The following is a 137325-nucleotide window of genomic DNA, read 5'->3' on the forward strand; positions in this document are numbered from 1 at the left end:
TAAGGAAAATAATAGCTGAATCACATCTGAGAGCGAATTTTCTCAAATGAAAAAAAATCTCTAACAACCAGGCATCCCAGCAGGCTTTTAAACCTCAACAGCTCTTCTCCCCAGACTAACCCAATCTACTCCTCTTCCCTCTCCCCGGTCCGTGAGAAATAAACCCGAAGGCCGAAGGTAGAAGGGGCGACATCCTGGCCCAAGCTCCGCTTTCTGAAGCCCATGGGGGCCCGGAATCCACGGTGCCAGATGGTCCCTGCTGTTGGCCGGGGAAAACGGAGAGCTCTCCGTTCGCGAGCAAGAGCAGGGCGTGGAGGTGAAGACAGCCGGAGTACACCAGGGGCCGCAGCAGTCAGACGAGGGCCTAGGAAAAGGTTACTGAGAACCTTTGCACAGGTTGCAGAGGCGTGCTGAGCGAAAATAAGCACCTCTCGCGCACACTTGTTCCCCCCTCAACCTCTCTACTCCGCCGAGCCGCATCAGCCCGCCAGCCTGCTAAGCGGAAGGCAGCGCGGCTCAGGGCCGGGCCCTGGCCCGCGCATGCGCCGCAGCCCCTCCTCCGCTCCCGGCTCCCCCTCCCCTCCCTCTTCCCCGCGGGTCTGGGGCGGCGGCGGCGGCGGCGGCGGCGCGGTGACGTCAGGGCGTTGGGGCAGCTCCTGTGACAGACGGAGCTGGAGCGGCGGGGCGGCGGCGGAGTCCGGCGGCCGAGATAGCGAGTGAGCGAGCGGACGAGCAGCGACCCCGGGGTCCAGGGAGCGGGAGGAAGAAGGAGGGGAGCGCTCGGGCGCGAGCTTAGAGCCACCGCGAGCGCCGGGCTTGGGCTCGAGCCCCGGAACGGCTGAGGAGCCCGCCCGCTGCCCTCCCCTCCCCCTCCCCGGGACCGGGCCCAGCGCGCCATCCTCCCCCTCCCTCCTTCCCTCCCTCCCTCCTTCCTCCCTTCCCTCTCCCTCTCCCCCTCCCCCGCCGGTGGATGGGAGTGAAGGACGGAAGCGGCCCTGCGGAGGCGGCGGTGCAGCGCTCCGGTAAGACGGGCGAGGGTCTGCGCCCTCCCTTATGCCTTCTCCACCGCGCTCGGGCGGCTGCGGGCCGGGCCCGGCGGCCTGACGATGTGGCTGCGCCGGTCCCCTCCCTCCCATTCTCCCCTCCCCCTGCCGCCGCCGCCTCCTCCTCCTTCTTCTTCTCTCCTCGCTCTCAAAATGGCGGCCGCGACGGCCGTTGAGTGAGAGACACGGGAGGAGGGGGGGACAGGCCGGGTAGGGCGCTGCCCTCGCTCCCCTCCTCCCTGGCCCGGGTTCTGGGGGTGCCAGGGCCGCCGCGGCTCCACCCGCGCGGCCTTCCCCGGGAAGGGATCGCCTTCCTCCCTTGGTGACTTAGCAAGAAAAGTATTCTTGGGTAGGAAGGGCGTGGAGAGCAGGTCGCTCTCAGATCTTGGGGAGAGGGTTCGGCTCTCCTCTCCCTGTCCGCGGAAGAGAAGCTCCGCAGTCCCCACCCCACCCCGCGGCGGGCGCTCAGGGACTGGGCTCTAGCCGCCTCGGCACTGTCCACCGGCCTGCAGGCGTTCCGTCCCCCACCTGTCCTTAGGATGGAGTTGACCTGAGAAGGATGGTCCAGCCTTTCCCTGGCCCCCCTGTGCGGTGGTTCAGCCCCTGCACCCACTGAGGAGGAGCGGCCTGACCCCACCGAACCATCCGCAGCATCCACCCACCAAATCCGGCAGGGTTTTCTTTTCTGCCGTCGGCTCCTTCAACGGGAGCTGCCTTTTGACGTTGTAACACTGAGCTTCGAGGCCCTCAGCCATTCTCCTTCGAATCTCCCCACTCGTATAGGAAACGCAGTGCCTGCCTTAACCTCCCAGGTGAGAAAATGCCTTTGAGGTGGTGGGCAAATTTTAACAGTACGTCTAAACAGAAGAATAGAGAGGAGGAGGAGGTTTTTCGGTATCTGAGACAAGAAAGAAAGGTGGCTTGGCTTTTATTTGTTGTTCTGCCTTTCTTCCGTGACTTAGCAAGAAACTCCTTGGGAGGAAGACAGGAGATTTTCTTTTGGGGTTGCCGTTTGGGTCCAGTCTGTATCAGTCTTTTGGTTAAGAAATTGTGCTTTGGAAGCGAAGAACCAGATTTGTGGTCTCCGTTCTCAATGGGCGATGTCATGCCAAGGTCCCCCCCTCCCCCTTTCCTTAAGAGGCAATCGGGAGAGAAGAAAGATATTACTGTTATTCCGACCTCTACTTTAACACACAATCCTTGAGATTTATAAGGTTTTAAAGGCTAAACGAAACAATTTTGCCGTTTTTGGTAATTCTATTTTTGTTGGGGGGTGGGTTGTTTTGTGTGAATTTCATTTTGAGCCTAGGGCGGAGGAAACGGTGCTTGGGCCTTTCATACCAGTAATGTCATCTCTCCCCTTTTGCCACGGTAGTATTTGCTTGAATTTTTTTTTTTTTAATTCCTTTTTTGCTGCAGCAGAGCTTGATTGCTGCGGGGTTCAGTCTTTTAATCAGGAAAATGTCCTGGTTGGGTAGGTCGGTAGTGATATAATGTTGAATATATTAAAAGCTTTTGCTTAAAGAATTCTGATTTGGATCTAAGGCATTAGCTACCTTTTAATCTGTCGTGGGTATCTTTCAGGACACAGTTTTGCAAAATAATTGGCAGTTGCAAATTGCAGTTTTTATTAAAGCATAAGAGTGATCTGTTTAGGGTGATTTATTCTTTCATGTTCTATTATAAATGATCATTGTTTGGATTGTTCACAAGGGGAGGATCTATCTTCTAAAACAAAGCTGTTATTTTTATAAATCAGAATGGAACCTAATTTTTCACAAAATATTTCTGTTTCTCTTGATTTTGATGGAGCTAGCCCTATTTCAGTGCCTCTCCCACCTCTTTTTTAAAAAATGGGCTAATATTTGTGGGTGCTGTGAACAGCCATTGAGCTGAGAAGACTGGGTGGAGTAAGAGCGCAGAAGCTGTGAAATGCTAGATTGCCCTTTCATGGCATTTTTCTCTTGCTTATGTTTTGTAAGGTTATTTATTTTGTAGCTAATTGGTGCTACAACAAAGGCATTTCTCTGTAGTAAATCTTAAAATCTATTGTTTTTAGTTTCTACCTTTTTTTTTTTTGCAAGGTGGAGTAAAAAGCAGTGTCCCTGCTCTAAAGCAAATACTTATTGTCTGTATATTACCTATATATATACATACACATACATATATATATGTACACACTTCTTAATGCTTTTTATTTAGTTAAGTAAATGTAAATTAACGAATACCAGAAATATTTGGCAAAAAATAGTAGAAATATTGTGAAAATCTAATGAGAACCTTATAGATGTTTTCTTTAACTTTAGTTTGCATTAAAACAGTAAAATCTGTGATTTTTAAATAATGAACATCAAAGTGAGTAAGAGAGGATAAGGTAATTTGTGTTAAATGCTGTTTATATAGACCCTTTCTCTTGTGTTGTCCTTTGGAAGAGATCTTTTAGTAAGGTACTGCCCTGAGAGGGTAGGTCATTATAATGTCTTGTATCAAGCATTCCTGTGAATAGTTGTTCTCAGAAGGATGTCAGATTGATGTTGTAAATGTGTTTTGATCGGCCTTATGACTGTTTGTCAGTGTATGATATATTTTTATATTTTTGTTATTTTTAACGTGATTAAAAAGTAGAAGGGTTCATGTGGCAAGGAATGAGGTTAGTGTTATGTGTCTAACATATCCTCACCCTTAGTGTTTGTAGCTGTTAGAGTGTACTAAGAGCCGAGATTTTTCAGTAGATTACTAGTTGATTAGGAGTTTAAAATAATTTGACTTAAGTATGAGAGCTTATATTTCCAAATGTGTATCTGGATATGTTTCTGATACATGTGGCAGAATCTTTTGCTTAATTTGGAGATCAATTTTTAAAATTCTTAATAATCCTATACTTATGAAACTTTTAATGAGATTGGGATGGATTAATTTTTTAGTAGAATTACTTGGTATCTTTTTTCCAGATACAGTTACTCTGGTATTTAAAAAAATTAGAGATGTTTCTGGACGGGAGAAATCAGTATAATAATTTTTGGTTTTCCAGCTAGAACATCCATGTTTCATTGTTTATATATTTTTTCAGTGTAAATGTTTCTCCCTCTTATGCAGTGTTACTGTATATATGACTTTATCTTACAGCTCATATTTTCAGTGTCCAAGAAAAAAGAGGATCTTTTTGTTTACCTGTGATTCATATTGTTCACAATTTGTTCTCTTAATTAGTAAGCCATAGAAACTGTAAGTTATCATCATTAGGATGCAGATATCTTAAAAAATAAACCCAAAGTAAAACCTTAGGACAATCGAAATGAATTTTCCAATTCTTCCCATTGAGTTCTAAAGCAGTGAGTCATGCACTCTTCTGCCAAAGGGACTTGAGGCTCGGTTGGTTTAACCACGCCTGTCATGTCTGCTGTGGTCCTAAAAGAGATTTCTCTATTTGCCTGTAACTTTCTGTTGTGAAAATATTTCTTTATGACTGGTAATCTGTTTTCATACACTTTGGAAAGAGAGAGAGTTTAAAGTAGAAATTCTTTGCCACTTTTACTGTACAACTTTTTTTTAATATAACTTAAGAAGTTGTTCTATTAAAAATAAACTATAGAAAAACAAACAAGAAACTGATGATATATGACTTTTGAAAAGAAAAAGCAAACCTGTTCTCCTAGTGCTTAGCTGTAGAGTGAATCTTAGTTGCTGAAGGCCAAATGTTTTGAGAAATGTGTATTTCATGAAGAAAGATGTTGTATTATATAAGCCTACTACTAAGTTCAGTGAAGGTTTTTTGAGTTGTTTTAGCTTTGTTGCTGGTTTGACCCAGCACTTTGGCTAGTCATTTAAGTGGAACCTTAGTTTAATTTCTGCTGTGTGTATAATTTTTAACCTTGTCATGACAGCTAAAAATTTTAATTGTTATATGTGAAATGCTTTATAGTCTTTGGAAGCAGATACTATAAGGACTTGGTATTTTGATCTGTTGTTTTCTCTTTAAAAGATGGCTTTTAGTTGAAACTTACCTAGTTAGATTGATCTGTGCTTTTGTCAAAGATACTTCTGGAAAAGTATCCTCTGAAGTTAATTGTCATCTAATGTTGTGAACATTTTCTTAGAAGTTTGTAAACATATTAAACATGGCATTTCATTTGTTCTGTCAGGTACTTTTGTGAAAGACTGGTATTTTTATGGATAAGAGAACTAAAATTTAGAGAATTTCTTTTCCCAAGGTCACATGTTGGGTTAGTAGCTAGAATGAGGTAAATACTGTAGTCAGTGAACTACTTGGGTATTGCCTTGCATAGTCAAACATTCCTTTTTCTTTTGACAAAATGGACTCTTTTCATAACTTTTTATGTTTGCTAATTTCTTTTCCAAAATGGTGAGAACTGGTAGCATTTATTGCCTGCTTCATTTAAATTGGCATTTATTCACATGATCTTATATTGCTATTTTGCTTGTATAAGGCATTTGAATAGGAACTTCCAGAAAATGCCTAATAATGCTTTATCATAGTATATTTATAATCAATGCTGCATACATATAAGTAATATTAATAAGTTGATATTAAATCAATATTTAAGTACATATAAGGGGTGATAATAAGTAAATAAATACTTTTAAAATTTGATTGAGTATGGGGTTCTGTGAAAGGAAACGTGCTATCCCGTAGTTCTTTGTAGTGGGTAACTTCCAGGGATCTCTCTGGAATTAAGGTGAATAAAGGAAAAGTCTTCATATATCCTTTACAGAGATTTTATGTTGTCCCAGGAACAAGGTAGCACTTCCGACATAGTTGTTTCAGGGTCACAGAACACTTACCTATAAGAAGTGAACTTACCCAACTAGACAAATTGCATTTACATTTCTGCTTGTTGCATTTCAATTATGTGTTCCTTGAGCTCTTATGTGCTCACCAGAATTACTGACAGTTAGCTGAGACTGATAAGAATTTTCCGAGAGATTCTTTTGATAACTGTGAAATTAAGAATCTGGGAAATTTTTCAGGAATTTAGTTGAAAGCTTATGTTTTTCAGGATTTGCATGTTGTAGATTTAATTCACTTTTAATCTATGACAAAGATACAAGGATATGTTTTATGATATTAGTATTTTGTGTGTGTAAGGCATCTATTTTATCTCATCTTTCCTTCCCTGTTTGTTTATTTTATCAAAAATATGCTGACTGCAGAAGAAAGGAAGGTGAAAATTAAGAGTCAGTTGTATTGGGAACTTCCTGATGGTCCAGTGGTTAGGCCTCTGGGCTTTCACTGCTGAGGGCCTGGGTTGGGGAGCGTTGGGGAGCCCACAAGCTGTGCGGTGTGGCCAAAGGAAAAGAAAATTAATTATATTGATTATTATTTGCTATTATTTTTGTTATTTTATTTTTAAAGGGTGGGGGAAAGCAATACATTTATCATTAGCAGAAAAAATTAGACAAAGCTGTTGACTAAAACCGAAATGAATATTTTAGATTCTAATCCTAGCTCTATCATTTTTATCAGCTATGAAAGTGTGTTAGTGTTTTAGTCATGTCTGACTCTTTGTGACCCCCATGGACCGTGCTCCTCTGTTCATTGGGATTTCCCAGGCAAGAATGCTGGAGTGGGTTGCCATTCCCTTCTCCAGGGATCGAACCTAGGTCTTCTGCAGTACAGGCTTTACTGTCTGAACCACTAGGGAAGTATCTGAGCCTTGAGCATTAAGCCTATTTTTTACCAGTAAGTGGATGATGTTGACAGTATCTAACTCATCGGGTAGTTGCTATTATTGAATAAAAGGCCTCTAAACCTTTCAGTAGATATTTTTTATTGTTAGACTTTTTTTAAGTAAGAGAATTAACATACTGCTTACTCATAAAAGTGGAAAAGACTCTGATGCTGGGAAGGATTGGGGGCGGGAGGAGACGGGGACGACAGAGAATGAGATGGCTGGATGGCATCACCGACTCGATGGACATGAGTTTGAGTGAACTCCGGGAGTTGGTGATGGACAGGGAGGCCTGGCGTGCTGTGATTCATGGGGTTGCAAAGAGTCAGACACGACTGAGCGACTGAACTGAATATAGCTCTTACAGTTTTAAGTATATTTCTTAAGAATTTTCAAAATTTCTTAGTAGGCAAGAAGTGCTGTGTAAATCAATACCAAATGGACTAATTCTGTTTTTTTATATAAAATTATATAAAATGCTTGCTTGCAAGCATTTTATTTAAAAACTTAAACTGCAAAATGTATTTATATTTTTATTTTAACAAAGCTTTTATTTGTACTCTTTTTTTTTTTTTTTAAGTAATGTGCTTATTTTATTATTTTATTTTGGGCTACTGGGGCTTTGTTGGCTTAGTTGCCCTGAGACATGTGGAATCTTAGCTCCCCAACCAGCTATTGAACTCATGTCCCCTGCATTGGAAGGTGAATTCTTTAACATTGGACCAGCAGGGAAGTCCCTTATTTGTACTTTTAAATATTAAAATAACCCCACATTTTTCCTGTTTGCTTTTTTAGAATACCTTTTTATTTTGGGATAATTTTAGATTTGTAGACAGTTTGTAAAGATAGTGCAGAGAGTTCTTGTATATACCCTGCCCCTAATTTCCTCCATTGTTAACATCTTATATTTCTGTGGTACATTTGTCAGTCTTGGTATCTCCTATTAGCTGAACTCCAGACTTGATTTGAATTTCGCTGGTTTTCCCTTAATGGCCTTTTTCTGTTCTAGATTTAATCCAGGCATTTGGTTGTCTTGTATCCCCAGTCTCTCCTGGTCTGTGACAGTTTCTCAGTCTTCCCTTGTTTTCCATGACCTTTATAGTCTTGAGGTCCTGGTCAGGTATTCTGTAAAATATCTCCCAAACTGGGTTTGTCTGATGCTTTTTCACGATTAGATGGGTTGTGGATTTTCAGGGAAAAAATACCACAGAGGTGAAGTACACTTATCACATCATGTCAGAGGCTGTGTGAAGCCCACAAAACATCACTGGTGAAGCTAACCTTTATCACTTGGTTAATGTAGTATTTGTCAATTGTCTTTTAAAGTTATTATTTTTCCTTTACCTTTTGGAAATGAGTCCAGTTACATGCCCTGATGGGGGGAGTATCAGTTTACATATGTCATTTGGAATTCTTCAGTAAGGCCGATTTACCTCCTCTTCCCCATTTATTAAAACAATTTACATCCATCAAGAAAATTTTGTTTAGGATTTTAAATAATAATTTAAGTAATCCTCATTTTATTCACATATTAACAGTGGTTTGAAGAATAAAGATCAGAGAAAGCCTTTGAAGGAGCTACATTTAAGTGAATTATATATCCCGGTAGAAATTATTCTGAGAGTAAAGTTCAGTGTTGGAATTTTAGAGAAGAGCTCTATATTTTGGGACTTGTTTGGAGGGAGACCGCTGTGATCTGAGCAAAGCAAATAGGGCATCTTATTCATCAGTGATGTGCTAGTATTTGAATCCTCCTTGTTCTTCCCTTTCCCTCAGAAAACTTGTAAGTACTGAAGCGGAAAAGAAAATATATTTGACTGACTGGACTCTTTAAAAGCAGAACTAAGATCTGTGTCCTGAAGGAGATTTATTTTATAATAAGGAGAATTTATAATTTGAGTGCAAGATAATTCTTTAGCATTGCAGTTACTACAGTTCTTGGCAGTTTTTTTTTTTAATTTATTTTTATTTTATTTTAAAAATATTTATTTATTTGACTGTGCCAGGTCCTTGTTGTGGCATTCGAACTCTTGGTTCCAGCATGCAAACCCTTGGTTGCGGCCTACAAACTCTTGGTTACAGCATGTGGGATCTAGTTCCCAGACCAGGGATTGAATTCAGACCCCATGCATTGAGAGCTCAGAATCGTAACCACTGGGCCACCAGGGAAGTCCCTAAAATTTATTTTTAATTGAAGGGTAATTACAATATTGTGTTGGGTTCTGTCATATATCAGCATGGCTCAGTCATAGGTATACGTATGTCCCTTCCCTCTTCTGCCTCCCTCCCACCTCCCACCCCATCCCACTTGGCGGGTGTTTTTATATCTTGCCCTTCCACTGTATCCTGGTAGGCTATAGTCCATGCGGTCGCAAAGAGTCGGACACAACTGAGCGTCTCCACTTCCACGGTATTACTTGCACAAAGATTATCATTGGGTTTCAACTTTTAAAACCCTTATTCAATACCATTACTTATTTTTGTTTCTCTTCTAAATTTTCATCAATTTTTCTGTCCAGCAAACATTTATTTAGATATATTCTATGCTTTTGAACTGTGGTGCTGGAGAAGACTCTTGAGAGTCCCTTGGACTGCAAGGAGATCCAACCAGTCCATTCTAAAGGAGATCAATCCTGGGTGTTCATTGGAAGGACTGATGCTAAAGCTGAAACTCTAGTTCTTTGGCCACCTCACGCGACGAGTTGACTCACTGGAAAAGACTCTGATGCTGGGAGGGATTGAGGGCGGGAGGAGAAGGGGACGACAGAGAGTGAGATGGCTGGATGGCATCACCGACTCGATGGACATGAGTTTGAGTGAATTCCGGGATTTGGTGATGGACAGGGAGGCCTGGTGTGTTGTGATTCATGGGGTCGCAAAGAGTTGGACACGACTGAGCAACTGAACTGAACTGAAGCATTGGTAATGCGAACATCATTGTGAGCCCTTGCCCTCAATGATCTTGGAATTTATAAACACATATTTAATGTGCAAAGGTAGAATAATAATGCTAAAAATCAAAATAGATACTTGGCAAGATGTTTTCAAGGAGGTCTTCACAAAGATGTTGGTTAAACATTTTTGAAGAAATCTTGTCATGTTGTTTGGGGAATTAATTTGTACCTAGGGGCGGGAGGAGAAGGGGACGACAGAGAATGAGATGGCTGGATGGCATCACCGACTCTGTGGACATGAGTTTGAGTGAACTCTGGGAGTTGGTGATGGACAGGGAGGCCTGGCGTGCTGTGATTCATGGGGTCGCGGAGAGTCAGACACGACTGAGCGACTGAACTGAACTGAACTGAGTCTTATAAGTACCCTTTAGTTGATGAGTAAGTTACATGTTGTTGTAGTTCAGTATGGCTGGAGTGATGGTGAGTATAGAGAACACTGCCCTGATCTGACCTGTAAAGCCAGGTGGCATGTGGACCATTTTCATTTGGAGGCTCGTCTTAGACTCACGCAATACAAATTCCATGGTTGGGGGGGCACCAGGGGATATCTGCATTTTCAGTAAGCTACCTAGTTGGTTGTTTTTGAGAAGAACTGTTTTTGTCCTTGAGATGGCAGAGGATGATTTTAAGTTGTGATAAGTGACATCATTAGATTTCCCTTTTAAAAAGGCAGCTGTCAGCATTGTGGGAGATGCAGCTATGGAGTGGATGGAGGCAGATAGACCTGTGATAACTATTTAAGAGACAGTGAAGGTTTAAAGAATGGATTCGAGAGAGATTGAGTATGTATAAATTAGTAACCGACTTGATATGGGAAGTGAGACACACAGGGAATGAGGAAGGTGAAGAATTGAGATTTGTTTGGTTTGGTTTGCGCCGTTGAGCAAATATGGGTGTTTGGAAGGAATGAGAAAGAGTTGAAGGAGAACCAAGGTTGGGGGAGGTTTTTTTGGATGTTGTTGTTTGTGTATGTTTCAACAGGATAACAATTAGGTGTGTTGGAGGCTTGAGTTCTAAAATCCTTGGTATTTTTTTGTTTTATATGTCTATCAGTATAATTAATAGTGGATTTTTTTTTACTTTTGCTTACTAACCTTATGAGGTATTAAAAATTCATTCTTTCATCAGAATGTATTCAGTGTGCTCTTATGAGAACTGTGCTGAGGTGCTGGAAAGTACTCCAGACAGGGGACAAGCAATAGTAAAATAATAAAGGTGTCAAAGTGAGGAGAGGGAAGGCGTGCATTACAAGGTACTCAGTGTTAACTAGAGTTTGAGTAAAGTGGGACTTGATTAGAAGTAAGACTTGAAATGTGGGAAGGGACCAGATACTAATAAAAGACCTTATACACTGTGTTAAGCATGTGGACTTTGGGAAATAGGTGCAGCATAATGCAGTGATTAAAGGCCCTGACTGTGGAGACCAGATGCTTGTGTTCAACTCTGCTGCTTACATAGCTCTGTTGCGTTACACACACACAAACACAGAGTATAAAAGCTTCTTATTTAAATTTTCATAGGTAGTTATGAGGAGTAAATGAACACTTCTAAAACATTTAAAGCAGTGACTAGCATGCAGTAAGTGCTGTTTAAATATTTGTTAAGCAAAAACTAGTGTGCCAGTGAGCAATTGTTTTTAAGTAAGTGATATGGTCAGATTGATTTTTTTTTTTTTCATTTTAACAGTTTTTAATGAAAGCTGTAGACAAGATGACTTTATTCTTGCATCTTCTCAATTGTTTCTTCCTTATATTTGCCCTTTTCCTTTCCTACTTGGCGAGATTTGGCTTTACGTTCGAGGATCTTTTTGCGGCCTTTGTCCAGTTTTAGTCTGGTGATAACCACCTTGCTGGGGTGAATGCCCACATGGACAGTTGTACCATTAGCCTTCTCCCACTGCACTCGTTCAATGTAGATGACGTATTTCTTCCTGTAAACCTGGACTACTTGCCAATTTGCTGCCCTTTGTAGTGCCCTCCTACAACCTGAACTTCATCATCCTTTCGGATGGGCATGGATCGAACGTTGTACTTCTGTCTTAGCTCTTTAGAAAGAGAAGACATAATTTTCCTGCGAATGTGGGAAGGCGCATTGAAATGCCTTTTTCGATTCTTGCTTCGGTCAGAAGTCACAAAGGGATTGAACTTCATTTTGGCCGCCGGCGCTTCAGCGATGGCCACAGAAAGGAAGAGATCAGATTGATTTTTAAATAGATAATTCTAGGGCTGAGTATAAAATAAATGTTAATAGGCCAAGACTAGATTTAGAAAGACCTGTTGAAATTAAATTAGGCCATTCCAAGGACTTCCCTGGTGATCCATTGGCTAAGACTCTGCACTCCCAGTGCAGGGGGTCTGGGTTTGATCCCTGGTCAGGGAACTAGATCCCACATCCTGCAAGTAAGAGTTGTGCAACTATTAAAGATCCTGTATGCTGCAGCTAAGACCCAGTGCAGCCAAGCACACAAATATTTTAAAATAAATAAATCAGTCCAGTCCAGGTGAGAACTGATGGTGTGAACTCTGGTGGTACTATTAAGGACAGACAGAAAAATTGAACAAATATTGAAGTGTTAAACTTGGCAGATACAGGTAATTGAATATAGAAAAAAGAAAGTCAAGGCTGATCCCCCCTCCCCCACAATATTTATTGAAGTACTTTGGGTCTTAGATATCCTCTATGTTAGTGATATTTGAGGCTTTGGTGTATATTATGATGCTTCCATAAAAACAAGAACTAATGACTTGATATGGTTTTTAATTTCTCTAAATGTATAGGCCTTTGCTGTTTTTCTCAGTAGATGGAGGGAAGTTTCTCTTTAAAGATCCGCTACTGTGTGTAAAACTCTCATTTAACCCAAGTCCAAAGAGCCAGAAAGCTTAAATAATGATTTTATTATGTTGTTTTTAATGTTATAATGTTACATTAAAATTTGTGATTATAAAAAGATAGCACCATAGTAATGCTGTAAAAATTTAAAGTGGCTGTTGAATCATTAAAGAAGTTAAAATTTGTTAATTCTATTATAGCTATAATTTTTCATTGTTTAATCATATATGATAAATAAACTTGGATTGGTACAATGTTTCATCATGTATTTGTTCCTTTGATAAATCTTACTTCTCTCTTCCCTACTTTTAGATTTGTCAAATTTTAAGAATATTTTTTCATGCCATTCAGTTTTACAAAAATAGGAAAACTTAATTGAAATTAGAGTGTTCTCTAGAGTCTTAATGAAATAATTAAATGGGTAGGAAATTCAGTATCCTTCTGTAGTCTTTTAAATCTGGGTCCTGGGTCATGGTGGTGAACATCACGTATGATATGTGTCATGCTGTTTCAGGGCTCATCAAATCTCCCTACTAAAGATGGTTGAGAAGGATATTTAAACCAGATCTTGAATGAGTAATTGGAGTGGACATGGGAGAAGGTCATTTTAGGTAAAGGGAAGAGCAACATATACAGGTACAGAAGCATGAAAAACTGTTACGTGAATGCTGGGAAGTAATTTGCGGAGGGAATTGTAGAGTACATGTGAGTATGAGACTGAAAAGGTACATATGAGCCAGATAGATAGAATTTATAAATTTTGGGTTGTTCCAAATTCTAGGCAATTCGGAAGGCATAGTTTCAAGCAAGGTGAACATTATAGTCAGATGTAGAGTTAGGTAGTTTAGGTGGCAGTGAGGAATATAGATTGGAGTTTGAAGGTCACTTAAGAGGTTTTTTTCAGGAAAGAACGATCAGTGCTTGAAATAGTGACAGTGAAGGTTGTTGACTGGAGAAAGGTTTAGGAGGTACAATTGTGAATGGGTAGTGTGTAATGTGCCACAGTGGGAAAGAAATCAACGAAAGACGCGGGCTCAATCCCTGAGTAGGGATCACCTGGAGGAGAAAATGGCAACCCACTCTGGTATTCTTGCTTGGCGAATTTTATGGACGGAGGAGCCTGGAGGGCTACAGTCCATGGGGTTCAAAGAGTTGGACATGACTGAGCAACTGAGAACACACACAGTGTGTGATGAGAGGTTGGTATCAGAAGACATCTCAGATTTGTGGCTTGGGTGTCTGGGTGAAATTGAGAAGCTGAGTGTCATTAGCCATCCGTCGCAGAGAATAAAAGGAGGAATTATGTGGACTATTACATAAAGCTCCAGATTAATTTTCCTGAACCATAGTTCTCAAGTTGCTTTCTTGTGAAAAACCTATTGCCAGCTTTTTACTGCATTTATTTAGTCAGCTTTGTATATGAAAATGCAAAAGGGTACCTTGCTAAAAACATATTTTTTAATCCTAAATGGACACTCAGGGACTTTTCTTTTGTGTCCTAGCTCACTTTTTCATGTGATATCCTAGCTCACACTTCAACAGCTACCTGTTTCTTATTGCCTGCCTTGTATCTGGTGATTCAGCCTTAAGATACTTTCTTTTCCTTATGGCATTTTCACTCTTTACCACTCCATCCATTCTCTTTTTCTCTGTGAAAGTGAAGTGAAGTCGCTCAGTCATGTCCGACTCTTTGCGACCCAGTGGACTGTAGCCTACCAGGCTCCTCCGTCCATGGGATTCTCCAGACAAGAGTACTGGATTGGGTTGCCATTTCCTTCTCCAGGGATCTTCCCAACCCAGGGATCGAACCCAGGTCTCCTGCATTGGAGGCAGACGCTTTAACCTCTGAACCACCAGGGAATATCCTTTAAATCTGCATACCAGGTTCTTCTTTTCCAGGTAACCTCTAATTTTTTTTTTCATCTGAAAGAAATTTTCTTTGAATTCTTAATTTTAAGGTATCTACAAGTATTTTTTCTTGTTGTTGTTCAGTCACTAAGTTGTGTCTGACTCTTTGTGACGCCATGAACTGCAGCATGTCAGGCTTCCCTGTCCCTCACTATCTCCCAGAGTTTGCTCACCCATGTCCATTGAGTCAGTGATGCCATCCAACCATCTCATCCTTTGTCACCCCCTTCTGTTTTTATCTTCAGTTTTCCCCAGCATCAGGATCTTTTCCAAAGAGTTGGCTTTTTTGTATCCAGTGCCAAAACATTGAAGCTTCAGCATCAGTCCTTCCAATGAATATTCAAGGTTGATTTCCTTTAGGATTGACTGGTTTGATTTCTTGCTGTCAGAGGGACTCTGAAGAGTCTTCTCCAACATCATAGTTCGAAAGCATGAATTCTTTGACACTCAGCCTTCTTTATGGTTCAACAGCAGTACATGACTACTGGAAAAACCATAGCTTTGACTATACAGACCTTTGTTGGCAAAGTGATGTCTCTGCTTTTTAATACACTGTCTAGGTTGGTCATAGCTTTACTTCTAAGGAGCAAGTGTCTTAATTTCATGGCTGCAAGTTGCTGTCCACAGTAATTTTGGAACCCAAGAAAATAAAAGTCTGTCACTGGTTCCACTTTTTCCCCATTTACCTTGAAGTGATGGGACTGGATGCCATGATCTTAGTTTTTTGAATGTTGAGCTTTAAGCCAACTTTTTCACTCTCCTGTCTCACTTTCACCAAGAAGCTCTTTAGTTCCTCTTTGCTTTCTGCCATTAAAGTGGTATCATCTGCATATCTGAGGTTGTTGATATTTCTCTGAAGTCTTGATTCCAGCTTGTGAGTCATCCAGCCTGGCATTTCACATGGTGTACTCCATGTATGAGTTAAATAAGCAGGGTGACAATATACAGCCTTGACATACTCCTTTCCTAGTTTTGTTATAGCTTATATAAATTTTTACCTGACATACCAAATTAATACTTACTAAAGAGCCTAGAACAGTACCTTGCACGTAGTTCTTAGTAAGTGGTGCTTGGTATTTGGTGATGTGAAGATGATTAAGATAAGTTGACGTAATGGCAATAGGGTTGTCTACTTTCTCCCTTCTTGTGGTGGCAAAACTGATTTGTTTTCTGTCCTTGACCCTAGAATAACAGTATCTCTTTTTACATTGATGATGTATGTAAGAATGTCATCTTCAAAGTGAAATTATAATTTTCTCTTTGTATATCTTCACTATTCTAGAACTCTATGGAGGGAAGTAAAATGGTAGACAAGCCCTTAACACCGATTAACTCCTTAAGCTTCACCACAGTTGTTTGATTGATGTGGACAAACAGGCTCAGGAATTTTGAAAATTTGCCTAAGGTCAGTTTGTAGTTGATATTTGAACCTCCACTATTTGACTTCAAAATTCTACACAGTAGGACCTCAAAAGTTTAGGATTGATTCCTTCAGGGCTTTCATGCCATTTATATATTCAGCTTGTTTTAAGAGGGCCCATCATGGGATCTAGATGTCATTTCTTTTAAATTTTATTTTACATATTTACAGTTTATTTTTACTATGGAATATGTCAAATATGCAAGAGAAATACCCGTGATGATAAAACAGTGTATCCACATAATTACTACCTGAATTAACAGGTGTTAACATTTTGCTTTAAAGTTTTTTTTTTTTTTTAAAGAAATATGGCTTTATTACAGTTAGAGTTGATACCCACTTTCCAGTCCTACTCACCCTCCCTCTTTCTAATGATAAAGTTCTTCCTAAAGTTTGTATATATTCTTTTATTTTGTTTTTATACTTTTTCTGTACATAAACGTATCCATAAACAATGTATAATCATGTTTGGAGTTTACATGAATGTTACACTGTATATCCTGCAACTTGTTTTTTTCACCTAAAAAATGTTTTCTAGATGTATTGATATATGTAGATCTAGTTTATTGTGCTAAATAATTTCTGATATATAATCGTCTCTAGTTTGTTATAGGTATAGTACAGAAATAGGCCTTTAAATTGTTTTCAAGATTTTCACTGTTACATACAATGTTGCAGTGAACATGAAAAAGGTGTCTGCAGATGATTTTGTTTTTGTTTCACAAAGTTTTATCTTAAGGTTGATTAACTATTTGTTCTTCAGTAAATTTTATGCTTTGAATGGAATAAATAGAATGAATAATGTTGTTGACATTGATTTTAGACCATAAATTCCTGTTTTGTTGCATTTTCCTCAGTCTGTTCAGAAAACCTATGTTTAATTCAGTATTGGGCCAGGGGTGGTTGCACACTTTTGGCCTTTATGATGAACTAAGTGTAAATGCATTTCTCTTGTCCTTGCATAGTTAAAATTTTGTTTTTGAGTCATTATCTTAGAATTAGGTTTTTTGGATTATCCTGAAAAATTGGAAGCTTCGGCAACAGCGGGGCCCACATTTTCCTGTGGCAGCAGTTGGCCTAAGCTGAGTCACAACTTCCCTCCTTTAGATGGGCATGAACTTTCCAGTGAAACAGGTTTCTACCACTCTGTTATCGTTTATTATTGCTCTTGTACTGTTTATAGTGAAGAAATACTTTCCTATTGATGTCTTTATAAAAAATCGGGGAAAGGTATAGCTAGAGAACTGCAGTAGTCAAGAAAAAGTACTTTATTCAGAGGCTGCAAATGGATAGTCCAGGGTTTAGATTAAAAATGTTTTGTCTGCTCAGATTTTTGTTTTTAATTAGATTTACTTAAAAAAAAAATCAGTTCTATCACTGTTGCCTTATTTCTAGCTGATTTACACTTTTACCTGCCTAGTTAGTCTCTGTATTTGATTTGTAATCTATTTAAAGCAGTTTATAAAGATGCATAGACTACAAAATACCACAAATTAAAAACAAAGAGAAAAAAGAAAGGGTAAGGATAAAATGGAATCAGAATCTAGGCCAAAAAGGTCTATCACAGTGGTCTTCCTGCAGGCAGAGAGCACAGATTTGACAGAACTTTCTATGTGGTGGCAGGAGGAAAAAAAATACCAGTTAGGTTATTTTTCATAATGTCCTTAAGATAAAAGTGAACCAATTAATTCAGAAAGGTCACTAACACTTGGCATTCTCAGACTGTAATTTCTCATAGGGGTCCTCGTAAAGATTATGTGTAATTATCATTTCCATCATCAACATCTCTAAGGTAGATGGATGTCTAGTATTTAACAACACTCAATATGGGAAGACCAACCGCGTCATATGAGAGTCAAGTCTGAATGAATGGGTAGATTGTTTGACCAATGGATATAGTTTCCCTCAGTCCAGTTTTGATACATATTGAGATTAAGCTCCTTGGCAAGTACCTGAAGTGTGGGTGTTCCATACATCAGGTGCAAACGATTTATATGTAGGATTTAAGTAGTTTTGTGAAAACTTCAGTTCAGTTGCTCAGTCGTGTCCAACTCTTTGCAACCCTGTGAATCACAGCACACCAGGCCTCCCTGTTCATCACCAACTCCCGGAGTTCACTCAAACTCATTTCCATCGAGTCGGTGATGCCATCCAGCCATCTCATTCTCTGTCATCCCCTTCTCCTCCTGCCCCCAATCCCTCCCAGGATCAGACTCTTTTCCAGTGAGTCAACTCTTCGCATGAGGTGGCCAAAGTATTGGAGTTTCAGCTTTAGCATCAGTCCTTCCAATGAACAGCCAGGATTGATCCCCTTTAGAATGGACTGGTTGGATCTCCTTGCAGTCCAAGGGACTCTCAAGAGTCTTCTCCAGCACCACAGTTCAAAAGCATCAATTCTTCGGCGATCAGCCTTCTTCACAGTCCAAGTCTCACATCCATACATGACCACTGGAAAAACCATAGCCTTGACTAGATGGACCTTGGTTGGCAAAGTAATGTCTCTGCTTTTTAATATACTGTCAAGGTTGGTCATAACTTTCCTTCCAAGGAGCAAGCGTCTTTTAATTTCATGGCTGCAGTCAGCATCCGCAGTGATTTTGGAGCCCAAAAAAATAAAGTCTGACACTGTTTCCACTGTTTTCCCACCTATTTCCCATGAAGTGATGGGACCAGATGCCGTGATCTTTGTTTTCTGAATGTTGAGCTTCAAGCCAACCTTTTCACTAGTTTTACCCAAATAAACTTTGTGGGAGTGCTTGTAGATTCCTATCTGCTACATTCCTGCCTTGTTTGAAGGTGTAAGGAGCAGCATTCTTCCATAATATCCCAAACTGGTAAAGTCATTAAGAAATAGAGTTAAAGAAAAAGGGGGTTCAATACACAGCTCTGTTTTATGCTGCTGAAAACCAATTGCTTCAGCAGACCATTCCTATGACAGTGGGCTCCTGGTAAATACAAAGAGGTGGTGTTTTTATTTATGTCAGGTAATAGATATGGCCTCAGCTTTTTAGCACTGTATTTTTCAACTGCTTAAAATAATTTTACATTTGGTTATTTTTTTCATATTATAGTCAACGTATTATTTTCCCTTCTTCTAAAACCTGCCTCAGAAAACTGCCAGTCATTTCCATCTTTAGCCTTTCAGTTCACAAAGCTGACTTGGTTAGTCCTTGGCTCACATTATACTCCATCACCTCCTTCCCTGTCCCCAGTCTCCCGTCTTACTCTGACTAGATTGACTACATTCTCCTAGGGATGGATTGCATTTTATTCACCTTTATTTATAGTAAAACTTCATATCACAGAGTTCGGCAGAATAGTCAATGAATGATTGAAAGGCTATGTATATGTAACTCACATCTTCAACTATATTGTAAATTTCTTAAGACAGGGACTCTCTAAGTCACGTGCAGCTTTTCATAGAAGAGACACAGGTTACATGGAACATAGATATGTTGTTTGATTTGTATGCTTGGTACCTGGTAGATCGCAGTGAAAAGAAAACGGAGTAATTGACACTAACAATATAGTTACTTCTCATTGTTGCAGTGGAGGAAAGCATTGAATGTGGATAGTCATAAACTAGAAATCAGTTCAGTTGAGATATAATGAAAGTTTTCCAATTGGATTGTGGGCAGTTGTCTTTGGTGGTAAAGATCCTCTAAAGGGGATACACTTTTAGGACCAAGATCATATCCTTGAGAAATCCAGCTTTAAAACCAGGAGCAAGTAGTAGACCAGGTCAAAAAGAAAAATCGCACTTTTGCATAATTCCCTTTTGACTATAAAGCTCTTTTTTCCCCCAAGTCATTGTTAACTGTTTCCATCCTAGTCAAGGCCTCTCTTACCTTCTACTTATAGCCTGCCCTTTTCTCTTTTATCTCCTGTACATTATCTCCAAAACAATCATCATGGAACATCAGTTTTAGAACATTGCTCTGTTCTTAAGAATTGCAGTGATTCCTGCATTGTTATAATTTCTTTGTTCTATCTGCATCAGTATTCATTGTAACTTGTACGTTTTTTAAAAAAGGCAACAGAACAATATGTTTTCTGTTATTGTTTGTATGCTTAGAAGTATTAGTAAACTTTTTCCTCTGAGTTTTAAGGTAATGGATTTGTGTGTGTGACTTTGGTTAAGTTTATCTAATTGTCACTTTTCCTTTGCATTTTTAAGCAAAAACCAGGAAAGTAATTAATATGCACATTAGAAGATTAAATGGTGTTTAATTTTTAAAGTTTTATTATAAAGTTGAGACAGGCAATTGATTTTCTACAGGATTTTTAAATTGGTTTACTTTTATGACATTAGTGTTAAATCTTTTAAATGAAAAAAATTACATCAAATCCAGCTCTAAGCAGCTGGATTTTTTATTGCCCATATTTCAGAATTTGAAAAAGAATGATGAGAAATAGAGTACATCTTTTATTTCTGAGGACATGGTAAATTTTTAATACCAGTTTTACTGTGATTCCTGAAGCAGACATAGAAATGCTTACTCTATCCCTACTGTGTGTGGATTACCATAATATTTGGTAGAGACACAATGAGGAATATGTCAGATTTGCAGGTTTGGAGGAGTGTTGTTGAGGAGACAACGTCAAGGCAGATGATTACTGTGTGCTGTGAGAAATGTTAAATATGTGTATGTACAAAGAACTATGAAATCTCAGAGAGGAGGGAGTTACTCTGGTTAATTTTTTTTTTTTGTCAAAACTAAGTCCCTCAGCTAGTTGCTGAAAGCTTTGCTGCTGCTGCTAAGTCGCTTCAGTCGTGTCCGACTCTGTGCGACCCCATAGACGGCAGCTCACCAGGCTCCGCCGTCCCTGGGATTCTCCAGGCAAGAACACTGGAGTGGGTTGCCATTTCCTTCTCCAATGTGTGAAAGTGAAAGTGAAGTCGCTCAGTCATGTCCGACTAGTAGCGACCCCGTGGACTGCAGCCCACCAGGCTCCTCTGTCCATGGGATTTTCTAGGCAAGAGTACTGGAGTGGCTTGCCATTGCCTTCTCCGGAAAGCTTTGCTGCTGCTGCTGCGTCACTTCAGTCGTGTCCGACTCTGTGTGACCCCATAGACGGAAGCCCACTAGGCTCCCCCGTCCCTGGGATTCTCCAGGCAAGAACACTGGAGTGGGTTGCCATTTCCTTCTCCAATGTGTGAAAGTGAAGTCGCTCAGTCGTGTCCGACTAGTAGCGACCCCGTGGACTGCAGCCCACCAGGCTCCTCTGTCCATGGGATTTTCTAGGCAAGAGTACTGGAGTGGCTTGCCATTGCCTTCTCTGGAAAGCTTTGCTAGTGGTGTTTAAATACCATTGATAAGCGTTAGATTGAATCTGTGGAATTGCCATTATCGACAGTTTTATATGGTTTAATTCTAATATGTATGGCAATTAAAAAAAACATAGTTAATACCTTTTGCTCATACTACTTGACAGTGGCTATATAATTGATATTTTATTAAAATAAAGCTTTTGAATGTTGAAGAATTCTGAAGAAATGTGTTTTTAGAGAATATTTTAAAGCTCATTTGGTTTTTTTTTTATCATATATGGAAGAATTTTATTGACTAAATTGCTTTGGACTTGTAAGTTATTGTATAATTCCTTTTAACTGTGGAAATATACTTACTTGATTTGGAAAATTTTGCTTTCAAGGCTTGACTCCGTTCAAACACTAGAGAGGCAGATTCAGTTCAGTGTTTGCCCCTGAGGAGATCAGTCTGGTACTAGAGACGGCATGTATGTAGTTAAAAAGAATGTGGGAGGCAGCCCAGGGTAAAATCAGTTGATTTTTCAAATTTATCTTAACAGTGGAAACTTCTCCAAAAAAACTTGGGTGCAGAAATCCAATACATGAACAGATTAAAAAACAGAATCCTGCCCTCTTGGCCTCCCCTCTGTCCTCATTCCTACTGTTCGAAACCTTTTGTGTGGAAGTAAAAAGCAAACCGGATTTGAATCCTGGCCCGGCCACTGTTTAACATTTTGACCTTGAATACATTCTGTAACCTTAGTGAACTTGTTTCCTCATCTGTTAATAAGTGTATTAGTGTTTTTTTTTTTTTTTTTGCTGAGAGTTGTAAGAATTAAATATTTCAGGAAAAGAGCTAGCCTATAAAGTCATTCTGTAAATGATAGCTGTTAGGATTATATGTATATAGCACAGTGAGATTGAAGACTAGGCAGTAGGCTGCTCCAATGAGAATAGTCTAGCCAAAGAAGGCGTCACAGAGGTGGTGATGCGTTGCCTTTGGGGTGAATCTTGAAGGGAAATGGAAAATTGCAAGGCATATGGGTGAGGGGGCAGATACCCAAAATGAAATATTTCTATAATGAAGACTTGGGCATGAGGAATGCTGCGTCTTTATACCTTTCTGGAGATAAATGGCCTCACCTGAATTCTGCCTGACTTTTCCTTACATTCTTTGATTCACACTTTAATTTTAGGCAGGCTTAAGCCAGGTTGAGAGTTGCTGACTTTCCTTGGTTAATTAAATTGGCTACTTAAGTAAAGGAAAAAGTATGCTAAACCTGAATTTGTAAGCCATGTCTTGGTTATAATGTAATCATGATTTATAGACAAGTTCTTCCTAACTGCAATTGCATTGTGTGCTGTGCTTAGTTGATCAGTCATGTCTGACTCTTTGTGACCCCATGAACTGTAGCCCACCAGGCTCCTCTGTCCACAGGGATTCTCCAGGCAAGAATACTGAAGTGGATTGCTATGCCCTCCTCCAGGGGATTTTCCTAACCCAGTGATAGAACCCAGGTCTCCTGCATTACAGGCAGATTCTTTACTGTCTGGCCTACCAGGGAAACCCACCAGGGAAGCAGTTGCATTAGTGTATTGAAAATTAGAATCCTCTGTCCTCCTTTGAGGTCTTGGTGTAGATCTTTGTAAATATTTACTTCAGCAGGTAGGTGAGGGTTTCTTTTTTTGCTTGAGATTCAGATTAATGAGATTACTGCTGTGAATAAATTCAGGTGGATATATTTGGACTTTTGAGGGGAAAAAAACTTAGAAAATTAGTTTCTAGGAAAAGCTGATAAGCTCATAATTGGATACTTTTTCTGCCTCAACAGTGATTTTTCTTTTTTATAAGTCAAATTTTAGGTAAAACATTTCAGTGTGATAACAAATGAAAGGGTATTAAAGTAGAGGAGATATGGAAATATTTAGTTTCTTTATCTCTTTCTCTTGGTGTGTGTAAAATCATATAGCACTTACTGTGTACCAGGCACTGTTCTAAGCACTTTCTTTACATATGTCGAATCATTTAATCTACCTGACAACCCTATGAAAGAGAGTCTACTGTTATTAACATTTAAAGTAGCTTGTACTGGGTAACTTCATTTGTCTAGATAAGGGGGCTTGCAAACTATGTCTGACAAGCTGGATCCTCCCTGCAGTTTTTAGTGGTTGGAAAGAAACAAAGTTATCTTTTGTAAAAATTTGTTTTGTAAACATTTTTATACAATTCCGCTTATAAAATAATTTCCGATTTTAATTTTATAAATTAATAAGTTACACGAAATTGAAATTTCAGTGTCTATAAAGTTTTATTAATACGGAGACACAGATATTCCACATGTTGTTTATTGTTGTTTTCTTGCTGTAGAAACCATAAGGTCAGCAAAACTTAAAATATTTATCAATACTGTCTATCCATTTATCAAGTTTGCCGACCCCTGGTCTAGATACAGAGGAGAAGAAATAGGATGAGACAAAAGCAACAAAGTAATATAGTTACATAAGAAAGTATCTTTATTAGAACATTCCAGGAAGACTAGGAGGAGATAGAGGTGTGTAATGAACAAGCCAGCAGTATTTTCTTCTTGAAGGATGAAAAAAAAAATCTTTAATAACAGTTTAACTATAATGAAAAATGCTTAGTTCAAAGTGTTGTATTGATCTTTTTTTCCTGTTAGTATAAGATGTCTCCTCAAGATATATCTGAAGGGGTTTGTAAATATTTATTTGAATTTGGGTGACAGTTGTTGCAGTTACCTTTGAAACCTGTGTACCTTGGTCTCCTGATTTGGTTTTTGCCCTTGGAACTCCTCTGAGTTCTGACACTGAAGATTTCTTGATTTTCCCTTCTTTTATAATTTTGCCTTTGGCCCTTTAGGACTGGTTACAGCCTGTAATGTTGAGTATATGGTTCTCTACTGAGGATGTGCATCAGAATCATCTGGAGAAAATTTTAAAATCTCTATGGCACATCAGAATGGCTAGGATAAGGCCTGAGTGAGTGAGTGAGTGAAGTCGCTCAGTCGTGTCCGACTCTTCGACCCTGTGGACTGTAGCCCACCAGGCTCCTCTATCCATGGGATTCTCCAGGCAAGAATACTGGAATGGGTTGCCATTTCCTTCTCCAGGGGATCTTCCCAACCCAGGGATCGAACCCGGGTCTCCCGCATTGCGGGCAGATGCCTTAACCTCTGAGCCACCCTAGCATGATTATTTTCAAGATGTTTCTCAGGTGGTTCAAATGTAGACTCATGGTAAAAATCCATAGTTAACCCCTCTTCTCCTTCAACTACGTTTAGTAAATTTAATTTGAAAAAAATACAAATGTGGCATTCATTGTTTTGTGTCCCAGAGGTGTTTCTCAGCCTAAAGAATCATTGCCTAAATTTATGTAAACTCATAGTAGAGGTCATCAGCATCAGTTTGGTGAATTCATTTTTTATTTTGATTTTATTCAGTATAATAATAGAATGCAAGTTGGAATTTTTGATAGAGAGCAGGTAGTATAATTCAGTATTGTTTATTTTTTATGAGAGACATATTTGGCATCATAGAATCCCAGTGAACCTAGAAATAATGGATTCAGTGAAGTAGAACACAATTTATAGGATACTTAATATTTTTAGGAGAAGAGAATCCCAGAGACGGCAGAGCCTGGTGGGCTGCCGTCTATGGGGTCGCACAGAGTCGGACACGACTGAAGTGACTTAGCAGCAGCAGCAGCAGTTTATATTCCAGGACTGTTTTGTTTTGTCAGTGGTTCTGTCAGGCTGTATGTCTGTAAAACAACCTTTTAAATAGATCTTTTCCTCGTTTTCATTTAAGTATATTTTGACATCAGAGTGAAGGGAAAAAGTGACCTGAAATTTCTAAAAGCATGTTAAAACAGCAAATAGTTGTCTTTTTCACGTTCTGTTTCACTGTTTATAGACACAAACAGTTGTATCACACAGAAAACTGATTTCAGATAAAAAGCAGTAGGAAGGGATATACATAAAGTCAAATCTAAACCGGGTCAGAATTCCACTTGGAACCCTCAGGTGTTCAAAATGGCTTCATGCCTTAAGTCAAAGAAGAGAAAGATTTTAATCAACAAAGAAGCAATCTTTGAGCATCCGTCAACCGGTGATTACTGTGGGGACAAAGATTATATCTTGCATGTGTTTGGTGGGTGTGTTGTAAGAATGAGAAGGCATCCTGATTAATGTCCGTAAAGGGAAAGCCAAGAATGATGAGGTAGACAGGCCAAGAAAAAAGAAACAAAGATAGGAAAGAGAAGAGCTGAAAAGTCAGCAGTAATGAGATGGTGCTTATAAATTGCAGTGGTTCAGTTCAGTTCAGCTGCTCAGTCGTGTCCGACTCTCTGCGACCCCATGAATCACAGCACGCCAGGCCTCCCTGTCCATCTCCCGGAGTTCACTCAAACTCATGTCCACAGAGTCGGTTATGCCATCCAGCCATCTCATTCTCTGTCGTCCCCTTCTCCTCCCGCCCCCAACCTTTCCCAGCATCAGAGTCTTTTCCAGTGAGTCAACTCGTCGCATGAGGTGGCCAAAGTATTGCAGATTCCGCTTTAGCATCAGTCCTTCCAATGAACACCCAGGACTGATCTCCTCTAGAATGGACTGGTTGGATCTCCTTGCAGTCCAAGGGACTCTCAAGAGTCTTCTCCAGCACCACAGTTCAAAAGCATCAATTCTTTGGCGCTCAGCTTTCTTCACAGTCCAACTCTCACATCCATACATGACCACGTGAAAAACAATAGCCTTGACTAGACGGACCTTTGTTGACAAAGTAATGTCTCTGCTTTTTAATATGCTATCTAGGTTGGTCATAACTTTCCTTCCAAGGAGTAAGCGTCTTTTAATTTCATGGCTGCAGTCACCATCTGCAGTGATTTTGGAGCCCAAAAAAATAAAGTCAGCCACTGTTTCCACTGTTTCCCCATTTATCTGCCATGAAGTGGTGGGACCGGATGCCATGATCTTAGTTTTCTGAATGTTGAGCTTTAAGCCAACTTTTTCACTCTCCTCTTTCACTGTCATCAGGAGGCTCTTTAGTTCTTCTTCACTTTCTGCCATAAGGGTGGTGTCATTTGCATATCTGAGGTTATTGATATGTCTCCAGGCAATCTTGATTCCAGCTTGTGCTTCTTTCAGCCCAGCATTTCTCATGACGTACTCTGCATATAAGTTAAATAAGCAGGGTGACAGTATACAACCTTGACGTATTCCTTTTCCTATTTGGAACCAGTCTGTTGTTCCATGTCCAGTTCTAACTTGGTTCCTGACCTGCATGCAGGTTTCTCAAGAGGCAGGTCAGGTGGTCTGGTATGCCCATCTCTTGAAGAATTTTCCACAGTTTATTGTGATCCACACAGTCAAAGGCTTTGGCATAGTCAGTAAAGCAGAAACAGATGTTTTTCTGGAATTCTTCTGCTTTTTCGATGATCCATCAGATGTTGGCAGTTTGATCTCTTGTTCCTCTGCCTTTTCTAAAACCAGCTTGAACATTTGGAAATTCATGGTTCACATATTGCTGAAGCCTGGCTTGGAGAATTTTTAAGCATTACTTTATTTATTTTCTTATTTCATAAGGATTTCCCTTTTTATTTTATTCATGAATGAACACTTTCCAAACACATCTTGGTGCACAGAAATCAAAATGCAAATATCTTCTAACACAAATGACTGAACAGTGACTAATATAAAGTCTACTTTGCTCAATCACCAGCAGTGAACTTAGGTCTGGTAGGTGTTTTTAATAAAGAAGAAAATATTTCTTAGTCAATCTTAGTTCTTTAGGTGAACCCTAAGAAAAGATCAGTTTGCCTCACACAGCTTTCCTACTAAAAAAAAGAAGAACAAAAAGAAATCCTGCCTCTGTGAGGTGCAGTGTCCTGGCTGAAAGAGAGCAGTCCCTTCTTAAGCTCTGTAAATGTCATGTCTCCATTGTCAAGACTCTTGCAACTCAGAAATCACTGTACCTGCTCTATGTCATGAAAATATATTTGGCAGTAAAGTGATATCAAAAATAGTAGACACTCTCATCTGTTTCTGATAAAGGCAGTTTTTCATGAAGACTCTAAGCATTTAAGATAAAGATTGTTAAGCCTTCCTTTTATACACAGTTGGTCCAGTCTCTAAAGTTCATAGATCTATGGAATTTCTATGCGTGGAAGGACATTAGAAGAGAGATCCTGATGAAGGGGAAAGCAACAGAGAGCTGACAAGGCAGTGAAGAATTGCAGGGCAAATGTCTAAGGTAGCTGGTAGCTCTGAGGGGTGAGCTTATAGCATTGGGTGTTGCCTTCTCCTAGGGGTACCTGATGATACATGAAGATGTAGTTGGAAGACTGAGTAATTGAATGAAACTTTTGAAATTTGGGCAGGTTAGGGTGGGAGTGGTTAGAGCTAAAAAAATAAATGGAGCCCAACACTTGCCATATTGGAAGAGGTATCCTGGCAAATCTCAGTGGGAAATATATGAGCACAATCTCAGTAGCAAAATATGTCATGAGGAAACAAGTGCAATGAAAACGTTCTGTAATCTTTTATTTAATGTTCTAAGTTATGTTAGACTTAACAAGGCCGGGGTTCATCTTGCAATTTTAAGAGTAAGTGATTCCAGAGCATAAAATGCAGATCTTCGTCAGCTTATGACGAAATTATGCCCCAACAAACTCATCATGGGTTTAAAAATTATAGATCAAAAATGCACTTAATAAAGCAAAGCTACTGAACATCATAGCTTAGCCTGCTGCTGCTAAGTCACTTCAGTCGTGTCCGACTCTGTGCGACCCCATAGACGGCAGCCCACCAGACTCCCCTGTCCCTGGGATTCTCCAGGCAAGAACACTGGAGTGGGTTGCCATTTCCTTCTCCATAAGCATTACTTTACTAGCGTGTGAGATGAGTGCAACTGTATAATAGTTTGAGCATTCTTTGGCATTGCCTTTCTTTGGGATTGGAATGAAAACTAACCTTTTCCAGTCCTGTAGCCACTGCTGAGTTTTCCAGATTTGCTGGCATATTGAGTGCAGCAGTTTCACAGCGTCATCTTTCAGGATTTGAAATAAATAGCTCAACTGGAATTCGATCACCTCCACTAGCTTTGTTCGTAGTGATGCTTCCTAAGGCCCACTTGATTTCACATTCCAGGATGTCTGGCTGTAGGTGAGTGATCACACCGTCGTGATTAACTGGGTCGTGAAGATCTTTTTTGTACAGTTCTGTATATTCTTGCCACTTCTTCTTAATATCTTCTGCTTCTGTTAGGTCCATACCATTTCTGTCCTTTATTGTGCCCATCTTTGCATGAAACGTTCCCTTGGTATCTCTAATTCTCTTAAAGAGATCTCTAGTCTTTCCCATTCTATTGTTTTCCTCTATTTCTTTGCATTGATCATTGAGGAAGGCTTTCTTATCTCTCCTTGCTATTCTTTGGAACTCTGCATTCAAATGGGTTTATCTTTCCTTTTCTCCTTTGATGTTTGCTTCCCATCTTTTCACAGCTATTTGTAAGGCCTTCTCAGACAGCCATTTTGCTTTTTTGCATTTCTTTTTCTTGGGGATGGTCTTGATTCCTGTCTCCTGTACAGTGTCATGAACCTCCATCCATAGTTCATCAGGCACTCTGTCTATCAGATGTAGTCCCTTAAATCTATTTCTCACTTCCACTGTATAGTCATAAGGGATTTGGTGTAGGTCATACCTGAGTGGTCTAGTCGTTTTCTCCACTTCCTTCAATTTCAGTCTGAATTTGGCAATAAGAAGTTCATGATCTGAGCCACAGTCAGCTCCCGGTCTTGTTTTTACTGACTGTATAGACTGTATATATAACACCTCAACTGTTAACGTGTAATTGGCTGTTTATGTTTTCCCTCATGTACATCCTTTATATTCTATATTGTTTTCCCCTGTTTCGTAAACTCCTAGTTAGCAAGAAACAATGTACAAAATAATTATTGATATTTTATAAAAGTTTTGATAAGTGTGAAACCTATGTTATTAACACACTGAAACAAAATGAGAGGAACTTAAATTAGTAATTCATTCACTAAGATTGTTTTTTAATACTCTATTTCCTGTTTTCTTTTTTTACTTATCCCCTTTCACTTTCTGTGGTGAGGTATTTACCTAAGCCATAATAAACGATGTTGTCTAGGAGAGTTGCTTTGGTGTAGCAGAAAACTATATGTTGTGTTAGAATATAGAATGCTTAAGAATTCTGCATTCCAAAAAACATATTGAAGAAGCCTCTGTGTCTAGTGCTCAGGCAACACAGATCTGATCTCTAAGAATGTCTGGATATTGACATGCACGCTAATGGATAAACCAAACTCTTCTTTGAAATATGTTTGTGATATATACAAGTAGCTTAGAGGGGATTGTTGGAGTACTGCCAAAATATATTTCCAAGATGATAAGTCTTATCACTCATTATGTTGACTTTGGAAGGATTTGTGAACCCCCTTAAAATGCATGTATGTATTAATAATATTTTATCTTCATATGTGCTTTTTTTGAGGGAAGAGGTCTTGCCTCTTCATCACATTGTCAAATGAATTTAGTGACTCCCCAAAAGATTTAGGACTCCTCCCCAGGTTGTGTGAAGATACTGCCTAGTTTATTTGTACTGTTGGTTATAAATATAGATTGATCATAAATTGTTGTAATGAAAACATTGTTAACCTATAGTAGTAAATAATAACATATAATTAGCAAATCAAGAAGTTTCAAATTTAATCATCCTACTCTCTGACATACCACCTTTCGAGTGGTCTCCTGGAAAATAGAAAACTCTGCTTTCTTGATCCCTCTACTCTCTGTTTGCCTTTTCAATTTTCTTTCTGCAAGATGGCACTTAGGCTCTTTGATCCATTGTTTCCAATCTCTTCATTATGCATTCACCACACATACCCTGTAAACCTTCAACCCAATCCTAGAGATCTAAATGTGTGACTTTTCTGTGTCTGTAGCCAGACAACTGCCAAAGAAAAGTCACATGTTTGTAAGATTGTTACCACCAAAAGTTCATGGTCTCCAATCTTAAAAATGTCCATTCTGTACTTCCTGTTGTATTTCTTTTGCCCTCTTTCTTCATAGCAGCTATTTTAAGCCTCTTAATGCCTTCTTCCTTACTCCCCCTACCCAGCCAGTGACCTCATTTCCTATTTTCCTGAAATAAAAATATTTCATGTTTTTCTCCTTCATAATACAGTAGAAGAGGTAAGTCATCTTTGTATCTAGATCTCTCATTCCATTTTCTTCCTCCTCCTCCCATTGAGTATTTCTCTATTCTGATTTTTTTTTAATATGGAAAACTTCAGACCCATAAATGAAAGTAGAGAAAATTAACCGTTCATGTACCCATTACCCAGCTTCAACAGTTATCAACTCAAAGCTAATATTTTTTCATATATATCGCTCCATCCACTCTTGCAGAATTTTTTGAAGCAAATCGGAGACATATCATTCTACTGATAAAATTTTCATTGTATATTTTTAGATGACTTAAAAATAATGACAATACTGTTATCCCTTGAAACAGTCACAATTATTCTTTAATATCATTAGACAGTCAGTCATTGTTCATATATCCCCAAATGTTTAATTGGTTTGTTTTACAAAAATTATTTTATACTTTTAAAAAAATTAAATCTAAGTAAGGTCAGTGTATTCCAGTGATATATCAATTTTCTCCTTTAATCTATAGGTTTCCCTTTCCAGCTCGCTCTTTGTCTGTCTGTCTCTCTCAATTTCCTTGGAATTTATTTGAAGAAACTGGGTCATTTATTTTGTAGGGTTTTTCACAGTCTGGATTTTACTGGTTATATCCCCGTTGTGTTTTTAACATATTCTTCTGCCCTTTATGCTTCTTGGTAATTGATAGTTGGAGCCAGAGACTTGAACAGATTCAGATTTGATTTTGTGACAATACCTTATAGGTGTGTGGTTTTATTCTGTCGGGATACATCATTCCTGGTTGTTTCTTTGTTTGCCTTTGGTTAATTAGGTGGTGAAAATGGTGATACTGAAATTATTCATTCTTTTATTTCTCCTGTGTCTTCTTTTCCTTCCACCATTAACATTTAAGCATCTTGCTAGGTTGAGGAAAACAACAGTCCATAAAAACTCTTTTCAATATTTCCGTCTGTTTCTAAGATATTTATGGTAACCATCTTTACTTCATCTTTGTGCACTCATCATTTGATTCTGGGTTTTGCAGTGCTGAACCATGCTCTTATACCATTTTACTGAAATCATTCTCATCAGGGTTATCAGTGAGCTCTGTAATGAATGAAACAGACCTATTTCATACCTTATTTTGCTTGACAGTTGGGTAACTTTGGGTACTGTTGATTGTCTCTCCTTGAAATATTTTCATATTGACTTGTGACATATTCCCTCTCCTTTTTACTTCTGTCTCTTTAGTTGCTTCCTCTCAGCCTCAGTTGTAGACTCTTTAGTGTTGGTGTTGCTCTGCCTGGCTCTAGTCTAATTATACCATCTCTAAGCAGGTAAGTAACAAATCTTTTTTTCCCCTTTAGGTTGGTTCTTTTTAGAGCTGACATATCTAAAGATGGAATGAGTCACACTTCTTCATCCCTTCACGTATAGTTCTGCTTGGTTCAGCTTGTTTCTAATCTGGAAGTTTTTTGAGTCGACTGCTTGGCTGACCTTTTACTCTCACCCTTCTTGTTCTCTTTACAGCTGCTATTCTAGTGTAGATCTCCATCTTCATTGCTGCAAACATCTTATCTGGTTTCTTCCTTTCCCATCTTTATGGTCCTTTCTTCACTATAAAAATGAGAGTGATTTACCTTTAAAAAGGGGGGGGCTCCCCATTATTCCTAGGATAAATTGTAAAGACCAGAGTTTGTTTTCTGGCCTAGCCTGTCCTTATTATCTCTTCAGCTTTATGTTGAATCATCATCATCTGCTATTTGGAAATACTTGTCACACATTTCACACAGTTTTAACTGCATGGCTGACTCTTCCAGAAGAGTATAACTTCTTCAGTATAAAGACCAAGAAGTCTTTTCTTTTCCCTCATTAAACATGATGCCTGGTTCATTGTGTTTAGTGTATGTTGAATGGATGAATTTGTGCAGTACACTATTATATTCAATGATTTTTTTATATCTTAGTTTTATCCTGATCAGGTCATGTTAGTATTCTATTACTATTGTAATTCTTGTACATTAATTTTTTTTTTTTTGTCTAGAGGTAGTCTCTCTCCATAGTTAAACTGAACTTTGTAATGTACATAATATTGTGGAGTTTTTTTCATATTCGCTGCTTCTTTTTTACTCTGATTTATATGATTAATGCTCTGTCAGTGGGTTACTGTTGTCCCAATAATAGAAATCTGTAGACAGTTCACATAGTCACCAACATAAGATAATTCTTTTGAACCTTCTTGTTAGAGTATATGAGTTCCTAGGTGGTTTGGCTTGGTGTGACAATTAAGACTGAGAAAAGTGAGGCTAAAATTTAAGTGTTCAAACCTGTGTTGACCCATGCAGTTCAAACCAGTCTTGTTCAGGTGTCAACTATATTTTCCAGTTATATGGAAAATTCTGTCTAGCTATTTTTTTTCCCAGGATATCACGTACTTTTGTTTTCATATGCTTGTTCTAATGTTTTATCTTAGTAAGATTGATAGTAAATAGTTGGTGTGATAATGAGATCCTTCCATGTTTTTCTTTTTCCAGACTTATGTATTTTTAATTGAAGGAAAATTGTTTTGTCTAGCTATATTTATACAGTGTGATAACGCAAACTGTACTTAAACTTTTACAAAATAGAGATTTGAAGAATAATTCTTTAAGAAATAATTCTTGATTCTTTTACCTACATTTATTCTCATTGAACCGATCACGTGTTGCAGGTATAAAGGACTCTAAAATATTAACAAGTTTAGAGAATTGGGTTGTTTGAGTACAAAGAAGTATGTACTCCATTCAGTTTAAATACATACTTATTAAGCATTGAACAATGCTAAATTATTTCTTGATTAAATGTATTGGTTAAGAGGGCATTAGATTAGGTAAATAGTTTATTTACATTATAAATAATATCAGCTATTTTAAGATTACTAGTTGCTAACATTCAATCTTGAATTTATTTATGGTTAGAACCTTTGACTTGTGGACAGTTTGTGAAATACTTATATTTGTTACTTTTTTCAGGTAATAACTTTGTAAATTAGAAAAGTTGTTTTTGTCATTAAGGAAAAACTGTTTTCTTCTCTAGAAGTTATATGTTAATATTTGAAATTCAATAAAATTGAATAGTGTTGTTTTGGTTCAGTTCATTGTTAAAGATCATTTAAAATACATAAAATGGCTGTTTTCGCATTGATTTTCACACTAGGTTAAAAAACATCATCTGGTATTCATATTACCATCATAGTAAACCTCACCTTTGAAAGTGTATACAGCAAATAATAATTTAAAAATAATTTGAATTCTAAGTGAAAGAAATAATCTTTCTCTCTCTCTCCTTAGGTGGAATGAACCTTACTTGTTGAATATCTCCTGGTTACACGTTGGATTCACTTGTGAAAGGATCATTTTCCCCTGCGTGGAAGCCACTTAGTGGCTTATTTAATTATAAATCCAGGGATTGCAAAGCTTTTTGATTTTCCAGAGGAGGGACATACCACTATAGCAAATAAGCTTGATATTACAGCCAAAATGGTGCTGTCCCAGAGACAACGAGATGAACTGTAAGTTTCTCTGTTTTGTGGTGGTGTTGTTTTTTTAAAATCCTCTCATAAAAGACAAAGTAGTAGATTAAAATACAACTTTGAGAGCTGTATTCTAAATTAAAACTGTTATGAGAGTTCAAATACTGATTGGGCTATTCGGTCTGACTATTAGAACTGGTCCTTATTTTGACATAGTGTTGTTTACCCTTTTGACATTATCATGTGTACTTTTGAAGCAGAAAAAACAAGTTATTTGGGATAAGTTTTATTCTAAGCTTGTCTTAACTACTTTATGTTCAATAGGAAGGTAGGTGCTTCAAAGCACTTCAAATTTTTTTTTTGGTTTTGAATCCATGTATTAGAAAAATGAAATCTTTTATGTTATTGTCACTGCTAATACCTTTCCTTTTTGTCTTACTATGTTTTTCATCTTTTATCATCCAGTGGCTATTGTATATGAACTTTATGAAGTGGCTAATATAGTTAATGCAAGAGCATTAATGAAAACAGCATGAAATTATGTGACGACTACTATTTTATAGTGTCTTAAAGCATCCCATATTTTATAGCATTCTGTTTTTATAGATCAGTATTGGGGGAACATTTTAACTTCATATTCCAGGTTTTTTTAGGATTTTCCTGAGAGTTTTAAAAAACTTCATTTGGAAATAATTTCAGATTTATAGAAAAGTTGTAGCATTAGTACAAAGAATACTATACGTTTTATCCAAATTCACCTGTTTTTTGTTTAAACCATTTGCTTATCATTTGCACCCTAGCCATGTGGAGTGTTTTAAAAACCATTTGAGAGTAAATTGCATGCTTGAAGGACCTTTGCCCCCAGATACTTCATTGTGCAGTTCCTAAGAATAACTATACTCTTCTGTAAAACAGTTCAGTTCAGTTAGCAACTTCAGTAAAATTTAACACTGTCACTTTAAATGTACTTCAGTTTTGTTGCCTGGGCCAATAATATCCTTCGTAGCATTTTTTCCCCCTCTCTGATATACCATGCAGTCCAGGATTGGGTTTATTTAGTTGTCATGTCTCTTTAATCTCATTTAATCTGGAATATTTCCTCAACCTTTCTTTGTCTTTTATGGCATTAATATTTTTGAGTAGTCTTTTAAATTTTTTCTTGTTGGATGAGAGATTCTTTAAATTCTGTAGTGCTTTACAATTTTCAGATGTTTCACACATACAGTTTCATACACTTCCATGATAACCCCTTTTGCCTCTCCCCACTGATGACCAACCACTGACTTTTTCTCTGTGTGAGTCTGCTTCCTTGTTTTTTTGTTTGTTTCATTCACTAGTTTGTTGTATTTTTTCAGATTACACATATAAGTGATATCATACAGTATTTGTCTGACTGTGTAGTGCCCTCCAGGTCTGTCCATGTTGCTGCAAATGGCAAAGTTTTCCTTTTTGGGGCTGAGTATTATTCCATGGTATATATACCGCATCACCTTTACCCATTCATCTGTTGGTGGACAGGTTGCTTCCAGTTGTCAGTAATGCTACTGTGAACGTTGGAGTGCATATATCTTTTTGAGTTAGTGTTTTTGGAGTGGAATTGCTGGGTCATGTGATAGTTCTATTTTTAGTTTTTTGAGAAACCTCCATACTATTTTCCACATTGGCTGTACCAATTTACATTCCCATCAACAGTATTTGAGGATTCTCTTTTCTCCATTACCTTGCCAGCATTTGTTATTTGTGAGTCTTTAAAATTTTTTTTTTTTGGCTGCATCCTGTAGCATGTGGCATCTTAGTTCCCTGACCAGGGATCGACCCATGCCCCCTGTGTCAGGAGCATGGAGTCTTAACCGTTGGACCAACCCAGAAGTTTTTTTTTTTTTCAAAATAGTTTCTCATTTTATGTTTTTTTTTTCCCCCTCATAATTAGATCCAGTCTGTGCATTCTTGGACAGAATACTAGATAAATAATATTGAATTCTTGTCTAAATGTCATCTCTAGGTGCATATAATGCCCTTCTGCCCCTCAGTGGTGATGTTAATTTGATCCCTCAGTCTCAGTGACTGTTGTCTTCATTATATAGTTCCTGTTATTTCCTCTTCAGCAAATAAGTGGGGAGACACTTTAAGATGACGCAGACATTCTTCTTCCTGTCAGTATTTCTCCCCTAGATTTAACATCCATTGATGATTCTTGCCTGAATGATTCTTTACTACAATGGTTGAAAAGTGATGATTTTCTAACACCACTACTCGTTCTGTATTTATTAGTCAGCACTCAGCATTTTACTGTAATCAGTGCACCTCTTTTTTCTTTCTTTTATGTATGTGTCTTTTCACTATTGGTATTAATTCACGGGTTCTTAAATTTCCAGTTGTTTATCATTCATTACTATTGTATTGTTTAGGTGCTTTGATTTGTCACAGATTTCCCACAGGAGCCTCTTCAGTTTGTTCTTTTACATGCCCCTATCGTTTTTTGTAAGCACTTCCTTACTTTCTAGGATAATAGGATGTTCCAAGCTTATTGTTTACCTCAGCAATTTGTTTACCTTAACAAGGATTTGCCTTAACCCTAGAATCTGCCATTGCTCCAAGAAGCCCTAGTTCTTCTTAGTGAAAGTTGTTCAGTTGTGTTCGACTCTTTGCGACCCCATGGACTTTACAGTCCGTTGAATTCTGCAGGCCAGAATACTGGAGTGGGTAGCCTTTCCCTTTTCCAGGGGAATCTTTCCAATCCAGGGATCGAACCCAGGTCCCCTGCATTGCAGGTGGATTCTTTACCAGCTGAGCGGTATTTGAGATCAAGATATGGGCATTAAGTGTACTTATTACTAGGGATGTCGTTGCTTCAGGGCTCTTTAAGTAGACAGAACTAGGAAATACATATATGTATTAACACATACACAGACTCGCTTGCTCATAGTTGTGCTGTTTCTCAGTCTTCGTGCAGTTGACATTTGGGGCTTAGTAATTCTCTGCTGTGGGGGCTGTCCTGTACATGCTTGGTTGTTTAGCAACATCCCTAGGTTTTGCCCACTATATGCTACAACCAAAATATTTCCAGACATTGCTGCTGTCCTCTGGGAGGACTATAGTACTTCTAAAGTAGTTTCAGAATTATTATGCTCATAGCAGTGAAAAATCTCCTGGAAAGGGTCCAGAGTTTGAATGCAGTTCTTCCCCCATCCATTCTACTGAAGACTGAGAGTGTATAATGAAATACTGAGTGTGTAAGTTACCTAGATTCATTTTGTTTTGTGTTTTCTCTCCCTCTTCATGTGGTTACATCATTCATTTGAAACACAGTGGGTACACCTGTTCTGATGGCAGTTTTTCCAGTGTCTGTGTTTTCCGTTGCACCTGCTCCCGTCTTTACTGTGTGTCTCCTTGCTCCTCCTCCTTCTCAGTTAGAGGCAGCATTCTGTATGTGCTCTTTGCATTGGACTTTTTCTTTCACTTAGCAGTGTCTCCTGGAACCCACTCATGTCCGTTCATAGAAACCCTCTTCTTTCCCCACCCCTCCAATAGCTGGATAGTACTCCACTGTTTATACACCAGTTTTTCAACCACTCTTCCATGTTTGTACATATAGGTAGTTTCCACTTTTTTGTAATTGCACAGAATATTATAATGAGTGACCTTGCATATGTACTTTTATAGAAGGCATAACTGGTTTTTAATCATTCTTGTTTCTGTCTTTTCTTTAGATAGATTTTTTTTTTTCTTTTAGGTAGAAGATTCTTTTCTTCTAAATAACTTGTGAGAGCTGACTGCAGGTCTTGCTTGTCACCCTCATAATCAGGATGAATATTTAAATTATGGCCAAGAATAGAGCTTTTAATTTGTCTAAAAATAAGAAGGAAGAACCTAATTTCAGGAGGCTAAGTTTTTACAGAATTTAAAATAAGAACTGACTTAAAAGTGTTCATCAAGCAAAGCAGATTTGTCCCACAGATCTAAATATAAATTTTAGGATATGGATTTAGTGTCCGCCAGTTTTTAGGAAGGAAATAAAATGAAGGGTTTTGCTTTTTTTTCCTATTTTTGAAAATGATCTGAACACATATTTACTATGATAGCAAGAAATAAATGTTTATGTGCCTCTTACAAGTAAGATAAATTTTGGCACTTCAGTTGGCCTTTGTAACATTTTAGCATTTCTAAAGGTTGGCTAGCAGTTAGACTATAAAATTCTTTTAGATTTTTTTGGAATAGAAATGAAATTAATTTTTTTACAAACTTGAAACATAATTTGTGATTCAACCTAGCAAACGTGTATTGCCTGTCTTCTGTGTTCTTACTACTCTGGGGCATATAAATGTGAGGAATAACCTGAAACCATTTATGTGGATATGACAAGCATCTTTTAGATAAATCAAGGGTGGGAGAAATTAAAATGATCCAATTTTACTTAGTAACAGAGGTAGTTTTCTGACTTTAAATTCACTATTCATTAAACAAAATTCTGTTACCAAAAGTAATGTATGTCAAAATGTAAACCTAATCCCCCACTTTCTTAGTCCCACTTTCGAGAAGTGGCCACCATTACCCCTATATAATTTTTTTTAGGATATTTTCATATGTTTACAAAAATTGCATGAACATCTTTTTTCTCCTTAAGATTTATAAGATAGAATTGTACTTTACAACCTGTTTTTAATATTTTTTGTCACCCTTCCTATGAGTTTGGAAATGTTTACTATCTGTTGCTGGTTCATCTAATAGCAACTTTTATACATCTTATGCCTCTATTTCTTTATCAAATTTTATGCATTAACTCTCCCCCATGGAAGATGAAGGAAGTCTGTTATTTTTATGTTGTCCTGGTTGATAATATTTGTATTGTTTGATCTGATGTTCACTCCCTAATTCTTTCATGCAACAACTTTCCTATTGTATTTTTTAACACCTGTATTGAAGTATAGTTGATATATAAATAACTATACACATTTAATATGTACAATTTGATGAATTTGGACCATTCTTATATTCTTATTTTGATTACTCTATGTTGGGTTCAGTACAGTTCAGTTGCTCCATCGTGTCCGACTCTTTGCAACCCCATGAACCGCAGCATGCCAGGCCTCCCTGTCCATCACCAACTCCCAGAGTCCACCCACACCCACGTACATCGAGTCAATGATACCATCCGACCATCTCATCTTCTGTTGTTCTCTTCTCCTCCTGCCCTCAATCTTTCCCAGCATCAGGGTCTTTTCTAGTGAGTCAGCTCTTCGCATCAGGTGGCTAAAGTATTGGAGTTTCAGCTACAACATCAGTCCTTCCAATGAACATGCAGGACTGATCTCCTTTAGGATGGACTGGTTGGATCTCCTTGCAGTCCAAGGGACTCTCAAGAGTCTTCTCCAACACCACAGTTCAGAAGTATCAATTCTTTGGCGCTCAGCTTTCTTTATAGTCCAACTCTCACATCCATACATGACCACGGGAAAAACCATAGCCTTGACTAGACGGACCTTTGTTGACAAAGTAATGTCTCTGCTTTTTAATATGCTGTCTAGGTTGGTCATAACTTTCCTTCCAAGGAGTAAGCGTCTTTTAATTTTGTGACTGCAGTCACCATCTGCAGTGATTTTGGAGCCCAGAAAAATAAAGTCTTCCACTGTTTCCCCATCTATTTGCTATGAAGTGATGGGACCGGATGCCATGATCTTAGTTTTCTGAATGTTGAGCTTTAAGTTTCACTCTCCTCTTTCACTTTCAACAAGAGTTGTTGGGTAGATTTTGTCATTATGTACCTTTTCAAGATGGATTTACAGATGGACCTCTGTGGGTCTTTGCATGCCAGAGAATACTTTTTTTTGCTCCCAAAATGAATAAGTAAAAAGTGAAGAATTATTAGATTATACATTTTCCCCACTCAGTTTATAAGTATTAAGGGAAAAAGTTGCCATGTTTTAGATTGCAAAGGAAATCTCAAATTCCAAAAAAGCAGAAAACAGGCCTTATTTGCTGATCATAATGCTATAAAAATGCAATCTATCCATCTGAGCATTTAAAATTTATCCTTCTAAATAACTGAAATAAAGAGAGCAAAATGAACCTTAGGAAGTAAGAAGTCAATAATACGGTACTCAGATCAAAAACCCCCTAGGATATATAGACCACATAGCATACAGAAAATTAGATAGTCTTTAATGAATCTTAAAAAAGAGAAATGAACTTTCAAGAAAAAGAAAAATGAGCCTAAAGGAAGGAGAGAGAAGGAATTAATAAATAAAAGCAGAAATTAATGAAATGAAAAAGGCAACATAAAATGAAGTCAGGTGATTTTCAAAATTATGAGAATGTTCTCTTAAGTTTGAAAATCTGAATGACTTGAGTGAGTCTCTAGGAAAATATATGTGATCAGATTTGTTTAGGAGAAGTTAGAAAACTTGAATAGAACCTTGACTACAGAGGAAATGGTAAAAATAGGTACAGACTTCAAGTTCAGGTGATTTTCAAGCCTAGACTTCCTGTCAAGTCTTTAAGGACCAGCAACTTTCCAGATTATGCAGTCTCTTCCAGAACATAAGAAAAGGTGGAAAATCTAGGAATTCATTTTAGTAGGGTGGAATAACCCTGACAGCAACAGCAGGCAAGAGGAAAATAATAAAGAACACTACATGCTAATTCTTAATGAACTCAGATATAAAGAAATGTAACAACTGAAGCCGGTAGTATATGAAAAAAATTAATTATGGCCAAGTATGATTTATTGCAAGAATGTGAAGGTTTTACAGTGTTTAGAAACCTGTTAGTATAATTACTATATTAATAAACAGAAGAAAAAAATGTGGTCAGTCCAGAGAATATAGAAATTGTATTCTTAATACCTATCCTTATTGTTAGAAATTCCTTAGAAAATAAGAATTGAATATTTACTTAATTTGTTTAAGGCTTTTTGCCAGAAATCTACAGCAGACATTAGAAATATCAAGTGCATTTCCATTAAAGTCTAGAACAAGTTCAGAGTTCCTATGTTCCTGCTACCAGTTAAATTTGTATTTGAGATTCTAGCCAATGCAGGGAGGCAACAAAAAGTATTAGAACTATAGGTAAGGAAGGAGACCAAGTGTTTTTGTAGGTGACAGCATCTACATAGGAAATCCAGCAGAGTCAACAGTACCTTAAAAATACGATATATTTATGTGTGTCTCTACACATAAAGATGTCTGTAAGATCTCTTGATAAGTCAAATAATCTGGTTGCTGAATAAGATGGTATAATACACTTCTGTTAAATACCCCCACACAACTGTGCATTTCTTTTGTGCCTGTATCTGTGTAGATGCACAGATACAGGCCTGAAGTGTTAAGCGTGGTTACTTCTGAAGAGAAGAATGAAGTTGGATAAATGTAGAATGAAGATGTGTGCCAGTATTGTTTCAGTATTTTAGAAGACAAAATATTTTTTGTGTAAATAAAAATAAAAATTTAATGTGTTTTCTTCTAAACAAAGTGACTATAGATGATCATTATTCTCTGACATTATAGGTTGCAGTGGAGAAGTGTTAGGTCAGCCTGTTTCTTTTTGCTTTTCTGTCTAGGTACCCATAGTATCTGTACACTTGTTCATGTTCCTCAAGCTAAGTTTTGTTTTGTTAAAACTGTGTGGCATGCAGGATCCTAGTTCCCCTGATCATGGATTGAATTCGTATCCCCTTGCAGTGGAAGCATGGGAGTCCTAACCAGGAAGGACTGGACTGCCAGGGAAGTTCCTGGATGTTCTTTATTTTTTTCTCTTAGTATATTTGGTTATATTGTATTGTCTTTTGGATTCCTTTTATTTTTAGTTTTATGTTACATTAGATTTTTTTTTTGAAAGTATAGAGTGTTCATCTATAATTTTCTGCTACTTCTAGGGGTTATTCTTTCTCTCTATAGCATGCTTTCCTCTATTTTACTTGCTTTGCTACTTTTCCTCTTCTCTTAAGAAAGTTTGCATGGGTCCTGTGTGGCATTTTTGAGTATAGTTCTGTTTTGTGGAAAGAGTGATGAAGCTGAAATAGCTTGAAATTGAGTGTGCTGTCTTAATACACCTTTCTACCTAATAAGGATAGTTCTTTGCTCTTAGGGCATTTTATCTCTTAGTTTTCCAGGTCCTTCTTAGGTGATTTAAATCTTCCTCAAGTCATCTCAGGCCTTTTTTGGATAATTTATTGTTTGTCTTTGTTGGCTAATTCTGGCTGGCACATGTAAAGCTAATTCCCTTAACCTTTCTCTTAAATCCCCCTTTACCTGCAGACAGTGTCACTGCCCTAAAACTCCCCCATGATAGCTTGTCTGTTGCTCTCTCCAAAGCTCCTGGAAACCACTGATCTCTTTACTCGATCTTTGCCATTTCTGGAAAGTTGAAATCCCATGGTATGAGGCTTTTCAGGATGACTTTTTTCAGTATGCATTTTGAGGTTCCTTCATGTCTTTTTGTTACTATATTTTTAAACTGTGTTTTGCTTTAGAAAAGACTTTCCTAGTGGCTCACACAGTAAACCGTCTGCCTACAATGTGGGAGACCAGGGTTCAATCCCTGGGTCGGGAAGATCTCCTGGAGAAGGAAATGGCAACCCACTCCAGTATTCTTGCCTGGAAAACCCCATGGATGGTGGAACCTGGTAGGCTACAGTCCATGCGGTCGCAAAGAGTCTGACACGACTGAGTGACTTCACTTTCACTGTTGCTTTAGAAAACTAAACCTCTTCAGTTATTTGAGGGATTCAAGTTTTTCCTGTGCATGTATTTTAACATTGTATATATTAGTGTCTATTAGAAAGTGACTCTGTCCTGGCCTTTAAAAAAAGAAAGTAAACATCTGTACTTTGCTACAAACTAAAATTATATCTGTACATAGGAGTACACTGCTACCTGTGTGAATTAGAATCTCCTCATACTTGGCAACAAAGGCAAAATATATGAATTTAGTGCTGGGACTGAAATGAGACTATAGCTGTAGTTCATACCCTTTCAATTTCAAATTTTTTATGTTAAACTGTATTTTCACTGACTATAAATATATATTTAGACATACACTTCTTAATATGTTGCTTTCATCTAGCTTGTTTTGAGGTTCCGCTGCCTTTATATTTCCTTGGGGTGATAGAGTATGAGCCCTTCTGAGTCTTCAAAGGAAGATTAAAGTGTTCTCAGTTTGTGTTATATTTAATCTTTTTATTTTTTGAAAGCTTTTAATTGAAATATTTCATTAAGTAGAATGCATTGTATTCTGATCATTCCAAAATAACAAATAATGACTTACAGTCCATGGGGTCACAAAGAGACACGACCTAAAGACTAAGCACACATACTGTAGGAGGTACTGGTATTTTCTGTTGTTAATGTTAGACTTGTCAAAACAGTAATAGTAAATAAAACATTTTGTTGTGAAATTAAACCAAGATGATAAAATTGCTTAATGTTTCAAGATACACATTTCAACATTTATTGAGTGAGATGTACGCATCTCTAAAGGTAATACAGATGTGGTCATCAATGTCAAAATTATTGATTTTCTGTCAAACTCATATAGAACTTTCTTCATTTCACTGAACTATTTGATTGTATTTTAGAAGATTGTATTGAAAGAGAAGTCATACTGAAAAGAGAGGTGGGCAGTGCCCCAAATATAATTAAGGAAGTTGAGAAAGTTGTATGCTGAGTGGCTCCTGTTTTTTGTTTTTTTTTTGTGAAGTTGATCAGCTGAAAGGTGGGATACAATTAGATATTTGAGAAAAGGGAAAGGAGACTAGGGACAAGTAAATGAATGATTCATCAGGCGGCACTGGAACGACATATTATGACTTGATCCATACCAGTTTTTTTGGAAAGGTAATTCTAGGGATGTCTGTTGTGAATATGATCTGATTTTAAGTGATCTTTACTTTTATGCTTTAGGGCTTACTTATGATGCTCTTTATTTAGTTGATATCCCATCTTATCTTCCTATATGCTTCTGATAAGTAAGTCTTTTAAAAATGTCACTTAAACTACTTTTTCTTGCCTTGCATGTCCTTCATAATGTTTCTGTCCTATTTTTCAGCCATTTCTGCCATACCTTAATCTCATTTCCAGTATATATCTATTATTTACGTGGATCATTTTTGGAACAATTTTAAGTAGTAGTGATTATAGGCATTCTTGTTCTTGGCATTAATGCAGATATTTCTAGTGTTTTACTGTTAACAGTATTATTTATTGGTTGGAGGTTTGAGGGATTTCTTTTTTAAATATTAATAAGATATCTTTGTAATATTAATGAAGACCTTTCTGTTGTTAAGGAATGTTCTAAAATCAAGAATGTTGAAGAAGCGTTTGATCATATAGATATTGAGATCTTCATCATATTCTCATTCCCAGTTCCCCTCAGTATACCAAGTACCTGTTCCTTTACTTAATGATGAAGATAGAAGTCCACTTACCCTGATTTACCTAAATTTTATTTTCCTTTACTTCATCACTGCCAGAATTAGGTCTCATTGTAACCTCTTGCTGTGCTTTACTTGTCCGAGAACTGGTAGTAGTTGAATCCTGGCCTACTCTTTTGAAATATATTCAAGTGTGATGATGAAGGATGATTGTTACAGTCCTTTGTCAGGGCACAGGAGGTTGGAGAGGTATAAGATCTATGGCCAAGAACTTACCTTATCAGTTCTGCCCTTTCTGCAAAGTCTCAGTGGGTGACTGTAGCATACTTAAGAAACCATGTGACCTGCCTGTCTGAGATTTGGTTAATGTATGGCAGCAGTTTGTGGAATGCCCCTGCAATAGTGTGAACTTTATTCACATCTTCACCAGGACTGTGTAGTTCATCTTAGTGTTTGTCTAAAATGGCATTGCCTGGGTCATTGTGAGGGTTGTCTTCTGTAGCAGGGCACTAAAGACGATGATGTGCTCCTGGTGGCATGAACCTGAATGTTTGGTCCTGCTGGGTTTTCTCTTCTCATTATCATGGTGGCGTGCCCTCTTAACCCGGTAGGGATCCCACATTCATAGGGACTCTGCAGCCTATTAGAGCAGTGCACATTAACCCCATTGCTTTCCTCATTCCTGAGTAGGTTAGATCAGTGTGTCTTTTGTAATGGACCTGGTAAGAAGACATCTATTTGTCAGTTTCTAACTTAACCTTGTTTTTCCTCATATAAACAATAAAGTTTAACTATTTATAGAATTCCTAGAACATTTTTATTCAGCTTTAGAGTACTAGAGACAGTTTGAAGAAACACTGTTATTGTCATTTTGATTTCAGAAGACCTGAATTTTGATTCTTAGCTTCACTATTTATTAGCCAAAAAAAAGAATCAGTTAAGCTCTGTGAGCCTCGGTGTCTTTACCTTTGAAAAACAGCTTCCACTTCAGTTCCCTGTAGTGCATGCTCTGTAATTCTCTCTGCTTCAGTTTTGTTGGTAAGAAATGCTGGGGACCCCGAAGTATTCTGCTTTTATTGTTGGTGTTATCCAGTCTTTTTAGAGTCGTTTTTGTTTAACTAGCAGTTCATAGCATTTAGAATAACTTTTGATACTCTTATCTCTATAAGCATGTGAGGTTGTGTGTGGGTTGGTCGTGGTGGGATGTTATGTATGACTGATGCTACAAATACTACTGATACTGCTGATACTACAGCTACAAAGATTATCTTGGGGCTATAAGAATGACGAGCATGTAGGAAGTCAACGAAAGTGCTTAAAATACAATTCTTGCATTTTTAATAAACTTAGGAATAGTTTAGATAGACAAAATCTCATTTGTTATTGTAGCAGTTTCAAAGGAGAGCAGTAGACTGTGTCCAGTATGGTACTGTTCCATATGTTAGCATAAATTCTAACCAGTTCTGTTTGTTCATAAAGTCCTTCATCTCAGTTTGTTCTTTTGATTTTAGCCATTTTCTGTGATTCTGCATGGCTTTATTGGTTCTGGTTCTACTCAGAATGACCTGTTGCACTTCTGTGTGAATTTTTCTTTGATTCTAGTGATACGTGTTTTTCTTCATCTCCAAAGGCTTAGTAGATTTACTTAACTCGTGGATGAAGTTTCTTTGAGAGATTATTATAAACTTGTGCTTTGATGCCCTCCTGTTTTCAAGGGTATGCATCTTCCATCATTAATGAAGTGATGAAGATCAACTCTGAGTAAACAACTGAAATTAGTAGCAGACTCTGGAAGCACCCTTTAGGCTTTTGTTAGAACCAACAGATTCTTCAGTCTTATTTATTCTTTCTTTATGTGATGGTGGTACACCTTGCCTGCGTTAGAGGTTCTGTGTTCTCAGTATCAGTTTAGTTGGCATAGATGTTGAGTGGCGAGGTAACAGGGGCAGTGGTGCTAGAGTTACTTGGCCATGGGAACCTGGTATTTGATGTGGAAATCGAATTGACTAGACTGTTCTGGAACTGGGTTGTAGACTTTGTACATCATCAGTGTGTTGTACTTCCCCTAATGATATCATACACATTTAAACTTAAGCTTTATTTGCTGTATTTTTGTTTATATTCCCTTGCTCTTTGATAATTCAGTATTATGATATTTTAGACCATCCCCAAGAAAAAGAAATGCTAAAAAGCAAAATGGCTGTCTGAAGAGGCCTTACAAATAGCTGTGAAAAGACGGGAAGCAAACATCAAAGGAGAAAAGGAAAGATAAACCCATTTGAATGCAGAGTTCCAAAGAATAGCAAGGAAAGATAAGAAAGCCTTCCTCAGTGATCAGGGCAAAGAAATAGAGGAAAACAATAGAATGGGAAAGACTAGAGATCACTTCAAGAAAATTAGAGATAGCAAGGGAACATTTCATGCAAAGATGGGCACAATAAAGGACAGAAATGGTATGGACCTAACAGAAGCAGAAGATATTAAGAAGAGGTGGCAAGAATACAGAAGAACTGTACAAAAAAGATCTTCATGACCCAGTTAATCACGATGGTGTGATCACTCACCTAGAGCTAGACATCCTGAAATGTGAAGTCAAGTGGGCCTTAGGAAGCATCACTATGAACAAAGCTAGTGGAGGTGATGGAATTTCAGTTGATCTATTTCAGATCTTAAAAGATGATGCTGTGAAAGTGGTGCACTCAATATGCCAGCAAATCTGGAAAATTCAGCAGTGGCCACAGGACTGGGAAAGATCAGTTTTCATTCCAATCCCGAAGAAAGGCAATGCCAAAGAATGTTCAAACTACCGCACAGTTGCCCTCATCTTACACACTAGTAAAGTCATGCTCAAAATTCTCCAAGCCAGGTTTCAGCAATCCGTGAACCATGAACTTCCAGATGTTCAAGCTGGTTTTAGAAAAGGCAGAAGAACCAGAGATCAAATTGTCAACATCCTCTGGATCATTGAAAAAGCAAGAGAGTTCCAGGAAAACATCTATTTCTGCTTTATTGACTATGCCAAAGCCTTTGAATGTGTCGACCACCACAAACTGTGGAAAATTCTGAAAAAGATGGGAGTAACCAGACCACCTGACCTGCCTCTTGAGAAGCCTGTATGCAGGTCAGGAAGCAACAGTTAGAACTGGACATGGAACAATAGACTGGTTCCAGATAGGAAAAGGAATACGTCAAGGCTGTATATTGTCACCCTGCTTATTTAACTTATATGCAGAGTACATCATGAGAAACGCTGGACTGGAGGAAGCACAAGCTGGAATCAAGATTGCTAGGAGAAATATCAGTAACCTCAGATATGCAGATGACACCACCCGTACGGCAGAAAGTGATGAGGAAGAACTAAAGAGCCTCTTGATGAAAGTGAAAGAGGAGAGTGAAAAGGTTGGCTTAAAGCTCAACATTCAGAAAACTAAGATCATAGCATCCGGTCCCATCAGTTCATGGCAAATAGATGGGGAAACAGTGGCTGACTTTATTTTTCTGGGTTCCAAAATCACTGCAGATGGTGATTGCAGCCATGAAATTAAAAGACGCTTGCTCCTTGAAAGAAAAGTTATGACCAACCTAGACAGAATATTAAAAGGCAGAGACATTACTTTACCAACAAAGGTCCATCTAGTCAAGGCTATGGTTTTTCCAGTGGTCATGTATGGATGTGAGAATTGGACTATAAAGAAAGCTGAGTGCGGAAGAATTGATGCTTTTGAACTGTGGTGTTGGAGAAGACTCTTGAGAGTCCCTTGGACTGCAAGGAGATCGAACCAGTCCATCCTAAAGGAAATCAATCCTAAATATTCATTGGAAGGACTGATGCTGAAGCTGAAACTCCAATACTTTGGCCACGAAGAGCTGACTCATTGGAAAAGACCCTGATACTGGGAAAGATTGAAGTCAAGAGGAGAAGGGGACGACAGAGGAGGAAATGGTTGGATGGCATCATCAACTCAATGGACATGAGTTTGGGTAAACTCTGGGAGTTGGTGATGGACAGGAAGGCCTGGCGTGCTGTGGTCCATGGGGTTGTAAAGAGTCGGACACGACTGAGCGACTGAACTGAATGCCGTGTAATAACTCTCTTTTTCTAAACTGTTAAATGTAAATATGGTTACTAACTAGATATTTAACTTTCATTGGATAGAGAACACATGCCTGATACTCTCAAGTCTCACTGCCCATCCCCAACTCCAGTATTTTACAGTGTTCATTTTAAGTCTTACTGTAGGGTAGAATACTAAGGCTACTTTAAGTTCTGAAGCCGTACTTGATAAAGTCAGCAGGGACCTCTGAATAGCCAGATTGCTTGGACACTTTTTTTACCTCTCTCAGATCTTTGTCACTGGTAGCGATTTCCATTTCTTTGAAACGTCCTTCTCCATTGGCTTGCTGACATCTCTTAATTCTTGTAGTATAACAGGATTCTTCACTTTCTGATGGCTTCTTAAAAAACTTGATATCTGTCAATGTTCTATCGTTTACTGTCTACTCTCCTTTTATCTTCCCATTATATACCTTCTTCCAAAGTGTCTTTCACCACTTATGGTTTGAAACACTACTACCTATTTACTAATTTTCTCAAATTCTTTCCTTACATCAAATCCATCTCTTAAGCTTCTGATCTATATATTCAATTACCTTCTTTATCGTATATCTTTATTTAAATGTCTTATAGCCACTTCAGGTCAAAAGATTTAAAACTGAACTAATTATATTCCTGCCTATCCCCCTTTTCCCCCCCTCTTCTTCTCCTATATTTTCTGTCCAAGTAAATGTTATTACCATGAACCAAAAACTTGTGAATCAACTATTTTCTCCCATGTCCCACATCTAGTCAGTCGTTCTTGGTTTCAAAAATTTGTGTGGAGGCTGGTCAGAATACCCATCAGTAAAAAGTCTACAAATAACAAATGCTGGAAAGAGTGTAGAGAAATTGAACCCTTCTACACTGTTGGTGGGAATGTGAGTTGGTGCAGCCACTATGGAAAACAGTATGGAGTTTCCTTTAAAAACTAAAAATAGAATTGCTGTATAATCCAGCAATCCTACTGGTCATATACCTGGACAAAACTATAATTCAGAAAGAGGGTACTCCTATGTTCCTAGCAGCACTATTCACAAAAGCCAAAACATGGAAACATCCTGTCCATTCATTGGTAGATGAATGAATAAAGAAGATGTGATACATATATACAATGGAATACTACTCAGTGATAAAAGAGAACAAAATAATGCCATTTGCAGAAACATGGATGCAACTAGAGATTATAATACTAAGTGAAATAAGTCAAAAAGAGAAAAACACTATATGATATCACTTATATGTGGAATCTAAAATTATGCCACAGATGAACTGATATACAAAACAGAAACAGACTCACAGAGATCAGATTTGTGGTTGCCAAGAGGAGAGGGCGAGGGAAAGAGATGAACTGCACCTTCAGTTCAGTTCAGTTCAGTCGCTCAGTCGTGTCCGACTCTCCGCGACCCCATGAATCACAGCATGCCAGGCCTCCCTGTCCATCACCAACTCCCGGAGTTCACTCAAACTCATGTCCACAGAGTCGGTGATGCCATCCAGCCATCTCATTCTCTGTCGTCCCCTTCTCCTCCCGCCCCCAATCCTTCCCAGCATCAGACTCTTTTCCAGTGAGTCAACTCGTCGCATGAGGTGGCCAAAGTATTGGAGTTTCAGCTTCAGCATCAGTCCTTCCAATGAACACCCAGAATTGATCTCCCTTAGAATGGACTGGTTGGATCTCCTTGCAGTCCAAGGGACTCTCAAGAGTCTTCTCCAACACCACAGTTCAAAAGCATCAATTCTTCGGCGAACAGCCTTCTTCACAGTCCAACTCTCACATCCATACATGACCACGTGAAAAACCATAGCCTTGACTAGACGGACCTTGGTTGGCAAAGTAATGTCTCTGCTTTTTAATATACTATCAAGGTTGGTCATAACTTTCCTTCCAAGGAATAAGCGTCTTTTAATTTCATGGCTGCAATCCGCATCCGCAGTGATTTTGGAGCCCAAAGAAATAAAGTCTGACACTGTTTCCACTGTTTTTCCATCTATTTCCCATGAAGTGATGGGACCAGATGCCATGATCTTTGTTTTCTGAATGTTGAGCTTCAAGCCAACCTTTTCACTCTCCTCTTTCACTTTCATCAAGAGGCTTTTGAGTTCCTCTTCACTTTCTGCCATAAGGTGCTGAGAGAAATATCAATAACCTCAGAACTGCACCTTGGAGGTTGGTAAATGTAGACTATTTCATTTAGAATGGATATAAGACAAGGTCTAGTGTATAGCACTGGGAGCTGTATCCAGTCTCCTAAGATAAAACATAATTGAAAAGAATATTTTAAAAAATGTGTTGTGTGTTTGTGTATAACTCAATCACTGTGCTGTACAGCAGAGATTGGCACAACATTACAAATCAGCTGTATTTTTTTTTTTGTATTTGAATTTTTAAAAGTTTGTGTGTTGGACTTTTTAAATTGCAGTGTAGATCCACTTTAAATGGACTTTTTAAATTGCAGTGTAGATCCACTTTAAAAGCATATATGAAGAAATTTAGTATATGGAAGTATATGAAAATGGAACAACTCCTCTTAAAGGAGGGAGGTGTAGTGTTCCACCTACTTGGCCAGTTTCTTCCCCACCTGCTCAGTAAATATTGAGTGGAATTGTTACTCTAAATTGCTTCACTACCTGTTTTATGACCTTGAATGTGTCAATCTCTCAATTATGTAATATAGGGGTTATACACTTTTCTACCTAATTTAACAGCATGTTTTTAGGATCAAAAGAGGCAGTGAATGCTGTTTTTTAGATTTAGAACTTTATAAAAAGTCCTGGCGTGCTGTAGTTCATGGGGTCGCGGAGAGTCGGATACGACTGAGCGACTGAACTGAACTGAACTGAACTGATAGGTCCTCACATAGGCCTCTCTTCCAAACACTGTTACTTGGAGGGTTAGGTTTCAACATAAGAATTTGTGGGGTATTCAAATATTCAGTCTGTAGCATCTTTTGACTTAAATGTAAAGATGTTTGACAAGCCTTGACTATATGAATACTTATTTGTAACATTATTTTAAATGCTGAAACATTGGAAACAACCTGTAAGTCTAGCAGTAGATGATTGCTTAAATAAAATTTGGTATGTCTGTTTAATTGTTTGAATATTAACAACTGTGATATCATAAATGAATATTTACTGACAGATTTTCAGTGTATTGAATGAAATGAGCAGATATGTGACTTGATTAATGCATACATGGTGATGTGAACATATAGGCAAAGAACATGGTATGAGTGACCTGTGCTAGCTTATGTTAGTATTAATCTCAAAATATTGGGATTTTTTTAGTAAGGAAAAGGATATAGTTTCTTCTCCTTTTAATATTCTTACCTAGAAAAGTATCATCATTTATCTATCTTTCCTTTACCAAAAAAAAGTCCATTAAGACAATAATTGCTATAATTTGTACATGTTACATGTACATATTGTCTGTTACATGAGCTTCAGAATTGTAAGCTGTGTGTAGTGTGTTCAGGCAAAGTTCCAGCACTCAGGCTTGACTCGGAGGAAGGAGTCGAGCTGCATAGGAACAGTGAATATTTACAAATACTACCTAAGATTGTTTAAACCCTTGATGTTTTTCCCTTTGTTGCCTGGAGAAGGAAATAAAGCTAAGAGATAGGTGGATGTCTTTTAGCGTCTTTGTTTTCCTTACCATTTGGGATATTCTTACTAAAGGGTAATTTATTTGTTGAAGGTTAGTTTGTTTGTAATATAGGCTTTGACAGCACAGTACTTGATGAAATTGTTTGAGAGAGCCATTGCCTTCCTATTTGTATTACTAAAGAAGGCCCAAGTAGAACTGCTTGGAAATTACAAAGTAGTACTATTTACAGGTTCATGTAAAGAACTTATTTTTGAATGAATCAAATTATCCATTAATAAAACAGGCCAGAAGGTACAGGCTTGTAAGAAGTACACACAGACTCACAGTAATACTACTATACTTTCTGCAATCCCACGGCCCATAAATGTGATGTCCTAACCTTGTAATTCTAAATGAATTTCTCATTCTATGATACTGTACTATTTGTAGCTTGTGCCTTTTTTCCACCCACTCTCATGGTTTAAAGTTGTCTCTAATATTAAAATACTAATTATAGTTTTACCAGAACAATTCTCCTTACAAAACTAAATTTCATTTGCTACTCCTTGAGTGTCTGTAAGAATGACAGTATTAATAGTAAGGGAGGGCTAAGTGTAAACATGAACAAAATTGATAATTACTGTCACAAAATGATAACTAGTTATATATAAGCCAGATCTTGATCTTACAACTTGTACGGTAAGCAACGCATTAGAAATACAAGTAAAAGTTCAAGAATAGTGTTATAATCTTATGGATGTGCTATGAAGGTTTAACTATTTTAGAGGCTTTTGTGGGGTTGGTGGTTCATTTTCTTGTGAAATGCTTGTATGATTTGAAGGGTAATCCTCTTAAAAAGAGTGTCTTAAGGTTTATGAGATTTTTTAAAAAACACTTTCTTCAACATAGAAATGACAGTTTATTAAGAGTCATTTGAATTTGTTGTCTTTCAGAAATCGAGCTATAGCAGATTATCTTCGTTCAAATGGCTATGAAGAAGCATATTCAGTTTTTAAAAAGGAAGCTGAATTAGATATGGTATGTTTGACTTTTTACAGTTGCTCATATAGTTGATGAGTAGATTTTATTGAAGTATCAATAGTTAGCAGTCACCTCAGTTATTCAAAATCTTGTCATTTGTTATTATGGTTTTCAGTTCAGTTCAGTCGCTCAGTCGTGCCCGACTCTCCGCGACCCCATGAATCACAGCACGCCAGGCCTCCCTGTCCATCACCAACTCCCGGAGTTCACTCAAACTCATTTCCACAGAGTCAGTGATGCCATCCAGCCATCTCATTCTCTGTCGTCCCCTTCTCCTCCCGCCCCCAACCTTTCCCAGCATCACAGTCTTTTCCAGTGAGTCAACTCGTCGCATGAGGTGGCCAAAGTATTGCAGTTTCAGCTTGGTACTAAACCTGAAATTCACCCACTGACACACACCTTCTTTGTATAATCAGATAATTTTAGTAATGTTTGGGCTTAGAGATTTTGTATTTGGCTTGAGCTTTTGTATTTGAGCCCTCCTTTCTTTCTTTCTTTTAAAATCTACTTTTTTTTTCTCTCTAGAATGAAGAGTTAGATAAGAAATATGCTGGTCTTTTGGAAAAAAAGTGGACATCTGTTATTAGATTACAAAAGAAGGTAACAAAATCTTTTTCTTTTAGTTGTATTCAGAGTATTATATTAAATATAAACTTTGAAAGTATCAACATAATAAATTTTTTTCTGTGTTAGCAATTATGTTTAACCTTAAAAAGATAAATAAAAATACATTTCTATGCATTATGACATATACAGACCATTGCTGATACATTGCTAACTTACGCAAACAGGAGTACTGGCTGGGTTGAATGTAACACAGCCCTGACTTCAAGGAATTGGTACTGAAGAACCCATTTATACACTTAGATGGGAAGAACACATGGAACCAATATGATGCTAGGAAAAGAGCACGAAAATGTGCTCTTAGACGTCATTTTCTTCTCTGAGCTTTGATCTGTTAAGTGAGGGCAATAAGTAATATTCTGGTCCTAAAATTTGTACTTTCACTAGGCAAAGTTCAGAATGAATAATATTGTTATAACATGATTTAATCCATAAAATCCCTTATTAGGAAAAGTGCCTGGCACATAGATGTCAGTAGTGTTAGCTTTTACTATGAATATTCTGGTTAACAGGTACAATGTAAATGGAGTTTGGAAAAACTTTACTAAGGGTGGCAGAATTAGAAGGGATCAAGATAGGTTTCCTACTCTTCCTCAAGTCGTATCCAGCACCTTCCAAATTCTTCTTAAAGGGTTAAGACACAGTTGCATTGAGTTTTTCTCAGTGTGCTGTTTTGTCACCCCACTAAGATTTTAGTGATATGTAATATAGATAATTTTCAGTTAAATCTAACAAATGCTTTGTAAATTGCTAAAATTTTATTCTGCATATGTGGATGCAAAATAAAGGTCGTTTTTAAAAGTACCAAATATACAATTTTTATCAGAATCTATCTGTATATAACTGCTGTGTGTTCCTTCTTAAGGTTATGGAATTAGAATCAAAACTAAATGAAGCAAAAGAAGAATTTACGTCGGGTGGACCTCTTGGTCAAAAAAGAGACCCAAAAGAATGGATTCCCCGTCCACCAGAAAAATACGCATTGAGTGGTCATAGGAGTCCAGTCACTCGAGTCATTTTCCATCCTGTGTTCAGTGTTATGGTCTCTGCTTCAGAGGATGCTACAATTAAGGTAGTTTTTCTTTCAAAATTGAAAGATGTACAATAGGATAATTGATGAAAGCAACTTTAATGTTAATTTGAGAAAATTGGGTGTCATCAATTTAACATTGGACAATAATAGGTCACTTAGTACTTGAATAACTTTTCTTCTTGAAGACTGGAAGTATAAGTATTTGCCTTATTTATAAGCAGGAGGAGAAGGGGATGACAGAAGATGAGATGGTTGGATGGCATCACCAACTCAATGGACGTGGGTTTGGGTGGACTCCAGGAGTTGGTGATGGACAGGGAGGCCTGGCATACTGTGGTTCATGGGGTTGCATAGAGTCAGACATAACAGAGCGATGGAACTGAACTGAACTGATAAGCAGAAGTGATGGATGCAAATATAGGATTATAAAACTGGTAATTCAGGGGATGAATATATTGTGCAGAAGAATTCAATAGAGGACTTTTTAAATTAGGAAAAAAGTTGTTTTTATAGTTTCCTTTGATTCATACGCAGTACACTGACAGTTGTATAACCACGTACAGAAAGATAAGTAAAACATAGTTTTAAAATTTTAAGTAGGTTTCTCTATCTAAAGGTTATTTCAGATTAAGTTCTAGATTTTAACTTTCATTTGTAGAGGTATAGCTAAGAAAATGTGAGTAGATTGCCAAGATTGTTCTTGTCATATAGCAACAGTCAGCATATAATGCAGGCATGACTTAAATATATGTACTTAACCCGTTCTTCAAATTAAACAGGTTGTATGTTTTCCTTTTGTGGTTTCTTTAGTTTCTAATTCAATGGCTTCCTTTCTTCCTATGGGCTGATGATGGATGGGGCATGCTGCCAAGTGATTTGAAGACAGTCTTATATACCTACTTGCATTACATATTTCTGTAGGCTGAGATGACTACCTAATACACTAATATGTTGCTGTCTTTCAAATTATGTTGACATGTATTTAATTTATTAACTTCATGATAGTCTTGTCTACTAAAAACTGCACTCCTGTCATGAAGCATGGGGTTAAGATAGGCTTGTGAAATAGATGGAAAGTTCAGTCTTAACCTTTGATTTTGCAGCAGTGGTATAAAAACGTAAACAAAACTGCTAAGGTGCCATCTATTGGGTCAACTTTAAAATATTACAAATGGAAGTTTTAGAAGCTTGACATGTAACCATAGCACATATCTCAACAACTACTAAAATTCTCTCTTCCATTTAGTCTTTATTTAATGTGTACACATGGCTGTTTTGTTAATGACAAGCATTTGTATTTTTTATTTCCTTTTTTGATTAAACTTATTTTAGAAATACTTTTCTTTGTTTCTAATGGAATCATCATTTTTTGTCATTTTTAATGACAGTATTTTAATTGCATCATTTAAATATCTGAAACATTATTTCTAGTTGTCACTTAGAATTAGTTCTTAAATATTAAGAAAAATAAACAGCAAACAAAACTGAAAAAATACCTTCAGTTAGTAAAGCAGAGGACAGATTGCCAACTTTATAGAGTTCAAACAAGTATGATAAACAGTAGCATCTCAATAGAAAAAATGGACTATATGACATGAACAGGTAATTCATAGAGGAAGGAAAAATAACCAACAGTAGAGCTTTGGCCTCATTACTAATAGTAGAAAATGTTAGTCACTCAGTCATGTCCAACTCTTTGCGACCTCATGGATTGTAGCCCTCCAGGCTCCTCTGTCCGTGGAATTCTCACTAGAACCAACAATAGAGCTTTGGCCTCATTACTAAGAGTAGAAGAAATGTAAATTAAAATACATGTCAAATCTAGCAAGCTATTTTACTTTTTATGTTTTACTTATTTTTTATTTTATTTTCATTTTTGTCTGTGCTGGGTGGTCATTGCTGTGCTGGCTTTTCTTTAGTTGTGGCAAACAGGAGGTACTCTAGGGCATTGTGTGGGCTTCTCATTGTGATGGCTTCTCTTGCTGTGGAGTGCAGGCTGCAGTAGTTGTGGCATGTGAGCTCAATAGTTGCAGCTGCCAGGCTCTAGAGCACAGGCTAGTTGTGGACACACGGACTTAGTTGGCTCCACAGCCTGTGGAATCTTCCTGGATGAGGGCAAAACTGTGTCTCTTGCATTGGCAGGTGGATTCTTGACAACTGAGCCACCAGGGAAGCCCCAATATTTTACTTTTTAAATGAGAATTCCCAGTTGTGGTAAGAATTTGATGAAGCAGGCATTGTCATTACATTTCATACAGTCTTACAGGAGAACAATTTTAGGGATATATGAAGGGCTAAAAAACTTGGTTTTTGACTCAAAATTCTTTTTCAGCCATCACTGTCAGACCTAAGTATTTCAGAATGAGGATGGATATTTTCAGTATCCAAAGGTTTTCACTATAATGTTTTCTACAGTAATGAAAAAAATTTTCCTTTTGTTTAGAAAATAATAGGAATTACTTCTGAAAGAACATTTGCCAGTAAGTTTTTAATGGCGTGGAAAAATTCTTACGATAAGACACAAAGGGAAAAACAGGTTAATGACGTATACATAGTCACTGTACTTTTAAAAAAAAAACAGCATAGAAAAAATGGGAAAATCATGCCATTGGTAGAACAGTGGATATTTTTATTGCCTTTATATCAGTACATTATCGATTTTTTTATCATGAGCATTTATTTTATAATCATACAAAAGGTAAATACCCAGTAGAGAAAAAATTGGTTATCTTTAATTCCTGACATTTATAAACACTACATTACCGTGTTTGCTTACCATTTATGAAGAGACACGGTTCTGGGTATATTTATTAATATTTTAGAGGAAGGTGCTTCAGTGTTCTTTAATGAATGCATGGAAACAAAGTTAACTGAAATGGAAGTGAACTTCAAGGTCACACCTTACCATTCAGAATGTAAAGTATTCGCCTGAACTCTTGGTGTTGAAACAGTTAGATACCAAAATAGGTAAAGATAATACAAAAAAAGTCCTGTAGACTGATACAATAACATTCATGAACATAAATGCAAAATCCTTAACGAATTATAAGCAAATTGAATCCAGCAGTTCATAAAAGGAGTAATTAGTATGTCATAACCAAGTAGGGTTCATCCCAAAATGCAAGATTGGTTCGATATTTAAAAATTAATTGGTGTGATATACCATATCAGTTAAAGCAGTTCTTCTCCCTTGAGTTCAGGGATCAGTGATCACTTAAATCCACCTTTGTATTAGAGTGCCTAGCCAGTGCAGTAGAGAAGAAATAAAAGGCATACAGATTGGAAAGGAAGAAATATTACCTGCAAATGTTACTAAGATAACATGATTTTCTGTGTAGAAAATCCCAAGGATTCTTCAGAAATTTGCTAGAAGTATGACTGAATTTAAACAGAATGACAAGATATAAGGTCAATATATGAAAAGTAATTATTTCTATAAACTAGAATAATTGAAAATTGAAATTCTAGAGTATATTTTTGTGTGCATTTTTTTTGCATAGTTGCATACTTTTGTGTTTTTTTATGTAACATTATTATATCCATGCCACAGATTCCTTACTGTAGCAAATTTTATATCTGTGTGGTAATTTCCCTAATATTGGATGTTTAAATTGTTTCTAGATTTCAAAATGCATTTTCTAAGTTTCTTTAAATTGGTTGAAATACACCCTATCGCAGATATATTTTATTATGGTAAGAATAGAATCAGCCATTTGATTTTAGAGCATGTACATAATTAGTGTTAAGTTACAGATTTAAGACTAGCATTTGACCACCAGAATAGAGTTCACTGTGTTCTTGAGATGTGTTTATAATAATAATTACTTTTGATAGTTCATTATTTTTATCATCTTAGAAAAATTATCTTTAAAAATGTGACTGTGGCTCAATGCTTTTAGATCAAAATGACCATATGCTTCTGTTAATCTGCTATTTAAAGACAGTTACATCTTGTGAAGTCTTTCCTTGGCTTCTTAGATGTCTGAGCTCTGCTTGTCTAGTAGAATTGGGTATTCCTTCATCATTCCCCTAATATTCTACATATAATTCATGTCATAGGCTCATGAAATTTTTTTTTCTTTTTTTGGTACTTACATTTACTTTTTAACTTGTTTGTGGCTTGCTGTCAGGCTGAGACGGGACTCTGTTCTGTGGCAGTCACTAGCGTGATTAGATTTGTGGTGGATACTTACTAAATGTGGTTTTAGAGGTTTATTTAATAATCATTTTTCTCTGTAGAGAAAAGACCAATTTATGCTTGAAGATGTAATAATTCCAAGGCAGTTATCCTTTGTTACTTGCTTGGTTAGTCAGTATAGTGCCACACTGGCCTGCAAATGTGAACTGAGAAAGGAATGATGTGATGCTAACTGATTTTCTGTTCACTTGACAGGTGTGGGATTATGAGACTGGAGATTTTGAACGAACTCTTAAGGGGCATACAGACTCTGTACAGGATATTTCATTCGACCACAGTGGCAAGCTTCTGGCTTCATGTTCTGCAGATATGACCATTAAGCTATGGGATTTTCAGGGCTTTGAATGCATCAGAACCATGCATGGTAAGGGGTAGAGAATAGCATTTTGATACTGGTTTCTAACATAGTATTGCAGGGGGAAGGAGGATAATGTTTTCTAACAGTGTGCAGGTTCCCTTCCTTCAATCCTATTGTGTCAGTGGAGGAGCATATGATATAGATAATCCATGGATAGTCATGGTCATTGAGAGTTGTCTCTGTTTCGAGGTTTTAAGTATCTCTTCATGCTTGTGTGCTCAGTCGCTTTAGTTGTATCCGAGTCTTTGCGACCCTGTGGACTGGAGCCCACCAGGCTTCTCTGTCCATGGGATTCTCCAGGCAAAAATACTGGAATAGGTTGCCATTTCCTTCTCTAGGGGATCTTCCCAACCCAGGGTTTGAATCTGCGTCTGCTGTGTCTTCTGCATGGCAGGTGGATTCTTTACCACTGAGCCACTGGGGAAGTATCTCTTAGTGGTTATAAAATACTTATTTTCAGAAATATTTTTGGATGAGAAAATCTATCCGTTCTTGAGAAAAAGAGAAAATGAAGTTACTGAGGTGGTTTTTTTATTTCTGTTTTCCATTTTTCTCAGTTGGGAAACTGAAGTTAGAGGATAGATACAGTAAAAGCTGGAACCCAGGTTCCCTTGCTCACTGTTTAATATTCCACATACACTGTAGTCTCATTGTTATCTTCTCCTTGTCCTGGAGACTATTTTCTGAAGCAGTTTGGCTTTCTGGAAAGAGCATGGGCTTTGAAAGCAGATACCTGGATTCCGAGTCCTACTTGTTTACTTACGGCATTAGGAAATTTTAACCTCTTTAATCTGTAAGATTAATAAAACTTAAGTATTGAATTAAGAATTGAAGCCATAAGGCTTCTGAGGATAAAATGAGATTGTATGCTTGAATCATCTGGTTTAGTACCTGGTACATAGGAGGTGGTCCCTAAATAAGGATTTTTGTTGTTTTTTAAAACATGATGAAATATGGATGTTTGGATTTTATATAAGGAACACATACTGTGTTAAACTATTTTTAAATAGATTATCCAGTGATGTTAGCACATGAGAAAGCTATGCAATTACATAGATGGTGTAATTTGAATATTATGTCCCCCACTCCCCAATTTAAGTGCATTAGGGAAGTTTACCAGTTAAAGGAGTTTTATTGAATCCTTTCGTAAAATCTCTGTTTTGTTAGGTAGCCTGTATCTTATTGCTCTGACTTAAAGAGTTCTTTCCAATCATTGTATATTCCTTTAAATGATGTGATACTTAAGAGAATATTCTGGGACTTTTTTTTGCCATAGGGTAGCTAGTTAGCATTATGAATAATGTTTTCTTTTTTTTTTTTTTTTTGCTCCTGTGCACATCAACACAAAAAAGAAAGCTTTCAACCACTAGTTTCTACATAGAGCCAAATGCCTATTTTTCTTATCCATTCTGTTCATCTCTGTAAATCTTATTTCTATTTTATATGTTAGAATAGCAACCATGGAAATTTTTGTTTTGTTTTTTAGTGCTCAAAAACGTATGGTGTATTAGTATATTCAAATGCTGATGGTACCGATTACCTGTGATTTTAACACATTGGCTGGGGGGTTTTTGCAGAAATGAATACCCTATGGCATTAATAGGTCTCTAGTCAATAACGTGTTAAAACAGTTGTGCAGGTTGAAATGTAAATTGAGCTGGCTACTTATTTCATTGTGAATTGTTTTATTAGTTACTAATTCCTTAACATTCCATTACATTTTTGTGTAAATCCAAGTTTCTTATCAAATTTAACTGTGTTTTGTGTTTTAGGCCATGACCACAATGTTTCTTCAGTAGCCATCATGCCCAATGGAGATCATATAGTGTCTGCCTCAAGGGATAAAACTATAAAAATGTGGGAAGTGCAAACTGGGTAAGCAGATTTGGTTGAAAAGGCATCAGCTTAAAGAAATAATATTCAACAAAAAGTCCAAAACTATGTTCTGATTATTCTCGTAAATTTGGCTGTAACCCAGAATGATTACCATGACAGTTACATTTTAAAACTTAAGTTTTAATCTCTTAATGTCTACCCAAAAGAAACAGAGAAATTATGGAAGAAACTCTATATCCTTGAGAGCCATTTTCTATGTAATGGCTTATTTTCTCTGTGGTCTTCTTTTAGGTGATCTCTCTGAGTTGAATTAAAATGTAAATAACATTTGTGCAGGTATGCCCCATTAGGCTTAATTTGGTTGTGCTTAGAATTACATGACTGTTATAATAAAACCTTAACCTATTGGTTTTGTCCAGATTAGTAAGAGCATGCCTTTCCCCCAACATGGCTAGAAATACTTTTGTTAGGTTTACTGTGTGTGCTTAGTTAAAAGATTATATTTCTCTCTATTTTTTTCCTTCTAGATTTTGATTTGGGTAGCTCTTTAATGATATTTCCATCAGCTTATTTTAACTGATGTTTGACTTTCCAGCCTGTCTCCCTCTTTTATTAACCGGGAATGTACGTGTATTCTGTTGACTTGCATATGATGCCAATTTTCTTCGTTCCAGTGCATAGCTAGTTTTATATCGCTTCTGGGAAGGGTCCCAATGATTGCCGTTCACAGCATAAATTATTATGTATTTTCACAGCTACTGTGTGAAGACATTCACAGGACACAGAGAATGGGTACGTATGGTGCGGCCAAATCAAGACGGCACTCTGATAGCCAGCTGTTCCAATGACCAGACTGTGCGTGTGTGGGTCGTAGCAACAAAGGAATGCAAGGCTGAGCTTCGAGAACATGAGCATGTGGTAGAATGCATTTCCTGGGCTCCTGAAAGCTCATATTCTTCCATCTCTGAAGCAACAGGATCTGAGGTACTATATGACTTGTGTTATTTCATGATTTTGTGGCTGTTATTATTTGAGAACCTTAAATGACCTTCCCCGAGTCTCTGTTTCATGCCATTAGTTAGTTCAGTCGCTCAGTCGTGTCTGACTCTTCGCGACCCCATGAATCACAGCATGCCAGGCCTCCCTGTCCATCACCAACTCCCAGAGTTCACTCAAACTCATGTCCACAGAGTCGGTGATGCCATCTAGCCATCTCATTCTCGGTCGTCCCCTTCTCCTCCCGCCCCTAACCTTTCCCAGCATCAGAGTCTTTTCCAGTGAGTCAACTCGTCGCATGAGATGGCCAAAGTATGATAAAATCTTCATCCAGAATTCTAAGTCTTGAAATTCTTTCCAACTTGCAGATAGATGTGTTTATATTTTTTAACCAGTGATTATTGTTGCTGTCAGTTGACCTTTGATGTGTGCTAGGGTTAGGGTGAGTGGTCATTTAAATTAATCATAAATTATAATTGTCCCTGTTTTAAGAGTATACCAATACAAAATAAACTTATGGGAGAAGTTAAAGTCATCTTCTAGGAGAATAGCTTTTCTCAGAATTTCAGTGATGGTCCAGTGGTTAAAAGACTCAGCTTCCTGATCAGGGAACTGAGATCCCACATGCCATGTGACATGGCCAAAAGATAAAAACAAGGATACCATTTGTTTTAAATGAAGAATATTTCATATGGAGGCGTCTGATATTCTTGATCATTTGTGCTCCTCATGATCTCATTCTTTGTAATTAATACTTTTAAAATTACAGAATAATTATTTCTGTAAATAAGTTGTATGAGCCAAAATTGACATTTCTTTTTCATAGCAACGTTCCTATTGTGGGTTTTTTTTTCTTTTAATTTTAATAAATGAAGACTCTGTCACCCTCACCTACCCCCACCAGTTATTTTTCAAAATCAAGCTTTCTTGGTAATCTCTTCCTAATTGGCTGGCTAGTGTTTGTTGTTGTTTGTTTGTTTTTTACTGCCACCTGGTGGTGGTTACTTCCTATGTCATAGACTCATTGCGGCTGGGGTAGTAACAGTCGTATCCAACTCTTTGTGACCTTGGATGAATAAGTTCTGGATATCTAATGTACAGCATGGTGACTAACAGTACTGTATTGTATATTTGAAATTTGCTGAGAGGGTACATCTTCAGTGTTCTTTTCACAGAACACACACAAATGTGGTAATGTGACGTGATGATTGTGTTAATTAGCTTGATTGTAGTAATCATTTGTATACATAGCTCAGAACATAAGTGGTATGCCTAAAATACATATAGTTTTTGTTTGTCAAAAAATGCGTTTTTACAAAATTAGAAATACAGATCATTATTGGGTAGTTGTCGTTAAAGTTACCTAACTTCTTGCCCAGGAAATTTGATTTTTATATATTTTCTATAGACTAAAAAAAGTGGCAAACCTGGGCCATTCTTACTGTCTGGATCCAGGGACAAGACTATCAAGATGTGGGATGTCAGTACTGGCATGTGCCTTATGACCCTGGTGAGTTTGCATAATTTCACTGCTGCTTTTGCATTTTTACTTTGTGCGTATCTTTTGGGGTCAGGTGCCTTGTGATTTCCTAGTAAATCTGAATTAAGTTCTAAAATAACTTCTTTATAAAGATACTTTTTGGTTAAGAGCATGGTTACAGTGATATGGAGGTTATTTCTATAGAATATTACATTATACAGTGGATCTGCAAAGCCAGTCAGTGCTAGGAGGGAGATTCTAGCCATTGTATCTCTAAAATTATGTAATATCTCCTATGAAATATGTGGAAAACAAATATTACAGACTCATTTATATTTTTTGAAACTATGCTTCTTGGTCTCATATTTACTTTTAAAATGGATCCTTTTAACTTACTGTCTATTCTCATGTTCCAGTTTTATTTGGTTATTTTAAGCATTCAGAAATGAACAGTATTAGCTCTGTGACTTGGAAATCTTTATTTCATTTAGGAGCCTATTTCATCTAGATTTTAGTATGAGGATATATAAATTATAAGAAGATATTATGAACTTTCTTGTTTGCCTTCAGGAGTTCTAAGGGGGTCCATGGACATTAATCCAGTGGCAACTTTTATAATTTGGCATGAATGTTTGTTTAGAGGTTCTTTAGGTGTTAATTGTATCTTGAAGCAACTATGTATGGGATATGGTAGACACATATGGAAGTATCATCAGGAACTGATTGGCATTCTTAGAATGCTAGATTTCTAATAAAAAAAATAGATATGCAGTATATTTTAAAAAGAAGAACTGATTAAAAAATTTCCTCTCAGTATTCTGAGCTGAGTTCAAATATACTATGTTGCTGTTTGAAAACATGATCTACATTTAAAAATCAGAAAGCATGTGCTCTCTTCTTCTGGAACAACACAGGTCACCATTAATTTCCCTGGAGGTTTCTGCCTCCTGTTTTTCAAATGAAAGAGGATTCTTTTTTTCTGCTTTATTTTGGTGTGGCTCCAAGAAACATGGTTTGATTTTTATTGAATCTTCTGCAACTCTAGTGATTGGTGGGTGGCTTTTAGAGATCACTGTAATATAACAAAGTGTTTTAAACAAGAGCAAAGAAGGAAAAGTAAACCAAGGCCAAAAATGTATTGCCTTGGTCATCTTTTTTTTTTTTTTAACTGTTAGCTCTTTTTAGGGGTTCTTTTACAAAAGCAGTATAGTTTATTTACATTGTAGAAAATTTGAGAAATAAACATAAAAAGGAAAGAAAAAAGAAGAAAATCACCCTCAGATCACTTTACCATACCTACTAATTACTATCATTAGATTAGAGCTGTCCATTAGAACTTGGTGTGTTGATGTTCTGCATCTGCTTTGTCCAGCATGGTAGCAACTAGCTGCAGACAGCTATTGAGCATTTGAAATGTGGCTGGTGAGACTGAAAAACTGAATTGTTTAATTTATTGCTAGTTTATATATAAATAGCCATACATGGCTAATGGCTATTCTGTTGGACTGGACTATTCTAAACTCTCTTCTTAAATTACTATGTAGATGAATATGGTGGCCTTTTAAAAACATGTGAACATGGTATACTATACATAGTGCTTTGCAGTAGACTTTTAACTTAGAAGGTATGTGGCATTTGCTCATGTCGTTAGATATACTCAGTACATACAGTGCTTTGTTGAACATCTTTGTTAACTAATTAGTCACCTTACACATTTTCTTTATTATTTCTTCGGATAAATTGTAAGAAATGGAACTGCTGGACAGGGGATATAGGTAGATGAATGGATGAATAAAGAAATGCAATAAATAACTACATATCCTTCATCTAGAGTTGCCAGTTGTCAGCATTTTCTTTTCTCCATGTGTGTATTGTAGATTTTACTGAACAGTTTGAAAGTTACCTGTAGACTCCATGACACTTGACCCCAATATAAAACCTTAATAAAGTTGTCACACTGAAGAAATTTAATACATTATATATTTAAATTTTCTCTAGTTACCCTAGTAGTGTCCTTTGTAACTATTCTAGCCACTATCCAGTTAAGTATTATATGTGTTGCATTTACTGGTCATATCTTGTTAGTTTCCAGTTTCCTTTAATCTAGAAGGATTCCCTAGACTTTTTTCCCCTTGTGCCTTTTTGGCATTGACGTTTTTAGTGCATGTAGTTTCAATCCACTTTGAATAATGCCTTAACTATTTTCATAGATGCTGCTTAAACTATTTATCCCTTTATTAAGTCATACACCTTTTTTTTTTAAGGTGGGTCATGATAACTGGGTACGTGGAGTTCTGTTCCATTCTGGGGGGAAGTTTATTTTGAGTTGCGCTGATGACAAGACCCTGCGTGTGTGGGATTACAAGAACAAGCGATGCATGAAGACCCTCAATGCGCATGAACACTTTGTTACCTCCTTGGGTATGTACGAGTTATGTGGTTTCTGAGCAGTTAGGTTTTGGAGTGCCAGACCTAACAGTTTAATCTGACCCTATGGATGTTTCCAGGTAAGAAATGAAGTTGGGCTTTCAGGGCAGAATAGAGAAGACAGGTTAAAAAAACCTTATGGATTTCTACTGTTTGTTTGAAATTCTCCTTTCCTTAACTCTCTCCATCATCAGCCTTATAATAAAACAGTTAACTTTCTCCATTGCACAACATTGGTTTTGGAAACTAGAATTATGAAGAGGATGCTTACTGACCACTCTGATGGGTAATTTTTCTTCCCTACTAGTTTTTAAGTTTCTCAAAGGAAATGTTAACCTTTTTCCTCTGGCACGTATATACTACCGTGTACTGGGAACTCAGAGAATTGTATTTACATTTAATAAACATCCTCAATATCATCTGGACCTGAATTTAGAATTTAAGATAGTAAATATTTTAGGGTATTATGGATCTAATAATGAAGATGGAGCAGTAGAATAGGGCTAATGTTTAAACCTTACAGAATTGTTGGGAGGATTAAATGAATATAAAGCATTAGTACTAAGCCTTGAGCATAGTAAGTATTCAGTAAATGGCGGCATTGAGGCTGTCCCTGCTGTTAGAATTCAGTGTTTATTCAACCTCAGTTGGAAAGAGGATAGTGGGGGAGGTACTTTTGTTTTAGAGATTTAATATAGGATTTCATTGTTTCAGATTCCCTTACCTAGTTGGTAAGCTTGTGATACATCTGCTTGGGGTGGATATGTGGCTGAATAGAGGAAAAAATGGGTATTCCTGCCATTTGAACGTGTTATTTTGTGCCTTATTAAACATTGTTTGTGGCTCAATCTGATTTTAAAGTAAGCCTTTTCTTTTTTTTTCAGATTTCCATAAGACGGCCCCATATGTGGTTACTGGCAGTGTAGATCAAACAGTAAAGGTGTGGGAGTGTCGTTGATTGAGTCTCATTTGGCCCCTCCTCCCTTTTTTCCTCTGGATGCACTCTGATGATACCATGGTTACCCCATCGAGCTCTGTTTAAATAAATATTGTCCTTTCATGTAAATTATTCTGGATGTAGATTGAGCTTATTAAATGTTACACACAAAGTATTCATGCATGGTGAATCCAAATTGTATACTGTAAATTTACATACGTTGTCTAGAAGTACCATAGGGTTTAAAAACCTGGGCTGGCATTGGTCACACCAGGCCTAAGAAGGCAGAAGTTGAATAAATTGAACTAGGGCACTAAACTGAATAGTTGACAGTGTCATTTTATGTTGGATTATTAATTCCTGTTTTTCTTTCTGCTGTCTGTTGGTGCCTGACTTGATGGCCTCATTTGGGGGAAAGTGGTGGTTATTAGGGCTTTTTCTGAAATGTGTATCTATGTAACATCACTTAAGTGTGCTTAATCTTCTTTAAGGATGTTAGATAATAAGGCTACAATTCAAAATCTTCTGAACCATCTATGTAATTAATGGGGATTACATATTGGAATTTTTGTCATGACACATTTGCCAAATCAGTGGGATACATTTGTTTTGGCAGCCTATCAAGCAAAGGCTAGTGGTATATTTATGTAAGAAAATGATTGTAAATCTGAAATAAGAAAAATCTCAGCAACTAATAACAGATCATTTATTTCATTTGGGTCTTACTGCTTTGTAAACAGGTTAAAAAAAACACTGTAATACTCTAAACTTCTCTTTTCCACACTAGACACACTTCTAGTTGTATTCTCCATACTATTAGACTGTATAGTGATGTGATTCCCAAGTAGATTTTAATCTTCCCATTGAGTGTGTCATGGTACAAATCACTATTTGTTTTTGATGTTTTTTAGGGATGTGCAATGTGCATAACATAATGACAAAGAAATATTGAAAAGGTTATGTTTGCCCATTTTAAGGGAGTGGGAGAAATACAGCAGTTTGTTCTTCAACATGAATCTGATATCGATTTGAACTGTTTTACAAGTTTATTAAAAAAGACAGGGTTTAATGGAGCGTGCATAAAAATGTACTGTGTTTTCACCTTTTGTTTATATATAAATGTTTATGAGTATATAGGCCTATCTAGGTAGATAAGTCTGTATATGTATATATATCACACACACATACAACCTCCATGTCCTTGGGTCCTGGGTTTTTGAAGAAGTGCTAAAACATATAAATAGAATAAATCTTGCTGTGGAAATACCATGCTTTAGAACAAATCCTTTTTGATCCTAACGCTTCTGAAAACTAGGTCTGACTCTGTGGGAATTTTTCCCAGCTAAAGAAAATCACTTCCGTTATCACCCCCACCCCCAATTTGGCTGTTGAGCATTTTACACATCCCTGATATGTTGTATATTGTGATCCAAAGTTACTACAAGTAGGTTTAAGAGAATTTTTATCTGTGACTTTGGAAACAATATTCCATTGCAGATTAATAAATAATCCCACTGCTTAGCTAACCAACATTTTTTTTTTTAAGAAGGTCATTTGAAAAGTTAACAGAACAATGAAATAACAAAGTTTAACAAAGAAATTTATCTTGGATTGCATTTATCCATTTGTGTAATACATGATTTTTTAAAAAATATTCTTTTTAGTATTCAGTGGAAATTTGGTTCCTGAAAAAGACAAAGGGTTAGAGTTAATGTGCTGTAGATACACAGAGAATAGGCCATATATCTACTAGAAGCAGCTTTATGTCTAGCTTGTGTCTTTTTGTTTGTTGGCTTGTTTGTTTTTAATAATTCCTGAGAGATGTCTCTGGAAGGAAAAGTGTTTTGAAAACTAATGACTATTTTTGAGGACAAAAACGACAACTTAAGCTAATTTCTTAAGTACAGTAGGATAACTTTCAGGACAATATTGCCTCACAACCCTGCTCACATTGAGAAGTCTTTTTTTCGTTTCCCCTTAGCTGTTCTGACTGGATTTTTCTACAGAAGCTATGGAAGATTATCTTTGTTCTCGTTTGCTGCTATTTCCTGTCCTACTTTAAGAAATATAAATACATAGAAATGGTGCATCTTTAACATTTGTTTGTACATGTATAAATGTCTTGTATTTTAATTCGTTTTTAGCATGTAGCAACACGAATTGTTCAAGGGTAAGCCACAACATCTAGAAATCACTCCTAGATACGAACAATAAAGGAAAAAAAAATGGTACCGATTCAGGAGGAAACAAAGCCGCTGTCGCTGGGTTTTCTGTGCAGCCTGCAGTGACTTCCGCTGACACACGAGGAGAAACTGTCACTGTAAACCACGGCATCCTGTTGAGTTACCAGACGTCCTCCACTTCCGAAGCAGCGAACGTCGAATCTCAGGGATGGTCCTCAGCTGGATCCAAGTGTAACGAGCCCTGTTTGAATAATGAGGGAGGGGGAGAGTGATCCATCCACAATCCGGAAGCAGATCTGCAGAGGTTTCCTGCACTGTTGTTTGACACTGCCCTGTTGATGCCCTTTCTTCCTGTTTCCTGTGTTTTCTCTGTCTGCTGTCTAACCCTGTGCCTTGCCTGGGATAAGTACAATGATGAGGTTACTGGTTTGGATTGTAAGTAGAGGAATTTATTAATTGGTTTAGAGGTTCACTGCTGCTTTGTCACTTTCTCAATCAAATTGGCCACTTATTTAAGAAATAAAAAGCTGGTAGAACTGCATCCTCCAATGATGATTGACCTTGTGTGTGTGTGAAAAACAGACATTCCAGTGCCACCCTGACATAACGTGCCCAAGACGTGCTGGCCGCACTCCTGACAGTGCGAGCCACGGAAGCTGGTTTTAGACATTGCTTGGAGAATAGTTGCTTTTTGACATGGCATCTTGCACTTTAGTAGGAGACTGAGACTGTCCTGTTGTGTCCATTGTGGTGTGACCAGTTGTGTGCCCAGAGCACTGCTGTAGAACTCACTAGTGTTAGCACGTCGTCCAGGCTGTGGGCGCGCACTGTGGTTTCTGGAAGCTCTGGCTCTAGGTCACCAAGCCCAGTCTCCTTACTGTCAGTGCCCTGTTCTCCTGTTTGCCTCTTTCTGTTTGTATGTGAACTTCCAGATAATATCACTCATTAAATAGTTTTTTTTTTAATTTATTTAAAGAAAAACTATTTAGAAGAATATTTCGTTTTGTTGACAGTGGTGGCTTGATAATCCTTAAGCAACTGAAAATTGTAGAAGGAAACAGCACTGAAAAGATAGTTTATTCTCTGTCCAGCTGTATATAAGTCCAGTGTGTTAACTAATCTAGATGATGCAAAGAAGAATCACCTGGTAGAGAAGCAACATGTACAAAATCGGTGAAAAAGGTTTCAGTTTTTTCCAGTGGGGTGGGGGGAAGGGCAGGCTGGATTTACAAGTCACGACTGGATTGAACTGGCCTTTTAATCTTTCCACTCTATCATGTAAGTAGCTGCTTTCTTGTCCTGCCTATCCTTCAGGCATCCCTAAAGCTCACTCTGAAGATGGTAGAAACAAACACACACTCTTCGAGTTTAGAAGTTGATCCTGACACTGACATGAAGGCGAACCTTGATTTCACGCGAACAGTTACAGAGGTGGTGATTGGAGAAAACCGTTCCCCAGATTGTAAGAGTTAAAGAGTTAACTGAAGCTATTGACACAATTAAAAAAAAAAATCAGTAAAGGAATGTATATAATATTGCTCTTGTGTTTTACAGTAAGATTTGTTGCTCTCAGACTGTGTAAAACAAGATTTATTCATGTTTTCTGCATATTAAAAAAATCTTATTGTACCAATTGGTAAACTATTAAATGCCTATAAAACTAGATGTGATTTTTATTTTTCCGGTCTTTTTGTGCACAGTTTAAAAACCTTTTAAATTGAGTCCTAATAGGAAGCAGGGTTGTGTTCAGCACCAGTCATAGGGAGAGTAAGAAGCAAGTTGCTGGCAGGGCAGCAGGGCTGGGCCTTAGGACAGGGCCAGCACTGCCTTTGCTGTCTGCTTCCTTCACCCGGTTTGTGGGAAGGAACTAGGAGTACAGCTGCAGTGGCTTGCAAAACCCACTGGGTCGAGCAGTTTCAGGTCGTTTTCTAAGGCTCTGCCCTTCCCTCCAGCAGCTGTTGCTGACAGTGGCTACAGCTGAGGCCAGGAAGGACATTTTAAAACCACCTTGCAAGGATCTGGTCCTGGAGTGGTGGTCAGGGCCCCCAGGGGGAAGTGACTCTACTGCCTTTTGTCTTGCTAATGAGTGAGCCTTTTTATTCTGCCTAGTGGTCTTGGATTCTTGGAGATAGTTAAGTTGCTCAGTTGTGTCTACTCTTTGTGACCCTATGGACTGAAGCACACCAGGCTTCCCTGTCCTTTGGAGTTTAAATTCCTGTCCATTGAGTGGGTGATGCCATCCAGCCATTTCATCCACTGTCACCCCCTTCTGCCCTCAATCTTTCCCAGCATGAGAGTCTATTCTAATGCTGTTTTAAGTTTGGTCAAAATGTACCAAGAATCCCCACCCTTTTCCCCAGATGCCACATGGCTTTCTGTGTGCTATCTTTTCATCCCTGTACTGCCCAGCTAGCATCCATAGCGTCCTTAGGGCACCTGTGAGGTCTCAGCAAAGGACAAGTTGGTGATGCAGTGGCTTCTTATAGCCCAGTTGTCATCCTGCCTTTTAGGAAAGTGTCCTCTCTACCCCCACCCCTCCAAATGAGAGGCTGGGCAAAGAGCACCAAGTAATTTGCTTGAAGATAAGAGTTTCCTGGGTTTTGCAGCTTTTCCGTTTCCTCACAGGGCACCTCTTTTCCCCTACTCTGAGAGTCAGATGATGAGCCTGACCACAGTCCCTCAGGGTGGAGTTCCAGCTTGAGTGTCACTATCCTGAAGTGCACTTAGCTGTTCAAAACCTACTGGTTTGTCACACACCAGGCTTCTTAACAGGATTGATGGTTGCATGTTCCTGATGTAGGATGCGGTCAGGAAGACTTGGTGGAGAACTGGTGCTGTATCCTGGGTGGGCAGCTCTGTCCCTGTTTGTCTGGTGAATCTTGTCTCGCGAGTAGACAGGCAGTTCTCCACTGCTGAGGAAAGTGACTCTGTGTGCTCCCCATTCCAGCATCAGTGTCACCTGGGACCTCATCAAAAATGCGAGTTCTCAGGCTCCAGCTTAGACCTACTATATCCGACACGGTGCACGGGTACATGCTTAGTTGCTTCAGTCGTGTCTGCCTCTGCGGCCCTATAGACAGGTGTGGCGGTGTGTGTGTGTGTGTGTGTTTTCAGTCGTGTCCAACTCTTTGCGACCCCTGTAGACAGGTGTGGTGGTGGGGGTGTGTGTGTGTGTTTTCAGTCGTGTCCAACTCTTTGCGACCCCCATGGACTATATAACCTTCCAGGCTCCTCTGTCCATGGGATTCCAAGCAAAAATAATGGAGTGAGTGGGCTGCCATGTCCTTCTCCAGGGGCTCTTCCCAATCCAGGGGTTGAACTCATGTCTCTCGTATCTCCTGAACTGGCAGGCAGATTCTTTACCACTGTGCCATCTGGGAAGCCGATGGACAGGTGAGATCCAGCAAATCTATTGTAACAAACCATCCAGATGATTCTGATAAGTTTGAGAACCACTGATCTAAATGGCTGAACTATGTTTCCATTGAAGAAAACCAGACAAAAGTCACTGGTCCATGGGCCCTCCAGCTGGGGTTTGAACTCCGACCTCTTTACTTTTTCACTGACAGTTTGACAAATGGGTTTGTTCCTCTGTATTTTTTTCTTCCCATTCCCATCTCCAGTTTATTATTTCTTATGTAAACACATGGGATAGTTACATTAAAGGAAAAAGGGCAAGGATTTTTTTCTCTTACACCAAAGTAAAGAATTGACTTTCCAAGATCTTTTATCCATAAATCCAGTAAATGAAGGGGCTTAATGAAAACACTTCATTTTTCCTCACCATATCAGAAACATAACTAAGAGTGAATTTTTGAGTGAATAATTTCAACGGTTTACTTTGCCATACTCACATTTGAAGACTGCATTTTCCTGAAACTGTTTATAGACACATCATGCAGACACTCCTAGGAATGTTTTAAGATCACTCTTACTAAGAATAATAACCATCACTTTCTCAAAACACTTTGTCATCATCCCCACTTGGTCACCAGTCCTCTGAATAGAAGTGACAATACCCAAAATTTGAATGCCTGTCAGGTGTCAACATTTCTGAACGCACCCTCTTCCTCACATAGACCACCCTGCTGGTGGATATTAGCACATTTTTACCTATAAGAAAACAGGCTTACTTAGGGTGAGGCCATACATGTGCCAAGGGTATGGAGCTAATTAAAGAGTGAACTAGGACTTGAACCCAAATGCACTAGTTCTTTCCTTTAACTGGTTCTGCTTATATTAAGCATAAGCATCTAATTAACTATAAGTGTAAGAAGGGCCTTCTGACATCTTTCAAACAAACATTCTTTAACCTACTTTGAGTAATACAAGAAAGACCCTCATCTCACCCACCCTTGAGGCCCTCTCTTGTCACCACACAGCCAACTCCACTGTGGGGTGACCATTAGGAACAGGATAGGTAAAGGCTGGGAATGGATAAGAACTGTTGCCCACACTCCACAGAAAGGCTCCTAAGTTATTCTATCCAAAATGACTGTTCTTAGGGTAATTGTGCCCTGAATGGCCTGCATCTCAGTGAGTTCTTTTAATCAATGGATTTGCCTTTTTAATGTAGTTGTTTCCATTTGAGGAGGCCCCCTAGTCCTCTAAAGGTATCCTGATCATGCATGCCTTGCTTGAATACTCAGGCCACATCACAGTACCTTATTCTCACCTTTAGGAGATGTAGGAATTAAACTAAGTCTACCAGTTCTCACAATATTCATATTTAAAATGATGCCACCAACAGGGGCTTAGTTTCCAAAATTTACAAACAGTTCACACAACTCAATTACATAAAAACCAAACCCAATCAAAACAGGGGCATAAAAACTAAATAGACATTTTCCCACATACAAATGGCCAACAGGCACATGAAAAGATACTTAACAAAGCTAATAGAAATGCAAATCGAAACTGTAATACAGTATCACTTCACACCGGTCAAATGGCCATCATTAAAAAGATTACCGGGACTTCCCTGGTGGTACAGTGGTTAAGAATCTGCCTTGCAACACAGGGGATGCTGGTTCAATCCCTAGAGGGGAAATTAATATCCCACATGCCATGGGGCTGCTAAGCCACAATTAGGTCTGCGCCACAGTGAAAGATCCCATGTGACATAGTGAAGATCCTGTGCACTGCAGCTAAGATCTGATGCAGCCAAGTAAATAAAAAAAAAAAGATTAATAAATGCTGGAGAGGGCCTGGAGAAAAGGAAAAAACCCCATACTATTGGTGGGAATGTAAATTGGTGCAGCTAGTATGGAAAACAGCAGGGTAGTTCCTTAAAAAGGTTCAACAGTTGTCACATAATCCAGCAAATACCATATAGCTCTTACGTATGGAATCTAAAATACAACACAAATGAACTTATTTACAAAATAGAAACTGACTCAGACATAGAAAACAAAGGTTACCAAAGGGAAAGGGGGGTCGGAGAGGAATAAATTAGGAGTTTGCGATTAGCAGACACAAACTACCATAAGTAAAATACATAAACAACAAGGTCCTATTGGCATCTTCTCAACCCAGCAATGGAATCCAGGTATCCTGCATCGCCAGCAGATTGTCACCAGGGAAGCCCCCATTGTGTAGCACAGGGAACTATATATTCGATACCCTTAATAAACCATAAGGGAAAAGAATATGAAAAATAATACATAGATCCATGTGTAACAGTCACTTTGTTGTACACCATATAGACAAAAATTGTATTAATAAATCAGCTATACTCCAATTGAAAAAAAACAAACAGGACTTCCCTGGTGATCTAGTGGTTAAGACTCCACACCTCCCCTGAGGGTTTGATCCCTGGGGGAGTTCTCCAGGTAGCCTGGTGCGGCCAAAAATAACTGAGTTTGGAGGGCAGGACTGAGTGGAGACAGATGATAGTACTTAATAACAATTCTTTTAAAACTATTTTTAAGTTGCAAAAGTTAACACGTTAAAAGAAATGCAACCAGGGAACGAAAGGAGAGAAAGTGCAAGGCCAGCCTAGGGGCCACGAGGAGGCGCAGGTAGGCGTGGCTCATACGCCTTCAACCTCATCTCCATGAACAGACCTGCATGCCAGTTCTCACACTAACCCTTCCTGGATGCCACTGTTCACCCTTTCATAAAACATCGAACTCTATGAACCAATAGAAACAGTAGATTTCACACCTCTCTGTCTTTTATAAAACAGCTCCTTGTCATTCGGGTTGTCAAAAGACACTGGCCATCACTAATAAGCTTTAAGGGATCAATCATGAAAAATGGGCTTCTCAGGTGACTGGACAACGGTAATTAAACCTGATCCCTTCTCAGCTTTTACAAGGTGATGCCCCCACATTCACCTGCTGTGACACACAGCTGTGACTAGTGTCCACAGGATAAAGGCTAGAAGGGGCGCATGTTCAGAATGCAACCGGGAGACTAAAGGTGTGGGAAGCGGGCGGGAGGGAGCATCGCTAGGCAGCGCTTAGAAGGAAACCTCATGGATGTCAGGGACGTTTCTTCCAGTTGGCTCAAGAAAACTAACAGACGTCAGGACTGGAATTTTTGTTTCCATAATGTCACACACAAAGCACTCTCCAAGTATTCAAAGGGGCATTTGAGTTCCGCACGAGGCTGCGTGCCTGCCTGCTCCGAACTACGGCTGGAGACACTTCTTGAGACAGGTCTCCCCACAGCCCTTCCCTCCTCTTCACAGGTCCTGCCCCTCAAGCCCACCTAGGTGGGCTCTGCTTCCCCCAGGACATTAGATCTCAAGGGCCTACATAGGATGGCAAACTTTAGACATCCCTCTACTGGAGTCCGCTGGGGCAGGGAGGCAAGGTTGGCGCCCAGTCCTCCTGACAAGCACAGGGACAAGGGTGATGCCCAGTTAGGTATGCAACAGCCGAGCAGGGCCTGGGGCCTCCCCTGGAAACGCCCCTCACCCCAGCCAGCACCGCACAGAGTTCTTTAGAGGAGACGGTCTCGTTTCCGTCCTGTTCACCCGTGTGCCCTTGCCGTAGGTCTAGACTGGTAAACCCCAGCTGGGTGCCTGCGGCTCTGTCCACCCCCTTCCTCCCACTTATGTGACACAAGGATAACCCTGAATTTGACCTAAAGAGCTTTCAACTCTTTTTACTAGGTACTGCTTCTGGCAACAATCCTCACCATTGAATAAGACTGTACAGAACACGCAGGAGAGGCTGGGACAGCAGGTTTCAAAAACTCACTTTATTCCAATGTGAAATGAAGACGTGATGGTTTAAAAACAAGAAAAAGTTCTTGATCAGCCGTGGGGATGCCTTGCTTGCTAGCTCCCACCCACTCCCTTTGAAACAAGGTGTTCCGACAGACCATACCCATAAGCAGCTCCCCGCCAAGCCACCAGGCAGAGGCCCCAGCACGGGGACAGCTCCCTCCAGTTCAGAAGGAAGGCCGTCTCCCCCACCCGCCGAGAAGCAGCACAGGCCAGCGGCAGAGGGGGAGCTGGGGCCTGTGGGGGCTGCAGCCTTCTGCAGGCCCCTCCCTGCCACCCCCAGGGCTCCTCTCTGTCGAAGGTACCAGTGTGGCCGAGGTCCAGGTAGGGAGCTAGGCTCCACCAACAAGTAATCACTCCTGTATTTGTAACTCTTCCCCCAGGATCCATGATTCAGCTCTAGTTCCCTTAACCCCCCCACCCCCACCCCCACTGTGCGTTAGGCAGCTGAGGTTCAACAGGGAGAAGGATACATTCAGACTAGACCCCAAGGTTAGCCCCAGCTGGGGTGCAGGAAGCGGGAGGCAGCACCTCCTGCTGGGGCCGAGGGCCGACAAGCCGGGGCTGGACACAGGGGTGACTGGGGAACTGCCCCTGCCCGCCCCTTTCCCCACCCCCAGCACAGCCAGGCCAGGCCCCAACCACGATCAGTAAAGATGCTGCAGCCCTCACCCCGCCACGAAGCTAAAGTGCTCCCCAGTCCTCCAGCCCTGCCGCAGAGCTCAGGCCGCCCCCTCAATCCCAGGGCACAGGAAAGCGCCCCTTGTTTTGGCTTCAGACCTGGACTTTCAGTCACATCGGACCCAGGGGCAGTGGCAGCAGAAGCAGCAGCCATAATGTCACACATACAAATGACCTGAGAAATCCCATCCGCGCGTCACTCACTGGGGACCGGCTTGGGGCTATGTACAAGTCAGGAAGGACGGATCAGGGCACTCGCGGGCACGGACGTACTTGCACAGAGGCACCTGTCCCCCAGCTGGGAACTGGGGGATGCCCACACACTCCGTTCGCATGTCTTCCATGAGGCCTCTGCAGCGTGTATTCATTGAACCAGTGCAAGAACATCTCGGGGTTCAGGCAGGCCTGGGTCCCAGGAGGATGCTGGGGGTGGGGATGGGGTTGGAAACGTGGAGGAAGAGGGACTTGATTCCTCTCCTGATGTGCAGGGCGTGCCACCTTCTCCTGGAGTCTGGATCACCGGGGGCAGCTGACTGACTGTCCGTCTGTCTCTCTCCTTCTACCCCTGCAAGTTCGGGGAGGAAGGGTCCTTGGCAACCGGTGGCTGGGCGCCCGCATCCTCTGAGGCCCCCACGGGCTCTGGTTCGGTGGCCATGGGCTCCTCAGCCTTATCCCTGTTCCTGCTGGCCTCCTGGAGCTGCTGCCGCCGCGCCACCTCAGCTTTCAGATTCTCCAAGTCTTTTTGGCTGAGTAGAAGGATGGGGCGGAGGGTGGGCATCAGGGTGGGCCTGGGCCCTCCGTCACCTTCCTGGCTTTGCTTCAGCTTAGGACAAGATCAGGCTCTGCACTTCAGTGAAAGTAAGAACTCCACACACCTGCCAGCCTCCAGTGAAGGCCTGGCTCCCATCCAGCCTTCACACCCAGCCTAAACCCTGTGTACTCTGGCCGCTCCTATCACTGATCACACCCAGAACACAGGCGCAAGGTGGAGCAGGTCCACTGTAAATGCCCTAAAGCTGACTGGGCCAAACCCAGGCCCCATACAGGTGAGAGGGAGACGGGATAAGGAGCTTTTGAGGGCACGGTTGTTGCTGCTTGTATAAGAGCTCACAGAGACCCCCAGGGCCCAGCGCTAAGGCACATCCCTACACTGACAAACCAGGAGCTCAGAGAAAGAATGAAGCTGCTCTTTACATGCCTGCTGAGTAGCTTCAGTTGTGGACAACTCTGCAAACCTATGGACTGGTTCCTCTGTCCATGGGATTCTCCAGGTAAGAATACTGGAGTGGGTTTCCATGCCCTTCTCCAGGAGGTCTTCCCAACCCAGGGATTGAACCAGCATTTCTTTAAAGTTTCCTGCATTGGCAGGTGGGTTCTTTACCATCAGCTCCTTACATACTGATATGAAATGATCGTCAAGATCGATCAAGTGCAGGAGAAAAATACCTATGTGCCTGGTTTGCTACAATTCTGTACCTTAAGGTGGAAAAAAGATGACAGATCTTTCTTTGCGCCATAATGCAGAGTATTTCTGGAAGGAGTCACTGAGGGCTGTACTTCTCAGTCTGAGCCACCTCAATCCCGTAGTTAATAAACCAAGAAAGTAAAGGCCAACGTCCAAGTGGGGCCTCACCTGAGAGGAATGAAGAGGATGCCGTTGATGACGTTCAGCTGCTCCAAGACGCTGGCCATGCTGGGGGCTGTGAACTGAGGGGCGCGAGGAGCATGAGCCACCGAGGCCGGGGAGGGAGGAGCCCACCCAGCCCCGCTCGGAGACCCACCTTGAGGGGCGGGATGTTGGCGCTGGAGCCATTGCGGTAGATCTCGTTCATGGTGCGCTGCAGGGCCACGGCCTGCTGGGTCAGGCACTTGAGGTACTCGGAGCTCTCCTTGGTCTTCTCATGGTCCTCGCCCAGCTGCAGGGGGCGGGCGGGAAGAGATGAGGACTGCCCTCAGCCCCGCCTTTGACCCCGCCCTGCACCCCGCCCTGGCCCACCTGCGTCTTGTAGATGGTATAGCCTTCCTTCTCGTGCTGCAGGGCGGAGCGGAACTCGGCTTTGCTCTCATAGACCCGGGCGACCAGGTGGTGGCTGTAGGGAGGCAGGGCGCGGGGTGGGGGGCGAGGGAGGGACGTGAACGGGCCGGTGGGCACTGATGGGGATATATGCGGGCTACTCTAATCCCACTCCGGGATCTCTCCAGGGGTAAGACGCCAAAGTCCAAGCCTCAGAGAAGAGATGGAAGGGGAGAGAAATTTCCTCAGGAGTCAGATGGAGGGCAGAGTGCTGGATCCCGCGCCCGCCCTCGATTCAAGAGCTTCCTGGGACCCTGTGGCCCGGGGTCGCCCTGCCCCCTGACCCAGCACAGCCTCACCTGAGGGCCACCTTGAGGGACTTGGGCCCGTGGTACTTGGTGCTGACGGCCAGCGCATTCTCCAGGAAGCGCAGCGATAGGTCATACTCCATCACTCCGTGCAGCACCAACCCGATGTTGTTCTAGGGGCAGTCGGGAAGGCCCTGGTCAGCTCCCACTCCCCTGGGATGGAGGCTAGTCCCGCTGCCCCTCCCCAGCACTCACGTCCAGCAGCGCCATCTCAGGGTGGTCCTCCCCGAACACGAGCAGCGTGAGGTAGCGGGCGCGGTACAGCAGGCTCAGGGCGGTGGACAGCTGGCTACTGGCAAAGCAGTACAGCGCCAGGTGCATCTGCAGGGGCAGAACTGGTCAGGTCAGGTTGGCCGCCGGCCCTGCCCCCGCGCCGGCCCCGCCCCCGCCCCCGCCGCTACTCACGTATTCCTGGATGGTGTTGGGGTGCTCGATGCCCATTACTCGCTCGCTCATTAGCACGGCCTTCTGCTGGTTACTGAGGGCCTGGGGGAGGTGAGTGGCTGTCATCCCCAGGTGGCACCGCCCCACATCCCACCTGTCTGTCTGGCCCATGAGCCTCCAGGCAGCTCAGGCCTCTTCATCTCTGGCTGCAATTTCTATTTTTACTTTGCACCAAGGAGGCAAAGAAGTGGTCAAAATCCAGCTGCTGTGACCAGGAAAGTTTACACCCCACCCCGAGGTTGCTTCACATTTTAAAACACTTGTCTTAGTCTATGCAAATACATGCATAGAAATCTAAAGTTGTACTAAAAATATTCATACTAAGACAAGGAGGCACATACAGGGCGAAACAAACGAGGGGTCCTATGGCTGGAGGCGAGTGGAGCACCTGCAGTGTGCCCGCACCGGAGGCAGCCTCAAACTCGGGGGCTAACAAGGCAGGTGAACACCACCAGGCCCCGGGACAGTACAGCCAGCAGCACAGTCCCTGAGCAGCTTCCAGGGCGCTTACAAGGTACTGAGTGAGAATGTGCCCCTCGCTTGTCCCTGTAAAGGGAAGGAAAGCCCTGGCATCACTCCCACCGTGTCCACGGGCACCGCAGCTCTCCCCAGGACACAGCTGTTGCGGCAGGGGAACTGAGGGACAGGGAGGGATGTACAGGCAGAGCAAGCACATCCCAGGGTTTCCACCTGCTCCTCCTGGGGGGCCTGCAGGTAAGCAGCATCTCTGGGATGAAAAGGGCTCCAGTTCTGCCTGCCTGGACACTCCCATCCTGCTAGGCCAGAGGGGTGAGAACACAACCCAGGGCCCAGCTGACCACCCCCCAGTAGGTGCACAAGCCCACCTCGGCGTAGTCGCCCATGATGTAGTGGAGGCGGGCAAGCAGGCGCAGGCAGGCACAGATCTCCACGTGCATGGCCCCGTACACGTTGTTAAACAGGTTCAGGGCCTCGTTGATAAGCTCACAGCCCTCCTTTAGAAAGCCTGCAGGGCACCCGGGGGCGGAAGGTCAGGGCTGGCCTGGGTTTGGGCTGGGGGGGCCCTCTCCACCGCCCCCACCAACCCCCAGCCCCCCGCCGGCCGCACCTGGCACGCACCCTGCTGTACTTTGGCCTGCCCGCTCTGAAAGAAGTGGAAGGCGTCCGAGGCCTTGGGGTTGACGTGCTTGACCACGGGGAAGATGTTGAGCACGTCCTCCTCCGTGAAGGCAGGTTTGTGGCGGCTGTCGAAGCTGTACTCCTTCAGCAGGATCTGGGGGCCCCGCCCGACACCCACAGGGAGTCTCAGCCCAGGCTCACGTGGCCAGCACCACCCCACCAGCTTCTCCTGAGGCCCTGGGGACCCTGCAGGACGCTCCGAACCCAGCCCACCTGGATGCCGGTTTTCAGGGAGATCTCCCGCAGCAGCGTGATCTTCTGCAGCCCATAGGTCTCCACGGCCTGGTCCACCGTCTCACTGGGGAGGAGCGGAGGGTGGGCCTGAGCAGCCCAGCACCCGGCTGCCCCCCTCCACCCGAGCCCCTAGGCACGGGGGCCCCCTCTCCCACTTCCCCAAGCAAGTGGTCTCCCGCAGCTCCCCCTTTCTCTTCTCTCATTCCTCTGCCGGAGACTTGCACTGCCACGCCCGCTCACGCACCACTCGAGGCTGAAGTCAAAGTAGTTCTTGGCCTCCTGGCAGATGTTCTTCCAAAGCTCCTGGGGGGTCATGACGGCCCAAGCTGTGTTATCCGCTGCCCCTGGGGGCCGGTTTCGCCTCCTCCTGTTCCTCTTCTTGGAGATGAGCTCGTCGGCGGGCAGGTGGGCCACGGGGTTCGGGTAGGAGCTCAGGAAGCAGTTCAGGAAATGGCTGATGGCAGCCGAGAGCCCCGAGAGCTCGACCCCCTGCAAGGGAGGTGGGACTGCTGTCACCACCCGGGCTCCCCCGACACCTCCCTGAGCCGGGCTGGATGGAGCAGCAGTACCTGTAAGTACGTCTTGAAGATGTGCTTGGCAGAGCGGGTGATGAGCTCTCCGATGCCAATTTTCTGCACGGGTTCAGAGAAAAAGGGGGGTGTCTGGGTTGGGCTCCAGGTCTCCGCCCCGCCTCTGTCTCTCAGCCACCCCGGGCACCACTCACGTAGATGTGGTCCAGCTGGTCGCGGGCCGGGCTCCGCATCACCAGGTCCAGCACCTTGCCCAGGTAGCGCATGTTGATGCCACGCTGGCGCATCACCTCGGCGAGCGTGGCCCCATCCATGGGCAGTACCGCGTGGTCTGTGAAGTCCTTCACCTGCGGGCTGCAGCAGGTCAGGCCCCCCCAGCCCCCTCCGCCTCCTCCTGCCCCAGGTCTTGCCAATGGGGGCTCCTGCTATTTTGGGGCCCTGAGGAAGGAAAGGACTAAGACCCCCGGCTCCCAGTCAGGAAGAGGAAAGGAGAGAAAGGATGTGAGTTCTCATCCTCGGCCTTCTGCACAGGCCACAGTCACCCTGTGACTGCCGGGCCCACCGGCAGGGAAACAGCAATGAGGGGGCAGCAAGGCTCCTCTGTGATGGCACAGGAAGGAGCAGGGCCACGGCTTCACTGAGACTGAGCCTTGCCTTGTGGGCCCTGGAGCAGCGGGCACGGCAGGCTAGCCTCAGAGATCAGGGAACAGGCACGACACCCGAGCTCAGGGCTGCGTCAGCAGGGAGCAAGCCCTCTGCACACACACAGGGACTCCGGACAAAGCTTGTTGGGGGTGGGGGTGGGTAAAGATGCTCCTATGCCCTCTGTCTGCCATCCCCTCACACGGGGGCTTTGGAGGACCAGACCCCTGCTGCCAGCCCCCAAGGGAGGGCACCCAGGGTACAACTGATGCCTGCCTTGGCCCCTTTGTGTCAGTGGCCCTATTCCAGGAATAACAACTCCCCCTGTCTGCCTCGCAGGTCAGGAGGCTTAGGTCACTCCTGCAAAGGCTCCATGAGTTCCCAGAGGCGAATGAGGCCCCAGAGGCTGTAACCCTCGCTGCCCCACCTCCGTGCCACCCCCTGCTCCACCCCGCCCTCACCAAGCCAGGTATCTGGCAGGAGAGCAGGAAGGCAGCGGCGTCTTTCAGCAGCTGCTTCTGGTCCCGAACCTCCTCCTGGCAGGACTCAGGGAAGCGCACTCCTGCAGGCGGGAGGGAGAGCAAGGAGGTGTGAGCCGGCAGAAGAGAGGCAGGCACCAGACAGACACACAGACAGGCAGACAGCAGCATTCAGGCAGGCAAGCAGGCCCCAGCACTGGGGCCCCTGAGGGCCACTTACCCGGTGAGAAGATGTCAGGGTTGAAGCGGACGTCGAAGGCTGTGCTGCTGATGGAACCCACTGCCTTGCATGCGTTGCGGATCACCTCCCGACTCCGAGGGTCTGCTGTGAAGACACGGCCTGTTAGGAGCTGCCCCGCCTCCCGCAGGAGTAGGGTAGCAGCCTGAGCCTCCCATGGCCTGGGGCTCCCCCAGCAGCCCCACCTGTCCCGTCGTCCGAGGCAATGGTCTCTGCCAGCTCCTTCACCTTGGCCAGGCCACTAGCACTGCCGCCCTCCTCCTCGCCTCCTGCCTCGGGGGCTGGGGGGTCTTCAGGCTTGGACTCTGAGGACGGGGCGTCGCCATTCTCCAGTGACGTGGGGCTCTCCATCTTGCTGGCCTTCTGCTGCATCAGCTGTAGGGCTGCCAGCTTCATGAAGAGCAGGTACCTGGGGCACAGTGGATGGGGTGGAGCAGGGGATGGGAGAGGAGCATCTAGGAGGTCACCGGTCTGGCAGCTTCCTGCTGGCTGCAGGGGGACCTGAGCCAGGCCCCAGCTCCTGCCCTGCTGGGCTTAAGGATGTGGGGCCAGGGACACGTCCTGTCCTGTCCAGGGAACAAGTGTCCATGCATGTGTGCATGTGCCAGCCCAGCCATTCTACCAGGTGGTAGCAGGTCAGAGCAAAAATGGGGATTTTCCCAGACAGGAAGACAGCTGGGTGTGTACGTGGGGGTGGGGGGCTGGCTCACCACGCAGGTCAGGGCTCCTGAGAGCACCAGGGACCCCGCTGGTGTTTTGAGAGGGAGAATTATTCCTGGCACGGGACATTTGATGGGCTGACTCCTAAGCACTGAGCGCCAGCAGCAGGGACCCCACCTGTATCCCCCCACCCCAGGGTCATGGCACTGGGAGGGTCAGAAACGCCTAAGCAGATGTCCACATGCTTCTTGAGGAAACAGCACTTCAGTAGAAAGCCCCCGGTCTCGCTGGTTTCTCATCTACATGAAGCTCTCGGGCATCTGCTTGTGTGGGGGAGCTGGATGCCACAGCGATGGGCCCAGAGCTCGCTCCTCTTCACTCCCCAAAGCCTGCCGCGTCTGGGGTCAGACGGCAGCACCGCCCTCCCTGCCGAGGCCGCAGCCGCAGGCCGGCGCCCACCTGTGCTCCACGAAGGCGTCCACCAGCTCCTGGCGCAGGCAGCACAGCCTGTGGCGGTGTGCGCGGGGGAAGCCGGCGCGGGCGCACTCCTCGGGCAGCGCCTCGCCGGGCACGGGGAGGAAGTTGAGGTCGGGGGGGAAGGTGCGCAGCAGGTCCAGGATGTAGTGGCGCCCGTCGTTGCCAATGATGCCCTTGCACTCCACGGAGGAGCAGAGCTCGACCTCCTCGTCCCGGTCGTTGAGCACCCGGTGCCTCAGGATCTTGAGCGGCCGGCTCGTGCGCTCCAGCAGCTCCAGGTACCGCGGGTGCGACACCACCGTCTTGCCGAAGTCAATGGAGCCGTAGATGACGCTCTGCTCCTGGTCCCGCTCCAGGATGCCGGGGATGATGGACTGGGCCGTGACCCGGTAGCCCCGGTAATCCACCACCACCGTGCCCAGTGTGTAAAGCCCCTCTACATCCACCGCATTGTACGTGCGCACGCCGTTCAGGTCGTTGGTGGGCGCCACGTAGGCTGCCACGTCCCCGCCAAAGTCCTTGTAGTGGTCGCGAACGTCGAAGCCCAGGCTGAAGAAGATGTTGTTCCAGATGAACATCTGCATCTTGGTCTCCTCGCTGGGGTTGATGGCCATCACGTTGCCGTCGATGACCGCCATGGCGCCCCGCGTGGCTGCCGCCGTGAAGTCACTGTGCACCTGGGGGCCGGAGGTCAGAGGGTGAGGGAGCTGCGGTGTCCGTTCATCTCACCTGGCCAAGCTCACCTGGGGCTAGTGGAGGTAAGCAGGACGAAGTTTTCTCACACTTGGAAAAGTGCCAGAAACCCCAGTTCGGAAAAAATGTAACACTTATGGGCTTCCCTGGTGGCTCAGCTGGTAAAGAATCTGCCTGCAATGCAGGAGACCCTATTCGATCTCTGGGTTGGGAAGATCCCCTGGAGAAGGAAACAGCTACCCACTCCAGCATTCTGGCCTGGAGAATCCCATGGGTTGTACAGTCCGAGTTGGGCATGACTGAGTGACTTTCACTTTTATCAAATACTCAAGAGATATCAGAGCTCAGTGATTGTGGGGGGCAGGAGGACTTGGGTGGGTCTGGGATCCACCAACTATGTGCCAGGTGACCTCTGTTGGATCACCTCTCAGATCTGTCTTTGTGGCTATAGGTGACATAGAAGTATTGACCTTCAGGGGCCTGCCCTGGTGGCCCAGTGGTGAAGAGTCCGCGCTTCCACTGCAGGGCGCATGGTTTCCATTCCTGATCAGGGAACTCAGATCCCACATGCCTAGCAGCGCAGCCAAAACAAAGCCACCGCCCTCTATAAGGAGTCCGGGCGATTGCAAGCCTACCCGGCACCCGGCCCAGTGCCTGGCAAAGTGAGCACCCAGATATTTATATTTCTTTACCGTTATCATCTCTAGTAAAATTATGGGAGATTTTAAAGCTTTTTCCCCCGAAAGCACTGTTTTTTCCTCATCTGTCAGCAAAAGCACTGAGGACATCACAGGAGGACACGTGTGCCCAGGTCCCCATATGGCTGCGTTGGGAGGGAAATGGGCGTGGGCATCACTCAGCCCATCTTGGAGGTGGCTCCCTGCCCCCAACCCCAACCCCCAGACTCTACATCTCAGAGAGGCCAGAAAAAGGAGCTGGGGTTGTCTGCTGGGAGGCGGAAAGTGGCAGAATGGCCTGGAAGGTCCCCGAAGGCCCTTATCCACAGAAGCCCTTATCCAGCTTCCCTCTTATCCACAGAAAACCAGTGGGGAGGTGGCTGGCGGGCCTGAGACTGCTGGTCAGGCCTGAGGGGCCACGGGCACCTTGAATATGGCTCTTTCTCGCAGCAGTCGCTCAGGCAGGTTCTTCCGAGGCAGCTCCCGTGTGGTCTGCAGCTCCTCGTTCCAGTCCCGGGTCTATAGAGAGACCAGGAGGGATAGGCCAGCTCAGCCTGAGCCCCACCACCTGCTCGGGTTAGTCACACCCCCCTGCCACCCTGTGCAGCCCTACAAGGCACCGAGAACCCAGCCTGGGCCCCGCAGGGGAAGGGAGAGAGGAGCCGGGGATGGCTGCAAGCACCTGTCCGGGAATGTGTTCTTCGTAGCCCAGCCGGGAGGTGTAGGCATCCTCCGCCCGCACGCAGTCCATGGCGTGCTCTGCCTGGGGGGCTGTCCAGCTGTACACCTGGAATGGGGTGGCGATCCTCTCGAAGGGGTGGCGCTGGACCCTGCCGCGAGCAGAGGGGAGATGGGGTGGCCCAATGAGCCCAGAGCTCTGCCCTGGGCCCCTTCTTCAAGGCCCCATTGTCTCCCCACTAAGGCTCTGTCCCTGGAGAGTCCAGCCGGGGCGCACAGCCGCCTGTCCCAGGGCTGCTGCTTCGGGTGGGAGGCTCTGGGGTGCTGCGTGTCCAGCTTCTTAGGGCAGAAGTGCTAGATTCCAGGCCGTCCAGGTCACCCACCCTGGGAGATGAGGGACCAACAGGCTGAGGCGCTACCTTTTCTTCTGCAGGGCGGCAAAGTTTTTTTTGAAGGTTGGGCTGATCTGGTTGAGCAGCTCCACCAGGGAATGGCTGAGGAAGCGGGGGCTGGCAGGCTTGGGGTTGAAGTGGTATGCCGTGGACCTGCGGAGAGAGGGCGATCACTGTGTCGGGAGCTCCCAGGCGGCTGCCTGCGGGCTCCCCACAGGCTCGCACAGGGACTCACTGGTTCAGGTAAAATCCCCGGGTGGAGGCCGTGATGCTGACTTGCCGGTCCTCAGCTGTGATCACAAACAGGTACATGAGGTCCCCGTGCATCCTGCGGTTCCCGGGGGGTGGGTTCCAGCCGCTCATGGTGAGCACCTTCAGGCACTGCAAGGGCTGTGGCAAGGGCTGCGCGTGAGTGGGCCATGCGTCCTGGTGGGCCGTCCCCTGCCCCCGTCCCCAGAGACCAGCTCCCACCTTCCAGTCCCGGTTCTGGGGCTGCAGAGGACACAATGGCCGCTCCCGGCTCCCAGGAAGGATGTACTCGGGCGGTGTGCAGTCGATGGGGTCCATCTCCAAGCCCTTCTTCCGCTTCCCGCTGTCTGAGGGACCCGAGGCTGGTGGTCAGCACACAACGGCCCAGGGGGGCCAACACCCTCCCCAGCTCAAGAGGCCTGGCCTGGGTGCCTCTGGTCCCGCTTCCCTCTGGTGGGAAGGCTGAGGCCCCCAGCCCCCTTCACCGGGCCCAATTCAACTTGCTCCCAGCCCCTCTGCCCAACCGCCAGCCCCAACACCTCCTGCACCTCCCAGGTCGCCATCGGTAAAGACGCTCAGGAAGGACAAGGAGTTGCAGTCAACCCCATTGAAGGCATCGGAGGGGTCTAGGCTCTTGAGCAGGTCTCGAACGTGGCGCACGTGGATGCGGGCCTCTCGCACTGTGTATGGTTCTGTGGGGAGGGGGAGGGGCAGGGCATTACCAGGGCAACAGCCTCCCCAGCAGAGAGGTCGGCCTGAGCACAAGCAGGGGTAGCACTGATTTTCAATTTTAGGCTTTCACTTGCAGATTCCCTTATGAACACCTAGGCTGGAAATCTGTTTTCCACACATATATCTGCCTATCAGCAGGGATCCTTATTTGCAAAGAACCGTCTGCCAAAGGACACAAGAAGTACCTCTGGAAGTGCACACAGGCCATGGCAGCCCACAGATGCCCCCTAATTCTCTGTCCACGAGTGTCGCAGTGGCTAGGTTGTCCCCACAGGCTCAGTCCAGTTCTCCCAGGTCAGCCCTCCCCCAGGGCAGCCAGAGGATTTACGGGACTCAACCTTGCTCCCCAACTCACGTTTCAGGAAATCATAATGAGGGCTCTTCAGAGGCAGGTGGGAGGACCCATAATTGGATAAGTCTGGGCACAGCCGAGTTACTTTTCCCCCACATCCATTCTTTGGGTGACATGCCTGAAACCTCTGTGCCACTCTTCCCAGGTGACCCAAGTTTATGGGATCTTTTCTTTTTTATTTTAACAAATAGACCAGCCTCATCATGCCAACTGATTGCTCCATGAGGGGCCTGAATTTCCTACTCAAGAGCCATGAAACTTCAGTTTCCTTAAGACACTGAACTTTTATCGCTATAAAATTTGTATGGGCTGATTTCAAGCACTTGCTTGCTACTGTTTTTTTTTTTTTTTTAATTATGACTCTGATATTTAACCCCTGAAGTTGGAGGGTGTGCCGGAGAGGACCAGAGAAGCAGACCTGTGCTCTTGTCCTGTTGCCACAAGTCCAACACTGCCCCAAGCCTCTACATGCTCATCCATGACACAGAGATACCAAGATGCCAGTGGGAGGGGCGGGGTGGGGAGAGTGCCACCTGGCCCCGCCTCCTCGTGTCCCATCCCCCCCCTGGGGAGCTGCTCGACTTCCAGACAAACCTTCTACCACGCGTAGCACCGAGCCCTCCTGCAACCCCTCCACGCTGCGCAGCTCTGAGAAGTGGTCCAGCATGTTGCCATCCAGGTGCAATGAGAAGCAGGTGCGGTGACATGTGTCTTCACGGTCCATGAGCACCTGATGGATCTCCTGCACCATCTCCTGGGGGGAGACCTGCCAGGGAGAAGGCCCCCACCACCCTGGTGAAAACATACTGGTTTCCCCAGCCCAAAATACGTGGGTCCCTGAAAATCAATGCTTCAAATGTTTTCCCCTTTGTGGCTTGTAAAGTCCAGGCCCTGCCCGTAAGTACCATGCCCACCTGGACCTGTGTGTGTGTGTGCATGTGTGTGCGTGCATGCAGGGTGTATATACATGTGCAGGACACAGCCTGGCCTCATTACCCACAAGCTTCAACTACTCCTTTAGACTCTGAACAGAGCAGAGGTGTAAGAACAAGGAAAAGAAAACAGCCATCTTGCCTCCTCCCTATGACTTCCCCTTTCAGGAAGGTGTGGCCTGGGGCTCAAGCCTGTGGGCCTAGAAGATGCAAGAGGCCTCATCTGGTTGCCCAGTGAGTCCGTTTGCAAGACCTCTGGGGAGGCTCTGCTCTTGGAGATGCCCAATACCTCTTTCCTCCCAAGGTAAAAGTGTTTGTTGCTCAGTTGTGTCTGACTCTTTGCAACCCCATGGACTGTGGCCTGCCAGGCTCCTCCGTCCATGGAATTCTCCAGGCAAGAATACTGGAGTGGACAGCCATTCCCTTCTCCAGGGGATCAAACCAGGGTCTCTTGCATTGCAGGCAGACTTAACCCTGAACCACCAGGGTAACCCCTCTTCTCTCAAGCAGACAGTCAAACTCCAGCCAGAGAGTTGACATACCCGAGGCTGGGGAGCCCTGGGACCCCAGTACTAGCCAGCCACTACTGTACTCATCCCTAGACAGGGCTGGCAGTTCCAGCTGGGATCTGGCCCCTAGCAATGGGGCAGCAGTTTGAACCTGGACTCCCACGTCCACCACGTAAGTGACCTTGGAAGGCAGAGGACTCTGCTTCCTGCCATCCTCATCCCGCCTCACAGGCCCCAGCCCCCAGCACCCCTCTGCTATCTTACCTGGAGGGAGAAGGGCTCGATCCCAGGAGCCAGGATCTTTACTGAAAAGCCTGTGTCCTGAATGACGATGACTTCCTGTCCGGTGGTCTCCTCTCCCGGCTCGGTCTCATCGAGCCCGTTTTCCCGGGGTGGTTCAGCAGCCCCTTCTTCCTTCTTCAGGCTCTCTGGGCAGTCCCCATTCAACAGCATGACTGAAGGCAGCTCTGCAGGGGACAAGGGGGCTGATTCAGATGGGCCCTGCTGGTGAGGTCTGCCTCCAGCCAGGGTGGGCAGCGCCCTACAGAATGGTGTCTGCCTGTCCTCCCCAGACCCGGCCCTGTCCCAGGCCCACCATACCCCAGGCACACAACTCCTCCTGGCACCCCCCTCCCCGGCCACCTGCAGCCTCCTGCCTGCACCCTCCACGCCCCGGGCACCCGTTTCCCATCTCTCCTCAGGACCCCCGTCTTGCATCCATGTGATCAGTCTCCCTCAGACAACTCTCCCAGAGTCACCAATGCAAGTGGCTTCAACAACCCTCCCCACATTCACTTCCCCCTCTTCCCTGATGGACACTCTGGTCCCTTCCTGTCCAGCTCGACTTCTCCCGCAGTCCAGCTGTGGGTGTCCCAGGCCCCAGCCACTCCTCATTTCCACCTCACCCTTATCTGTGATTCTAAATGCCCTCCCACCTCACAGCTCATGTGATCCATGATCCAGGTTTTCAATGTGTGGCCATCCCCAAGGCCTTGCCAGACTCATCTCATCAGCGTGGAATTTACCATCTTCCACAAACCAGCCGCTGCTCTGCAAATGCCCCCCACCACACCCCAACCTAATTGCAGGACGACTGCAGGCCATTTTCCCTATTTCAAGAATACCACTTGCTGTACACCTGAAATTAACATAACATCGCAGGGACTTCCCTGGTCGTGCAGTGAGAATCCGCCTGCCAATGCAGGGAACACGGGTTTGATCCCCGGTCTGGAAAGATTCCACTTGCTGCGGAATAGCCAAGCCCGTGTGCCACAACACTGAGCCCATGAGCCGCAACTACTCAAGTTTGTGCATCTAGAGCCTGTGCTCCGCTAACAAAAGACGCTAGCACAGTGAGAAGCCCCTGCCCGTAAGATAAACTCTGCTACATATTACGCCAGATAAAGCCTGCAAGCAGCAATGAAGACCCAGTGCAATAAAAAAAAAATTAAGAAAAATCAAAAACCATTAACACTGTAAGTCAATTGTACTTAAAAACAAAGACATCTAGTATATGTACTAGTCCTAACTATGTGTGTATACACACATTTACATCTTTGCCAGTAGAAGGACTAAAAGACCCAGGATTCAGTGGCTTTCCCTGAATAGGATTACGATTGATTTAACCTTTTCCTTATAAGTCTGTACCTTCCTTATTGTATGACACAATTGTTTAACTAGTGTTTATTTTAGGGTATGATTTAGAAAAAAAAATGTATGAGGAGTTTTTTTGAGAAAACTAGGACCCTGAAACTGTAGGGAGCAAATTCTCTGAGCAACTTTGTGAACTGTTCATATTTTATATTTGAAATCAATAAGTAACCTTCATTTTCATGGTATGACCATATCCTTAGAGGAGTAGCTTAAATGTGATCCAAAGACAACACTTGTGCTTCCACAAATGAAATTCTGGTCACTAGAGATAATCGCTTTTTGAAATAAAGTGCTTTTTAGGTTGATGTTAAATGTGACCATAGTAAAAACATAAAATGTTTCAATTAATGGTAAACCTGCATAATTAATGGTTAATACGAGTAAATGAAAACCCACAGAATCAAATAAACACAGCCATTTGCATCTTCCAAAAACAATAAAAAGGTACCACTTGGAATGTTCTAACACTCCCCACTGTTTACAGGATCCAAACGTCTTGGGTCTAAAGTCCCTCTCAGCTCCTGCGTTCTCTCCATCAAGGTACCCAAAACTACCCCAAACTATGCAGGAATCTCGGAACAGACCACACGTCTTGCCTCCTACCTGTGCTTTGGTGTGCTGCCCCCTACATACCACTCCGTCTGGCAGGCTCCTACTCATCCGTCAAGGCCTAGGTGAAAGACACCTCCTTCCTGGAGCCTGACCAATGATGCCTGACAGCACTCAGGGTGGCTGTTCACACTATCAGCTCTGTCTCCCTCCTTCTGTCCTGCCCACTTAACAGAAAGGCACTAATGAATTAATTACTGTAAAAGCCTAACATCTGTGAATAGCAGTGGACTCACATGTGGGGAGAGGAGGAGCAAGTGACAACACCTTCCATTTCTCCCTCAGGAACTAGGGGGAACAGAGGAGACCCCCCAACCCCGACCCTGGGGAGCAGAGGAAGAACTCACAGAAGCCCTCCAGCACAACAGAGGCCTGCCTGGATGCCCCGTTGGCCCGCGGGGCCTTCCCTTCTGGGTCCACCTCGCAGCCAGACAGGCCCCGCGCTTATCTGTGAGCTCCAGATAGACCAGCTCGCTGGGTCTGCTCCGGACCCCAGTGATCCCTTCTGGACTCCACCTCCTCGTCCCTACCCTGCTGTGAGGAGTGGGGATGGGGCACATCTCCACAGAGCTGTGTGGGCTCTACCCAGACCCACCATCACCTCGGCAAAGGGTAGAAAAGTCCAGATAAGCCTGGCACATAAGGGCACACAGCGGGGGGCGGGGGGGGGTTGACCTGGAGAAAAGCCACTCCCTCTTACCATGTTCCCTCAACTTAGTGATAAACAGAACCATCAGGCACTCAGATACAGTCCCACCCTCCTCCCCCCAAGAACCACAAGGACCTCTCCTATGAGTGAACCCACAGCCCCAGGCACAGTGACCCCCAGCCCCCGGAAAGTGAGCAGCCAGCCCGGAAGGGAGAACCTGGCCGTCTCCGTGACAATGCAGACAGCACAGGGCGGTGGGAGATGGGTGGTGGTTGGTCAGTTTTCAAAATGCAGAAAGAGATGTGACAGACTTGAGGCCTTCCCCCCACCGAGTCCTTGAGAAAGGCTGTGCTTCGCTGATGAGCCTTTGGGACGAGGGGGCCCCCGCCCAGTATGGCACAGCCGCTTTGAGGTCTGAGACCCCAAAAGCGGGAAGTCAGAGACCTGGACCCAGACAGGTGTCCTGTGCTCCCTGAGTCCGGGTCGGGAGGACAGAGGAGGGCCAGGGCGCTCATAGCTCCTGCTCCCCGTCCCTGGCCCAGGGACCCTGCCCAGGAGGCAGGCACCATATGCCAGGTTCCCCCCCAGGGGGCACGCAATGCCCTACCAGATTCCAAAGGCATGTGGCTGGTTTCCAGGGGCCTCCACTCCCCTAAGGACAGGCTGCCCTGCCCTTCCTCTTTCCTCCAAAGGACCCTGAGGGTCTCCCTACAGCCCGATCAAGGTCCAGTGACCTCCCCGCAAGAGGCCAGCTCACTGCCCCCACAGCCCACCTGGTGTGGTCGGCCGCTGCCCCTTCCTGGGTTCTGGACTCACGGGACCTCCGTGGCAGCGAGGCCCCTCGCTCTGCGGCTCAGGCCCGGCACTGCCCGTGTCCCTCGTTCCGGGCTGTGCCTCCACCCTGGCCCCCATGCAGCTGGTCGGCCCCGGGCTGGAGCTCCGCTTGGCTTCGGGTTTCAGTGGGGCCAGGCCTGCCGGGGCGGCCCTGGGAAGGGCACACTCCCCCTGCCTTGCATCCTGCTCAAGGTCGGCCAGAAGGACAGCTGTGGGCCAGGAGGCCCTGGTGGCTCCGGGACCCCGGGTAAAGCTGCCACCAGGGTTCAGGCCTGCCTCCCTGGATGCCCCCCAAAGCGGGTCACTGCTGGTGAAGCAGTTAGTGGGGCAGGAGAACCCGGCGTCTGGGCTACCTGGGACCCTCCGGATTGAGGGCCCCGGCAACTGGCTGGCAGGGGTAGGGCCCAGCAAGGGGGTCCTCTCCTCTGCCCCAACTCCAGTGGGGGTGGGCAGGACTGCTTCCGCCAGCTGCCGGCAACAGCTGGCGCAGACCCGGGCCCAGGCCATGAGGTGGCCGCCCCCTGTCCACTGGTGGCCGCTGAGTGCCCTGTCTGCCTCCTCCTGGGTCAAGTGGCCGGCGGGGGCCTCTGGCTCATGCTGCCCCCTGCAGGTGACCTGGCAGCTCTCCCCTTCCTGGGAGACACCCGTTCTGGTGGCGGGGGAGGGGCCCCCAGACTCCCAGAGGACAACTGCACCAGTGCCCTGGCCTCCAGCTCCACCAAGGAGCTGGCAGGCTCCGACTTCCCTTCCCAGCAGCCCCTGCGCTGCCGGGAGAAAACCAAGTCTCTCCCCTGGGGAAAACAGAGCTGGCAGCAAGAGACCCAAGGCCGTGCGGCGGTGGAGAAGGAACATGCCCAGCCTCGCCAGGGCGCCTTCCCAGGGCCTCTGACTTGTTGCCAGGGCCCAGGCAGGACTGTTCTGGCATCCATACTAACCAGGGTGGGGGCGGGGAGCCAGGCCTCTTCAGGCCCCCTTCCCTCCCCTCCAGTCCTGTCCAGACAGCCCTGAAGGGCTGGCACGCAGCAGGCCCTTGGCTCCCTGCAGCCCCCACCAAGGGTTTCTGGTTCGCACACCCTGAGCGGAAGGTACAGAGGGCCAGGCAGGGCCCCTCTGCTCCCACTACCCTCCCCAAACACGCCCTAACCCTCTGGAGAGGAGGGCGGGGCGGGGCAGCCTGGCAATGACCCCTGAGGAGCTGCTTCCACCACCCACATCCTGTACCACAGAGCCAAGGCTCACTCTAGGCCCGGTTCACGGCAGGTCCCTCCATCAGCTCGACCAGCCCATATCACTTGAAGAAACTGAGACTCCAAAATGTTAAGTACAAGCAGGCTGCCCAAGGTTTCAGAGGCAACAGGCAGCCAGGCCAGGTCAAGAAAAGACCAGGTCTGTCAGAGGTCCAAGCCCAGGCCTGAGTGCCACCCCATAGACTGTGGCCCCCACCGGGTAAACAGGAACCCCTTCCTCTATCCATTCCCAAGCCTCCACACTCATGCCTTCTCATCCCAGGGGGAAACCCCTCAGGATCTGGGCTGTAAGGAAGGAGAACAGAGATCCTCTGCAGAAGGGGAAGGGGTTGCCCAAACAGCATGGCACACCCCCCAACCCCAAGTCTTCACTGGCCAGACTAGAATGAAGAGATAAAGCACAGCCCTGCCCTGGCCTGGAAGAAAACGGATCCAATGGGCAGCAGAGAGGAGTTAGAAAAGAAACGTAAGCCATCCCAAGTGGCTCCTGTGTGCATTCTCCAGCCTGGCATGGCCTCACTCAGTAGACTGTGCCAGGATCCGGCCCTGCCCCACCCAAAACCTCTGCAGGTGAGGCTCTGGGCAGGAAGTAAGGCCTCATAAGGGATCATCCCATCCCAGGAACCTGGGGCTCAAGAGAAAGGGGTGGGGGGAGGCAGTCTAAGGAGGGCCCTAAGGAAGTAGGCATCTGCTTGCCTCCTTCCCATCCCCACCCAGGCCAGAATCAGGTCTGCAGGGCCTGGGAAGGCTCTAGTGTTCCCTCAGCTGCTTTGCCCAGGCCCACCCAAAATAAGAGCTCTGGAGGGTACCATCCAGTAGCTCCCGTAAACCCCCAAGCTCCTCTCCAGTCTGCCAGCCCCCTGTCCCTCCACTCCGGGCCTGGACTCCAAGCAATCCTCCCCTAGGAAGAAGGAACTTGACACACCACCGTGAACTTGAAAAACCTGCCTGTTCTCTTAACCCCTGCTCCGTTCCGTTCAGTCACTCAGTTGTATCCGACTCTTTGCAACCCCGTGGACTGTAGCCTACCAGGCTTCTCCAGGCAAGAATACTGGAGTGGGTTACCATTTCCTTCTCCAGGGAATCTTCCTGACCCAGGGATCAAACCCGGGTCTCCCACATTGGAGGCAGACGCTTTAACCTCTGAGCCACCAGGGATAGCTGCTGCTAAGTCACTTCATTCACGTCTGACTTTGTGCGACCCCACAGACGGCAGCTGACCAGGCTCCGACGTCCCTGGGGTTCTCCAGGCAAGAACACTGGAGTGGGTTGCCATTTCCTTCTCCAATGTGTGAAAGTGAAAAGTGAAAGTGAAGTCGCTCAGTTGTGTCCGATTCTTTGCAACCCCGTGGACTGCAGCCCACCAGGCTCCTCTGTCCATGCGATTTTCTAGGCAAGAGTACTGGAGTGGCTTGCCATTGCCTTCTCTCTCTTAACCCCTAAAAGCACTTTTATTCCTAAGAAGGCAACTGACCCTTGGTCCTCCCCCTGCCCCTCCACAAAAGGCCTTGATCACTTCCTCAAGGGGGCTAAAGAGTCTGCCAGAGCTGGGTTCTGAGGTCAGAAACCTGGGTGAGGGTCTGCTGGGAAGAGTCTCCATAAAAGTCCCATCCTCCTTTGAATAAATTCAGGCTGGCTGGAATTCAAGTTCTGGCTCTATAAAGCTTCCCAGAGGGTTCGAGAGCCCATGTTCCACCTGCTAGTAGGCTTCCAGTTTCCCCTAAATGAATAGCTAGCTGGATGCGCCCCTGACCCAGGTTGCCCCAAACAGAGTCCAACTGTTCTCCAACTCTCCTCTCTCCCAGGCCCTGAGTTCTCAGCATCCCAGCCCAGCCCACATGCCTCTCCCAGCCTCCTCTGGGACAGGCTAAGGCAGCCTTGGTAATCTGGCCAGGAGCTGGAAATCCAAATGCTAAATGGCTGTGTGACCTTGGGCAAGTCGCTTCATCTCTTCAGGTCTCTCTGCTGGAGAGGAAATCAGCCTGCTCTTATCTAGCCTGCTCCACTGATTCAGACAGAGCCTCACTGGGGTGAAGCCTGGCAGGCTGGAGTCATCAGCATTTGTCACTCTGCCCAAACCTTGGCCTTCTTCAGACAATCAACAAGGCTGCCACAGTACCTATGCCCCACCACCAGCGAACCTGGCTGTGGCCCGTTACAGGACCAGAGAGCCCATCAGGATGCCCTGCTCTGATCCTGACTCACTGAAGCTGGGGAGGGAGATGAAGATGACAAGTGCCTTTTGAGGAAAGTTGTGGGAGTGGAAGGCAGGGTTAGTTCCGCACTCCCATGGCCACCCAGGGCAGAGAGGAATATATCCCAGCCCTGAGGCTCTGAGAAAGATTTGGAGCAGACAGCCCAGGGGCTGGGAAGGGGCTCCCAGGCCTCAGAGCTGGAGTCAAAGATGTGATGGAAAGAACAGAGGATGCCCGGGAGAGAGGCAGTCCCCACCCGAGAAAAACTGCAGCCACTCCCAAAGTCAATGCCACACAGTCCCCAAGGGGAAGAGCTGAGATCAACTCCATGCTGACGACCTTTGCCTTAAAAACAGCAACCCTGGGCTGACCCACTTTTCGCAATAAGGCGGGTTAATGATCAAGTTCTGGCACAAACACTACCTCCTGCCAAGGAGTTTGGCTTTGCCCCCATACATAGGTAGACACCCCCGCCCCGCACCCCCCCATCCCCGCTCCAAGTCTGCCCACCAGGCCGACATCTAACAGCGGGGAGATCAGAGTCTGCAGGAGTTAAAGCCTTGCCTCTGGGAATGAACCACAGAAACCCCTCTAAAAACACACTCTCAACTTGCGGTCTTCCCACAGACCAAGCCTGAGAAGTCCCAAGCTGAGCCGAACTCGCAAGGCTGCAGCCGGGTGCACAGGGAACGCTAAGAATACTGAAGGCAAGTGGGTACTAGACGGAGCAAGTGTCAAGTGACCCCAGTCGGGGGAGTTCCCCAAGGCCGGGCGCGTAGGGGGTGGGGCCGCCGAGTCCACCGATCTGCGGAGCCGGCGCACCCCGAAACCGCGTGTGCGCGCACGTGTCCCCACGATCCGGCACGCGTGTGTTCGCCGCCGCTGCCCTCCCCGGGATCCCACGTGTGTGAAGTCCGGGCCGCAGCCGGGGGCGACAGTGAAGGTGACCTTCAGGGGGGGGGCGCCCGGTGGAGGGCTCGGCGAGATGCGACCCGGTCAGGCGCGGAGAAAAGGCGGCGGTCCCCGCGCCACCCCAAACCCACCCGCGCACTCGGCCCGGTCCAGCCTCCCGCTCGGCTGCTGCCCCCTGGCCCTGGCCCCACTCACCCGTCGCGCCTGGTCGCCCCTTGCCACCGGCCTGCGAGCTGGGCTCCCGAGCGCTGTCCGCCGGGGCTGCCGCCGGCAACTCGTCCGTTTTGATGACCATGGCGGCGGGAGCCGGCGTCGGCCTCGGCTATCCGCGCCGCCCGCCGCGCCACTAACCCAAGTGCCCTGCGCGCCGCTGCCGCTGCGGGAAGGACGGAGTCACCGGCCCACGTGGTGCGCGCTGTAGCCTTTGACCCCACCGCCGCTTCTCTGCCCCGCCCTCGCGCCCGGCCCGGCCCACGAAGGCCCGCGAGGGACAAAATATACCACGCCTCGTTTTCTGTGTACCAACGCGGTGACTTTCTGGAACGCCTTAAAGGGAACGCGCCCTGGCTTTGGCGAGAAATAGGCTTCGGGCGCCCTCGAGGGGCGGGGCTACGGAGAGGCGTCCTTGCGGTTCGTCGCCCGTCGGGCGGGCGCCTTGACCTTGGGTGGAGACTAGTCTAGGACTGCTATTGCATACTGTCTCCTCCCCCAATGGTTTCCTGTTGCAAATCTGCCAAATGACCACGCGGTCTGTAATCTGCAGTGGTAACTTGACCCTCAGCGACCCCTCCTCGAGCCTCCCGTAGTCCCTCGAAGGAGTGGGGCTGGTGTCCCCAAGGTTTCTTTAGGAGGGCGTGGAAGGTAGCCTAAGGCATGGTGACAAGAGGCAAGGTGTTAGGTGGCTAATTGAAGTGTCAGGGCCCACGAAACTTTGTGCTGAGCCACAACGGGCCTCAGGAGCCTGGACGCCCCCCCTCCCTCCACCAGACGAGTCCTCACATCTGGGCTGGTTCAGTTCAGTTCAGTTCAGGCTGGTACTTACCCCAATTTTGAGTGGAGGAAGCTAAGATCCAGGTCACACCGAGAGAAAGACTTTAGCTGGGCTAGGCTAAATCCACAGCCTGGACATTTTACAGTCCTTCATGTTTTCGGATGTTTGTGGCCTCCTGGGGACTGAGAAGTTAGGTCAGAGAATGCTGCCCAGTGATATTTTACCAGGTCTTGAGAGTGAGTTGAAGTTCTTCAGAGAGTGGAAGGGTCTTCCTTGCACAGGGCCAGGAAGCCATGGGGGAAGCCCTTAAGACATATTCCAGAACTACTGGGAATTGGGAAGCTGCAGCTGCAGAGGTGGGCTGGGGCAGGCCTAGGGCCTCATAAAAATTGCAAAGGAAAGTGGACTTTGTCCTGGAGTACCAGTGATGGGAATGGGAACCAGTAAGCGGCATTAAGCATTTAAGCAAGAGAAAGGAAGATGAGAAACGCTGTGGTTGCCGTGTGAGGGATAAGGAGCACTCCTCATACGTGAGAAGGCTGGAAATAAAAGCAAGGCCTGATTACAGCCCACCACATGGAAGGTGCGCAGTCAGGTGGTGCATGAACCTGACACAGAGTTGGATTGGTGATCTGCATCCTGCAACCTCTGCCTTGTCTCTTCTAGAAAATTTGAGCAAGTCACTTGACTTTCACTCCTCTGAATTGCAAGAGCTTCCTCTGTCAAATAAAAACATCCATTTGTTTAACCTCTCACCTAGTTGCTGGGAGGAGATAATGGTCATCAAAGCACTTTCCGTTCCGTTCCGTCGCTCAGTCGTGTCCGACTCTTTGCGACCCCGTGGACTGTAGCCTACCAGGCTTCTCCGTCCATGGGATTCTCCAGGCAAGAATACTGGAGTGGGTTACCGTTTCCTTCTCCAGGGGATCTTCCCGACCCAGGGATCGAACCCGGGTCTCCCACATTGGAGGCAGACGCTTTAACCTCTGAGCCACCAGGGAAGCCCATCAAAGCACTTTAGATAGTGTAAAATACTTGGTGATTCACTCTATCTTTTAAGCGAAGCTTTTGAGAGCTCAGTGCTACAGGAAGATCAGAGATGAACCAGAAGACCAGGGGACTTCTTGAAGTCAAGGACTGTACTTTATTTATCTGGGTATCCCCAGCATCTCCCCAGAGCTTGAAACATAGTGTTTAATCCACAGTAGTTGGTTAAATGGAGGACCTGGGTATAGGCAGTCAAGCCATCCTTTAGAGGCCCCCATGGGGTTTCACCTTCAACCCCATCATTATTTATAGTATCTGGGCTTTCCGTGCAGATATTCCTTTTGTGTGCTGTATGCTTTGACCTTTGTATCCAGAGCTTCGAACTGTTTCTATGATGCCTAGCTGAGACCCACCAGGCTGAGCACCAGCCTCCACCTTGCCCTAGCCTTACTCCTGTGTCCTCCTTATGCTCAAGGTCTGTGAGTGCCTGCTGTCACTGAGAGCGCTAATGACCAGTCAGTCCAGGGGCCTAGTGACTAAGCAGTCCCAGCCACCTGAGAACCTGCAACTTGGCTCTCATGAATCCTCTTCCCGTTTCCCTGGCAGGCTCCTGTTAACTCCCTCTCCATCCTCAAGGCTGACTCCCTGTCTCTGTCTTTATGGCCCCTGGGTAAAGATGCTAAGTAAATACAAAGGGAGGTTTATCAAGGTTGAAATCCAGCCTATATAATTAATCTGTTTGAAGCTTCCCACCTCCCTAATTATTGTTAAAATGGATGGGCCCTTTCAGCTGGGCATAGCTACTTCCCCCCCTCATTTTCAGAGTTCCCAAAGGGGTGGAGAGGTGAGCTGGAACCCAACCCCACGGGATTGCAGGAAGGAGTCCCCTAGCTCAATGGCCTGATTCTAGGAACCCAGAAGAGAGGAAATGCTCCACCCCACTTAACCCCAACCTGTGCGGGCATAGCTGCCTGGAGGAAAGGGGTGACAGTCAGTCTCCAGATCTATGAAATGAAAAGATTGAAAAAATGATCTGGGACTTACCTGGTGCTGACACTGCATGTCTCTGCTCTGCGGTGTGACTCTGGGCTCAGCCCAGCAACCCCAGAGGAGTCTGGAAGGACCCTAAGGCCAATCCCTCTCCACCTTCCTCTTCCTCTCTCCTTTTTCTCTACTTGAACATGGGGATCCCTGAGTCCTGGGTGGATGTTTACACAGCGGGGAGCCGTCTGTTCCCCAGCTGCCTGGGGAGATAAAAGGCCAGGGACAAACAAAGGCTTGGGCCATACTTCTTGGATTTATTACAGGTCTGATCTTAGCTCATCCTGGGCTCAAATCTGATCCCCAGAGGCTGGAGCTAGGAACTGAGATGGGGTGGCCATGGCTGCCTGTCTCCCCCACTGGGATACACTGGGTAGGAATCAATATGCAGGTAGGCACTTCCACATCTGTGGGTTAAAATAAAATTTTTGGAGGTACCACGAGGCTTGAAGGAATTCCCAGTGCAGGGATTGAACCACAGCTATGGTGGCTCAGAGGTTAAAGCGTCTGCCTCCAATGCGGGAGACCCGGGTTCGATCCCTGGGTCGGGAAGATCCCCTGGAGAAGGAAACGGTAACCCACTCCAGTATTCTTGCCTGGAGAATCCCATGGATGGAGAAGCCTGGTAGGCTACAGTCCACGGGGTCGCAAAGAGTCGGACACGACTGAGCGACGGAACGGAACGGATGAAACTGCAAACACTAATCACTAGACCACCAGTGAAAGTCGCTCAGTCGTGTCATGGACAGTAGCCCGCCAGGTTCCTCTGTTCATGGGATTTCCCAGGCAAGAGTACTGGAGTGGGTAGCCATTTCCTTCTCCAGGGGCTCTTCCTGACCCAGGGATCAAACCCTGGTCTCCTGTATTGCAGGCAGATTCTTCGCTGGCTGAGCCACCAGGGAAGTCCAGACCACCAGGGAATTCCAGAGAACTCTTCAAAATATATATATTTTTAAAAATTCCAGAAACTTCCAAAAAGCATAACTTGAATTTGCTGCACTGGCAACTACTTACATAGTATTTACATTGTATTTATGACTATTTACACAACGTTTACTTTGTATTTGCAATTATTTTCACAACATTTACTTTGCATTTAGAACTCCTTACGTAGCATTCACACTGTACTAGGAATTATTAATAATCTAGAGATGATTTAAAGCATAGGGCAGGACTGAGTATTCCCAGCAGTCCAGTGGTTAGGACTCCAAACTCTCACTGCCAGGGGCCTGAGTTGGATCCCAGTTTGGGGAACTAAGTTCCCCCAAGTTGAATGGTGCTGATCTTGGTGAGGCACCAGTGAGCTGTGGTGTGAAGTGAGATCTAATTCCCTACCCAGGTATTAAATCTGGATAGCCTGGATGAAAATCAGGAATCTTAGCCACCAGACCAGCAAGTGCTAGGAGCTAGAAGCTAATTTTCCCTGGATCCTTGCCCCCAATGAAAAGCACATTTATCATGGAGGCGGAAACTGTAAATGCAGGTACAGTTTATTGTTAGAAACACAGCACAACAACAGTGGGAGAGCGCATGGAGAAACGGTTTGTTCAGTTGAGATAGGAGCAAGGCAGAGATGCACAGAGAGAAAATGTGTGGGTATTCCCCCTAGTGAGGAGGAACAGCAAAGGAAAGAGGCAGTGAGGTCACATTTATAGAGGTCAGTTCTTCTGAGTCTGTGTCTTCCTTAAGGCCAATTATCTGGTTTCTTTTCCCACCCCTGACCTACCCTGGGACCCTCCCCTGGGGTGCACATGTACCCCTCAGCCACATTGGGTCTTGAAGTGAAGGTTTCTGGGAGGAGCAAGACTCAAGATGGCCTGGCGTTATCCCTTGACTTTTGACCCACAAGGAACCTTTTTGTGCAAGGAGATCCAACCAGTCCATTCTAAGATCAATCCTGGGTGTTCATTGGAAGGCCTGATGCTAAAGCTGAAGCTTCAGTACTTTGGCCACCTCATGCGACGAGTTGACTCACTGGAAAAGACTCTGATGCTGGGAGGGATTGGGGGCAGGAGGAGAAGGGGACGACAGAGAATGAGATGGCTGGATGGCATCACTGACTTGATGGACGTGAGTTTGAGTGAACTCCGGGAGCTGGTGATGGACAGGGAGGCCTAGTGTGCTGTGATTCCTGGGGTCGCAAAGAGTCGGACACGACTGAGCAACTGAACTGAACTGAACTGAGTGTCTCCCTTGTCCCAAAAGAGGAGGGACTGGACATCCCTTAATCCTTTACTCAAACAGGATTTTGTCCCTCTTTGTCCTTGCTATGACTATTACCTTAAGGTGTTTACAAGAGACAAACACTGGCTATTTACCCTGTTTCTGCTGTTACTTCCATTTTGGAGGTCAAACAGGAGGCTGATTGTAAATGCCTTAACTGGAGCCCATCTATCTCCTACATCGGTGTGGCCAAGAATAAATAGATAAATCCAGCATAAGGGAAAGTAAAAAAGCAAAAGTTGCTCAGTCGTGTCTGACATGACTCTTAGCCCGCCAGACTTCTCTCCATGGGATTCTCCAGGCAAGAATACTGGGGTGAGTGGCCATTCCCTTCTCCAGGGGATCTTCCCAACCCAGGGATCAAACCTGAATCTCCTGTATTGCAGGCAGATTCTTTACTGTCTGAGCCACCAGGGAAGCCCACAGTATAAGCCCACAGTGTGCCAATACTATGGCTTTTTTCTGTTTTTTTTTTTTAGCCTCACCACAGGGCTTGAAGGATTAGTTCCTCAATCAGGGATCAAACCTGGGCTCCCAGCAGTGGAACTGCAGAGTGGTAGCTCAGAGGGTAAAGCGTCTGCCTGCAATGTGGAAGACCCAGGTTTGATCCCTGGGTCAGGAAGATCCCCTGCAGAAGGAAATGGCAACCCACTCCAGTACTCTTGCCTGGAAAAATCCCATGGACTGAGAAGCCTGGTAGGCTACATACAGTCCATGGGGTCGCAAAGAGTTGGACATGACTGAGTGACTTCACTTTCACTTTCAACCACTGGACCACTAGGAAATTCCCAATACTATGTCATATTATATCAGGGACTTGAGTAACCTCAGATTTGGTATCTGCAGAGGAGGGGAGAGGATGGAGTGACTCTTTCACTATGTGACCTTGAATGAGTTACTTACCTTTTCTTGATGCCAACTTCTGTGGGAGAAGCATCGTGGGAAAAGAGGTGAAAGTCCCAGGTTTGTGAAATGAAGCTGAGATACCACTGAGTCTGTTAAACTGCTTCTCAGTCCTGATAGCTGGAAGCAGTCACTCCCCCTCACCCCCGCCCCAGAGGTCTGCAAATATTTCATTCAGTGTACTTTATTAGTTGGGGTCCACTTGTTTCTCCCCCAGTGATTGCTCTTGGATATTGTCAGGACTCATGGGATTTGTGTATTTGCTAAGTCATACCCAACTCTTTTGTGACTCTATGGACTGTAGCCCGCCAGGCTCCTCTGTCAATGGGATTATCCAGGCAAGAATACTGGAGTGGGTTGCCATTCCCTTCTCCAGGGGATCTTCTTGACCTGGGGATCGAACCCATGTCTCTTGCATTGGCAGGTGAATTCTTTACCACTGAGGCACCTGGGAAGCCCACTCATTGAGTTCACAAAGCACTAAAATCCAACTCAAAATGGCTTTTAAAAGTGTGCTCTGAATTGGAGGAGGCTAAGAAAAAAAAATTGGGGGTAGGAGGCGACGGGGACGACAGAGAATGAGGTGGCTGGATGGCATCACCGATTCGATGGACATGAGTTTGAGTGAACTCCGGGAGTTGGTGATGGACAGGGAGGCCTGGCGTGCTGTGGTTCATGGGGTCGCTAAGAGTCGGACACGACTGAGCAACTGAACTGAACTGAAGAAAAAAAAAATAACTAAATGCAGTGAGACCCCAAATGGGATTCTGGAACAAAAAAAAGACCCTAGGGGAAAACCTAATGAAATTCAAATAAAGTTTATGGTTTAATTAATAGCCATGTCAGTTCAGTTCAGTCGCTCAGTCGTGTCTGACTCTTTGTAACCCCATGGACCGCAGCACGCCAGGCCTCCCTGTCCATCACCAACTCCTGGAGCTTACCCAAACTCATGGCCATTGAGTGGGTGATGTCATCCAACCATCTCATCCTCTGTCATCCCCTTCTCCTCCTGCCCTCAATCTTTCCCAGCATCAGGGTCTTTTCAAATGAGTCAGCTCATTGCATCAGGAGGCCAAAGTATTGGAGTTTCAGCTTCAACATCAGTCCTTCCAGTGAACACTCAGGACTGATCTCCTTTAGGATGGACTGGTTCTATCTCCTTGCAGTCCAAGGGACTCTCAAGGGTCTTCTCCAACACCACAGTTCAAAAGCATCAATTCTTTGGTGCTCAGCTTTCCAGTTTCTGGAAAAACCATAGCCTTGATTAGACAGACCTTTGTTGGCAAAGTAATGTCTCTGCTTTTTAACATGCTGTCTAGGTTGGTCATAACTTTTCTTCCAAGGAGTAAGTGTCTTTTAATTTCATGGCTTGCAGTTACCATCTGCAGCGATTTTGGAGCCCCCCAAAATAAAGTCAGCCACTCTTTCCCCATCTATTTGCCATGAAGTAATGGGACCAGATGCCATGATCTTAGTTTTCTGATTGTTGAGCTTCAAGCCAACTTTCTGACTCTCCTCTTTCACTTTCATCAAGAGGTTCTTTAATTCCTCTTTGATTTCTGCCATAAGGGTGGTGTCATCTGCATATCTGAGGTTACTGATATTTCTCCTGGCAATCTTGATTCCAAGATTCATCCAGCCCAGCTTTTCTCATGATGTACTCTGCATATAAGTTAAATAAGCAGGGTGACAATATACAGCCTTGATGTACTCCTTTCCTTATTTGAAACCAGTCTGTTGTTCCATGTCCAGTTCTAATTGTTGCTTCCTGACCTGCATACAGCTTTCTCAAGAGGCAGGTCAGGTGGTCTGGTATTCCCATCTCTTTCAGAATTTTCCACAGTTTGTGGTGATCCACACAGTCAAAGGCTTTGGCATTGACTGTTGACTATAAAGCAGCAATAGATGTTTTTCTGGAATTCTCTTGCTTTTTCGATGATCCAGCAGATGTTGGCAATTTGATCTCTGGTTCCTCTGCCTTTTCTAAAAGCATCTTGAACATCTGGAATTTCATGGTTCACATAATGCCATGTACCAATGTTAATTTCTTGGTTGGGATAATTGCACTGTGATAAAATAAGAGGTTAACATTAGGAGAAGCTGAGTGAGAGACATATAGGAAATATGTATCATTATTGCAACTTTTCTCTATGTCTAAAATTAGGTTAAAATAAAAAGTATAAAAACCCACAAATTAATGCTGATCATTTAACAACAAAAGTGGGAGGAGGAGCTTATTGGTCTATATAGCTGAAAAGGGCACTAGTATATGGGTTGCAGGCATGGCTGGGTCCAGGCAACTTAATTATCAGGAATTGTCCAACAACAAGGTTCCTACTGTATAGCTGAGGGAACTACATTCAATATTATGTGGTAAACCATAATGGAAAATAATAGGCAAGGTAATATATATATACACACACACACACATATATTTCAATCACTTTGCTGTATAGCAGAAATTAATACAACATTGTAAATCAAATGTATTTCAATAAAATTTTTTTAAAAGGTAGAATTAAACACTCGTGACAAAAAGAAAAAAGGAGTTCTCTGTCTCTTTTTAATTTTTGGCTGCATGACATGTGGAATGACATGCAGGATCTTAATTCCTTCTACCAGGGATCAGAGCCACATCCCTCTGCATTGTAAGTGCAGAGTCTTAAACACTGGACCGCGGAGAAGCCCCTGTCTCCGTCTCTCTTGGTTTTACTTTTTTGTGGAGCCTCATGGTCGGGTAGCTCCATCCCTGGGGCAAATGGCCAGTCTTCCAGGATGATGTTCTGCCATTTTAGCCACCTAAGAATTTGTCCTGCAGTAGTCCTGTTTGTTTCCCTGCTGTATCCCTATCACCTAACTTGTGTGTTAAATGAAAGGTTACAGTATGGGTTCTCATCGGCTTAGAGTTGCATGCCCACCTCCAACCCAATTAATGTGACCTGGGTCACATGGGTGGGGATAGTCCCCGCCCCCAACACATGCATTAACATATCTGTATGCTAAGTTGCTACAGACATGTCTGACTCTTTGCGACTCCAAGGACTGTAGCCCCCCAGGCTCCTCTGTCCTAAGGATTCTCCAGGCAAGAATACTGGAGTGGGTTGCCATTTTCTTCTCCAGGGGAACTTCCCAACTCAGGGATCCAATCCTGTCTGTCTCTCCTGCAGGCAAGTTCTTTACCACTAGAACCACCTGGGAAGTCCATGGACTAACATGGGAGAAGATACTGTTATTGGAAGAAAGGTTGCAGGCAAAACCCATATGCCCTCTGCATCCTTAGACTGCAGAGCTGGTGCTTTTTCTCCAGGAGCCACCAACACAGACCTCCGCTGAAGACGTGTGGGCCTGAAGGTGCTGAGTGTGCTGAGCTCCCAAACGGCAGTCCCAGGACAGCTCTAAGGTGCGGAGGATAAGATTAGGGCTCTTCTCTGGGATGCTGGGCTTCTCGTAGCTGCATCAGATGGAGATGGGTGTCAGGGAAGGACAACCAGCATTGCCAAAGATATCCAGAAGCCCAGGATTGCTTCTGAGCCAGAACAATGGGCGATTCCAGGCATAAAACCCTTCTGATGTATCCCTGCCAACCCTAGCCAGGAGGCTCTGATCTAAGGTCTTGCTTGTTCCCTTGTTGGGGTGGTGTGGAGAGAGACACGGCTAGCCTGAGCTTCAGGACATCTCAGATGAGAGCCTTGTGCCTTAAGTGAGGGTTATCCATAGTAGGGACTCGGGAGTCTCAGCTCCTAGTCTCACCACCGCCTCCCCAACTGGCTAACTCCTAAACCATTCTGTCTCCTCCGCGTCCTTTCCACAGACCTGCCTGATCAGGGCGTGGGGGGTGGGGTGGAGTGCCCATAGAAAAAAAGTTGGACTTCTGTGTTTTTCAGGTATTTTATTAAGAATAAGGCATATGACAGTCACCCCTAAAGCACAGGGCTCTATTTCTGTAGGTGAGTGAATACACTCTGAAAAGCATCGGATTAAAAAGCGCAGCGAACAGAGAACTTGGAGCAGGACCCCTCTGCCGTGCCTATGCGGCTCCTGCCAGGTGGGTCTGAAGCCTCACAGGTCCCCTACTCAAGGTTGGCCGCTCAGCAAGACTGCTTAGAGAATCCTGGCTCCCCACAAAGAGGAGGTGCTGCTCCACACCCTCTTGGCCTCCTTCTGCTCCATCAGGGGGACCTCTAGTCTGCTGCTTGTTTTGGGGAAGGGCTACCCCATTCCAACCCCGGACTGGTCCCCCAAATTGCAGCCCACTGTGAGCGGGGACAGGGGCACAAAACCTCAGGCTGTATTGCCCACAGCTCCCTGGCTGGTTTCCAGAATAGGAAGGGGTCCCCACCTGCAGCTTCTGGCTGCAGCTAGGGCCCCTGAGTGTCCGTGTCAACACATCCCTCCCCCAGTGGGATTCGTGCAGCAAAGAGGGGAGAGGTGGGGGGGACAGGGAGAGGGAAGGCAATGTCCTTTCCAGTCACCCAAACTTGTCAGGGGCTCGAGGAGGGGGTGTCTCTCCTTTGGCAGGGTGGGTCCCCCAGGCTAGGAGTGTGGGAGGGCCAGAAGCTGATGGCAAGGCTAGGGAGTTTGCCACCACTGAGGCCAACGGCAGACCACCGACTTCCAGTCTTATTCATTTTATTTGGCGCCCCGAGGGTTCTGGAGGAGGAAGCTTCTCATCTGTTATTTCCAGGAGAGGGATGGGGAGGGGGCATTTCTGTTAAAATTGGAATCCTGTATTTGCTCTGGACCTTCCCCAAACCTGCTGAGTGGAGCGCGGAGGGATGGTTGCGTTATTTCCTTTCCCAGGCACCCCCCACACCTCAGCTGAGAGTCAGTGAGTCAGCCACCCCAGCACTCCGGACCTTTCATGGGGGGCGGGGGGGCAGGGATCTCCAAGTAGCTCAGGAACAAGAGTCATCTCTGATTGCTGGAAGAGGGACAGCGTGGGAGGAGCTGATGCATCACTTGGGGAGAGGCAGGCGGGCCACCAGGGAGGATGGTGGGGCAGGGGTGTTGTGGTGGCCCCCGGCTGGGCTCCTTGGGTACAGAGGAAGGAGGAAGAGGGCTATTGCTATAGAGCCGGGGGAGGCCAGCTGGGTGGAGCTATGGCTTTTAGCGGGTGGGTGGGTGGATAGAGTACTTCACCATCTCTGTAGAACTGACATCACAAAGTCACCCAGTTCACCCCGAAAGTATGGTTGTGGAAGATGAGGGTTTGGGTGGGCGCCTCCAGAAAGACTCCCTTTCCCTCCTCCTTCCCAGGGTCCTAGGCCCCTTCAAGTGAGCACAGCCCCGAGCAGAGACAAAGGCCTCCTCGGACATGTTCTGAAAAGGAAGGCAGCGGGTCAAGGGTCAAAGGGTCGTGAGTCACCCACACCTGAGGGGAGACAGAGGGCAGAGGTACAACCACGGAGACTGGGGAGCGGAGAGGTGGGAGCAGGCAAAGCAAGGTCCCTAGGCCACTCCCGCGGGCCTTTAGACTGGACAGCACCGTCCGTCCCCAGGGCACCCCCGTGGCAGACACAGACCAGGCCTGCTTATTGCTCAGTGGTCTCAGCAGTCCTGAGCTGGGACGGGGCTGCATGTTTGTATGCTCACGGGGGTCCTGCTCCCTCTAACGTATACAGTGAAAGGGGGTGTCATTGGGAATCTGTCCCCCTTCTTCATGGGGCCGTGATGGGAAAAGGGTTCATCACCCTCTGGAGACCTCCCAGACCTCTGGGCAACAAGCAGAAGTCTCAGCCCCAGGCAGAGGGTCAGGACCTGCTGGGATGGGGCATCGTGAGTGAGGTCAAGGCCTCTCTTGCCCCATGTCCTCCCTTGGTGGCCCCTGGAAGACCTCACAGGCACTTCGGACTTGATGCACGACCAACAAAAGAGGGATGGCACGAGACGACAGGGTTCTAGGGATTTGTCTTTCCAGGTTTGACTCGGGTGGGAGCAATGAACCGGACTGGAGCTGCACTTCCCGCCTTTGGTCGTGAGGGGGAGCTGGGGAGAAACGCGTTAGGAGGTGGGGCAGTAGTCTTCTCGTCTGCCACTCCCCAACCTAGACAAAGGGCACTGAACACCTCGCCGCGGTCAGGTCTGATAGGCTGGGGGCAGTCCTGGCGGGGGCGAGGCGGGCTAGCCTGCGTTCCCACCATCCCCCCCCCCGCCCACCGCCCCCAGCACACTCAAACTTCTATCAACAGCTGCCACTTCCAAGAAGCAGGGCCCCTCTTCCTGCCTCTGGGTGCAACCAGCTAATTAGGAAGCTGGGCAAAATTAGCACCAATAAACAGGACTAGGGAAACTCCCAGGGCAGCCTTCAGGTTCCCAGCTACCTCCTGAAAACAGTTTCTAACCTTCCATCAGCCCGACTCCGGCGGGTCCTTGGAGTCTACATATCCCGGAAGAACTGAGAATTGGAGACAGTTATCTGCCACCAAACCCATTCTGTAATCTTCTCTAAGGGTCTATGGGTGCTAATTTCCAGAAGTTCAAACTTCCATAAGTCCACTCTCCCCCCACCAGAGGCTGTGGGGGAGGCATCTTCTAAAGTGTTCCGTGCTCACCTGTAAGGATCTATTAGCAGGTTGGGGGGTGGGGGATGTAGGGGAGAAGGTCCAGCCTCTAGCCCCCAGCCCCAACCACCCCTCGGAGGCAGGCTGGGAACGAAGGGCGGCCGTGCAGGTCTGGAGGAGGCCGCAGCGGGGAGGTGGAAGGCCTAAGGATGCTAAGGGCCACTCTGGTTCCTTTCCGTAGGCCAGCCCGGCCTCCCCGCTACGGCCAAACGATTGTCACTTTCCTGGGTCAGGGCGTGACTCCCGCCCCGTCCCCTCCCAGTGGCAGGGTGGGGACCAGATAAGGATCGGTACTGTGAGTCCTCTCCAAGGAAAAAAAAAGTGCCTTCGCTGAGCCCGGCGGAGGAGCTCCCCGGCGGGAGAGGAGAGCTCGAAGCTGCGGCGACAGCTCAAAGCCTCGGGAAATACAAAAGGCGGGGGCGGTTGGAGCGCGCGGGGGAGCAGGGGCCGCCTCCGCCCGCTCCCTGGGGGAGGGACCGGCGTCCTCGGCCCCAGGGACCCGCCCCACCCTATCCGCTCTGGCCCGAGCTGAGTCGAAACCCGGGCCAGCCTTTCCCGGCTTCCCGCCCGCCCGCCCCGCGCCTACTCCGGGTTCGCGGGCGCACTGGGCGGGCGGGGCGCGGCTGGCGAGCCGGCTTGGTCCGGGGGTTCCTGGGGAGGCGGCTGGCGCGGGCTGCGGCCTCCGGGCCGCTGGGGCCTCCGGGCGTAGAGGAAGAGCGCGGGGTCGGGCATGGCATCGAGGTCGTCCGGGACGCCGGCCGCACGCTCCCAGGCGGCCCAGTCCCGGCCGGGGCCCTTGGCGGCGGCCTCGGCGGCGGGCGGGCGGCGGGCCCGCTGTGCGCGCCGGCGGATCCGGGGCTCGGCGGCGGCGGCGCCGGGCCCCGGGCGCGGAGTCTGCAGTTTCTGGCGCGCCGCATGCAGCTGGCAGGAGAGGTAGGCGGCCGCCTCGGTGTGCTTCTGCAGCTCCGTGCTCAGCACGGTGGCTCGGTGGCTGCGGCGACGCAGCTCCTCCAGGAAGCGGCGCTCCTCGGCGCGCAGGCTGCAGCGCAGCGCCGACACCAGCGCCTCGCGCTGCGCCACCTCCCGCCGCAGCTCCGCGTTGGCCGCTGCTCGCTCCGCCAGCTGCGACTCCAGCGCGCGGCACTTGCTCTCCAGCTCCCGGGACGCCAACTCTGGGCAGGGGAGAGGGAGGGGAGAGTGAGGGGCCCCGCCTGGCCGGACCTGTGCAGCTCACCAATCGTCGGAGCGAAGCCCCGCACCTCCCCGATTGCAGGTCCCGCAGCGCTCGGGCGCCCTCCTACTCGCCTCCTCCCAGCTCTTGCCTCCTGCTTGGCCGAGCCTCTAACTCTTCCGTGCAGCCCCTTCCCAGACCAATTATCCACTCCACGTCAATTTGTTGAGCCCTGACTCTGTGCGTCGCGTTGGGCATTGCGGATAGGGTGGATAATAATTCCTCACGAAGCTCTCAGTAAGCACAGTGGGAGATGGACGGTACATAATCACAAAAGAATGTGTAGGTGCGTGTGTGACACCTGCCAACACCACGACTGTCCCAGGAGACTGTGACCTAATCGGAGAAGGCTTCTCAGCGGAGAAATGACGCGGCTAGGACCTGACAGACGAATGGGAATTAAGTAATGAACAGAGAAGAGAAGGATGCTTCCCATGGAAGGAAGGGCTTGTGTAAAAGCCCTGTGGCAGGAGAGGCGCACTGGAACGAGGGACTGACTGAAAGAACTGGGAATGTGAGCGGAAAAGGAATCGGTGTGCTGGGAACCTTGCTCCCTTCATAACGAGAGCACTTATTACACGTTTTACGTATTTACTGTTTGTCTTTGCCCACTGCAATAGGTTTCAAACCTGGATGTACACTGGAAACATCCAGAAAGCTTTATTTATTTATTTTGACCTTTGAAGCTGTAGCCTGTGAGATTTTAGTTCCCTGACCAGGGATCCAACCTGGGCCCTTGGCAGTGAGAGCACTGAGTCCTAACCACTGGACCACCAGGGAATTCCCTAGAGAGTTTTAAAAAACAGTTTCCTGGACCCTAACAAATTTGGACTGAATCACACTCTCCCGGGGTTGGACCAGCACACTGGTGCTTCTTAAATCTTCCCTGGTGATTCTAATACGCCCCCAGGGTTGAGGACTCCTAGATCCTGCATGCTGCAACTTAAAAAAAAAAAAAAAGTCTTGCATGCAACTAACACCCGATGCTGCCAAATAAATAAATAATATTTATTTAAAAAAAAAGCAACAACCCAAGGCACAGGGGTCCAGATGATCCTAAAAGCCGTTTCAGAGGAAGGACAGTGTAGGTAGAGTAAAAGCTACTACTATGAGTGCACGCTCAGTTGTGTCCGACTCCTTGCGACCCCATGGACTGTAGTCCGCAGGCTCCTCTGTCCATGGGGTTTTCCAGGCAAGAATACTGGAGTGGCTTGTCATTTCCTTCTCCAGGGGATCTTCCCAACACAAGGATCAAACCTGTGTCTCTTGTGTCTCCTGAACTGGCAGATTCTTTACCCTGAGCCACCTGGGAGGCCGCAAAAGCTACTACTGTCACACAGTTGTTCTTTCCTGATATCTGGGGATGCGCCTCCCCTTCCTCCAAGCACTAGGCACCAAGAGGTTGCCCACAATTGCCACTTATAGTGGGCAGAATTAGTTCAAGTTCATAAGTGTTTAGATCTTTATGCATGAACATGCAGGTAATTTGTAGGGCTTCTAACATTTTACCTTAAACTTCCAGCCTTTCCTGTGCCTAACTCTTAGTCATGTAGCTGTTGACCTATAAACACATCCACATGGCAAAAAGTCCATTCTTAAAACCCTCTGGCCAAAGAAACACTACTTCTGTGATTCATTTTAAATCAAGCATTTACCGAGTCACTCTCCATGTCAGGTAAGGTGCTTGTACTGGAAGGCAAGGGGTAACACCCAGTCCTAGTTCTCAGAGATCATATAACCTGGGGACTAAGATCTGAACAATGCAATCCCTCCCTTTTAAAAAAATTAATTGTGGCAAAAAACTAAATAGCTAAGTTTACCATCTTAACCACTTTTAACTGTGTGTTAAAAATGGTTAAGCATGTGTGTGCCTGGTCGGTCAGTCATGTCCGAATTCTTTGGGACCCCATGGACTGTAGCCCATCAGGCTTCTCTGTCCATGGGATTTTTTAGGCAAGAATACTGGGGTGGGTTGCCATTTCCTTTTCCGTTTTTAGCTCTAAAGTACTATTAATATACTCACATTGTTGTGCAACAGATCTCTAGAATTTTTTCTTCTTGTAAAACTGAGACTCTACACTCACTGAATGCTATCTCCCCACACCACTCCCCATTTTATGGATAAAGTGATAATCTATAAACAAACACTTTAGTGGAACTGCTACACTTGCAGGAAGTCCTGTTTCTGTAAAATGAAGGATTTTCTATGTGCACTTGTCTCTTTTCTCCTCCTCTAGACTAAGTTCCTTGAAGTCAAAGACCTCCTACTGCCATCATGTTGAATCTTGACATTCAGCATCTTGGCGAGTGTGAACACTGACGGTGAGAATCACTTGCACAAGGATGGGAAGACTGGGGAAGTGGGTCACAAAGCAGCGAAGTCAGGGACATGGACTTCCTGGAAACCATCTCCTTCCTGCTTTCATTTTCCCAGTTTGGATGGAGGCACGGATGCCAGGCATGTGTGCATGTACAGTGGTGCTGGGTCTTCACTGCACAAGGTCACCCAGCTGAGTGGGCGTGTGAGGCTATCCCCACGTCTCGACTGGGCATGGAGAAGGCTTGGGTCCTAAGTGGTGGGGAAATGGTGACCAGTTCTCTTACCTTGCTGGTGCGATTGGGCCTCTCTCATCTCCAGGTCATGGGTCAGTTCTGAGGGCAGAGATAAGAAAAGGCAGTTGTGTGTATGTTAGAAACAGAGAGAGAGTAGGTATGTGAGATTAAGAGTCACAACCCAGTAAAGGTGGCAATAAGGATGCTCAGAAACCATCTAAACCACCCCCATACCCAGTTTAATGCAGCCTACAGGGAAAGAGAGGTGTCAGAGTCACAACCTGAACCTGATCTGCCTGATTCTAAGTTCAGAGATCTTTCCAATATAAGTTCTGTGTCCTGAATTTGGGGATTAGTTCAACCCTTGGAGACGGAGGCTTGCTTTTGGGGCTGGTGGTGGGGGAGTATTTGCCCCTTTCCAGAGGTGATGTCCAAATATTTAACATGCCAACCAATCAGAGCCAGTCTGGAGGACCCCTGCTGTCCAGGGCACAGACTTTTCAGTGTCTATTGGTGGGTCCAGGTAGGGTCCAACTTGGCGTAGTCGGTAAAGAATCCTCCTGCAATGCAGGAGACTTTAGTTCGATCCCTGGGTCAGGACGATCCCCTGGAGAAGGAAATGGCAACCTAATCCAGTATTCTTGCCTAGGAAATCCCATGGACAAAGGAGCCTGGCAGGCTATAGTCCACAGGGTTGCAAAGAGTCAGACCCACCAATTCAAACCAAACGAACAGACATTTCTCACCACCCACTACGGTAGTGGTTTGGTTGGTCTGGGAAGGCTGGAGTGTCCTGGGTGGGCTGCCTGGGCACACTAAAAGGGGATTCAGGGTGGTGGCTATTTACCAATAGGACACATGTGTTTCCCTGGTTTCACAGCCAGTACTGCTGTGCCCAGGTTCTTTTTAAACACAAGCCCTGCCCTTTCTAAGTCCTGATTTTGCCACATTCCATGGAGGAGGGAGAGGAGCTTCAAGGAGGACAGAGCCAGCTAGTGAAGAAAAGCCTGCGTGGTTCTCAGCCTGGTGCTGAGGGCATACGGGGGATGGGGGGTGGGGAGCAGCCAAGGGGCCCCCCGAGGGCACTAGTGCAGGAGCAGTCTCCTCCTCTGCCTGTCCCCAGTCCCCATCCCTTAGAGCCCAGCATGCCCCGCCCCTCAGCCAGCTGAGTCTGATTGTTTTTCCAGCCCACTCCCCACTCCACTCCATCCCAGCTCCATCAGGGCTCAAGGGCTGGGAGAGGGGCAGCAGGGAGCCCAGGAGGGGCAGCTGCCTGTGGTGGAGGGTGCGTCTCGGGCGCACCTGTGTGTCCCTACAGGGATGCAGTCTGTGCCCAAAGGGCGAAGGTGTGTGTGTGTGGGGAGGTAGCGGATCCCCAGGTCCACTGACTGGCAGTACCAACAGAGAGACACTCACCTTGTGGGCCCTCCGCCTGCCCCTCCTCGCTGGCCTCACCAGGCTCTTCTAGATACCAGGGGCATTACCGGAGGTGCCTTCCCTGGGGAGGCCAACTGTTTCCAGGAGACAGAGAGCCTGGAGTGTCTGGGCCTTGTGCTGTGACCAGAGCCTGAACCTCCCCCAGGGCTTCCTGGGGCCAACCTGGCCCCTCCTCCAAGGCCCTGGGATGTAAACCCAGGGGGGCCCTGGACTATGTTTGGGGAGTAGCCCAAGGGACTCTGGCTCTGTCACTAACTGCCTGTGGGCTTGTTTCTCCTTAGCCTTTAACCACCAGAGTTGGGGGAGGGGAGACAGAATCCCAGCTGGGCTCCACTCCCTCATCCATCAAATCTCCCTGCTCCTCTTCCAGCCAGAGTCCCCCTCATGCTTTAGATGAGTATGCATGAGGGCACCGGCTTCCCAGGCAGCGCTAGTGGTAAAGAACCCGCCTGCCAATGTAGGTGATGCAAGAGACACGGGTTCGATCCCTGGATCTGGAAGATCCCCTGGAGGAGGGCATGGCAACCCACTCCAGTATTCTTGCCTGGAGAATCCCATGGACGGAGGAGCCTGGTGGGCTACAGTCCATTAGGTCACAAAGAGTCGGACACGATTAAAGCGACTTAGCAGGCACACGCACTGTGAGGCCAGACACTGTGTGACCTCGGGCCAGTGACAAGACCTCTCTGCGCCTCAGTCTTCTCACCTATGAAAGTGAACGTGTTCGTCGCTCAGTGGTGTCTGACTCTTTGCAACCCCATGGACTGTAGCCTGCCAGGCTCCTCTGTCCATGGGATTCTCCAGGCAAGAATACTGGAGTGGGTTGCTATTTCCTTCTCCAGGGGATCTTCCTGACCCAGGGATCGAATCTGGGTCTCAGGCATTGCGGGCAGATTCTTTACTAAGAGAAAAGAAAAGTCTAGCTGAGTCAGCTCTTATTATCATCCAAGTTACCTTCCCAAGCAGAACACACCCACCTACTTTTCAAGCCCCTTTAATTTTGAATTATCACCCATTCTTGGGCAGGTTCTTCCCTAAGCCCGGCCCTCCTGGTTCCTATACCAGCCCGCTCTCACTCTTATCCTTTTCCACTCTCTGGATCCCTCTTTAATCTCTTTTTAAAAACATCTCCTTTGTCCTCTCTCCTCTCCCCCTCTCTCCTCCACCCCTTGGAGGGAGGGCCTTATTCAGTCATTTCAGCCCCACCAGTGGCTGCTCCAGGCCAGCCCAGAGTTATTTTTATCTACTTAATCAATAACCAAGAGGCTGCAGGCCCATACTTGTCTGAGAAGGAGGGTGGGGGCTGAGGGCCCTCTGTTCCTGCCTGTTACACTTTCTTACAAGGATGAGATGGTTGAATGCCATCACTGATGCAATGGACATGAACTTGGGCAAACTCTAGGAGACGGTGAGGGACAGGGAAGCCTGGCGTGCTGCTGTCTATGGGGCCGTGAAGAGTCGGACTTGACTTGGTGACTGAACAAAAGCAACCCATTTTCTTGGGATCCTGGCCTACGTCCTGGGTGGAAGGACCCAGGTCTTCAGAATTATTATGCAGCAAAAAGAAATTAGAGAAAGAGCTACAGGGACTTAGGGTTCACTCATGTCAATATCCCTTTAATGTCATTACTACAGTAAAAAAGTGGCATCAGGCAGGAGTGAGACGGTGTAGGGCATCCATGCCCCCAAGGGCTGGCCTCTGCTGCCTGCCAGGCTTTGGGGGAGATGATAAGAAGTCTGGTCTTGGCAGGTGGCAGTTGAACCCGTACATGGAGCTAGAGGGGACTGTGGTAGCTGAAAGTCGGGATTGGTGGCTTCTTGTGCCATAGAGTGAGAAGCCAGGTGGGTCACTCAACCCCTTTGAGCCTCAGTTTCTTTCTGGGGAAGGGGGAGACTCCCATGAGTAGGGGAGGGAAGGGAAGTGGAAATCTGAGTATGCTGGGGAGAGGATGGGTGGAAAGCAGCAAAGGGGACTTCCCTGGTGGTCCAGAGGTTAATACTCGGTGCTTCCACTGCAGGGGGCGAGGGTTCGATCCCTGGTCAGAGAACTAAGATCCCATAAGCTGGGTGGTGTCTCCAGAAAAAAAAGCCACAGACGCGTCACGACTGGGTGTGTAGAGCCCTAGGTTCTGATCCTGACTCTGACACATTGTGATGCTCACTCTGTCTCTGGGCCTCAGTTTACATATTTGTATAATACGAGATTGTGCTGTGCCAGCTGAGACACTGAATCACTGGCTCTAAAGCCTGCACTTGAAGATGCAGGGTGAGCATTTGGGCCAGAGCCAAGCTCACAGATCTGATTGATTGCCAGGTCCCTCTGCGTCCCCCTGGTCCTCCCCTTTCCATCCCCCTTCATCTCTCCCCTGGACCTGTCACTAGTTCCCCTGCCTCCCTCAACTGCTGGATTGAGTTTCTAAATGTAGTGTGAGGTTGATCAAGAACCTTCAGTGGCTCCCTACTACCCAGGAGGACAGGCCAAACTTCTTAGCCATCCTGATATTGGTCAAGGTCTTCCATGTTCTGGCTCCAGCCGTATTTCCCATCAGCTTTAAGTAGAGGGTAATCCAGTCAAATAGAACTTCTCATGAACTTTTGATTTCCTACCTTCTGGATGTTGCCATGCTGTTCCTTTGCTAAGTTTTCTCCATTCTCATTGCCCCATAATATCTCAGCATGTCTAAATCTTGTTCAGCCCTCAGGGAGAGGAAGTGCTTATTCCTCGGGACAGTGTGGGATACTTGGCCTCCTCATCACTTATGCCTCAAGCTGAGCATGGACCTGCCTATGAACTGTCAGCTCTCTTTATTTTTTGTGTATCTCTTTTAATAAATTTATTTCTTGATCATGACACACAACACGTGGGATCTTAGTTCCCCGATTAGGGATCGAACCTGCGGCCCTTGTGGTGGAAGCATGAAGCCTTAACCACTGAACCACCAGGGAAGTCCAAGACTGAGGGCTTCTTAGGGCTGGGAGGTGCTTGAACATTCCGTGTGTCTCACTTCCCCAAGACTCAGTTTCTTCACCAAGAGAAAGGGGTGATGAACACCTGCCTGGCTTAGGGAGGCTGAGGGCGGACACCCCATCAGAGACAGTGCTGCTGCTGACAGTCGCCCCCCAGCATCCCTCCAGGCCTCACCCGAGCAGCGTTTCTGCAGCCTCAGGATCTCCAGGTGCAGGTCTCGCAGCAGGGCCATCTGCTCTTTTTTCAGGAAGCTGATGTGGCGTTGCACGCTCTGGATCTGATGCTCCAGGGACACGGTATCCATGGCAACCCAGGCCTGGGCCCCACCTGGGGAGGATAACAAGGTGAACCCACATTTGCTGGGCCCATCCACCCTGTCCACCTTCAGATCCTTTCAGTGATCTTCAATCTGGGGTCCTGCGGTACCAGGTGGATGATTCTGCCCCTGAAGTCTTGTCCCCTGTCAGGTCCCTCACTGATTCACTGAAACTTCTGAAGCAAGTGGGTGTGTTGGCAGGAAGTACCATTATTCCCATTCAACAGATGAAGAACCAGAGGCTCAGAGGGAATGACTTTATTTCCTTGCCCCCATGGAACTTTAGCCTCTTCTATATCTCAGTAAGGAAAAGGAACAGAGCAGCAAAGTCAGTAAAGAGAGACAGAGATTTGGGTTCTAGTCTGCTTCTTAACCAGCTGTATGACTTCAGGCAAGCCCTCCCCTTCTCTAGGCTCTTGGTTTTCTCTTGGGTAAAATTAGGGGATTGTGGAGAGGGTGAATCCTGAACCCTCTCCAGCTCTGCCACCCCTCAAGTTCAAGGGCAACCATCAGTTGGCAGGACTGATGGTTAGAGGGCTTACCAGGTGACTCAGTGGTAAAGAACCCATCTAGTAATGAAGGAGATGCAGGAGAGGCGGGTTCAATCCCTGGGTCAGGATGATCCCCTGGAGGAGGGGATGGCAACCCACTCTAGTATCTTGCCTGGGAAATCCCATGGACAGAGGAGCCTGGTAGGCTACAGTCCATGGAGTCACAAAGAGTTGGACACGACTGAGCGACTGAGTACGAACTTGATGGTTACAGCACAACCCTCCTCCAATTCAATTCCATTTCTTTGACTTAACCTCAACCCAGGGCTCTGGGCTCTTCTAGGTCACAGAGGAGGAAGGTCTGATGAATGTTTCACTAACACTAATTCTGTGGGCTGAAGGCAGGTTAGTAGAAGCCCTTTTCCCAAGGGGAGTGGGGGAGGGTGATAAGGAGACCCAAGGAGTAGATCCATGGTGGAAACTCTGACACGCTGATGGGAGAGGAAGACTTACGTCCCTGAATCCTAATGATGGCCTGGCTCTCCAGCGTTCCCTCTTCTGACCCTGCCCCTTTCCCTGTGAGTCTCTTCTGTGATGATCAGCATCTTGGGAAAGCATAGGCAGAGGGCAAAAACAAGAGGCAGAGGGCAGCGGAAGCCCAGACCTCTGACGTCCAGGACTCAGAGCTCATGCCCCCTCTGCCAGGGACTCCCAAAGCTTTTGGAGGCCTTTCCTCCACCTGCCCTAGGAATGCCTGGCCAGGGGAGAGGAAAACCAGCTGATAGATTGTTCTGTTTAGCAATGGTTCCTTCATACAAAATTTCTGGTAAGCCTCTGCAAATCCAGGTTGTCATTGGTAGAAGCACAGCCAGCAGGACAGAGAATGAGAACCTCACATTCATAGGTTTCTCTCTCGGGGCCCCCTTTCCTTGTACCTCCAAGGCTTTCCTAGTCCAACCAAGTGAGCTTTCGTTTCAGCTGGGTGGGGGCGTTCTTTGGTCTGTGGGAATCACTGGTTACCTTTACTGACCACTCTGCTATGTTTAGGGAACGTCATGCACATTAATTTACTTCTGCCAACCACTCTTCAGTAGGTATCACTACCTCTGTTTCACAGAGAAGCAGACTCAGAACGGAAGTGATTTGTGCCAGTTCACACGGCCAGTAAGTGACAGCAGATCCAGTTCTCCAACCAAGTCTTTTGAATCCAAAGAAGTTTCCCAATATTTACACTGAAAACAGTCCTGGGTTTGAATCCTAGACTTTCAGTTCCCTGCTGTGTATCTTTGAGCAAGAAAGTTAACCTCTCTGAACCTTGCTTTCCTTGTCTATAAGATGAGGCTACTCATAGTAACAGTCCTGGGATGATTGTGAGGGTTGAATGAAAATAGAAATTATAGAGCATTTAGCAGAGGACCTGGCTCAATCAATGCTTCATCCCTTCTCCTCTCTGTCTAATGTGTGAGGAGGTTAATCCCTGCCCACATTTGCTCATTTGCTTATCATGCATTCATTCAGTGATCTAATATTACCAACCACTGTGCTGGGTTCAGGGACACAGCGATGAACAAAACAATATTCCTGCTTTCTATTCTCATGGAGCTCACAGGGTGAAGAGGAGAGAGAATCAAATAAATAAACAGGTGTATTCAACAAACAAATAATAAGGACTTCCCTGGTGGTCCAGTGGTTAAGAATCTGCCTTGCAGTGGCAAGGATGCAGGTTTGATCCCTGGTTGGGGAACTTAAGATCCCACATGCCAAGGACCAACTAAGCCCACAGAGTCTGTGCACTGCAATGAAAGATCCCGTATGATGCTGCAAAGTTCCTGCCTGCCACAACTAAGGCCCAATGCAGTCAAATAAGTAAATATTAAGCAAACAATACAAATAAGTTAAAAATGACAACCTATAAGAGCCATGAAAGAAATCTGCAGAGTAATGTGTAAGAATATAAAGTGGGACCTAGTTTAAATTAGGAGTCAGGGAAGGTCTCCTTGTAGAAATGATTTTAGGCTGAGACCTTGTGGCAAGAAGGATTCCAAGATGGTCCCCCAAGATGCCCAGCCTCTGGAAGACACACTTTCCTATCTTATCCCTGCTCCTTGGGTGTGAGTGGGATTGTGAATATGATGGGTTTCACTCCTGTGATTAGGTTATATGGCAAAAGGTGAAGGATTTTACAGATGTAATTTTACAGAGATCTCCAATCAGTTGACTTTGAGTTAAAAAAAAAATCAGATTATTCTGGGTGAGGCAGGTTCAAACGGCTCTTGCTATAGGAAGAGATCTGAAGCCTAAGAGATATTTGGCTGTTGGCCTAAAAGCAGGAAAGGCTTCCCAGGTGGCTCAGAGGTAAAGAATCCTACTGCCAATACAAGAGATGCAAGAGACACAGGTTCAATCCCTGGGTGGGGAAGATCTGGAGTAGGAAGTGGCAACCCACTCCAGAATGCTTGCCTGAAAAATTCCATGGACAGAGGAGTCCATGGGGTCACAAAGAGTCGGACACAACTGAGTGACTGAACAGGCATGCTCACTAGAAGGGAAAAACTGCCCAGCTGTGAGAGAGCCTGTGGAGGAAGCCACAGCAGGACCTGAGCGAGGCTTCGAGTTGCTGAGGATGGTCCCTGATTGACAGCAAGAAAACGGGGACTCCAGTCCTACAGCTACAAAGAAACAAATTTTGCCAACAACTGATGGGATCTTGGAAGCAGATCTTTTGCTAGATGAGTCTTCAGAGAAGGATGCAAGTCCACCTTGATTTCAGGCTTGGGAGACCCTGAGTGGGACCCAAGTAGAATGTACCAGACTTCCCATCATTGGAAACTATGAGATAATACATTGGTGCAGCAATAGAACACTAATACAGACTTGAAGGAGGAGGAGGAGTTAGAAGGGTAAAGGGAAGAGCATCTCAAACAGGGGACAGCATCTGTGAAGCCCAGAGGTAGAGTAATCATGATAGCTTACATTTATTGAGTGCCTATTATATGCCAAGCTTTTTTTTTTAAAGTTGATTTATTTATTTGGCTGTGCTGGGTCAGTTGTGGCATGCGGGATCTTTAGTTGAGGCATGAGAACTCAGTTGCAACATGTGGGATCTAGTTCCTTGACCAGGGATTGAACCCAGTCTCCCTGAATTGGGAATAAGGAGTCTTAGCCACTGGACCATATTGGAGAAGTCCCCAAGCTTTGTGTTTAAGTGTTTTATGTGGTCTTGAGGAATGGAGACATGGCCACTGGCGGTGAAATTTGAAGTGTGAAGTATTAGGGGAGAGTCCCATGAAGTGAGGTTTGGCAAGTGAAAGATCTCCCAAGGACTTGTAAACTATGTTAAGAGTTGTGGATTAATGCTAAATGAATTGGGAATTTATTAAAGGACTTTAAGCAAGAGATGAACATGATATGATTTGTGTTTTTAAAAGACCTTTGGAGGGCAGATTAGAGGGGGCAGAACAAACAGATTCGAGATCAGCTGGGAAATGGAACAGTGGCCAGGGTGAGAGATGATACAGGCCTGGACCTGACGATGGAGGAGGAGGTGGAAAGAAGGTCCAGGTGTATTCTGGGGGTAGAACTGGCAGGATAAGGGAATAGGCTGGATTAGATCATGCTCATGGGGAATGTCTCCCAGCTTTCCAGTCTGGGAAACTCAAGTATGAAGGCACATTTACTGGATCTTTCTTTATTTCTTCATCTTTCCCACTGGACCTCTTCTATAATCACTCTCTCCATGATCTCATTCAATCCCATGGCTGTAAATGCTATTGGATTGGCCAAAAAGATTGTTCAGGTTTTTCTATAACATCTTATTAAAAATTCAAATGAACTGAGTGAAAAAAAAGAATGAAAAAATCAGAATGAAATATTATGGCTAACCCAATAAAAATTCTGAAAGAGATGGGAATACCAGACCACCTGACCTGCCTCTCAAGGAACCTGTATGCAGGTCAGGAAGCAACAGTCAGAACTGTACATGGAACAACAGACTGGTTCCAAATAGGAAAAGGAGTACGTCAAGGTTGTATATTGTCACCCTGCTTATTTAACTTATATGCAGAGTACATCATGAGGAACGCTGGGCTGGAAAAAGCACAAGCTGGAATCAAGATTGCTGGGAGAAATATTAATAACCTCAGATATGCAGATGACGCCACCCTTATGGCAGAAAGTAAAGAGGAACTCAAAAGCCTCTTGATGAAAGTGAAAGAGGAGAGTGAAAAGGTTGGCTTGAAGCTCAACATTCAGAAAACAAAGATCATGGCATCTGGTCCCATCACTTCATGGGAAATAGATGGAAAAACAGTGGAAACAATGTCAGACTTTATTTTTTGGGGCTCTAAAACCACTGCGGATGCTGATTGCAGCCATGAAATTAAAAGACGCTTACTCCTTGGAAGGAAAGTTATGACCAACCTAGATAGTATATTAAAAAACAGAGACATTACTTTGCCAACCAAGGTCTGTCTAGTCAAGGCTATGGTTTTTCCAGTGGTCATGTATGGATGTGAGAGTTGGACTGTGAAGAAAGCTGATCGCCGAAGAATGGATGCTTTTGAACTGTGGTGCTGGAGAAGACTCTTGAGAGTCCCTTGGACTGCAAGGAGATCCAACCAGTCCATTCTAAAGGAGATTAATCCTGGGTGTTCATTGGAAGGACTGATGCTAAAGTTGAAACTCCAATACTTTGGCCACCTCATGCAAAGAGTTGACTCACTGGAAAAGACCCTGATGCTGGGAAGGATTGGGGGCAGGAGGAGAAGGGGACGACAGAGAATGAGATGGCTGGATGGCATCACCGACTTGATGGACATGAGTTTGAGTGAACTCTGGGAATTGGTGATGGACAGGGAGGCCTGGCGTGCTGTGATTCATGGGGTCGCAAAGAGTCAGACACGACTGAGCGACTGAACTGAACTGAATATTTATATGCTGACCCCTAAATAAAATCTCTTAACACCACCTCTTGGGTGTCTAATAGGTCCCTCAGACTTAACTCTCAATACTCTCAAGACCATTCCTCAAGTCTCAATACTGAACTCTTATGATTCCTCCTCCAAGTCTGCTCTGACCAGGTGTTTGTCATCTTGATAGAGGAACTCAATTGGTCAGGACAAAAACCTAGGAGTCATTCCTTTCTTATATTTTACAGCCAACTTGTTTGCAAATCCTGTTGTCTCTGCCTTCAAAAAAAAAAAAAAAATAGCCTAAGGACTTCCCTTGTGGTCCAGTGGCTAAGCCTCCATGCTCCCAATGCAGGGGGTCCAGGTTCGATCCCTGGTCAGGGAACTAGATTCCACATGCCCCAACCAAAAGTCTGCAAGCTGCAACTAAGACCTGGGGCAGTCAAATAAATAAATAAATATATTTGTTGTTGTTTGAGGCTTCCCAGGTGGTTCAGTGGGTAAATAATCTGCCTGCAATGCAAGAGACACAAGAGATACGGGTTCAATCCCTGGGTTGAGAAGATTCCTTGGAGAAGGGCATGGCAATCCACATGAACAGAGGAGCCTGGCAGGCTACAGTCCATGGGGTCACAAAGAATTGAACATGATTGAAGCGACTGAGCACTGTTGTTCCGTCCCTAAGTTGTATCCGACTCTTTGTGACCCCATGGACTGCAGCACGTCAGGCTCCCCTGTCCTTCACTATTTCCTGAAGTTTGCTCAGATTCATGTCCATTGAGTGAGTGATGCTATCTAACCATCTCATCCTCTGCTGCCCTCTTCTTTTGCCTTCAGTCTTTCCCAGCATCAAAGTCTTTTCCATACATACACACATATGGGCTTCCCTGGTGGCTCAGATGGTAAAGAATCTACCTACAATGCAGGAAACCCAGGTTTGATCCCTGAGTCAGGAAGATCCCCTGGAGAAGGGAATTGACAACCCACTCCAGTACTCTTGCCTAGAGAATTCCATGGACAGAGGAGTCTAGTGGGCTACAGTCCATGGGGCTGCCGAGAGTTGGACATGACTGAGTGACTAACACACATACACACACAAACACACACTCCATACATACAAATAAATACCTACACACATATTAAATAAAAATCCTAAATCCAGTCGAGTCTCACTGTCTCCATTGCTGTCACCCTAGTCCCCAGTCCCTGCCATCCCTCTGGTGAAAGTTTCTCAGTCGTGTCTGACTCTTTATGACCCCATGAACTATACAGTCCATGGGATTCTCCAGGCCGGAATACTAGAATGGGTAGCCATTCCCTCCTCCAGGGGATCTTCCCAACCCAGGGATCAAACCCAGGTCTCCCACACTGCAGGCAGATTCTCTACCAGCTGAGGCACCAGGGAAGCCCAAGAATACTGGAATGGGTAGCCTATCCCTTCTCCAGGGGATCTTCCTGACCCAGGAATCGAACCGGGGTCTCCTGTATTGCAGGTGGATTCTTTACCAGCTGAGCTACCAGAGAATCCCGCCATCCCTCTGGTATACCCCAGCAATGGCCTCCTTCAGCGAATCTGATAACATCTCTCTGCCCTCAACCAAAACCCTCCCATCTCACTTAAAACCAAACCCAAAGTTCTTCTGAAACCCAATCGCCTTTGGCTCCGTTTGCCCTCATCTTGCACTGTTCTGTTGCTGGCTCCACCCCAGTCACTTTAGCTTCCTTCCTTTTTATCCAACTTGCCCACCACACTCTAGCCTCAGGGACTTTGTCAGTGCTGTTCCCTCTTCCAGAAATGTACTTCTCCAGGATATCCTCAGGGCACATTCCTTCCCTGCATTCAGGATGTCTAGTTCAGGGCCCTTTTCTGATTTGTTGTTTAGTTGTTCAGTTATGTTGGACTCTTTTTGACCCCATGGGCTGCAGCCCGCCAGGCTCCTCTGTCCATGGGATTTCCCAGGCAAGAATACTGGAATGGGTTGCCATTTCCTTCTCCAGAAGATCTTCCCAACCCAGGGATCAAACTGTGGTCTCCTGCATTGGCTGGTGGATTCTTTACTGCTGAGCCACATCTCTGATTACCTGATTTAAAACAGAGCTGTTAGGCAAGACTTCCTTGGTGGTTCAGTGGTCAAGACTCTGAGCTTCCAGTGCAGTGGGTGTGGGTTCGATTGCTGATTAGGGAACTAGGATCTCCCACAGGGAGTGGCACAGTCAAAAAAAAAAAGGAAAATAAAATTATATAGCATTTATATATATAATAGAACCACTGGGAATTCCTTGACAGTCCAGTGGTTAGGACTCCACACTTGCACTGCTAGGGTCCAAGTTTGATCCCTGATGGGGGAACTAAGATCCCACAAGCTGTGTGTTGCGGCCCAAACAAACAAGCAAACAGAATCTGCTGTCATTCTCCATTCCCTATTTTTTTTTCTCATGAACTTACCATCACAAGAATATATCACATTTTTGCTTATTATCTGTTTCCCCGGCCAGATTGTTGGCAATATAAGATGAAGGACTCTGCTTTGTTTCTTCCTGTTCCGTAGTACCTGGCATAGACTCTGGCAAATAGGAGCTACTTAGTAAGTATACATAGAATCCATGAGTGAGTGAATTTGTGGAGCTGGGACAGACTGACAGAGAAGCAGATTTACAGAAAAGGTAGGTTCCAGCCCGAGACATGTTAGATTTGACATGCTCAGGAGACCTCAAACAAGGAGAAACAGATGTCAAGCAGACAGTCAGTAATCTGGTGCATAACTGGTGGGAAACAGGTGAACTATGTCTATGCTATTGTATATCTATGTTGTCATGTGTGTGCCTGTGTTTCTGTACATATACCTGAACCTGTGTGCATGCCTCCAGGAGTGCACGTATGTGTCCATGTGTGTGTGTGCTGTGGAGGGGTTCCTGCTTTTCTTGCATCTGTCTGTCTACTGTCATGCACCTGGAAGATGACGGTGTGGGGACCTATGCTTAGGATGAAGAGAGAAAAATGTCTGTTCCCTGTTGCTGAAATGCGAATATTTCTGGAGGGTAAAGCCCGCTCCACATGGCCCTGGAGAGCAGACCCTGGCCACGGTGAGAGACTGAACCAGCCAGCTGTTTCTGCGCCTTCCCAGAAGGACTTGCGTGTTTGCTTCCAACCAGGCAGGCTGTTCTTCTCAGGGCAGATATTTGGGTCACAAACAATCTTGGCAAATATTCTTTCTTAGACGTTACTGTTTAGTTTGTCTGGGGGAGAGTGGGGGACAGGGTGAGGAAGGAGGAACTGGGGACCACACAGATTGCTGTGTCGCTGGGGAATCACAGGCGCTTCAGAAGGCCCAAGCCAGGAAAATGTCAGATTTTTGCAAAGATACACAGTGCTGGAAGCTCCAGGTTTCAGAAGATGCTCTTGCCTGAGGCCTTGGTCCAGGCCAGTGGCAGTGGATGAAGGGTTAGAGTTTTCAGTGCCATCTTCTCCCCACACCCAGCCTGAGACGCTCAAACTCACAGATTAAAGTGCTTGGTGAGAAGGGTCCCTGGCCTCTGCCCACTGTCCTGACCGCCTCAGGGCCTGCATTGTTTCTGCTGCCCACCTTCTCCTAGTGCACCTAGTTCTTTCTTTGAATTTTCTAGTTTGATAAAAAAAAAAAAGTTCATTTGTAAGAATTGTCATCAAGAATAAAAAAGGATCTGTAATACAAGCTTCATCATTTATAGAGTTAATTCCAAATACTATATTAAGAAAATTTTTTTTTTTGCCTCATCATGTAGGATGCAAGATCTAAGTTCCCTGACCAGGGACTGAACCCACATCCCCTGCACTGGAAGCATGGAGTCTTAACCACTGGGCTGCCAAAAAAGTGAAAGTGTTAGTTGCTCAGTTGTGTCCGACTCTTTGCAACCCTATGGACTATAGCCCGCCAGGCTCCTCTGTCCATGGAATTCTCCAGGCAAGAATCTGGAGTGGATTGCCGTTCCCTTCTCCAGGAGATCTTCACAACCCAGGAATCGAACCCAAGGTCTCCTACATTGCAGGCAGATTCTTGAACCATCTGAGCCACCAGATTCCAAGTATTTTTGACATGCTTCTCTGTTTGAAAGTTACAAATATTTTTCCTTCTTGGTGAAGTTGGTGGGAGAAATCTCTCAGGTCCCTAGCCATCAACAAAGTGTAAGGCCAAGGAACTCTATGGGCACAATTCTAGCTTTCTAAGGCCAGGGCTCCTGATCTCTGAAAATGAGTTCATTTCCTGCTTACCTTTGTGGAGCTTATGGGTATCCCTTCCTTCTTCAGCTATCTGCCTACCACAGACTGGACAAGGAAGAAATTGTAGTTCTCTCTCCTCTCCAGTTCTTAAAGCTTGTTGAGTTGAAAGAACCACAGAAAGTACAGAATCATAGCACTCAGGGCTCAAAGAATCATCTCAAACAGTGTTTTTCAAATTTTGCTCCATAGAACCTGAGTTCTGTAAAGGGATCTCAGATGTTGCCAAGAGGTTTGAGGGCAAAAGACAGGACTGGAAGCTTTGCTGTATTTATTCCTCTTTATATGATGGGTTTGTGCATACAAATTCATTGGAGAAAGGGCTTCCACTAACCAAAAGTTTGAAGACCACTTATATAGCCCAATTTTTCCTTGAGTAGCTGACTTTCTCCTTTTCTTGGTCTCTGCTGCCCCCATCTCTCCCTCAGGCAGACACATGGCTGGGAGATGAACCAGAATTGAAGCCTCTTGCTTTCTGCTTACATGGAGTTTGTATTGTCTGCCACGCTGCAGCCCCTGATCGTTTCTCTTGTCCCAGTTTCAATTTCATACTTGGGGTTTCTTTTCTCTTTGGGACTGAAAATATTTATTGAGTCAACACATATCCTTGTACTGTTCTGAACACTCAAATACCCATATTTTGTTCAGATTCTTTAAGTATGCATTCTTGTTTCGTGTTAGTTGCTCAGTCATGTGCAATTCTCTGCGAACCCATGGATTGCAGCCCGCCAGGTTCCTCTGTCCATAGAATTCTCCAGGCAAGCATACTGGAGTGGGTTGCCATTCCCTTCTCCAGGGGATCTTTTCAACTAAGGAGAATCCTAAACTATGTTTATCATTCTTATAGTCCGGGCAGGTATATTAGATAAGATAGGCACGGTAATATATGGATAAATAAATGAAGTAGTATGTTCTTTATTTTTCTTGACTGTCATTCCTCTTCACTACCTAACTCTCAGGTTTGGAGTAGGAGGGAGAGCAGGAACTCAAGAAATCTTTCTCAGACATGGATGCACAGGTAACAATATTTATTATAATAATCATCAGAGGAATTCCCTGGTGTCCAGCGTTTAGGACTCTGAGTTTCCACTGGAAGGGGCCTGGGTTTGCTCTTCAGTTAAGGAACCATGCAAGCCATGTGGCTAAGTTGAAAAAAAAAAATCAGTGCATAGGTAATAATACCTATATAATAATGAAAAATGGGTGACACTGCTCTTATTTTATTTTATGAATATTAACTTATTTATCTTTTTTTTTTTTTCTTTTGGCTGTACCAGCTGGCTCGCAGGATCTTAGTTCCCTGACCAGGGATTGAACCGAGGTCCTCAGCAGTGACAGGACTGAGTCCTAACCCGAACTCCCTAACTCACTGATCTTTACAGCAACCCTGCACTGAAGGTTCTATTAGTATATCCCCTCCATAGATGAGGAAGCAGAGGCTCAGAGAAGTTAAGCAGTTTGCTCAAAATATACAACTATGGTGCCTGGTAACTGGGAGCACCCTACTGCAGGTTCACCCTGGCATTTAAGACCCTTCACAATCTAAACACAGTCCACATTTGCAGTCTGAACTCTTCTTTCAGATTCTACCTCTTACTGCTAGCCATGGACATCCCCTCACTATCCCCCACCCTGTTGCTGCCTCCTGAAACCTGACCCATCCTTCAGGGCCCTGCTCAAGTGCTACCTTTCCCATGGAGCCTTCCCTGGCCCACCACACCAGGCTGGCTCTCCTTCCTTATGTTCCCGGGTATTTTGCCTTGTATCACACTTGACTGTGTGTGTGTGTGCTCCTGTGCATGTGCAAACCTGGCTTCTGCTCTAAGCCATAAGCTTCCTGAGGGCAGAGCTTCACCAAGCCAAGGCAGCACACGTATTAAAATATAATTACCCCCCCTCCCCCCCAAGTCCTTGGCTCTCCTGGGGACTTGCCTTGGGAACAAAAAGTCAGCCCTTGACAAATGTCTGGGACTCTCTGCAGGGTGGGGGTCACTGGGCCAGTTGTGGAGCCACAGTTCCGGGGTGGAGGTCCTGTGGTCTTCCCCACTCCGGGGCCCCTCTTCCCCCAAACCTCTAGGCTCCTCTCTCCACTGAAGATCCCTGGAGCCCCGACCTCGGTGGAGCTGAAGATCCAGGGGCACGGGGAGTGGGATGCCGGGGGAACTGGAGCCTCCACCCCCTGTCTTAATGTTCTGCCCTGCTTATGCCTCGCATATGACTCCCAGCGAAGGCAGTGGGGGGATGTGGAGACGAAGGAGGACGGCGAAGAGAGGTACCCAGGGAGGACAGGGAAAGGCAGGCGGAAAGAGAGATGTGTGCGGTGGCAGAGGGCAGGAGGTGGCGGTGGCTCCACCTCGGGCCGCTGTGGACTCTTCGCCAGGGCCAGGAAGGGTCGGAGTCTGGGCGGCGGAGGACAACTTCTGCCAGCAGCCCGCGGGTCCTGTCCGCCTCCCGCGCTGCGGTGCGCAGCCCCAAGCCCGCCCTCCCGGGGGAGCAGGAGCCCGGGTCGTGCGGTTCCCCAACCGGGCGCCCACCCCCCACGCCCACCGGCCTCCTCACCTTCGGGACCTGAGGGAGCGACGGGCCAGCGGGGCCCTGAGTCCGGGCCAGGCTGTGTCGGGGGAGGCGCTCTTCTTCCCCGCGCTAGCTGCGCCCGGGGTTCCGCAGCGCCCGCCGGAGCTGTGGCGCCATCAACTACTGCGAGGCTGCCGGGCGATCGGGCCCGGGCTCCGGGGGGCTCCCGGGCGCCGAGTGCGCTGGGCGGCGGGGGCGGGGGGGGGTCCGGGGCGGGCTCCAGGCGTAAACACCCAGCAACGTGACCGGAACTGGCGAACGAGCAGTAGGGGGGAAGGCGGGGGGCGGGAGAGATAAGGGGGGAGGGGAGGGACCTGGGACTGGCGGGGAGGGGCCGTGGGCGGGGCGGGGGGAGGGGAGGCAGGCTGAGCGAGGCCGGGGGAGGGGGAATCCCGGGAGTCCCGGGAGCCCCGGGAGCCAGGCCTAAGGACCCCAGCGGGCTGCCGAACTCTCGGAGCCGCCTTTGACCGAAGCTGAAAGGGAAACCCGGGGAACCCGCCGGCCACTTGGAGAGCAAGGGCGCGGCGGGCGTATCAGCACCGTGGACAGCGCCCAGGCCGGCAGGCCGCGATCCGCTCCGCCCCTCTGCCCACCCGCTGGCGTAGAAACCTGAGACAGTTCCCCACCCCACCCCACCCCCCGCGCCCAGTCCAGGGAAGGGTTGGGGTTGGGGGGTGCGAACTGACCAAGGGTCAGAACATCTACCCCGTGCCTCAGATCTCTTATTAGCTGTGTGACCTTGGGTGAGTCACATCACTTCTCCAGGCCTCAGTTGATGAGACATCCTCTTTCCCTCTATTTGCGGGTCCCAAGAGCCAAGAGAGAGGATTCTTTTGAAACCCTAGAGTCCAGAAGATTGGAGTTGATCCGTTCTCACTATGCTTGGGAGGCTTCTGGACTGCTTGGCTTCTATTTCTGGGTCTACCAATACCTTCCTCCTTCCAGGGCCCCAGTCTCCTCATCTGTAATATGGGATGATGATGGTCTATGCAGCTGATAAGATCTTTGGGTTGTCGTGAGGATTAAATAAGTTAATACATGTTAAGTGCCTGAAAGAGCGCTGAGTGCTTATTATGCATTCGTGCTCATGATGGACAAGGGTCCATGTGCCCTGAGTGAGCGGCAGGTGGTTCAGAACTGTCTCTGAGTAAGTCATTTCCATCCCTGCCTTAAGGGACTGGAGGAAGGGACTGAGGGGCTTCTGACTAAAGGGCTGATCTGGCTTTTCCCACTCTGTTGCCAGCCAATAACTTTCCTCCCTACCCTCCTGGGCCAAATGTCCAGAGAAATCTTCTGCCTTTGTCTCTGAAATTGCGGGACCTTTGCATGAGGGCTTTGGGACAGGTTCCAACAAATCACTGGCCTCAAGATCATCCTGTCTTTTCTCTATGGATCTCTTTGCTCTGTCTCCTTCCTGGTCAACTTTTTTTTTTTTCACATTAAAACTTTACTTTTTAAAAAATTATTTTCTAAACATTTTATTTTGTCTTGGGGTAAAGCCAATTAACAATGCTGTGATAGCTTCAAGTGAATAGCAAAGGGACTCAGCCATACATATATATGTATCCATCCTCCCTCAAAGTCCCTCCTCCCTAGTCAACTTTTAAAACTTAACTGGACTTGGGTGTCAGTGGATGAAAGTATTAGCTGCTTTTGGCCCCCCAAATTGAAGAAATCACCCTCTTAGTTGGCTTGACAGGCAGTGGGGTTCAAAGAAACAAAGAAAGAAAGAAAGTGAAGTCGCTCAGTCGTGTCTAACTCTTTGCGACTCCATGGACTGTAGCCTACCAGGCTCCTCTGTCGATGGGATTTTCCAGACAAGAATACTGGAGTGGGTTGCCATTTCCTTCTCCAGGAGATCTTCCTGACCCAGGGATTGAACCTAGGTCTCCCGCATTGTAGGCAGACACTTTACCATCTGAGTGTTCAAAGGCATCTCAAATCCCACTGTGGGAACTCTAGCCTCCGGCTGTGCTGTGGGTAGCCCCTCTTCAACCCTTCTGAGGAAACCCTTAGGAGAAGAGCAGAAAGGCCAGGCCAGTCCTGCTTCTTCGTCTCTTGATGTCCCTCCTAGGGCAGCATTCCTGTGCCATGTATTGTGTGTGTATGTGTGTATCTCCAGCAGGGCTATGGGTCTGCTAACCCATTGATTTATCAGTTCTGATGAACTAATTGAGATATTGCTAAGAAGGATGAAGGGTATGTTTTGTATCCCGAAAACTTGGGCTCTGATATGAGCTCTGTTTCTTATTAGTTGGGTAATTCTGGGCGAGTCTTAACCTCTCTAAGCTCTAGTTCCTCTTTCAAATATTAAAAAAGGAAAAGCAACATCTACTTTGCCAGCAGGATCATGGGGGGGGGGGTGTTAAGAGGTGAAAGTGAAAGGGTTTTGTAATGTTGATGTGTGGACACCAAATGGTTTTCTCCTTGATCAGTATCAAGATGGATCCTGGGACTCTGGCAGCTGGAGGAAACAGCTCCAGATGCCTGTATGAGGGGTGGCCCTGCCTGGTCGTGGGTTGGGGGCCTCCAGCTTTGCCACAGTAAGTGCTTCTGGCAGAGTCCTGCCCTGGGCCATGCTCCCAGCTGGGCCTCTAGGGCTGTCCTTAGGACACTTGCAACATCTTTGGCTGGAAAAAGATCCATGTGTGAGACAACAAAAGATGTGCAGAAAAGCCTCCAAGGAATAACTGAAGATGATGACCCAGCAGAGTGGGGGCTTGGACTTGCCAGCAAGGAGACTTAGGGGCTCCTCCTGGCAGGAGGTTAGCAATCAGTCAGTCAGCACATAGAGTAAAGTAATATTGAGCAAAGCGGACTGCACGGCCCTATATCTGATGTTATGGGGACACTTAGAGATATATGATGACATAGGGAGATGATGATGTTGCAAACGATAATGTTCATAATAACAATGTTTATTAAGCATGTTCTATATGCTAAGTCATCTACTAAATACTTTAAAAAAATCTTATTTCTATTTTCAAAATCAAACTTGTAACCAAGTCAAAGAAAACTAAAGTGTGTAAAAACTGAATCTCTGGCCTCAGAAGTTTTGAGCTGAGCACTTTACCCACATAATCTCTCTCAGAGAAGACTTCCCTGGTAGTACAGTGGATAAGAATACTCCTGCCAATGCAGGGACACGGGTTTGATCCCTGGTCCAGGGAGATTCCATATTTGAAGGAGTGACTAAGCCTGAGTGCCACAACTACTGAGCCCAAGCTCTGGAGCCTGAGAGATGCAATTACTGAAACCCACCTGGCTAGATCCTGTGCTCTGCAACAAGAGAAGCCACTGCAATGAGAAGCCTGTGCACGGCAATGGAGAGTAGCCTCTGCTCACTGCAATTAGAGAAAGCCTGCACCCAGCAATAAAGACCCAGTGCAACCAAAAATAAAAAAAATTAATGTAAAAAGTTAAAAAATAAGAAACTTCGGGGAAATCCTATAGGAAAGGTTTATTTCCATTTGTAGGTGGAGAAAATAAAGCTCAAGAGAGGTTATATTTGACAACACCCAGCTTGTAAGCAGCAGAGTCAGGATTCAAACTCCAGCCCGATCAAGATCAGAGGTGGGCTTCATCAAGCCCCTCAGTGAGGAGGTGACTCCAACTGTAGCAGAAGGCACTCACAGTTGCCAAGGGCCTTAGTGGAAGGTAAAAGCCTTGAACACCCGTGGGGAGAGTGAGGTCTATGTGGTTAAGAAGGCTTGGAGGTTCCCTGTATCTCTTCATGACAGTGTGGAATAGTGACTTTCTGAGTTCTGTTTAGGTAACAGTGCTATTGGTTGGTGTACTGGAAAGTAACAGACAACACATTTAATTCTTTTTTTTTTTTTTTGGCTGTGCCAGGCAGCATGCAGGATCTTAGTTCCCTGACCAGGGACTGAAACTGTGCTCCCTGCATTGGGAGCTTAGAGTCTTAACAACTGGACTGCTAGGGAAGTCCCAGACACCACATTTAAAGTGAATCATTTGAAGAGAGTTAAGAGACTGTCTACCGGGCTATGGACAGAGTTTAGGAAAGAAGGATACAAAAAGCTATTACCTTCTGGAGGCTTAGAGGGACAAGAGAAGCCAGTGATGAGATTTCAGAAAGGATGTGTTTGGGGAGAGGGCTACCTGGCAAGAGTGTGGCTTCCCTTAAAAGAAAGTATCTGGGGACTTCCCTGGTGGTCCAGTGGATAAGCATCTGCTTTGCAATACAGGGGACAAGGGTTCGATTCCCTAGTTGGGGGACTAAGATCCCACATACCTCAAAGCACCTAAGCCAGGGTGTTGCAACTACTGACGCTGCTCTGGAGCCTGCATGCCACAACTAGAGAGTCTGTGTAGCATATGAAAAAGGTCTTGCATGATGTGACAAAGACCCCGCGTGCCACAGCTAAGACTGAAAGTGTTGGTGTTAGTGAAAGGTATTAGTTGCTCAGTTGCGTCTGACTCTTTGAGACCCCATGGACTGTGTAGCCCGCCAGCCTCCTATGTCCATGGAATTCTCCAGGCAAGAATACTGGAGTGAATTGCCATTCCCTTTTCCAGGGAATACCCAGGGATTGAACCCCGCTCTCCTGCATTGCAGGCAGATTCTTTAACATCTGAGCCATCAGTTCAGTTCAGTTCAGTTCAGTCGCTCAGTCGTGTCCGACTCTCCGCGACCCCATGAATCACAGCACGCCAGGCCTCCCTGTCCATCACCAACTCCCGGAGTTCACTCATACTCATGTCCACAGAGAGTCGGTGATGCCATCCAGCCATCTCATTCTCGGTCGTCCCCTTCTCCTCCCGCCCCCAACCTTTCCCAGCATCAGAGTCTTCTCCAGTGAGTCAACTCGTCGCATGAGGTGGCCAAAGTATTGCAGTTTCAGCTTCAGCATCAGTCCTTCCAATGAGCACCCATCAGGGAAGCCCAAATAAATATTTTTTTTTAAAAAAGGAAATGTGTGACCCACAGGGACCTGGGAGGGAGCTGAGGAATCAATATGCAACCTCACTGTCCTCTTGCTTCCAGTCTGCTTCTGGTGCCTTCTCCAGCCAATTCCAATCAGAAGCCAGCAGTTAAGGTAGTCCATTGACACTGCCTGTACGGGTAGACTTCCCAGGACACAAGCGGAGTAGACAAAGGTGTGGAAAGTTTCTGAAGGGAGGAGATATCTGGTACAATGTTCTTCAACTTGGGTCCCAATTGCTGTTCTCTGCCAGGCTGCTACCCACTGAGTACTCCAGTGATGGTGGGCACCAGGATACTCCAAACAGGGGGTCAGGTGGCAATGTTACAGGGATACCCTCTTTTCTTCAAAGACTCTGGCCATCTGTCCTGACTCCCAAAGGCTACCTGATCTGGGGCCCTTGGGATGTGGTGGCTAGAAGGATTGGGAGCTCTGAGACTGGAGACCCAACCAGAGGTTACTGTGGCTAAGCTTTTAGTCAGCTTACCTAAGGAATGAAAGATCAAACTGGGGCAAGGCTGTACTCTCCTCAGATGGCTGATTTGGATCAACTGTTGTTTAGTCGCTAAGGCATCTCTGACGCCTTTGTGACCTCATGGGCTGCTGTGCGGGCTCCTCTGTTCATTTGGAGAAAATGGTCCCTAACATGTCAGCAGGCTTTTGGAGTTTCACACCGTTCCTAAACCATGAGAAAGGCAACAAGAATGAGTTCTGAGTGTGTGTGTGTACACTAGGTTGCAATTCAGGTTCAGACGTACCACCTCTGCCTCAACCCTGCCCACACCCTACCCCTCTAGGGCACAGAGCTCAGACACTCAGCTGGCGGGCTTCACTGAAGGGATCTGAGCGGTGCCACTGCCTGTGCCTGAAATTTTTCCATTCCAGATTGCTCTCCATGACCTTGGGCAATGAGCTCCCCAGTTCTCTGGTGTAACTGTGGCCCCTCCTTTCCTTTATCTCCCCCTAATTCTGTATTAGCTTTACCACATGTAATGCTTCACATTTTGCCTAAACGTACCGCTTCCTTCAGCCAGGTTTTTAAAACATATTTATTCATTTATTTGTGTGCACTGGTTCTTACTCGTGGCATGTGGCATCTAATTTCCTGCCCAGAGATGAAACCCAGGCCCCTGCATTGGAAGTGTGGAGTCTTAGCCACTGGACCACTAGGGAAGTCCTGTTAGTTCTTTTAAATACTGTGTTTTATTACAGAAGCATTTACATGTTTTCATTCACTCATCAATGCCAGTGTATTAAAATTAAAAATTTTTTTCCTCCTTATTCATTGTAGAAAACTTTGGAATTCTCAATAAGCAAAGACATAAAAATAAAATTGCCCACTTTTACCTTCCAGGCTTAACAAACTGTAATATTTGGCGTTAAAAAAGCTCTAACTATATAAAATCTTATTTATATATAATTTTATCATCTCAATTTGTCATCTGCTTTTTGGTTTAGCAATACAGCGTGAACATTTTTCTCCCACTACAGTGCTGTTCATTGTATTGATAAAGTACA

At 44.9% G+C, this 137325-nt stretch overlaps 3 protein-coding genes and 1 pseudogene across 12 annotated transcripts; 1 reads left to right on the forward strand and 3 right to left on the reverse strand.

Moving 5' to 3' along the window:
* Nucleotides 1–684: 684 nt before the first annotated feature.
* On the forward strand, nucleotides 685–66901 carry PAFAH1B1 (platelet activating factor acetylhydrolase 1b regulatory subunit 1). Of its 3 annotated transcripts, XM_055403669.2 has the most exons (12): nucleotides 685–1022; nucleotides 1582–1855; nucleotides 33610–33830; nucleotides 52793–52877; nucleotides 53406–53480; nucleotides 54370–54576; nucleotides 58931–59099; nucleotides 60866–60968; nucleotides 61685–61913; nucleotides 63334–63435; nucleotides 65670–65826; nucleotides 66717–66901. In XM_055403669.2, the coding sequence occupies exons 3-12, from the start codon at nucleotides 33799–33801 to the stop codon at nucleotides 66788–66790; spliced, it is 1233 nt and encodes a 410-aa protein (XP_055259644.1). In that variant the 5' UTR covers nucleotides 685–1022; nucleotides 1582–1855; nucleotides 33610–33798; the 3' UTR covers nucleotides 66791–66901. The 3 variants fall into 3 exon arrangements, with proteins under 3 accessions (XP_055259644.1, XP_055259628.1, XP_055259637.1); XM_055403653.2 differs by lacking the exon at nucleotides 1582–1855; XM_055403662.2 differs by lacking the exon at nucleotides 685–1022 and having other exon boundaries at nucleotides 1180–1855.
* LOC129541633 (large ribosomal subunit protein uL24 pseudogene) lies at nucleotides 11393–11879 on the reverse strand (annotated as a pseudogene).
* Nucleotides 66902–76140: 9239 nt separating the features above from the next.
* Nucleotides 76141–100561, reverse strand: CLUH (CLUH binding protein of NUMT mRNA). 8 transcript variants are annotated; one of them, XM_055403642.2, is made up of 27 exons: nucleotides 100447–100561; nucleotides 98467–98597; nucleotides 89590–89792; nucleotides 88479–88650; nucleotides 87340–87492; nucleotides 87023–87147; nucleotides 86787–86941; nucleotides 86579–86704; nucleotides 86164–86311; nucleotides 85908–86000; nucleotides 84094–84788; nucleotides 83160–83383; nucleotides 82957–83061; nucleotides 82719–82819; nucleotides 81810–81962; nucleotides 81655–81717; nucleotides 81330–81574; nucleotides 81065–81149; nucleotides 80792–80945; nucleotides 80539–80678; nucleotides 79655–79735; nucleotides 79445–79570; nucleotides 79241–79362; nucleotides 78864–78957; nucleotides 78649–78783; nucleotides 78501–78574; nucleotides 76141–77613 (listed from the first exon to the last, which is right to left on the reverse strand). In XM_055403642.2, exons 3-27 carry the CDS (start codon nucleotides 89776–89778, stop codon nucleotides 77427–77429), a joined length of 3945 nt encoding a protein of 1314 aa, XP_055259617.1. In that variant the 5' UTR covers nucleotides 89779–89792; nucleotides 98467–98597; nucleotides 100447–100561; the 3' UTR covers nucleotides 76141–77426. The 8 variants fall into 8 exon arrangements, with proteins under 8 accessions (XP_055259617.1, XP_055259609.1, XP_055259601.1 ...); XM_055403634.2 differs by lacking the exons at nucleotides 98467–98597; nucleotides 100447–100561 and adding an exon at nucleotides 97620–97849 and having other exon boundaries at nucleotides 82957–83058; nucleotides 87349–87492; XM_055403626.2 differs by lacking the exons at nucleotides 98467–98597; nucleotides 100447–100561 and adding an exon at nucleotides 97620–97849 and having other exon boundaries at nucleotides 87349–87492.
* A 6895-nt stretch (nucleotides 100562–107456) lies between these two features.
* On the reverse strand, nucleotides 107457–118637 carry CCDC92B (coiled-coil domain containing 92B). The gene is made up of 3 exons (XM_055403688.2): nucleotides 118493–118637; nucleotides 113965–114012; nucleotides 107457–111301 (listed from the first exon to the last, which is right to left on the reverse strand). The coding sequence occupies exons 1-3, from the start codon at nucleotides 118620–118622 to the stop codon at nucleotides 110712–110714; spliced, it is 768 nt and encodes a 255-aa protein (XP_055259663.1). The 5' UTR covers nucleotides 118623–118637; the 3' UTR covers nucleotides 107457–110711.
* Nucleotides 118638–137325: the final 18688 nt, after the last annotated feature.

Source organism: Moschus berezovskii, chromosome 20 (assembly GCF_049115385.1).
Source record: "Moschus berezovskii isolate FMDL1 chromosome 20, NW_MosBer_1.0, whole genome shotgun sequence".
NCBI classification, from domain to species: Eukaryota; Metazoa; Chordata; class Mammalia; order Artiodactyla; family Moschidae; genus Moschus; species Moschus berezovskii.

Excerpts from the sequence above, each read along its gene's own strand:
- CCDC92B (XM_055403688.2), bottom strand. The coding sequence starts at position 118,622 with ATGGATACCGTGTCCCTGGAGCATCAGATCCAGAGCGTGCAACGCCAC. Across the intron at positions 114,013-118,492 it reads GCTGCAGAAACGCTGCTCGG|AACTGACCCATGACCTGGAG; the intron begins GTGAGGCCTGGA and ends CTCTGCCCTCAG. Across the intron at positions 111,302-113,964 it reads GGCCCAATCGCACCAGCAAG|AGTTGGCGTCCCGGGAGCTG; the intron begins GTAAGAGAACTG and ends TCCCCTGCCCAG.
- PAFAH1B1 (XM_055403669.2), top strand. The coding sequence starts at position 33,799 with ATGGTGCTGTCCCAGAGACAACGAGATGAACT. Across the intron at positions 54,577-58,930 it reads CAGAGGATGCTACAATTAAG|GTGTGGGATTATGAGACTGG; the intron begins GTAGTTTTTCTT and ends TTCACTTGACAG. Across the intron at positions 63,436-65,669 it reads GCATGTGCCTTATGACCCTG|GTGGGTCATGATAACTGGGT; the intron begins GTGAGTTTGCAT and ends TTTTTTTTTAAG.
- CLUH (XM_088828777.1), bottom strand. The coding sequence starts at position 93,577 with ATGGCCTGGGCCCGGGTCTGCGCCAGCTGTTGCCGGCAGCTGGCGGAA. Across the intron at positions 88,651-89,589 it reads TCGAGCCCTTCTCCCTCCAG|GTCTCCCCCCAGGAGATGGT; the intron begins GTAAGATAGCAG and ends TCTCCCTGGCAG. Across the intron at positions 83,384-84,093 it reads GACGCCTTCGTGGAGCACAG|GTACCTGCTCTTCATGAAGC; the intron begins GTGGGCGCCGGC and ends ACTGTGCCCCAG.